Below are 144,179 nucleotides of genomic sequence, written 5' to 3'. Positions count from 1 at the left end.
AAAGGGGGTGGGGCTTGAGAGAGGGGAGGTCGATCAGGGTCCAGGCCCTATGGGAAGGGTGGGGGACCAGGGTCCTGCTCCGGATGGGAAGGTGGTGGAGCAGAGACCGGCTCAAGATGAGAGGGTGGTTGAAAAGGGGATGGTTCAAGATGGGAGCGAGGAGGCTCAGGTCTTTCAATTAGGAGAGAGGGAAGCGTTGAAAGCGAATAAGTGTAGTATTTCGCTGGAAGAGGAAGCTTCCTCAAAGCCGGGGCAGGAGGGGAGTAGTGAGGAACCTGTGGTAATGGAGACTGATGGGAGGGCAGTGGGGGAGGAAGTTATGGCCGAGCCGGATTGGGAGGTGGTGGGGGGTGACCCTCTGAGGTTTGTACAGCGTAAGGGGAAAAGAGCCAAAGCTCTCCCCTCGGTTTCTTCGGGTAAATCGGGGTCCAGAGACTCGTCTGGGTTGGGGTTTGGAGCCCAGAGGGATCATAAAGGGATTCGGTTCAAGAAAACCCGGAAGGTTGCTGTAAAAACGGTTCCACTACAAAAACGGTTCCTCTCAGATGAAGAGGGTTGAATTAAGAGTGGGTTCAGTGAATGTGAGAAGTATTCTGGGGGGTAGTAGGTGTCAGCGGGTTTTTGCCGAACTCAAAACTTTGAATTTAGATATTCTGTTTTTACAGGAATGTTTTTTACCAGGGACTTGTGATTTCCAGCAATGGGAGCGGGAATGGGGGGCTTGTGTAAGTTCTCCGGTAGCGATAAAAACAAGAATGATGGTGTTGGTATTCTCTTTGGGAATAGATTCGCATGGAAGGTGGTGAAGGTGGTTGTCATTGAGCCAGGGAGGGTTTGTGTAGTTGATGCTGTGGTCCAAGGGGAAGCACTTCCGGTTGGTGAATATGTATCTCCCTCATCAGCCTTGGGAGAAGAAGACATTGTTGGACCGGGTCAAACCTTGGCTCTGTACGCATAAACTGTTGATTGTGGGGGAGACCTTAACATCTCTTTGGAGGAACCTTCGAGCCGCGCGTCGGCCAAAGGTGTGTCGGACTTGCTGGATACCTTCATGCTTAAGGATGTCTTTCGGGATTTCTGCAGCCGGGATCCAGGTTTCACTTGGTCTAATGCAGGGGGTCTCAGAGGTCAAGGCTGGATTATATTTTTGTCCCGAAAGAAGTTACAACGGTTGGTGTCCAAAGGTTGTGGAACAGCTTTTCAGACCACTGTCTTCTTAAAGCTGTTTTTTCCTTTGGTAATTTTTTGTTTGTTGGGAAAGGTGTTTGGAGGTTAAATACATCCTTGTTGGGGAATCCAGAGATAAGGGAATTGATTGTTACCAGACTTAAGGCCTGGAAGGATTTGATCCCTCTCTTCAATTCGGTGGGGAATGGTGGGATGAGGTAAAAGCCAGACTTAAAGAGATATTCCAGAGGCTGGCTCGGAGGGCTAGCTTTAAGGCCGCCAAGTCTTTTAAGGCCAAGTCGGCCTGTCTGCAGAGATTATGTCGGCTTCAGGCATACGGGTTTGATGTCGGGGAGGAGATAAAGTCTTTGAAACAACAAATTGGGAAATTCTTCTCCCTTCAATTCCAACGAGTTCAATTTCGTAGTGGGCTGCCAAAAGAGAGGGAGGAGGTATGTTCCTCCCCTTTCTTCCAGAAACTAGTTAAGAAGAAGGTTTGTATGAAGGGCCTTGTCAACGACGGGGTCTTGTGCGAGTCTTGGTCCGATATGGAGGCCGTGGTTGTGAGGCATTTCGTTAACCTTTTTCAGGGTCCTGGGGACTCTGATAAGGACTCGAGAGAGGGTTTTCTGTCTGGTTGGAAACATGGGTTAGTCAATGGGGAGCCTCTTACAGACTTCTCAGTTGAGGAGGTGGAGCAGGTGATCTGTGACGGTAAGAGTGGGTCTGCTCCGGGCCCAGATGGGCTGCCCCTTGAACTCTACCGTTACTTTTGGGAGGATCTTAAGGACCCATTAGTTGATCTTTTCAATGAAGTCCTTCGGTCGGGTGCGTGTCCGGCATCTTGGGCGCAGTGTAATATTAGCCTGGTACCAAAGAGTGGGGACCCCTTTAGTTTGAACAATTGGAGACCCATCTCATTGCTTAATGGGGACTATAAGATTCTCGCTAAGGTTGTGTTGGGGAAGCTCCAGGCGGCTCTGGGGGATCGGCTAGGCACCTTTCAGAGGTGTGGGGTGAAAGGTCGCCGGGCTACAGACGTGCTGATTGTTCTTCGGGATCTGATTACGTCAGCTCGAAGTAGGGGGCAGTCAGCTGCGTTCCTCAGCCTAGACATTGTTAAGGCGTTCGACTCGCTTTCTCGGGATTATTTGTTTTGCGTTTTACGGGAATGGGGATTTGGTGTAGGAGTTGTTCGACTGATTAAATCCCTGTATACCTCTTCGGTTGGTCGGGTTAGTATTAATGGGTGGTTGTCTCGCCCCTTCGAGATTTCCCGGGGAGTCCGACAGGGCTGTCCACTATCCCCGTTGTTGTTTGTTTTGGCCTTAGAGCCTTTGATTTACAGGTTTTCGGCTTGTATTAATGGGTTGTTGGTGCCTGGTTCAGGGGGTTGTAGGGTCCCCTGTTTAGCCTACATGGATGATGTAGTTGTCTGTGTTTCTCAGAGTGGGGAACTCGAGGGGGCTATGCGGGCTTGTGAGGAATTTAGCACTGTCAGCGGTTTGCGGGTAAATTTTGGGAAATCAAACCTGTTGGTGGTGGGTGGAGAGTCATGGGCGAGAGTCCCCCATCAAAGGCTTAGGGTTGTTGATGACTGCATTCGGGTGTTGGGGGTGTGGGTGGGGTCAGATGGCTGTGTTGCTAAGAATTGGGAGAGTAGGTTAATTTTAGTTGAAAGCTTGTTTCGCAACTGGGGGCAGAGAGTTCTGTCATCGGCTGAAAGGTGTTCCATTATTAAAGGGCAGATTTTTCCGATGCTGAGATTCCTATCGGAGGTTTTTCCTCCCTCTGATAGGGTCGCATGTAAGTTAAAAACCTAGTTTATCGGTTCATGTGCAAACCTTGGTTTTATCGTCCTTCCCGTCTCCAGCTCGGTGCGGGTCAGTTGCAAGGGGGAAGGGGATGCCCCGATCTCGTAGACAGTTTAACGTTGGCCTTCGTGGCTCGACATATGTCAATGGTTACGGAGGGACTGGGTGTTTTTTCTTCCGCCATCGAGTTATACGTATTACCTGTGTTAAACCAGGTTCGAGGTAAGAGGGTCCGTCTGGATAGGCCCTACGTGTGGGATCCAGGGTACCCCTATTCAGTGTTGAAAGAGGTCATTCGTGGGGTCAGGTTCAGAGAGGTGCCTAATTGGTGCTACAGAACCTTGATGAAACAGATGGAAGCTGATGTTGTTTTTCCCATAAGCGGGCTTCATTCACAGAGAACTCTGATGGTGTGGCAGAATGTGTCCTCCAAGGTCCTCACTGGGGCCCAGAGTGATCTTGCCTGGTTGGCAGTATGCAAGCTATTGCCTTGTCGGGCGGTGCAAGGGGTAAGAGGGCATGCCTCTACGGATAAATGTCCTTATATTGGTTGTGACATGTCTGAGTCGGTCCAACATTTTTGGTGGGATTGTGTGTTTGCCTCCCTAGTTTGGAACGACGTGTTAGTTAATTTTTTGTGCAAATTGAAGGTCAAGTTTTCCTTAAGTTGGGACATGATTTTGTTTGGTCCCTTTGGCGAAGATTGTAAACCCCAACGGAAGAATTTTTGGAGAATTTTAAATTGTGTAAAAATGGCTCTATGGAAAGCGAGGGTTTCAGCATGCTTTGGGATGCACCATTTTTCCTTGAATTTTGTCCTTTCTTTATTCAAGAAAGAAATGTTTTTGTATAATGATTTGAGAGGCATGTTGTGATTCCCTTTGGTTGTATGCCTAAACATGTTTACTACTTTTGATGTGAAGGTTTGAGACATTTGTTTTGCTGGTTTTTACTTTAATAAAAAATCGTTGTAGTATCTGTTCTTATTGGTTTAATAACCAATATGTCTCACATCGTGGGACTTATCTATTAAACATATTTTTGTTTGGAGGAGTCAGATTATGAGCTTGCTCTGTCTGTTCCACGCATTGTCCTGGTATTGCATTATCTCCAGGATCAGTGCACCTTTTGTTATAAACAAAGAAAAGAACAAAGAAGTTTTGTTTAAAATTGAATCAAAAAGCTTTATCAGGAAAAGCAACCATCCTGACCCCATTTTCAATTTTTCATCTTCCCCTTTCTGTCTCCCTCTTCACCCCACCTTCTGAATACTTCCCCCTCACATCCTCTCAAATCTTCCCCCACACAGTCTTTCCCCCACACCCGACACTTACACCACCATCTCAGATCGTCCTCAATCCTAAACCACGATCCCACATGCTCTTCTTCACATCACCTGCCAAATCTCTCCTTCCAATTTTCCAGTTTCCATCTTGTCCATCCCATCCCTGCTTTTTGTGCGTTTCGTGTCCTGTTTTTGTCCATGACGTCCATGTCCAGGTATTTTACTTAGATCAACGACATTACTTTTGATTTGTTTCTGTGTTGAGAAAACAAAACAAAAAAACCTTGACATTGGCAATATATAAAACTAATAAACTGAGTTAAATAAAAAAAGAAGAGGCAATGTTATTTTTTTTAATTTGGCAAATCCAAATGTTGTGCTGCACTGGGCATCAGTAAACACATGATCGTCATTTTTGTAACGTCACTTGTATTTTGATGTGCCACATTGTTATGAAAGTGCATTTATCCTCAGAAAACAAGAGTAGCATAGTTAAATAACTTTTCAATTGTTAAGTTCACCGTGTTTGCAAAATTCAAGACGCTTTGCTCATATCTTATTCTATTTTCAGGTGCAGGCGGAAGACGCGGACGTGCTGATAATGTTGGTACACCAGAGCTCAAGCACCAACCATCCACTCTTCTTAACCAAATCGAAGGGCTCTTACGATGTCAGGAGGATCCGAGAAGCTCTCTCTGAAAGAAAGAGGCAGTACCTGCTCTTTACTCATGCCTTCACCGGTTGTGATACGGTTTCTGCAATCGGGGGCCACGGGAAAACGACTCTATTTGACAGGTTTTGTGCAGGGGACATTGATGAACATACGGACATCTTCCTTGACGTACGGGCTACGAAGGACGTGGTGATCAGGGCCGGTATTGCGATTTTCCAGCACATTTACCATGAACCAGGTACTACGTTGGGTGCAATTCGATACAACATGTTCTCGCGGAAGGTGGCGGCCGGGCTGATCAAACCAGAGACTCTGCCTCCAACAGAGGGTGCAGCTGCACAGCATTCTCTCCGTGCCTATCTCCAAACCCGGGACTGGATGCTGCTGCAGAGCATGTCTTTGGACCCCAGTGACTATGGATGGATGGTAGGGGTTCGTGGTTACGAGCCAGATCCAACAGTAGACCCCATGGCTCCTGAGGAGCTGCTCCGGTTCACGACTTGCAATTGTGCTGGAGATTGCAGCAACCGGCAGTGCAACTGCAAGTAGAATGGTGTCAAGTGTATCTCAGCATGCAGAAGTTGTAAAGGCATTGCATGTATGAACTGTATCCCTGATGATGTAGAGTCTGGAGAAGACTCAGACATCGACTCCTGAGGTATTTGACATTGTGGAGCAGTATCGATTTAAACCCTTACACAAAAGCGGACGAACCGACGGTAAACCGATTCCGGATTCCCAGTAACGGTTATTACAATTTATGTTACAATAAGGGAAAACAGTAAAGGTCAGTGACCTTTCATAATTTTAATTTTATAAATACCAGAATGTTTTACTTTTAATACATGAATGCTGCATATCTTGGGCAGTCTGCTGGAAACTTTCAGAAAAACGAAACGAAGGGGAATCTTCCCAGAAGAGGAATTGTAGACCAGAAAAGTTAATATTTACCCAAAAAATTATATTTTTTTGCTCAAAATTGTGCAAACTTTTTAACATATTGATTTGTTTTAGGTATCACCATGTCAGATATGTTCTTAGCTTTAAAATGAGCCTACTTTGAATAATTTCGATGCTTCCTGTCGGATACTGTGACCCAGAATGGAAATATAAGAAAATTTTTATCTTAAAGGTCATTGACCCCTGTCACGGGTTCCCAAGGGGAGTTGAATGTAAACTTTTTCAAATATGTTAGTGGACACCCTCACAAACACATTGAAGAAATTTCTTGGTAAGGAATTTGTTCACAGATTTTTGCAATATTCCCTGACTAACTGCACGGATTTCCCCACACCATGCCGCAGCATTACCTCCTCCACAGCGCCACACACCACGGGCCCAGGTTCGAGTTCAGACCGCGAATGCACGAAACCCACGAAACCAACGCACCGCACACATGTAACTAAAAACAGACACGCACACGCCCCACAATCCCCACACGCCCCACACGCCCCACACGCACCACACTCCCCACACGCACCACACTCCCCACAATCCCTACACGCCCCACACTCCCCACAATCCCTACATGCCCCACAACCCCTACAATCCCCACACGCACCACACTCCCCACACACACCACACTCCCCACAATCCCTACACGCCCCACACGCACCACACTCCCCACAATCCCTACAAGCCCCACAATCCCCACACGCACCACACACACGCCCCACACTCCCTACACGCACCACACTCCCCACACGCACCACACTCCCCACAATCCCTACACGCCCCACACGCACCACACTCCCCACAATCCCTACAAGCCCCACAATCCCCACACGCACCACACGCCCCACACTCCCCACAATCCCTACACGCCCCACACTCCCCACACGCACCACACTCCCCACACGCACCACACTCCCCACACCCCCCACACGCACCACACTCCCCCCACGCACCACACTCCCCCCCCGCACCACACTCCCCACAATCCCTACACGCCCCACAATCCCCACACGCACCACACTCCCCAAACGCCCCACAATCCCCACACGCACCACACTCCCCACACGCTGCACTCCCCACAATCCCTACACGCCCTGATCCCCACACGCAGCACACGCACCACAATCCCCACACGCACCACAATCCCCACACGCACCACAATCCCCACACGCACCACTGATCCCCACACTGGCACCACAATCCCCACACGCACCACAATCCCCACACGCACCACAATCCCCACACGCATCCCCACACGCACCACAATCCCCACACGCACCACAATCCCCACACGCACCACAATCCCCACACGCACCACAATCCCCACACGCACCACACTCCCCACAATCTCCACACGCCCCACAATCCCCACACGCCCCACACGCCCACAATCCCTACACGCCCCACAATCCCTACACGCCCCACAATCCCTACACGCCCCACAATCCCTACACGCCCCACAATCCCCACACGCCCCACAATCCCCACACGCCCCACAATCCCCACACGCCCCACAACCCCACACGCACCACAACCCCCACACGCACCACACTCCACACACGCCCACAATCCCCACAATCCCCACAATCTCCACAATCTCCACAATCCCCACACTCCCCACACGCCCCACAATCCCTACACGCCCCACAATCCCTACACGCCCCACAATCCCCACACGCGCCACACGCACCACACTCCCCACACGCACCACAATCCCCACACGCACCACACTCCCAGAGATGCCAACTTTTGGAAATCAGAATTAGGGAGGATTTGCAACCGACACCAAATAATGTGCGCTAAGCGCACATCTCGAGCGCGGAGCGCTCGACCCTTGCGGCGGGGTCTTGGGCCCGCCTTAGGGCCCTGGAAGCTCTGGGGTTCTAGACGCTCTCTAGTGCCCTCTGAGCCCTATTTTGGAGCATTTAACATGTTAAGAATTCCCACTTTTTGAACAAAAAAGGGGAAAATTGTGCACTTTTTAATGTTACATGTATGTTAATATTAGTAAGTTAGGGGACAATCAAAGATTAACAAAAAGCACAAAAGAAGCAATATTTTTCTTACCTTACTGGCTGGTACTACTGCTGCTTGCTTTTTCCATGGCAGCTTTGCTGAGTGACAGCTGTGTGGCTCTTTTAGCCCTTCTGATTATGTCTTTGCTGTATTCTCTCTGGTAGCAAGGGGTGCTATGAGCTAGTTTTTCAATTAAGAGAGCTTGCAGGGTTTTGACACTCAAATTGGGACGAAATGCAGTATGATTCTTCCGTACAAGACTGAGTGCCCGCTCACATGATGCGTTCGAATGAGGAATGACCAAGATTCCCTTCATCACTTTGCTCAAATTAGGATACTTCTTGGCACCAGTGCAGGGATCTGTGAGCTGTGAAATCCGATGCCACTGCTCATCCACTCTCACTGTCTCAGTAGCAATTGTAGCTATGGAGGCATCTGCCTGGTAGTGAGCGAATTCACTCTCAAAACTGTCTATGTCACTATCACCGCCACTGAACAGACAGGGGAATTTCTTGATGAAAAACTCCACACAGTCAAACCCCACTTCTTGGTGTAGCTTAACATCCAGCACCTGAGCATGCTTGGCTAATTCATCATCTAGCGGCCAGGTTTTGAAGATGTAATTGCAGGCTTTCACATAATATGAGCGAACTGCACTGAAGAAACCTTGGATGTCTGACTCACTCAGAGTGAAGGTGGATTTCTTGAGACTCCTTTGTTCCCTTATATACAGTTTGGCATCGTTCCCAATCATGAGGTCCTCATCATTCTTCTGATGATTTCTGTCAGAGAAGGGTACATTTACCAGAGCAACCGATGACACCGATGGTTTCAAAAACCGTACGAAGATATCTTTCAGAAGACCATTCAATTCTCCGTGCAGGAGATGAATACAGGGTCTCTCTTTGGAGCAGAAGATTCCCTTCTCAAAAAGCTTGTTAGCATATCGAAGGAAGAAACAATAGAGTTTTGTTTGTGGAGACAAGAACATCCTGTTGACACGTTTTTCTCGAGATTCCTGCACAGTGTTTGAGGAAGATGCGCTTTTAGTTGTAGAACTCGTAGTACACTTAGCCGCAAGGCGATCACACTTGCGTTTACTGCCAGCAGAAGAGGTCAGACTCGTAGTACCAGATCCAATTTTACGTTTGAGGAGAGAGCTTGAGGTAGGTGCAGCCAAGGAAGAAGACCTCTGATTCGAAGGTTTTGCTGAGCTTCTATCAAGTGATTTGGCAAAAGCAGAACTTAACTTGGGTCCTTCTTTGCCTGTAGATGGGACTATCACAGTCTTTCTCGACTCTGAAGGGATCTGCTTTGTAGATGAACGTGATGAAAGGCCAGTGATGCTACCTGCTCTCAGCATTGGTTTTGGTGCTGTCCCTGCTGTCTTCTTCGCAGCAGATACCGCAGTGGTAGTGGTGAATGCTGCTCCACTAGTGCTTGATCCTGCAGTGCCAGTACTGGCAGTAGATACAGTGCCGTCCTTCTTGCTCGTTGTTAGAGTCTTGGCTACAGTTGGTTGCATTTTTCTTCGTACTTCTTCTTTGAAGAAGAGGCGAAGTGGCTCCCACTGTTCAATCAGCCTGTCTAGGCACTGACCAAGGGACAGCCACCTTGTTGCGACATGCTTCAGAATCTTGTGTGTCGGGGCATCACAGAGTTCTTGCAGTGCTTTCACTCCTTTGACGCGTTTACTACTTTTGTCCAAGTAGTAGTAAATATCGATGAGAAAGTCATCTAATTCAATGGGTAAGGCCTGAGCCGCCTTCTTGGCCGTATTGTGCATCATATGGCAAGGGCATCCCATGATGTAGCACTCTGGATTTTGTTTGTGGATATAAGCAGCGACTCCTTTGTGCTTGCCCACCATGACAGAGGCATTACACTGAACAACAAATTTCAAAAATTTTTTTTTACTGGAGATGTGTAAAGTGATTAAGACTAATTTGGGTACGCTGATTTCAAAAATCATAACCGTTTTGCTGTATCACGTCAGGATTTTCAGGAACAGAAATATTCCCATTGCCTAGAAGTCAGGATTTCAATGAAATTTACATATGTCTTTAACATGTCTATTTCGTACAATTGTTGTTAACTTGTGTTATATTTCTCTCTTTCAGATAAAGATGAGTAGGCGTTCTTGTACCAATCATCCTGACAACTTCTGTTATGTCTGTGGTCGGTATACCAAAAAAGATCAACAGCGAAGTATATCTACAGCAGTGAAAATGAAGGCCGCCTACTTTCACTACTTCGGGTGTAAGGTGGGGGACCAAGAACAGAGCTGGGCACCAAACATCTGCTGCACAAGCTGTCACACAACCTTGACTCAGTGGTTGGTGGGCAAGCGCGCGAGCATGCCATTTGCGGTGCCCTTGATATGGCGTGAGCCGCAGAATTATCATGATGATTGTTATTTCTGCTGCACAAGCATCGCCGGCTTCAACAAGAAGACTAAAGGTCACATCAAGTACGCTGACTGCGTCTCTGCTCGTAAACCTGTGCCTCATGATGATGAGAACCCCGTTCCAACACCTCCAGCTGATCAGAACATAGCTGTAAGCAGTGGTCAAGAGGATGGTGATGATGAACCTTTTGAACCTGACACTCAAGAATCACACCTTCTGAACCAGGGAGACTTAAATGATCTTGTAAGAGATCTCTCGCTGTCAAAGGCGAAGGCAGAGCTGCTTGGATCAAGGCTGCAGCAGTGGAATCTACTTGAACCTAACACCAAGATATCCTTGTTCAGAGCACGTCACAGAGACATGGCTGAGTTCTTTGAGATGGAAGACACGATGACATTCTGCAGTGACATCAACGGTCTGTTGAAAGAACTTGGGTGTGATCACGATCCTGCAGACTGGCGCCTCTTCATCGACTCGGGGAAGAACAGCTTGAAGGCTGTTTTGCTCCACAATGGCAACGAGAAACCATCAGTCCCACTGGCTCACGCGTTCGGCATGACAGAGACCTATGAGACTATGCGGCAGCTGCTTGATTCCATCAAGTACAATGACTTCAACTGGCACATCTGCGGAGACTTGAAAGTGGTGGCGCTGTTGTTAGGGCTGCAGTCAGGCTACACGAAATACATGTGCTTCCTTTGTCTCTGGGATAGCAGAGACGACAAGAATCACTGGACGAAGAAAGATTGGGAAGAACGAAAAGAGCATGTACCTGGTCGACACAACATGAAGCATGTCGCCCTTGTCGACCCAGCCAAGGTTTTCCTTCCACCACTCCACATAAAGCTCGGCTTGATGAAAAGTTTTGTACGGGCAATGGATCTGAATGGGCGTGGGTTTTTATACCTCAAGGAAAAGTTTGGCAACACCTTGTCGGAGGCCAAGATCAAGGCTGGTGTCTTTGTTGGACCGCAAATCCGACAGATTATGAAGGACGAAACTTTTCCGACAACTCTAAACCCCAAAGAGCTGGCAGCGTGGAGGAGCTTCAAAGCTGTGACGGACAACTTCTTGGGGAACGAGCGTGCGGACAACTATGAAGAAATAGTGCAGCAGCTGCTGGAGTCCTTCAGGAAACTTGGCTCCAGGATGTCCCTGAAAATCCATTTCCTACACCAGCACCTGAACTTCTTCCCTGACAACTTGGGAGCAGTCTCGGATGAGCACGGCGAGCGATTCCACCAAGAGATTTCACTCATGGAGACGTGTTACCAAGGGCGGCACAACCCGAACATGATGGGCGATTTCTGCTGGTTCCTGCATCGTGGAACTGACACAGAGCAGCACAAACGCAAAGCCAAATGCCTAAAGCATTTTTAATTCCATTCTAGTGGAGTTTTTCTGTAATTTCTATAATTTTGAAGCATTCATGATGAAATAAATGAATAAATGAATTTTTGTAAATTTCATTGAAATCCTGACTTCTAGCCAATGGGAATATTTCTGTTACTGAAAATCCTGACGTGATACAGCAAAACGTTTATGATTTTTGAAATCAGCGTACCCAAATTAGTCTAAATCACTTTACACATCTCCAGTAAAAAATTTTTGTTGTTCAGTGTTATCAGCACAAAAGGAAACACAATTTCCCCACGGAAATTTCCTGTCACTGAACTCATGATCAAGCAGTTTGAAAATGTTTTCTCCAGTGGAATCTTGTTTGCACGCAGACAAACTTAGCAAACCTTGCTTCACAATCCCAGCACTGTTGTCATAGTACGAAATCAGGACAGGATATAGCTGGGCCTCACCACTGTCATTGCTACCGTCTGTAGCTAGGCTAAATGGAGCTAGTCTAGCAATATCGGCAATAGATGAAGCAGTAACATTTGACAACTCACCAATTATTGCTGAAGTTTTTGTTCTTGCACATCCATACTTTGAAGCAACTTTTGAATCTGGAAACATCTTTTGAAATAGAGGTCCAGCATGATCTGAGACTGATATGGGCAAGTTATGTTCCACAATAAATCCACTAAAGAGAAGTTCCGCTCGGGTAACATCCTCTTCCTCGCTTGTCCCTTGTTTGGTGAAATAATTCAGAAGTGTACCGGTACTCGTGCTCGAAGATCTCTCCTTTGCAATGTCTGTGTGCCGTTTGCTTCCAACGTGCTTCCGAATATCATCGCGACCTCCGTGCTCAACTGAAATATCAACGCTGCATACTGTACAATACGCATGATGAATTCCTCTTTCAGACTTTCGAATACACGGGTATTGGAGACTGTATTCGGTCTTGTACTTCTGAGACCATTTCTTGGTCTTCGTAAGCTTCTTTTCTGCCATTTCGTAATCAACATCGAGGGCTTGAAGCATCGGTAACTTCGAAGTCGATGTTCCACAGCTGCAGCGCGACTCGTAGAACTCTAGCGGCTGTTAAACACCGCACGGTGGTCGCGACCGCCGGGCTGGTACGGGGCCCAGCTGCATGCAGTGAGCGTATCGCATGCATATACACTGTGCATACATACCGCCTGCACTGTATTGCACACATACCGCATGCACTAAATCTCAGTGCATGATCGCATAAGCGAGATCCAGACCCAATATTTCGCTGCTCCTCATTTGAATTTGCAATTTTTTATGTACAATTTGGTAGCAGCGAACGTTATGGAGTAACCACATGCTATACGTAGCAGACGATGCTTTTCATTCAATTCTCATACTAGTACATTCTGATTAGTGAACAGTGCAAAAATATCAAAATTTCGGGAGGATAAGGATAGTGATCGTAAGGGCGGGAGTTTGGGTGAATTTTCGGAAGCCTCCCGATGAAATCGGGAGGGTTGGCATCTGCGCACTCCCCACACGCCCCACAATCTCCACACTCCCCACAATCCCTACACGCCCCACAATCCCCACAATCCCCACAATCCCCACACGCCCCACAATCCCCACACGCCCCACAATCCCCAAACGCCCCACAATCCCCACACGCCCCACAATCCCCACACGCCCCACAATCCCCACACGCACCACAATCCCCACACGCACCACAATCCCCACACGCACCACAATCCCCACACGCACCACAATCCCCACAATCCCTACACGCACCACAATCCCCACACGCCCCACAATCCCCACCCCCCCCACCATCCCCCCACGCACCACAATCCCCACACCCCCCTCCATCCCCACACGCACAACACTCCCCACACGCCACAATCTCCACAATCCCCACAATCTCCACACTCCCCACACGCCCCACAATCCCTACTCGCCCCACACGCACCACAATCCCTACACGCCCCACAATCCCCACACGCACCACAAGCCCCACACGCACCACAATCCCCACACGCCCCACAATCCCTACGCGCCCCACAATCCCCAGACGCACCACACTGCCCACACGCACCACAATCGCTACACGCCCCACAATCCCCACACGCACCACACTGCCCACACGCCCCACAATCCCCACATGCACCACAATCCCTACACGTCCCACAATCCCTACACGCACCACACTCCCCACACGCACCACACTCCCCACACGCACCACACTCCCCACACGCACCACACTCCCCACACGCACCACACTCCCCACACGCACCACACTCCCCACACGCACCACACTCCCCACACGCACCACACTCCCCACACGCACCACACTCCCCACACGCACCACACTCCCCACACGCACCACACTCCCCACACGCCCCACAATCTCCACACTCCCCACAATCCCTACACGCACCACAATCCCCACACGCACCACAATCCCCACACGCACCACAATCCCCACACGCACCACAATCCCCACAATCCCCACTGAGAGTTATTTGTTCCTATTTCCACCACTTCCACGTGTGTTGTCTCCAAACCTCTTCACTTGCAGCAACAAAAAGTTCCTCTTCGCTTGAAGCAACCAAGACTATTGATATAATGGTATATTTATGTTGATATAATAAGTATACAGTATTTATATCGATATTTTGTGATGAAAGAAAATCTCCAAAACGGAAACGGAAAACCACGAATGTAATTTCCGGAAAACAAATAAACGACCCGTGTGGACTGTGCCGTCATGGATTATAAAAACAGGTTATTAAACACGAGGTTTCACTCAGTGAAGTTACATTTTCTGCACATTCCATAATCTTTGCTTTACTCAATATAATCGTCTAAAGAGTAGAAATAATTAAGTTTATTTCTTTGCTTGAATAAATACACTAAGTTATATAAATCGCTAATTTGTTAAAATTTCCCCATTTCACTCCAGATTTTGACTGATTTTTGTTCACCAGATCCGATTGTAAAATCCGATATAATATTTTGATTATATACTTTAATTCGTCCGTGAGAGTCGATGGTGTTTCCAAATCGAGGCATGTTTGAATTGGCCGAACAAAATGGCGAATTAGGACCCCCATCGAGCGTGAGCGAGGAGTCCGAGGGTGTCCAAGGATGCGCCTGATGACAAAGGAGATAATTCAGGTCGTTAATTATCTTCAACAGGGGTGTGTTAATGAACCCATAAACCCAATTTTCAGTCGTGCACTTTCTTGGAGTTTTATTAGTTTGCATGCAAAGTCTCAGGCTGTGATGTTTCATAGTTTTGGAGTTATGGAGGACACACACACACACACACACACACACACACACACACACAGTGACATTTATTCGTGGAGAACTGTTGGGTGGTCGCTTGACTACCTTATTCTTCGGTTTTCCGTCTGTCTGTTTGTATGTAATGGACAGCTCTGGAGGCCAGAGGAGTCAAACGATTTTGATGAAACTTGCCTGATAGGTTCATACCAGGACCTAGTTGTATCTTTTGAGCACCGTTGCTGTGGACGCCACCGTTGTTGAGCAAAGGGACTTTGAAATTTTTGAAAAAATCCGGAAAATATTTGTTTACATTTTTTTCGAAAATCAAAAATCAGCTTCTGCGCTTTTATGCGCACTAAAATCAACATCTTTGTCAAAAAATTTCAGCCCGATCCGTCAAAAACTGTATGACTCAAATGCAATTATATAGCGACCACCCATGTAGCCTACCGGCTTGTTGATTCCTTTGTGGTTGTGTGATGCACAGAAAGAATGGGTGCACACAGTGAGTGGAGTAATTGTAAAATTAAAACAGGGATTCTGTCAGATTCCCTCAACCTGAAACTGTGCTTTTAATAAAAAAAGATTTTGAAACAAAACATTTTTTGGCAATGGTGGCTCATTGGTAACCCAGTGTGAAGGTAAGAAAGGTGACATTTTGTTTTGTCTGGAAGCTGCTGTTCATGCATCAACCACAGACCAGGCAATCCTTCACTTGCGATGTAAGAGGGACAAAGTGTCTGAATTCTATTCCTTCCTGCACAGCTCACAGAACCATTCATGGATGTCTCATCATTGTGATCTCTAAGTTTTCTCATTCCAGAAATTCTACATCTGCAACAATGCACAGAAGCTGAGTGACAGAAAGGAAGCTGGTGAGTTTGGGAATACGAGAGAGAGAGAGAGAGAGAGAGAGAGAGAGAGAGAGAGAGAGAGAGAGAGAGAGAGAGAGAGAGAGAGAGAGAGAGAGAGAGAGAGAGAGATAGACAGAGAGAGAGAGAGAGAGAGAGAGAGAGAGAGAGAGAGAGAGAGAGAGAGAGAGAGAGAGAGAGAGAGAGAGAGAGAGAGAGAGAGAGAGAGAGAGAGAGAGAGAGAGAGAGAGAGAGAGAGAGAGAGAGAGAGAGAGAGAGAGAGAGAGAGAGAGAGAGAGAGAGAGAGAGAGAGATAGAGAGAGATAGAGAGAGATAGAGAGAGATAGAGAGAGATAGAGAGAGATAGAGAGAGATAGAGAGAGAGAGAGATAGAGAGATAGAGAGATAGAGAGATAGAGAGATATAGATAGATGCGGTGGGTCACACAATGGAAGAGTGGAGCTGTGGAGATCTTATGAGACAAACCAAGGATTCAGAAAGTATTGAGAGGACCTGAGATATGAATGAGCTCGATCAAGAAAGGAACAAACTATGACTCACGTGATTACATTACAACACATTGTCACATCCAATTAAATTGTTATGTATCTGCAGATTTTTTTTGGAGTCAACTATGGGATGAAAGCGGCACCACATTTACACCCTAGATTTTAGTCCCCATCCCAAGTTGCTGTGAGTAGATTAGCTTGTTGGACTACTCTACCGGTCTAAGGTTTTAAAACACCCCCGTTTTTCCAGTTTTTACTGAAATTTAAGCAGTTTGATATTTCAATGTACTCTGAAATTAAAGCACAGAACAAATAAACAATTGCAGATAAAAAAGAAATCATGGAATCGTTTTGTTGAACAAAATTTAATCTAAATTTTTGACTCATCAAAGTAGCCACTTTTTGCGGATAAAACAGCCGAACATACTCGTGGCATTCTTTCCACAATGGAAATCAAATATTGTTCGGAAAGTTCTTCCCAACACTGTTGCAGAAGTTCCCACAAATGTGTTGCCCTTGTAGGTTGCTTTGCTTTCACCCTTCTGTCCAGTTCATCCCAAACCAGCTCAATGGGGTATAAGTCTGGAGACTGTGCTGGCCATTCCATGATTTGAAGCCTATCGTCTTGTTCTTTTCTTCTATGGTCGATCTGACACAGCCTGGAGGTATGTTTTTTTTTATTATTTTTTTTTTTTTTTTTTTTGTATACCTTGGTCGAGGCTCGTATGAGAGCTAACACACAACTCACAGCAAGGAGGCATGAGACAAGAGGGGTGGGAGTGGAAGGGACAAAACATTGGGGAACAGACACAGGTGAACTGTGGAAGGGAGAGGGATGGGGATGGGACGGGGAACATGGCGAAGAGAAGATGGACATTACAGGGACTTTCAGGAAGGAAAGCAGGAGAATTGAAGGAAGTGGGCTTGGGTGGATTATCGGGGGTAGAAAAGATCGAGGATTTGGATGGGGGAAGATAAGAGGTGGTGGTGAACAGCTGTTTTGAAAGCCTGGAGGGAAGAATGGGAAAGAATAGAGTGAGGAAGTTTATTCCAAAGGCGGGAAAAAAGAGGAATGAAAGAGTGAAGATGAGCAGTGATTCGTGATTTTGGTAGTTTTACCAGAAGGGGGTTGTTGGCGGACCTTGAGCGCCCTGTGGAAATGTGGTTGGGACAAATCGCAGAGAGAGCAGGGGGGCAAGGCTGGAGAGGAGTCGGTAGAAGACAGAAAGACCACCGACCAACCTGCGGTGATTGAGTGAGAGGCCCAAAGACTCAGCTTCATTGCGGGAGATGCCAATGATCTTAAAAGCCCTGGTTTCGACAGCGTGAAGTCGAGAAAGGTGGGAGGCGGGAGCACCAGCCCAGAGGGGAGAGCAGTACTCCATCAGGCTACGGACAAAAGCTTTGTAAGTAGTCAGGAGCTCAAGAGGGCCGAGGAAGGACTTTGCACGACGGAGGATTCCCAGTCGGCGACTGGCTTTTGAGGCAAGGTTGGAAATGTGACTTTCCCAGGAAAGGTCATGGCAGATAGTGAGACCCAGAAGCTTGAAAGAAAAGACTTCTTCCAGAGGATTGTTGAGAAAGTGGATGGGGGTTTTGTAAACGGTCCTTTCGAAGAGACATCGTGAGAGTGTGAGATTTGTGTGGATTGAAAGACATGTTCCACGTGTTGGACCAGTTTGTGATTTTATCCAGATCTGCAGTGAGCGAAGAAGCTGCTGCTTGCCGGTCTGAGGGATGACAGATGGTACGGCAGAGGGTGGAGTCGTCGGCAAAGAGAAATAGAGGATTTTCCAGAGAGTCCGAGAGATCATTGATGAAAACCAGAAAAAGAACAGGGCCCAGAACGCTACCTTGAGGAACTCCAGCCTGCACAGGAAGAGGGGATGAAAGAACTCCATTTAGGGCCACACGTTGACTGCGACAGGAGAGGAAGTCTGCGAGCCATGAGTGGAGATGGCCTTGAATACCATGGGAAGAGAGTTTGGTGAGTAGGGCAGGGTGCCAGACTGTGTCAAAAGCACGTGATATGTCCAGGGATACGGCTCGGATTTCCTGTCTGGCATTGAGGACCTCCATCCATTGATGGGAGAGCAGTAGCAGCATATCCAGGGTAGAGTGACCTGGTCTGAAACCAAATTGATGATTGGAAATCAAGCCATTGGAGAAGAGGAAGGATTTCATGTCTGAAGCAATGATGGATTCCATAACCTTGCTGATGATTGGGAGAAGGCTGATTGGTCTGTAGTTACAGGGATCTGTTTTTGCACCTTTTTTATGCAGGGCAGTGATGTTTTGGGTCGTTATCTTGCTGTAGGATGAACCCCTGACCAACTATGCGTAGACCAGAGGGTATTGCATGCAGTGCTGGATTAACCATGAGGCAGACAAGGCATGTGCCTTAGGGCCAGCCAAAAATTATTTTCACGTTAAATATTTGTCTTTTTTTGTATTAAATATTTTGTGATTGAATCAGTTCATCTTTTTTCTAGGGTCCATTTCCATGAGCCCGATATCGAATTTAAAATTTTCAGGCCATTCTCTAAAATTTCAAAATGTGCCTTAGGGCCAGCCGAGGCTTAATCCGGCACTGATTGCACGGCGCTGCAAAATGCTGTGGTCGTCCTTTTGGTTCAGGGTGCCAGTCACTCTGTGCAAGTCGCCGACTCTGGATTCAGCAAAAGAGCCCCAGATCATCACGCTTCCTCCCCCATGTTTGACAGTTGGTGTCACACACTGAAGAACCATCCTTTCGCCGACTCGACGGCGTACAAAAACCCTGTGTGATGAACCGAAGATTTCAAATTTTGATTCATCGGTCCATAAGACCTTCTTCCAGTTTTCAATAGTCCACTGGTGGTGCTTCATGTCCCAGGCAAGACTCTTTCTTATTTTGCCATCTTAGCAATGGCTTTCTTATTGCAACTCGACCTGTCAAACCTGCAGCTCGAAGTCTTCTCTTCACAGTTGAAACTGAGACTTCCTTACTTCGACCAGTGTTAAGCTGTGCTTTAAGCTGCTGTCCTGTAAGCCGCCTATCACGTAATCTGTTTACTCTCAGAAACTTGTCTTCTGATTGTGTTGTGGCTTTGGGTCTGCCAGACCTCTTCCTGTCAGAGTTTCCTCCAGTTACCAAGTGCCTTTTGATAGCGCAGGAAACTGTACTCACTGACACCTTGGCTTACTTTGCAATTTCTCGAAAGGAAAGACCTACACTTTTAAGGGTTATTATGGTCTGTCTGTCTGTCTTCCTTTGTTGTCTTTTTCTCGCCATTATGGTGGCAATGTACTACTTCCTGCAGTGCAATATTGTCCATATAATGCTCCAGAGGGTGTACCAACACAGTCTGTTCCAACACTGCTTTTATACAGACAGGGGGTTTGTAACTAATCGACAAAAGTTGAGACACCGGTAGGAATTGTTTGCATCAACTTCCAAGGCTTCCATTTACTTCCATAATTTACTTCCATTGCTGCAGAACAGCTGCAGTTGCGAACCCATTACTTGTTCCCTGAAAAGGGCCTTTTTAACAACTCTGAAATTTACATTATTTTTCAGCTCTTGGTAACCTAAACTTTTTTAACCTCTGACAGTTTACCGCTTAGCTTTGTACCATTTCAGGTTATTCAGTTGACTTGAACTGCTTAAATTTCAGCAAAAACTGAAAAATGGGGGTGTTCTAAAACTTTTGACTGGTGGAGTATATATGTGCAGGTCGGACACGTCACCTTAAAATGGTGCAGAGATTCTACAATGGTGAAAAGAACAATAGCATAATCAACCGAGGATTATATCCTGCAACAATAACTCAGAGGTCCAAGGTTTCAACCAAACAGTGGCCTGAAAGTGTGACTATGGTGGGCACATTTGGCAAGCCTTGACATTGCCCTTGGGAAGAGGAATGGTGTATGGATGAGGAGAGGAGTGGGAGGATTGTCTGGGGTGTGAGTGTCAGGATGAGCACAATTAAAGGGAAGGGGAGTTAAGGAATACAAGGTTGGGGGAGGAAAGGCAGATGGAAAACGGGTCTTCAAGAGACACCTGAGGAAGATGTCTGCAAAAGGTGGTGAGATATACTGCATATAGATTCAACTGGATTTGTTCAGACAACTTACACGATGTCAGTCCTGTTTTTGTCAAACTTACAAGGGGAATACACTCATTACACATTACGATATGGGCTGGCATGATGGCCAAGACGAGAGGTACGCACACGCACCTCTAAGCCGTCTCACCTGGGTTTGAATCCCGACCCAGCTATAAACTGCCATCCTGGTGTTTCACAGGCAGAACGTGATTCGATAATGTGTGTGCCGTCCCTTGGATGGGACGTTAAATGGGATTGCGGTCTGCCAGAATTACTCAGTGGACGTTAAAGATCCCATGGTGTCCTTCGCTAAGAGTAAGCGAGTAAGGATTGGTCAACATGTTCCATGGAGGGGGCATTGCCTTGGGGCCGAGGGCACCATGATGCCTGTTTGGAGGAACCCCTGGGCCATGGTTCTGGAATCCCTGCAGAGGACAGCCCCTATGGCCCAAACAATTTAAGTCTCATTCCTCCCTCCAAGGCTTCAGGATGACTGTTCAGCACCTCCTCGAGTCATCACCCATTCAAACCCAGGATCTCTCCTCCCCTCAATGGCTCATCCCACACCCAGTCCTTTCTTTCCAGGTTATTGTTTTCTCCCCTCCCTCACCAACCTCTATTTTTTTTTCAATTCTTGTTCCATTGCCATTTTATCACCAATTTCTTCATCTTTTGTCAGCCCCCTTTTTCATATGATTGAGTTTGGTACATTGGTACACTGAATGGATCAGGACACAACAGGACTGATAGAGGTGGTAGGGGGGCGGCAACATCAACAGCAGAGTTTAGGTCTAAGATAGAGGAAGACTTGGACAACCAGTGGGTGTGGGGATGAATGAGGGGCAGGAGAGGCTTCATGAGGTGGACAAAATTGATACAGAGGGAAACTCCAAGGAGGGAAACTGGAAATTTGGAAGGAGGAGGGGTTGGGCAGGAGGGATTATCGAGGGTAGAAAAGATCATGGTTTTGGATTGGGATGATAGGAGATGGTGGTGAACAGCTGTCTTGAAAACCTGGAGGGAAGAATGGGATTGAAGAGCATATGGAAGTTGGTGTCACAGGTTGGAAAAAAAGAGGAAAGAATGAGTGGAGGTGAGCAGCGATCCTGTATTTGGGTAGTTTCACTGAAAGGGGTTGATGGTGGACTGTGTGTGCCCTGCAGAAACCTGGCCTTGGTTTCCATGGCGTCAACCTGAGCCAGATGTAAGGCAGGGGAGCAAGCCCAGAGGGGAGGGCAGCGCTCTATCAAGTTGCGGATGAAGGCCTTGTCGCTGCATCCATGGATAGGAGTTAAGGTGTGCCAAGGAAGGGCTTTGTACAACGAAGGATGCCTTGTCCACTGCTGCCTTTGGAGGCCAACTTTGAAATGTGGTTTACTCAAGAACATTATGGCTGATGGTGACACCCAGGAGTTTCAATGACTGAACTTTCTCAAGAGGATTGTTGAGAAAGTAGATGGGGGGAGGGGAGGGGGTTGCCAGATTGTACTTTCGGAGAGAGATCGTGAGAGTGTGAGATTTTACAGGCTTGAAATACAAGGTCCACATGTTTGATGAGCCTCCACCCTTTGACAGGTTTTGTTTTTAACCCTGATGGGTGGCCATATCCAAACACCCTCCTCACCAGGAAACCGGAAACCTGGTGGGGGAGATGGTTTAGTCGCTGACAACCTGACCACGAAACAGATTAATACAGGTTTACATGGTACCTGCAGCAACTCACAGATGTGATCTGGCCTGACCTGACAATTTATTTTAACAATAAAATTATCTTGGAAAGCTCAAAACATGCAGATTAAAAACTCACTCTTCAAAACGACAGGTATCTAATTAGTCAAAGTACATTCCAAATGATGCAATTGTTTACGTGAACAAATCACATGAACGTATGAAGTTTTCTTATTTTCATTGCAGGATCGAGGCTCAAGGAAGAGTGAATGGAGGGTATAAACTGACACGGGGCGGTGAGTCAACGCTTTGATGCAGTAAGTAAGGGAATGAACGAATAGGAAAAGAGGAGACAGAGAGAGAGAGAGAGAGAGAGAGAGAGAGAGAGAGAGAGAGAGAGAGAGAGAGAGAGAGAGAGAGAGAGAGAGAGAGAGAGAGAGAGAGAGAGAGAGAGAGAGAGAGAGAGAGAGAGAGAGAGAGAGAGAGAGAGAGAGAGAGAGAGAGAGAGAGAGAGAGAGAGAGAGAGAGAGAGAGAGAGAGAGAGAGAGAGAGAGAGAGAGAGAGAGAGAGAGAGAGAGAGAGAGAGAGAGAGAGAGAGAGAGAGAGAGAGAGAGAGAGAGAGAGAGAGAGAGAGAGAGAGAGAGAGAGAGAGAGAGAGAGAGAGAAAAAAAAAAAAAAAAAAAAGCAACTGGCAAACAAGACGATTGGGTGAGGCAGGGACAATGGTGGGTATTCCAGATCATGGGTAGGGATTGGGGGGATGGTGGTGCACCACCTGCTTGAAGCCCTGGAGAGAAGAGTGGGGTCCACTGGAAAACAGATCCACAGAAGGGAGAAATCTTGTTTCATTCTATGCAAAAGTTAAATAAGACAATATTACAGGAATCATTGCAAATCAATTATTTTATTCTTTATCCTGGAGATTTCCACTCGTGCTGGTGACAAGATCAATGGAGATTGGAGAGGGTACCTGGAAGTAAGATTAATGGAGAAGGTGACTACATAAAGACTGGAAAATAGAAATATATGTAATATTCAACACAAAACGATGTTCGCACCCACAGGTCCTGATAAATCACTAAACTGGACTTTGGTGACCTCTAACAGGTGCTCCCGCGAATGTCCAGCAGCTGAACAGAGCGTTGGTCTTGAACAAGCTCACTGTCGTCGCCCTGTTTCTGATTCTCCTCTCCGTCCTCATCTCCACTGCATTTTAAGGATGTGTCCGAGGCCTGAGATGAATGAACCAATGTGCTTCTACGTGATCCAAGCCTCCGCCGTCCAGCCACCACATTCACAAGGCCTGCAGATACCACCTTGGACAAAAGAGATGGAAGGAAGGGCAGCAGTGTGTGTTTGTGTGTGTGTGTGTGTGTGTGTGTGTGTGTGTGTGTGTGTGTGTGTGTGTGTGTGTGTGTGTGTGTGTGTGTGTTACAGCTTTTACTCACTCCGTACCTCAAAAGAGATATATGTGTGAGCATGAAACAATTAACATAGCTCTTTTATTATCAATGCTGCACAAACTCCCTCCAGACAGAAGCAGCAAGAAGTGGGGTGTGTTCCATTACCAAGCAGCTTGTAGACCGCTCGCCAGAGGCTTAAGCACTTAAGCAAGCACTCTCACGAAATGGTTGATACGGAATGGTTGGCTTGGCAAGCCATAGCAAGCTGGTGAGTCATTGAACAAACCTATAATTTTTCTAATCTCCAGCAAGCCATACAGCTCATGACCTCATTGTTAATGAAACATCAGTTGTTCTTTAAACCTATTCACGTGACCCCAAACAGGGTGACACATGGTGAACAGCCTCTTTCGCTCCCGGTGGCACAGATACAGAAGTCCCTTTGAGACAAAACATTGCTTCTGCGGATCAAAGGACTGAACAGGAGTGAAATTAACAATTTTTCTCCCCATAACCAGAACATCTCTGGCTCTGCCAGCTTGTTTGGGGGACGTTAAAGATCCCACAGCGTCCTTCGCACAAAAGTAGGCGAGCTATCGCCGAAACCCTGAACAAATTTACAAATTCCTGTCCTGACTTCCTTTGTTGGAGTGGCGATCCGTCCAGGGTTCGAATCCCATCCAAGAAACTGATTACGCAGAACCGCCGCTCTGTATTTAAGATGGAAGCTACCCGTAAATTCTTCTTTCCTCCACAAAGCTATTTCTGGTCAGGGTAGGCTGGTGTTGGCTCAGTGGTTGGGGTGGTAGCTTGGGATCCTCGGGTGGTGGCTTGGGATCCTTGGGTCGTAGCTTGGGATCCTAGGGTCCTGAGTTCCCTGGTGTTGGCTAAGTGGTTAGGGTGGTGGCTTGGGATCCTCGGGTGGTGGCTTTGGATCCTTAGGTGGTAGCCTGGGATCCTAGGGTCCTGAGTTCCCTGGTGTTGGCTAAGTGGTTAGCGTGGTGGCTTGGGATCCTCGGGTGGTGGCTTGGGATCCTAGGGTCCTGAGTTCCCTGGTGTTGGCTAAGTGGTTAGGGTGGTGGCTTGGGATCCTAGGGTCCTAAGTTCCCTGGTGTTGGCTAAATGGTTAGGGTGGTGGCTTGGGATCCTAGGGTCTTGAATTCTCTGGTGTTGGCTAAGTGGTTCGGGTGGTGGCTTGGGATCCTAGGGTCCTGAGTTCCCTGGTGTTGGCTAAGTGGTGAGGGTGGTGGCTTGGGATCTTTGGGTCTTGAGTTCCCTGGTGTTGACTAAATGGTTAGGGTGGTGGCTTGGGATCCTAGGGTCCTGAATTCCCTGGTGTTGGCTAAGTGGTTAGGGTGGTGGCTTGGGATCCTTGGGTCCTGAGTTCAAACCCCGTTGGCTGCTGAATTAATACACCACCAGGGGGTTGCCTGTCTGTTATCCTTCCGAGGTCGGCGAAATGAGTACTGGTGTGTACTGGTAGAGGGGCACTGAATCAGCGACACAGTCGTGCCTCGAAGAAATGATAGCTACCCCGGCAGCAAAGCTGCCACAGGCAAGAAGAAGAAGAAGAAGAAGAAGAAGAAGAAGAAGAAGATCAGGATTGCATGTGTGGTTTCAGAGAGGAAAGCAAATACATATTTTGGGGGTTAAGCCCCCTGTAGACCCATGCCGAGAACAAACTTTAGTCCATCACGGGTGATGAAGGTTGTGGTTAAGTTTCATCGAAATCGTATGTATAGATTCAGAGAAGTTACAAGTGTTTACGGACGGACGCACGCACGCACAACGCACCATCCCACAAGGTCCCCAGAACTCCGTTCCAGATGAACCAAAAGGCGAGGTATATTTATTTAATTAGTTCCCTGTTTACTCAAAAATTAATTTTGTTCACTCAGAGACATCGAAAGAGTTGAAAGATGATTTTCCATCAATTCAATCTGGCAAACCTTATTTCTGGCATTGATCATAACTATGACGTCATTTTGAGGTTTGCTCCCTTCCAGGTTTCCGTCTACAATGGAGACGCAAAACGAATTTTGTGTTGGATCCAGGTCGAAAGTTAATACTATGCACACTTACAATATAATCCACAATTTAATCAATTGCATAACAGAATAATTATAATGGAGAATGTTTTCGAAAGCGAGATTATGTTAATAAAATATAATTATTCTCCCCACTGAAGCGACGCGGGGTGTTCTCATTGACCCTCATTTTCGGGATTGTTTGAAGTTATCGCTTCTCGGCCTCTCAAGGCTAAGATCAAGTGTCAAGTTTTCCTTAAGTTGGGACATGATTTTGTTTGGTCCCTTTGGCGAAGATTGTAAACCACAACGGAAGAATTTTTGGAGAATTTTAAATTGTGTAAAAATGGCTCTATGGAAAGCGAGGGTTTCAGCATGCTTTGGGATGCACCATTTTTCCTTGAATTTTGTTCTTTCTTTATTCAAGAAAGAAATGTTTTTGTATAATGAGTTGAGAGGCATGTTGTGATTCCCTTTGGTTGTATGCCTAAACATGTTTACTACTTTTGATGTGAAGGTTTGAGACATTTGTTTTGCTGGTTTTTACTTTAATAAAAAATCGTTGTAGTATCTGTTCTTATTGGTTTAATAACCAATATGTCTCACATCGTGGGACTTATCTATTAAACATATTTTTGTTTGGAGGAGTCAGATTACGAGCTTGCTCTGTCTGTTCCACGCATTGTCCTGGTATTGCATTATCTCCAGGATCAGTGCACCTGTTATTATAAACAAAGAAAAGAACGAACAGGTTTTGTTTAAAATCGTGTTATTCGTGTCGAATGTAAAGTGGTTTATATTATTTGTTTTGGGAAAAGGGAATTGGTGGAAGGACAGCAGCATGGAGAGATCAAGAGCAAAGTTCCATCCATTTCGCAGTACGTAATAAATAGACGCATTGATGTTTTTTGTGGATCACATCTGTGACCTCTTTTGGAGCTCCTACAGTGTGTCCTCGACAGCTTTACACTGCACACCTGATGACCTCAGGTATGTTCAGTTACCTTGCGTTTGGCAGCTTGGCTGCTGGGTTGTTATCATTTTGGTGGGGTGCGACAGTGCCGCTGATGCTGTGCCCCTCTACCAGTACATTGGTACTCATTTCCCCGACCTCAGAAGGATGACAGGTTGGGCCAACCCCAACTGATGTTAATTCAGCAGCCAACGGGGCTCGAACTCAGGACCCTAACCACCAACCAAGCCAACACCAGGCTTGGTATTTACCTGTTTACACCAGGCTTGTTGTTTACTTACTTGTTTACATCAGGCTTGGTGTTTATTTGTTTACACCAGACTTGTTTACTTACTTGTTTACACCAGGCTTGGTATTTACTTGTTTACACCAGGCTTGTTGTTTACTTACTTGTATACATTAGGTTTGGTGTTTACTTACTTGTTTACATCAGGCTTGGTGTTTACACCAGGCTTGTTGTTTACTTACTTGTTTACATCAGGCTTGGTGTTTATTTGTTTACACCAGACTTGTTGTTTACACCAGGCTTGGTATTTACACCAGGCTTGGTGTTTACTTGTCTCTTCCACACAGTAAATGTATGTACATCCATGTTTCTGACGACTGATCTGTACACATTTGGGGGATTAGAACTTCCATTCGGATTGTGTCCTTCACCCCCTTTTGCTGATAATTCCACATCTTTTATGGTTCCTCTTGCACTCCTTTTAAGAACTGAATTTTATGATGATAGGTTCGACCTTGGTTGGACAGCTTAGAAAGGAGTGTGCTAACCTCCAGGCCATCATGTCAGCCCAGGAGATAAATGAGATTATTATAAAATCAAATTCTACGCGTGGGACAATCACACTTATTGAGCAGGATGATCAGATTTATCAACCACGCTTCATTCTCATCACAAAGTCGTTTTCCTCACACTTATGCTTGTGAGGTCATGTCTTCTGGGATTCTCCCAAGATTAGGAAACAATTGAGAAATTATGAGCAGAGTGATGGAAGTCAACCAATGGCTGGAAGAATGGTGTAAGGAGGAAGGTTTTACATTGAAGAAGCAGTGGGAATCATTTTGGAGACAAAGGGAGTATTTCCAGAATGATGGCCAGATGTTAAATAGAAAGGCAGCAGCAAGGTTTGCAGTGGGAATTGAGGAAGGAATTCAGGCTTTTTTTTTAGGTCAGCGGAGGGTGGAGAAGCTATAAAGGAAGGAACGGATGATGTCATTGGGATGAGTAAGGTCAGGCAAGAAAATAGAATTTCAGGAAGGGAAAAGTTAAATATATTCTATAGGAGGAGATTGGGACCACACTCTGTGCAGAGTGTTGGTGCTGCCTTAGCAGTCTCCTTGGCTATTGGGCACAATCCTGGACGGGTCGCCACTCCGACACAGGATACCAGCAAGCTGGCACTCATTTTGCCGACCTCGGAAGGATGACAGGTCGAGTTGACCCCACCTGGTATTAATTCAACAGATGAGCGGGATTCGAATTCACGATCCAAAGCCCGCCACCCCTAACCAATAAGCCAACACCAGGCATATATTCTCTACCAATGCCGGGATTTTAAATAATAAGATGGAAGAGCTTGAAGCCAAAGTAGCTAGCGAGGAGTACAATGTAGTTGCAGTGAATGAGGCGTGGTTTAAGGAGGAGAGTAACTGGAGGATTGGAAGGCAACAAGGTGTATCGGTGTGATCGGAAGGATGGAATAGGAGGAGGAGCAGTCTGGGTAAAGGACAGCATTGCATCGACAGAAAGGGGTGACATTAAGCACACACGCCATTCAATGGACAATTTTTAATAGGCACACCGCAATGCCTTCTGTGGCTCGGATCATCCTCGTCGTTGCACACAAGACAACCTTCCTCGGGAGTTTGCGCACCATTTTCCATTCAAATCTGCGTGCCAATTCCCAACCGGAACCTCACCTTACTCCTCACCTCACTCATCAAATCTCACCATCTTAACCACAGACGCCTCCCGCACCCTGGAAAAATACTCCCGCACCCCCTTGTACAATTCGCCACTCTATTTTGAGCATGACGTGGTGTCGGCCATTGTTCTTGGCGCCACGCGGAACTCAAACACACTACCGACGCTATGTTCTCCACCACATCTCACCAGGAACGTCCCGGGTGAGCGTATAGAATTATCACAGCCCTCATACATCCATCAGACCATGGCAAGACCGTAAGCAATGAGGAGGGTCACGGGAAGGGTGATCCAGGAATTTGGTTCGGGTCCCGAATGTGCATTGTGGCTCTTGAAGGAGCCCGTGGTAGCAGAGAAAGTCCACTACCATCCTCCATTCAAACTACACTCAGTGCACGTTCGGGGCCGGGGTGCCAGCTCGAGGCGCATGCTCACCATTTAAAGCCGGGAGCTCCAAACCGTGCCGAAGCTGGTGGGCATCTAAGCCGGTTTCCGGTGGTGGGGCATGGCTAGAGCCGCTGTGGCCCAATAGAGGAGCGGGATTTGGGCCACAGCGCTTCAATTTCCGGTCCTCGCCCCATCCTTCGCATGGGGCTTATAAAAGGAGCACCGCCTTTGAGAGAGCTTCTTTAAGGTAGAACATTTTTAGTGTGCGGCTTCCGTCCTTCGAGAGCTCATTCAGTGGACTCCCTGCCATGCTGTCGACATGCCACCACCCCCGCGAAGCCAGACGGGCTCACCACTGGCCGCAGACGGCGGACCAATGCAGAGTGCATGTTGCCACGAATCCCGACAAATAAATATCGAGATAACGCGCCATATCACGGGGTGGGAACGCTCAGGCGGAGCGTCCCAAGGAGGTACACGCTTACATATACAGATCTTTACACGGTTTGGTGAGGGATCTTCCTTCTCACACTTCTATTCTTTTCTCTCTCTATACACCCCTCTATCCCGTCTATGGTGGACGCACAAAGAAGAACGCATTACTGATACGCAATCACATTTTCCTCTTGCACGACACTGCACTCCTCACATCGCACCTCCCACTCCCACACCATAGACACCAGTATCTTTCCCACATACCCCTCCCTAAGCATCCTGGGCCGCGTTGGTCAGCCAACCGTGCCAGGTATTTTGAGGGCACTTATCCTCACATTTTTCTCTCTTTGTTGGCTGTCTAACTTTGCTCACGTGTGTGTGTGTGTTTGTGTGTTTGTGTGTGTGTGTGTGTGTGTGTGTGTGTGTGTGTGTGTGTGTGTGTGTGTGTGTGCGTGCGTACATGTGTGTGTGTGATGGCGCCTGTCTTAGATGAAGTAAGATTGTAGAAGGTAGTCGAGATAATCCTGCTCTGTATCCGCTTTTGTAAGTTGTTGTCTTTTGCCACACCCCACAAATTCCTTGCTATCCCCTGCTGTACATAAAATAAAACCCCATTCACTGTGCCACATCGTTATCCTCGCTTGGTTGTAGATAAATGCATCGTATAGAAATCTTCCCAGCTCATTTTCGTGTTCTCTTTCATTGGTCCAGCATGGCCCGCACCCTAGTTTAACCGGGATGTTATTCCCCAACGATCTGTTTCCTAGCGGGTCCATGTTTGGCAGTTCCACTCGGCTGCATCTCATCTGTTAAGGTTATCCGGTTTAAGAAAGTGTGTACCGAGGGTGTGTTCCCCGGTAATGAGATCACGTGACCTTTAGGTAAACGGTATTAGACAGAGGACCCTAAGTCATGTGGTCGAGTTATTCGCATTCGTGGTCGATTAGCGACTCGCCGTGTCACAAAGTTGTTCGTGTGCGACGGCCTGTGATTCCGGTGAATCTGGTGGGAACCTGAGCTAGTTCACCCCTTATGGTCTTCGCCCCCAATCCGGGGTCTGCAACAGTATTGAGGGAAGTGGCTGAGCAGGTAAGCGAGATATTAACGGATATTTTCAATTGCTCATTGGAGTCAGGACAGGTACCGGAGGATTGGAGAGTAGCAAATGTAACACCATTATTTAAGAAAGGATCCAGAGAAGAATTAGGAAACTATAGACCTGTTAGTTTGACTTCAGTTGTGGAGAAGATGTTGGAGATATTAATTAGGGACCAGATGAGGAACCATTTAAATAAATACAAACTAATTAAAGGTTGTCAGCATGGGTTTACCAAAGCTAGTTCCTGTTTAATAAATCTTTGGGAGTTCAATGAAGCAATGTCTAATTGGGTGGATGAAGGAAAGGCAGTGGACATAGTATATCTAGACTTTCAGAAGGCATTTGATAAGGTACATCGGATGGAGGTTGTTAGCCAAAGTGAGGGCTTGTGGAGTGGCTGGTCAGGGAGCTAATTGGATTGGAAACTGGCTTAGTGGGAGGAAGGAAAGAGTAGCTGTGAGTGGGAGGATGTCTTGCTGGGAGGATGTAAGTAGCCTGGTACCTCAGGGATCAGTACTCAGACCATCACTATTCATTATTTACATCAACGATTTGGATAACGGGGTAAATATTAAGCTTTCCAAATTTGTATATGACACAAAGTTTGGAGGTAAGATTGATAGCAGAGGGGGTGGTGAACAGATACAGGAAAGTATTGATATTTGCATAGATTGGGAAAAAGACTGGCAGATGGAATTTAACCTGAGCAAGGGTAAGGTGATGGAGATGGGAAAGAACAATGAAAATAGAGATTACAGGATGTAAGGGGTAATTTTGGAGCGTGACACACAGAAGTGTGCGTGTGTGTGTGTGTGTGTGTGTGTGTGTGTGTGTGTGTGTGTGTGTGTGTGTGTGTGTGTGTGTGTGTGTCGTTGATTGGTATCTGTGATGTGCTTGTGGTTAACATTACAAACTCTGTTGTGTCGTCATGGGTACAGCTATTCTGACATGAGATTTAAAAAAATTTGTATTCGGTCATTAAGCATAACATATCACTCTCTTTGCTAATGCCACCTCCACCTCTCACCTATCTCTCTTGGTTTTTTTTGGTTTTTTTCCCCCCCTCTCCCCCCCCCACCCCCCACTCTCTCTGTCTGTCCCCTCTTCACTACCCCCTCTGAATAAAATGCAGCACTCCTCTCTCTCTCTCTCTCTCTCTCTCTCTCTCTCTCTCTCTCTCTCTCTCTCTCTCTCTCTCTCTCTCTCTCTCTCTCTCTCTCTCTCTCTCTCTCTCTCTCTCTCTCTCTCTCTCTCTCTCTCTCTCTCTCTCTCTCACACACCTCTCTCACACCTCTCTTCCACAGTGTATAGCAACATTTTGTGAGGCGTTGCTCTCCCCACCTCCATCCCCCTTCCTCACTCTTCTCCTTTTCCTGGCTTCCCTTCTTCACCCACTCCTCGCTTCCCCTCCCTCGTCTCCCCGCCCCTTCCTTCCCTCCGTCCTCTCTGCCTCCCCTCTCCCCTCTTTCTCCTTTTCCCTTTCTCCACCCCCTCCCCCTCACACCCCTATCAGCAAAGCGACAGGTTGTATTTGCCAGTATTTAATATAGTAGGATTTTCACATCATGAGTCATTCAAGGTTGATGTGGATTAATTATATTCTTAGTTAATTTATCTATATGTTCCTAAAACTCTCATCTTGTATGTATGTATGTATGTATGTATGTATGTATGTATGTATGTATGTATGTTCCCGAAATACAGCCAAAACGGTACACGATAGCGCAAAAATTTCAGGGCCACCTTACTTATCATTCGCCTGCGGTGTGCAGTATCAAGTTTCGTTCAAATCGGGCAATGAAAAAATTATTTAAAAATCAATTCCCAATTCAGTCAAGTACTCTTCGGGAGTATTTGATCCATGCAAACAACCTCAGCGGTATAGTTCGCTGGCGCTATCTTTTTTTTCTTGAAATAATTTATTTAAAAATCTCAAACATTTAGTATAGACAAAGAACGATATATTTTTAAGCATAAAATAAACATCGGCATTTTGATCTTATACTTCCGTGTTAATTGATAAATAAAATTGTGTTTAGAAGATTACGCACAATAATTTATTTGACTTTCTTTTCTCCGTTTTTTTTTTTCACATTGACGCACAATATCAAGTTTTGTTCAAATCGGGCAATGAAAAAATTTATTAAAAAAATCAATTACCGATTCAGCCAAGTACTCTTCTGGAGAATTTGATCAATGCAAACAACCTCAGCGGTATAGTTCGCTGGAGCTATCCTTTTTTTATTTTTATCTTTTTTTTATTTTTTTTATCAACCGCTGTCACAACAGGAACCCAACGGGTTCACGGGTCGTCTAGTATATTACTAAAACTCTCATCTTGTGTGTATATATATATATATATATATATATATATATGTATATGTATGTATGTTCCCGAAATACAGCCAAAATGGTACGCAATAGAGCAAAAATTTTAGGGCCACATTACTCGCCATTCGCCTGCAGTGTGCAGTATCAAGTTTCGTTCAAATCGGGCAACGAAAAAAATTATTTAAAAATCCATTCCCGATTCAGTCAAGTACTCTTCGGGAGAATTTTATCAATGCAAACAACCTCAGCGGTATAGTTCGCTGGAGCTATCTTTTTTTATTATTATCTTTTTATTTTTTTTTTTCAATCGCTGTCACAATAGGAACCCATCGGGTTCAAGGGTCGTCGAGTATATTACTAAAACTCTCATCTTGTGTATATATATATATATATATATATATATATATATATATATATATATATATATATATATATATGTATGTATGTATGTATGTATGTATGTATGTATGTATGTATGTATGTATGTATGTATGTTCCCGAAATACAGCCAAAATGGTCCGCAATAGAGCAAAAATTTTAGGGCCACATTACTCACCATTCACCTGCGGTGTGCAGTATCAAGTTTCGTTCAAATCGGGCAACGAAAAAAATTATTTAAAAATCCATTCCCGATTCAGTCAAGTACTCTTCGGGAGAATTTTATCAATGGAAACAACCTCAGCGGTATAGTTCGCTGGAGCTATCTTTTATTTATTTTTTGAAATGATTTTTTTTCATCAACTGCTGTCACAACCGGAACCCAACGGGTTCACGGGTCCTCTAGTCCTTACTATATATTCACAGACCGGTGTTTGTGGGTTTGTTTGTCAGGCTACTCCTCGTGTTCTGGCTCAATTACATCCAGACGTGCTACAGAGGATCAGCATGACCCCAATTATTGTCCTGGGTGTTTTTATCTTTGCTAGTGGTCTTGGGGATGAGGGGGGTGGGACGCAAATTCTCTATGTAAATGTGTATCGTGTCGCGCCGCCTCCAGGTGGGGGAGGGTATTCCAAGACTCCGCCATGTACAGTGCAGTATTCCTGCCCCACGTTTTCCAGTACAGTAAGGGATTTGAATTATAAGCAGTAGGTATGTTTTTGCTTCATGCACATAACAAGGGTTATTTATTTTTGCCTACACAGAGCTGTCAGTGACCTATACACCGCCAAAATAAAAATAGGCGTCAGAAGAACATGTTGCATGTTTGGAACATGATCGCCCAAAGGGTGGGTACCCTGCTCGCGAAATTAAACTTCAGTTATCTCTTGTGTTTCTCTAAAGCTGGAACAATAAGCACTCAAAGCTTTTCATTACGTCCACCACAGGTCGATGAATGCAAATGCAACACTTTCTTACATTCGCCTTTTGGTTCTTTCCAGAAATACTCTGGGAATTGTTTATGAAGGTGGGGATGTTAAGGACAGGATGTATTTACTTGGTCCACCAAAATGGAAATGATTAAGAGAGGTCAACAAACTGCGATAAATGTATGGCAGAAAACCTTAAAAAGTAAACAAAAAAGTGTGTGTGTGTGTGTGTGTGTGTGTGTGTGTGTGTGTGTGTGTGTGTGTGTGTGTGTGTGTGTGTGTGTTACTTTACCTCTGCCTCTCTGACAGGGGGATAGAGACCTGATAGATCAAGCCTTTCAAGATCACTGGCACTACAGCGTGGTGTAGGAACAGCCTCCGTGTCTCCAAACTTGGAGTAATCAACAGAATATTGACCGTCCTCCTCGGAAACCACGGGGGAAAATCGTTTGCCCCACAATATCTCATCAGGCAGGTATGAGGTTCGGGCCTGGGTCGTGATGCCAGTCGTTTCAACAACTCCCTCGAGGATGACCACAATTTCAATATCAGAGCTCTGCAAATCCTGAGCAGAATAGTTGAACAGTGGGCTGTCTGAGTTGATGATGTGTGCAACGACAAGGGGGCAAATGAGGAGAACAGAGCCAGGTGCAGCTCGGTTGTCAAGGCATATCTCCTGCTGGTGGACCGGGATCACTTCACCTTCTGGAGTTGTGGTCTTCTTGATCAGCTGATAATCAAGGGACAAAGGGAAAGATTGTTTTTCAAAACATTAATTGTTTTGCAATGTTTGATAATGCAGATGTTCTTGTTATTTCAAGAAGTTTTACACATTTTGCCAACATTATGGTTTCATTTCAATATTGCCGCTCGATGAGGGTCATCATGAAGGTTTTGTGCCTCCGGTTTGTAACTTTTAAAACAAAATATCTTGGTGACCGCAAAACCTGTATTGTAAGATGGCAACATATTACATTTGGGTCCAACATCAGGTGCACTTGCAATATATGAGAGGGCCAGCTTACAACGTCGACCCTTTCAAAGACCCCTACATGGGGTCTGTTAACCTTCACTCAAAACATCAAATTCCAATGGTTTGGGATTGGCGGCTCTACAAGCATGTAAGATTAGCGCGCGCGCACACACACACACACACACACACACACACACACACACACACACACACACACACACACACACACACACACACACACACACACACACACACACACACACACACAAAGCTGGCCAGGTTTGATGTTCACCTGAAAAATCTCACTCTGATTTGCCATCACCAGGCTGCTCTTATAAAAACAACTATTCAGGAATGCTGTTTGTCCTAAATATTATTAACTAAATCATGAATAAATCGAGTCATTCATGTGTTTCAATTTTGTCATTTGGGTAGTATTTCCTTGTTTCCCTAATGTATGGACCGCATGAGGTGATTGCAACTACAGTATTCTGTATTTATTGTTGAAGTTCGTACACATCATCATTGAACTCGACCCGGTGGTGTAATGGTTTGAGTGTCAGCTCTGAGTCTGGGAGGTTGGTGGTTTGACCGCCAGCCAAGTTGAACCAAAACATTGGTCCATCTGTCCATCTGTCAATTATGCTGTCTCCTCCGAACCAGTTGGGCATAAATTCACCAAACTTGGTAGTTATGATCATCTCATTGCATGAATGTGTGCGAACAATCCAATATATATATATATATATATATATATATATATATATATATATATATATATATATATATATATATATATATATATATATATATATATATAAATATATATATATATATATATATATTTTTTTTTTTAATGAACAGAACAATATTACTTAAACATATTTTAATGAAACGTTGTATATGCAATCAACATTGGAGGGGGGGGGGCATAAAATATGCAACGATTTTTTAGATTTGACCCTAGGTTCATGTCAGAGGGGTCAAAATGCGAAATCTTTTGATGTTGGGTCATTCCTGGGAGAACCTTTGGCCATCTTTCAACTTTGCTTGAAGTGGGAAACCTGGGGATTTGCGATGGCACGCCGTCGACTTCGCTCTCATTGTAATTTGTTCACGGTGGCGGCGATAACTCACCTCCTATTCCAGAAAGACACAGACGGATCTTCAATGTCCACCAAGAACCAGTGCTAGCAAATGGATCCTCCGGCTTAACGTCCACCTAATAGGTGGCACACGTATCGATGCTTTGCTTTGCATCAATGCCTGTGAAACACCAGGGTGAATGTTTACAGCTGGGTCGAGATTCAAACCCAGGCTAGATAACTCAAATGGAGGTATACAAACCTCAAAGCTTTCCTGCCAGCCTTAACTTCATACTCAGAACTAGGTCTAAAGGAACAGATTCGACATCGAGGAACCGTTTGTGTCTCCGCCAATGTGTGACCACTATAAGAGGTAAATGGAGCCAAATGAAACAAAATTTTGACTTATTGCAGAAAAACCTGATAAATCTATGTCACGAGACTGATGGGGTCATTCCTGATGGAATGCTCTTTTTTTGTGTAAAATTTCAGAACAGTGCAAGGTGTGATAACAAGCTGTTACTTTGCCAAGTATTCTAATTTGCTGCCCACACAAACATTTGAAATTCCCAACATAAAGTAGGTTAAAAATAAATAAATCTTGTCGACACCGCACAGACATAACTCCAAACAAATGAACTGAAACGAAGATGGCAGTGAGTAAACATCACAAAATGGAAGGTCACAACATTCAAATAGATTTGCCAATCACCTAAGTTTTAAACACAATGAACCTGATATAGTGGAAATGGTTTATAGAGTAAATATATACATATGGGACTTCAGAACTGGTTACGGTTTGTGAGTTCCAGATATTTCATTCATCTTATAATTCTTCTCGTGTGGATTCCTTGACGTGTTGGAATTTTTGGAAATTGAATGGCCAGAGGCCTTGCCACAAAAAAAAAAAACAAGCAAATCCTGCTCAAGGAAGGTCTTTAGTTTTCTGTTGGATATGGAATTCTCAGAATGCATTGGGAAGAAACCACCTTCACTCTTCCTAGCAAGTCATCCTAAACCACAGGATCCTTTTTTTTTTCTTCTTTTTTTTAAAAATAAGAAATATTTTTTTCCCAAAGGTGCGAGTTGCACTTTCTCTCGCGTTGTGGAAACAGCGGAGATCTTGATGAGCGACCTGCGGTTGTGCTGTCTTCACCTTTACCTGTATCGCGTTGGTTGTCACACAACGGGTGTCTGTGCAGGTTGTCGGAAACCTTTTTTTGCCACCCTCCTCCCCGACGATGAAGGGTTAACGCCTGAAACATCCTTCTTCAATCAAGGTTCTGTTGATTCCATCCATGGTTCGATCTGTCCGCCAATGCATATTGACACTAGCCTTCACCAGCAAAGACACTCGTTGAAAAGAACACAAGAATAAAGTGAGGAAGCTGTCAAAAATTTCAGAGTAGGCAAAAGAAGCAAAAGAGTAAAGAGATTAGTGGAATTTTCTCGAGAAGAAATCAATAAAAATGGATGCGGATAACACCTCGAAGAGCAGCAACAACAACAACAACAACAAAAAACATGAGATGGATTTCATTTTGCTCGATGACAATCATCCAGGAACAGATGTGAAGGTGCCGAGCTATTTGAACACTGGATTTTATCAACTGGTATTGTGCACGTTAACCGCCCTGGGAAGTGATTTGCGGTTGACGTTTTGAGCGTTCACCCTTGGCAAGAGCAAAAGGAATAAAACAAACGCTTCTTTTATATTAGAGGGCTACAAAGATTTTGTCTCGACATAACAAGAAGAGACGAGGAGAGAAGCCAATGGATTGGACAATTTCTCGGTGACCATTAAAAACACATAGAAGTGGAACGGACACAAAGCAAATGGAATGGATAACCAATGGAAGACAACAATTGGAAACTGGAAAGCCGCAGAAGGACTCGGTGATTAAATTGTGATTACATTGGTAGAGGAAGACTGGTGATGAAATTGAAAAATCTGCTGGAGTATACAGTATATATGTATATGTAATGGCCTGAATCTTAGAGAAGAGAAAGGAATGAACCATATTGAGGATGACCTTCATCATGCAGTGGATTGAAATAGGGGAGTCAGGTGAAGGATTACTTTGATAAAACAACCTGGCAGGTCTTAAGGATATTGAAGGTCCCTCAAAGACCTAGTTCTGGAGTTTTTAATTTTTTTTTTTTGATGCAAGGGTCGAGACTGATTGGAAGAGTTAAATGACAACGGCAGCAGGTAGGAGGTGGGGGGTGTGGGAGGGTGATGGTTATACACAAGGAAGAATAGAGGAGTAATGCAAGCGAGAGGAACAACATGGGTGTACAGAAGAGATTGTGGATGTGCATGGGTGAGCTCATGAGGGAGGGATGAGCAGAGCATTTGAAAGACTGAAGTGAGGATGATGAAAAAAATGGAAAGAGTGAGATGATTCCACAAGTGGGAGAATAAGAGGATGATGAACGCACATGCGCAACCGGCCTGTACTTTGGGATGGTGAGCAGGTATGGTTTCTTGAGGAGCATGTGTGACCTGGGGTGGCTTGAGGGTAGAGGGAGGAGAGGGTAAGAGGAGTAAAGCCGACTGTGAGCTTGTGCAGACGATAGAGCACCCCAAGTTGCCTCTCCCTGATGGGAGAAAGACGTTGCTTGAGCATTTGTCTCTTGCCATGAGATTCCGATTGTGCAGGTTGCCCCACTTTGTTTGGGTTGCTAAAATACAAATACAAAGCAATTTTTCTTTACAGCCCAATATCCCTTTCATTCCTTTTAAGAATCTATATATTAAAGTTATACTTCACCACAACTTGCAGTTGAACATCTTAAAGTTCCTTTTTCCATATAAAATCATGTTCTGATACCCGACGGGATTGAGATGGGGTGACAGGATGGCACGGACCAGGAGAGATATGCACACTCAACTTTGAACTGTCAATCCTAGGTTCGAATCTCGACCTAGCTATAAACTTCCATCCTGGTGTTTCACAGGCAGGACGATTCATCGATGTGTGTGCCGTCCACATACATTAAGCTGGATGTCCAGTCTGCTGGCATCAGTTGGACGTTAAATACCACACGGTGTCCTTCCCAAACAGTAGGTGACCTATCGCCAAAACCCTGAACAAATTACAAATTCCTGCTCCAACCTCCAGGTGGCAATGCATCAGCAGCACAGCTGTGCTCCCAGCAAATGATGCGACCCGCAAGCTTGCGCTGCGTACTAAAGAAAAAGATTTGAGAGAATGTCCTGTTTTATACAGACTACTGCGTATGTAAATAGAACAAACAATTTCAACTGCTCCACAAACGTGATATAGTGTGTGTGTGTGTGTGTGTGTGTGTGTGTGTGTGTGTGTGTGTGTGTGTGTGTGTGTGTGTGTGTGTGTGTGTGTGTGTGTGTGTGTGTGTGTGTGTGTGTGTGTGTGTTTTTGTGTGTAGATATTTTTTTATCTATATGCACTGCACACATTGGCTGAAAGATAAACGATGTCCGAGAGGAATGCACACACGCCTCTAGGCTGTCTAGCATGGGTTTGAATCCTGACCCAGCTCTAAACTACCATCCTGGTATTCCACAGGCAGGGTGATTCATCAATGATGTGCTGTCTCTCGGAGAGACATTAAACTGGGATTCCTATCTGCACGCATGAGTTGGTATATGTTAAATAACCCAAGGCGTCCTTTGTGAGGAGTAGGCAAGCTATTACCAGCACCATATGAACAGATTATAAATTCCTGTCATAACTCCTGCTTTGAGAGGGATGGAAAACTATCCAGCATGACCCTTACTCAACAAACAGCTTCGGCAGAACCAACACTCTGTAACACAGAGTGTGGTGCAATAAGCAGTCATATATACAATAGACATATATATATATATATATATATATATATATATATATATATATATATATATATATATATATATATATATATGTTCAAGTGCTGTAATTTGAGAAGAAAACTGGCTGAAACATGGAATACCATATGTAATACAGAAGAACCATTCCACTCTTGGGAAAAATTCCAGGGGCATAGAAAGGGCCCCTTAAAATGGTATGTGCCAGAGGCACTTTTGAAGAATAAAAAAATAAAAAACATCCAAACAAAAACCTTTTTTTTGATATTTTTCGAAAAAGTTTTTTTTTTCGTCTAAGACATTCCCCGACACTCACTGATGAACTTCTAAAAAGTTTGACGAAGATCCGTTCAGCCACCTCTGAGAAAAATGGTGACACACACACACACACACACACACACACACACACACACACACACACACACACACACACAACTCTTATTTTATATATATATATATATATATATATATATATATATATATATATATATATATATATATATATATATATATGTACATTTGTTTTTTTGAAATGGCATTGGATAAGAAGTTTCTTCTTAATTCTATCAATGCTTTCAGACAGCTCGTTCACAGTACTTTGATGGGTGTCTTATCAATGGTCACTGCCATCAGGTTTTTGAAACTTTCCATCACAACTAGGTTTTTCTTCTCTTCCTGACACTGCAAATAGCATAAAATGCAACAGAAACAAAACTTGATGATAATGATGTCAATGATGACGATGATTATTATCATTATTATTAATATTATTGTTCTCAATTTGATGTGAGGCCTACCTTTTGTGAAATACAGTATTCCCACTGCCAGTTCCACCAAATTTCAATGTAAAACCAGTGAATTAGATTGGGTGTCACAGAGAAGTAAAGACAGTGAAAATACTGGATGGAAATAGGGGCGAACCTGCATACGAACACTGGCTCCGATGATCATGGATGTTCGCAGATCTCCCACGCGGCACATGAGGCATAGGTGCTGAGCTCGCAAGGCCACCACCGCAGAACGTGAAAACACGATGGTCTCCGCTCGCCGACGTGCCTGGGCAGTTTTCATGAATATGCAACCTGTATGTTCAACATGGTGGAGAAAACCTTGTGACCGGTACAGGTGACATCCTTGGTAATCATTGAATAAGTGAAGGTTCATTGTAAAGTGTTCAGTCGTTTCTAGTTCCCTGCATCTGTCCAGAATTTGTTTTTTTGTCCGATATATATTCATCACCTTTAGTACAATCACTAATAGAAAGATGTTGTAACACTTTATCAAATGTCATTACCCCCATGCCATGTGACTCAAGGAGAAGCAAAGTGCTGTCAATTCTTTCTTCTGACTAACAGGTGTACGCTTGTCAAACATTTACAACAATATGTTGGGGACAGGTAACGTAGAGTGAAATGAGGCAAGATTCCCTTGATTGACAAGAAAGGTGGGGGAAGATGTCCTCCCTACCTCCCCTTTATGTATATCTCATCTTAAATCCTTTTGGTCTGTCTACTCAACAATTCGCATTTTAAATCGAATAGACTGTGTTGCCAACAAGAGAGCTCTCTGATGTGAATGCTTCGGATAATGCACATATAATCAGAACCGAGGAGGTTATATGGGGGGAGAGTAGGGTGAATATACTGATTCTGGCTCACTTTTCCCCATGTAAATGAATGGGGGATTTTCAGCGATTCCCTTTTTTTCCCCTAAAAATAAACCACCTTTTTATCCCAAGGTATATTTATTTGTCTCCCCTTTTAACCTGGAGGTTGAACCTCATTGAATTGAACACCTGGGGGTTGAACAGCTCACTCATTGAACCTATAAAGATTTGTTCATTCTCAAATTTCTTCAATAGTTTAATTTTCTTTGCACAATAATCCCCATCTAAAATATTGAAAAACAAAACATTTGAATCTTTATATTTTTTTAAGATACCCCTTTTGTGCTATTACGAAATGATAAACTTCTCTTAATGCTCTTGTTTGACCACCTCCTGAGCCACAGGTTATTTTTTGTTAAGCCCCGCCTACTTTTCTTTAAGCCCCGCCCACTTTTGCTAAGCCCCGCCCACTTTCCACAAGGTAGTCAATAAGCCCCGCCAACTTTTCTTTAAGCTCCGCCCACTTTTGCTAAGCCCCGCCCACTTTCCACAAGGTATTCAATAAGCCACGCCCACTTTTCTTTAAGCCCCGCCCCCTTTTGCTAAGCTCCACCCACTTTTCGTGAGGTATTTTTTCTAAGCCACGCCCACTTTTTCTAAGCCCCGCCCACTTTTGCTAAGCTCCACCCACTTTTCATGAGGTATTTTTTCTAAGCCACGCCCACTTTTTCTAAGCCCCGCCCACCTACTCTTACATCATTTCCAGTTCATCTCTGACTCACAAAGAAATCACTAGAAAATTCCAGCATGTTTCAGTTTCTATGGTTTCCATGTTATGAAATGGTTTCCAGCATGTTATGAAATTCCACCAGGGAATTTCCACAGGAAACCACACCATACAGTCTTTCCCTATAAAAGCCTCATGCCCAGGCTCCATTTTAAACATTTTTTTGCTGGCAATGGTGTGCTGTGTGCTTGCCTGGAACTCTCAGACTTGTATGGAACTAAACCTTCAAGTTGATGAACTGGATTCAAACCTCTTATCTGTTGAGGTAAGATTTTTATTTTCCTATTTTTAGTTCCTTTTAAACATCGACTCGTTTAATAATTAAATAACTTAATTAATACATTATTATTTTCTCTCACAGGAAATTGTATCTGAAATACAAAATGAAAATACTGCTTTTGCTACAACTTGGGGGGAAATTGTTGGCTTGGTTGAAGACCTTATGAGCGACCAAGACCTTGAGTGGGATGACTTTGGGGTTCCTTGGAACTCTCAGACTTGTATGGAACTAAACCTTCAAGTTGATGAACTGGATTCAAACCTCTTATCTGTTGAGGTAAGATTTTTATTTTCCTCTTCTTAGTTTCTTTTAAACATCGACTCGTTTAATAATTAAATAACTTAATTAATACATTATTATTTTCTCTCACAGGAAATTGTGTCTGAAATACGAAATGAAAATACTGCTTTTGCTACAACTTGGAGCGAAATTGTTGACTTGGTTGAAGACCTTATGAGCGACCAAGACCCACAGAACGAGTTCGTCCTTGATGATCCAACCAAAGAGTTATACCTTGGAGACCAGCAAAGTCCTGAAAAAGAGTTTTGCAACAATAGTACTCATTGTGAGTTATCAAGACAATACCCCCTGAACAAGTTATACCTTGATGAGCCAGAATACAAGTTTTACCTTGGAGACTCACAATTTTCAGACATTTTGAAAAATGGAGTTTTCCTTGATGATCCACAGTTATACTATGTGAGATCTATCACTGAAACCCATAAAAATTGGAAAAATTGAGTTTTCCTTGATGATCCACAGTTATACTATGTGAGATCTATCACTGAAACCCATAAAAATTGGAAAAATGGAGATTTCTTTGATGATCCACAGTTATACTATGTGAGATCTATCACTGAAACCCATAAAAATTGGAAAAATGGAGATTTCCTTGATGATCCACAGTTATACTATGTGAGATCTATCACTGAAACCCACTATATTTCTGGAAATTGTGATTCTACCTTGGAGTCTTGGATAGATGGTTATATTTTTGGAGACTTGAAATGTGGGTTCTGGCTTGATAACTCACAATGTGATACATATCTTGGAAACTCAACAGGAATGTGGTTATACCTTGGAGACTTGGAAAGTTGGGTTTATTTTGAAGACTTGAAATGCTACCACTCTTTGGGATCTAAACCTATCAAGAAAGTTCTTATTCCCTCTTTCTACGTCATCAAACCTGAAAGCTTTAAAAGACAGAATTGGAAGTAGAGAAAAAAACATAAAAAATATACATTGTTCGTTCTGGGAAGAAAGTGCAGGCTTACTCCCCCTTTCTACGTCATCAAACCTGAAAGCCTTAAAAGACAGAATTGGAAGAAGAGAAAAAAACATTAAAAAAAATACATTGTTCGTTCTGGGAAGAAAGTGCAGGCTTACTCCCCCTTTCTACATCATCAAACCTGAAAGCCTGAAAAGACAGAATTGGAAGAAGAGAAAAAAAAAAAACGTAAAAAATATATATATATAGGTGGAAATCTCATTTTGAAAAAGACATTGTGTTGGGCAAGGATTGAGTTGGGGTTGAGATTTTGAATGTGAGGATTGGGGTTGAGATTTTGAATGTGAGGGTTGGGACACACACACACACACACACACACACACACACCAACAAAAAATAGTTAAGCCTTGACTATTCAGTTGAGGATTCTGTGTTTGGGGTTCACAGATCTAAGAACGTCCCCCTTGACACACACACACACACACACACACACACACACACACACACACGCACACACACATCAACAAACAAAAGTTAAGCCTTGACTATTCAGTTGAGGATTCTGTGTTTGGGGTTCACAGATCTAAGAACGTCCCCCTTGACACACACACACACACACACACACACACACACACACACACACACACACACACACACACACACACACACACACACACACCAACAAACAAAAGTTAAGCCTTGACTATTCAGTTGAGGATTCTGTGTTTGGGGTTCACAGATCTAAGAACGTCCCCCTTGACACACATTATATACTGTAATACACCTCGGACTTGTTCCTTTAGTGTCCACAAAGGTGTATAGTCGGAGGGAGTGAAGGGACAACCCATTGCTCCCATGGATATTATCTGCTTAGTTTTGTCTTTTGTAATTCCTGTGAATAAAATGAACCTAAAATCTCTTCCCCTTCCAAATCATATATTTTATAAGTCCAAGGAACCGTATCTATTACATCAACAATTTTAAAAAGTTCTTTTGTCCATCGTTCAGTAAAACCCTTTTCAAAATGAGATTTCCACCTATATATTCTTACGATATCACCAACTTTGAACTTAGGTTTTCTGACATTAATCTCTTTTTCATATTTTAATTTTGTAAATGTTTCTGATGGTTTCATATTTGTTGCCGTGTGAATCGTGTCATTACACTTATCCACAATATCCTGAATAAAAGATGACCATTGTTGTGAACCGAGTTGTGTGAATTTTTTATATAGTCTCTCTTTTAAGGTACGATTAAAACGTTCAACAACAACTGCCTTCCCTTCATTAAAGGTACTGTATAATGTAATACTGTTATTTTTTAGAAAATTCATAAATGTCTTGTTATAAAACTCTCTTCCCTCATCAGTCCACAATTTTTTAGGTTTTCTCTTACTTTTATTAAATATCTGTTGAAAAGCTAACATAAGAGTATTACCTGTTTTGTTTTTTAAAGGGACAACCCACACATATCTACTCCTCAAATCAATAACGGTTAAAGCATACTTGTACCCCTTATCATTATTGAGTTCAATCAAATCAGCAGACCAGATATAATCTACTTCCTTGGAATAAACTTTCCTTCTCTGAAACTTTGTGAATATTGGTTTATGTAATTCATCAGCAAATTGCTCTTCAGTCTTAATGGCATCATTAGAGCCTATAAGTTTTTTGAATTTCCAAGTCCAAGTTTCAATTTAGCACTGATCATCTTATTCACAATGAACCGATCAACTTTTTCTCTCAAGGTTGGATTTTGTATCAGAGACAAATTATACAACATTTCTCTATCGGCTTCATGCTTTTCTTCCAACGTTGTGGTATTCCCATAATCAATACCGTGTCTCATGCACACTTCATCAACTCTATTGATAGGCTGACTCCAGGATTTAGGATTGTCTGCCTCATCTAATCTTTTATCCAAGTTTGTGCCTGGACCACAGAAAGAATACCCTGGTAGATGTAATTCCCCTGGTATTCCAGTAGTTGTAAATTTACTTCCTGATAAAAACTTTTGTATATCTCCTCCGAGTTTGTGTTTGGAGATAAATTGATTTTTTTTTTGAACCACACACCGAACATATACCTTTTTGTATAACCCTGTTATTTTTACTTTTAATATATGAAATATTTTTAGTATTAGTTTTCTTTTTACATTTGAGACAATAACTCATTTATTTATGAGAAAAATTCCTGCAGAGTGCAAAAACCTTTTTAGTTTCCAACATGCACATTTGAATCTTAATTTTTAAAACATAAAGAATCCTGAGAAATGCCTTCACTCTCTCCTCCATTTATTTAAGAAAAAAAAAATGAAAAACTTGAATTAAAATCGATAAGATATGGATTTTAATAGTCTTGTCGAAAGTATTGCAAATAGACTTGTTAATTCTTTGTATTCCTCCTCGGTGCGTTGAGTTATTTTCTGTAATACCCCTATTCTTTTTTGAATCTCACTGGTTTCCATATTTTGATATTTATTTATTCTCTCTCTTTCCTCCCTCTCTCTCTTCTCCTTTTCCTCCTTCTCTTTCTTCTCCCTCTCCTCCTTCTCCTTTTCCTCCTCTTCCCTCTCTTCTTCAACTCCTTCCTCATCCCTTACTATCCTTGAATCGCTTACACCCCATAGAATATTATACATATATTCATCAGGATTTCTTGTTATTCCTGTATCCAAAATATTTTTTTTTACAACAGGAAACCAATAAAATTTCTTTTGAATTTCTAAAAAGAGAGAATTTCTAAAAAATTTCTTACCTTTTCTTAACTTTATAATTTTTTCATTATTTAACATTCTAATTAAATCTAAAGTTGTCGGTTTATCAACATCAGCATAATGCCAATCTTTTATTGAAAATACCTCATTCTTATGTTGTAGAACATATTTATTAAAATACCGAATACCCTTTTCTTGAAGGTATGCTTGGACACAGAAATGATAATTTTCTTGAAGCCTTCTTGCTGTCATTTATGTATTAGAAATATATGTTAGAATAATATTATGGCACGAAACACCTCCCCATCTTCCCATAGTTAAATCATTTTGTATTTCCTTACTTATTATATATAATCCTGTTTTTTCTGTTTTCATGAGATAAACAAGGGCAAAACCATTATTATATTTACCCTTATTAAATTCTTTTATTTGTTGTTTACTAATCGTGGCTCCACAAAACTCATTCTCGATACCAAGTGGATAATATTCTTCCTTACGAGACTGATTTAATTGTTCCAGGTCTTCAAGGTTAATTTTAAATGACCAATTCTACCCTAAATCATTCATATCATACCCCCATTGTTCTATTCTCATGCAAACGATACGCCCTTCTTTATAAAAATTTATTTTAATTCGAACTGTGAATTCTGTATGACCTGGAGATAATATCAACACTTCTGTATCTTTGGAATACACAGCCGTTTTATTTAAGGATATATATTGTGATAAATCGCTTAATCTCACCAAGTCATTCGCGTCAGTCGGGCTTGGATAATTTTTTAATTTATAAGCATTTTTCATGTTAATATTTTTGGTTATATTATATTTATGTCGTTCAGCCTGTGCCTTTGTGTAATAATTTGATAAATCAATATCCAGTTCTTGAGATACACCAAAGATAGAACCATCTTTACCAACATAAGTCATTTATATTAGATTAAAAATAACATCATAAAATTTTTTATTTTTGTTGAGTTGAAATAACACATATAGACATTATTGACCACAACACTTGGAATTTAATTCTTGGACTTGAAATGTTTGATAAACACCATTCTGTAAGAATTTTATGACTTCAACAGGTGGTGGAAGACCAAAACTATCAAAATAATATTTGTCTTGACTATTAAAAATACAAACCCAATGAGAACCGTTCCCATTATTATCTTCTAAGTTCATAATAATATTCTTTGTATGTTTCGGCACATTTGTTAATTCATCTCTCATACAAATAATCACATTATGAATTTTTAATTTCTTACAATATTTGACAAGTTGTAAATTTGATGTTGTATTCTTTCCAAATTCTTTAAACCACTCATCAATGCTCATTTATTTATTAGAAAGATATAATCCATTACCTCTTTTCGTTAATTTTACACCTGCTTGTGCTATGGAAGAAAGCATATCTCCAACTAGCAATCTCGCTTTATCAGGCAGACCTTCAAGTTTTTCAGCAAAATCTACAATTACGCCACTTCCACTAATTTGTTTCTCCAACTCTTTGTTATGTCTTTCCAATTCTTTTTGAGCCTGGAGTTGAGCCTTCCTTTCGTTGGCAGTTTTCACCGCTGTTGAAATACCACCCGTCAATGCTCCAACCGCACTTAAACCAGCAAATAAAGGAATTAGAAATGGGAGAAATCCTCCACTCGTCTCTCTTATTGAATATTTTTTCAACATTGGTTTTGTCATTTTAATTTTAAGTGAGCCAGTGTCATTCAAGATTTTAACCTGTTCTCTTGTGAGCAAAACATCAATTCTTACTGCTCCTTTTCTCTGAATTGTATTAACGTTAATCGTACAAGGCTTTTGATTTTGAACACAAGATGATAGTTTATGAAGATTGATTTGATTAACATATACCCCAGTTGGTACTTTGCCACTCATTTATTTAACAAAAAATTATGTGAGACTAATCATCACACCATTATCTGTATTAATCTGCAATTCTGTTTCTTCCAAAAGCAAACAATATGTATCAACTTCTTCACTCTCTCCTCTTTCAATGTATAGGGAAGTATCCACTCGATTAGACTTTATAGTTTCCTTTTGCGCGCTCAGGTCAAACGCATAGATTGTATGCAAACTTTTAAATGCTGTCATATCCAAAATGGGTTCTTTATTTCCATTACTTTCACACACCTTTTGGTAAGACTTGTATGCTTCAGCAAAATCATTTTTTTCCCAATTAATTTCCAATCTATCTCGTGGATAAAATGTTCCATCTAGAGAAACGCGAAGTTGTTTCACCTGAGCATTATCACTCAATGCATTATTCTTATCAGTCGCAGTATCACCATCTGGCTTTTTAAAAATGATCCACAGATATCGTGGCTTTCCTTCCAGAACACGCAAATTCCACGTGTAAGTAGTTTGATTGAGTTTAACGTGTTGACATCTTCTTTTGAGGTATGATACACTGAGTGGTTTCTTTGAGTTAAGTCTTCGATTCAACATCTCTTCTGTTTTAAGATTAGGAGTATATTCACTGATATACCAACTCATTTCCTCAATTACAAATTTATTCTGATCACCAAAAGCACTAGCAACACCAAAAAGCAATCGATTTTCATTATCATTCCTTTGTAGTTGAAATCTAATTTTAAGACCATACAGAACTTTATCATGATCACAAAATCCAAATATACCTTTAAGAGGAACCGCCACAGTAAAACTATTTTCTGCTTTTGTATCATCATTATACGCTCCTTTCCTTTGAATATATCCAGGGTCTGTGTTTGTTCCCGTTGACATATCAGGAATAAAACCTTCGACAGACCCCTTTCCCATTCTATCACTGAATGTATAGAGTGTAAATTTTATCATTTCAGATACAGCAGAGACATAATCAACCGCTTCAACTTCTTGTGTTCCAATATACAAATGCACACTATCAAACATTTTCCAGAAGAAATCATTTACAAGTGTAGCGTTTGTGTTATTCCCAGCTTTAGTGAATTTAAATTTACACAACAAGAAACTTTCGGAGAGATTCAAATAGGTTTGTTGATTATTTATTTCAAAACTTTTTGTACCATTCGTATTCCAGTCTGTTCCAGTTATTGCATTTACCTTGAAGTAATCTTCTTTTTTAGTGGAGTTTGAGATAATAATAGTATCATCCAAATCATAGATACTATCAATTGCTTCCATACTTGTATTTATTTAGGAAAAAAGATGTTAAAACTTTTGAAACCCTGATCCAAGTATTTGAATTATTTTCTGTCGTTCTTGGGGGACAACTGAGTTTTGCCTTTCTTAATTTCTTTTATTGCTTGTAATTTATGAGATTCCTTCTGAGCATCTTTTATACTCTTTACAGCACCTGCTACATTTCCCACAGCAGAAGCAGTTGAACCAATTAGATCTTTATGTTTAAGAATAGTTGAACCAATACCCATGAGAGTATCAATTATCCCATCTCCTCTAAATTGATGTCCAACACCCCTTTGTCTCTTAGGTCTATAGTATCCTCTACCAAGATACATACCTTCACCCTTGTAGTATGGGGAAAGGAACATCCCATCCCCTGTAATTATTTTATATTTTCCCAACTCGTGTTTCCTCACAATAACCATCGTATTTATTTATTGGAAAACTTCACGTAGGTGAATTCTGATGGATATAACTTCTCCATTAAAAGAAATCACACGATTATCTTGGTCGGTTATCCTAAAATTTACTCTGTGTATGGTTTTTCCTGACACAGGTAGATAAACCAAATTTTTAGGTTCCATATTGAATTTATAACCAATTGGGGTTGAGTATGCGCTGAATGAAAATATTGTATTTGTTTTTTTCCATCATTATAAGCACCATCAATCAAATCACAGTGAATTAACACCGAATTTATTCCTGAGGATATTTGAATGACATTATCACTGTAAAACGTCCCATTAGTTTCAATCTTTTTTGAGGAGAAACCCAATAACTCTCTAAATGAATTATCAATTGTGAAATCAACCTTGTAGTTATTTTTAACTTTAATCGTTGATTTTGAAGTATGTTTTTGAATGTTTATAACAATATTTTTTGGTTCATCACCCTGTTCTTTCATAAGACGAGCAATTTCGGAAGATATTTGAGAAATCTCATATGCTCCGGGTGAGACTGTTATCGTTTTGTATCCACTTCCGGGATTATAACTAAACTTGTCATTTTTATCAGTTATATTAAATAAGGTATTATAAGTTTCCATGGACAATAAAGATGCCTCATATTCTTTTGTTGTGTCAAGTTGTAGTGGGTATGGGAATGAAGATGTGTGGTCGCTTGTTGTGAAATTGAAAGTCAGGATTGTGCTTCTCATCATATTTAATCTGAGATAAAATGTCTTTATATTGAGATTTATTAATTATTTTCATGTTCATCAACTGGTCTAAAATGGCTGATGCTTCATTAAAACAATTGTTATTTCCAGCCTTCTTACTGCCTAACAACAACAACAGTCTATTAACTAATTGCGATGGGTCATTTGGAAGAAAACTAACACCTGAACCAAGGATACTTAAAGCCTGAATAATGTGTTTCTCCTTCTCATTCTCCCTACTTTTACCAGAAAGAATAACCTTATAATTTAGAGTGTTCAGCAGATCAATATATACTCTATCATCATTATTTTCCATATCCAATGGTTTATCAATATACTTTGATTCATCCCTCACAGTTGAACCTTGTCTTCCATCTTTTGTGAGAAGAAACATTAATCTCGGAGTTAGTTTAACAGGGGGTTGAGCAGAACCCAAGAACCTTAATTCATCATTAAATATCAATACCTTTTCTTGAACAAGATGAAATATTGCTGGTTGTTCTGTTGGAATGAGTCCTGCTTTGGTTTTTGAATCCGCTGAATATTCATTGTTTTGAACAGCATTCACAATATAATCAGGGGGTTGATTAATCTCTTCCAGTTGTTGAAATAAACCTTCATCATCATATTCTAATTCTCCTAAATGCTCTAATTCTTCCTCCGTCATTTGACTGAAATCTTTTAACATTTGAAGTTTTTTAGGAGTATATTCTACTGTGGGAACTGTGGAAACATCTTTCATTTTTTCTTGGGAAGTTTTTAAAAGTGGTTTAAAAAATTTCTCTTGTTTTCTTTCAAATGCTTCTTCGCCCGTTAGTTTCTGTCTGCGTTTCTTCTTTATGTCTTCCTGTTGTTTTACAACTTTTGAAACCAACTCTTGATGTTCCTTAAATCTTCTTGCTCTTTCTTTTGCATCCATTTATTTATTGTAAAATATAATTTAATGTATTGTAAAGATCAACAGGGAAATTTTCCTTTTCTTCATCATTCAAGTAGATGTGTTCAAATAAATCCTTTTCTTTAAATATTTCATCAAATTCTTTATTAACATTAATGCGAGTTGTAATTTCTTCTTCACTAATACTTGCATCTCTGCTTTTCATACGTTTGCGTTGAGTTTCTTCATCAACATCAAAACCGAATGATAAAATCTTCACTCCGCTCAGATGTTTAATAATTTGTCTCGTTCCTTCTGGATTACTTTCTAATATCCCAACACCACCAGATTTTAGTTTCCTTAACTCACTCTTACAATGTGAATATTTTGTTGTACCAAGAGAAACCTCCTCAAACATTTGACCTTCATTCCTCAATCGCATATGTTCCTCCACTGAAATATAGTGATAATCTTCACCTTTTACTTCTCCAGGTCTTATTGCTCTAGTTGTTGTTGATACAATGCGTATCACAGGGTGTTCTTCAAGTAAATTTACAATATTCTCATTTGTACTACACAAGAACCTTGATTTATGAAAGTTTTTTCCAGAAGCAGATTTACCCACAAGATTTATAATAATAGTTGTCATTTATATATGTAATTGTTTATAAAACAAAAAATATATCCCTTAATATCTCATCTTGTTTCACAACAATATATTTATATTTTTCAGTCGTGTGCTTCATGTAATCCTCAAATTTCTTTTTACTACAGAATGTAAAACAATTATCTCTCCAAAAATTATTGATATCTATTGAATTTAACTTGAATAAAATAAAAGTATTAGCATTGTTTCTGATGGAACGACGAGGAAGTTGAAAGTACGATTGACTAAGATAAATACAATTACAAGAAGAATGTCTCCCTCTTGTGTAGTAGCTGTCCATTACCGTTTGGTTTCTCTCATTAACACAATCATCAAAGATAACGAGGTTCTTTTTTGATTTATCCAAATCTTGGGGAGACGGTATATCATCCGTATTATCACTAAGAATACAAGTTATAGGATTTGATTTCTTTTTACATCTCTGTGTATCACAAAATAGTTGAATTATATCTTCAATGTTATAATCATTTAGGTTTTTTTGGCGTTTAAATAAACCGATTATATCTTCTTTTTGAAGACCAGCATTAAAACCTTGTGAGAGTAGTTGATACTCTGGTTGAAAACTCGACTTTGTGAAGATTATTAAATTATCATAATCTAAAAAGTTGGGAGTGAGGAGCATTTTTAAAAGTAAGCAGGTTTTTCCACATCCACTTGAACCAACTATGAGACATCTTAATGAATTTGGGAGATTTTTATGGTTGTTAAATTTTATCTTATTTTCCCAAATAGGTAAAAAATCATTCATTTATATATTTGGAAAACAGGTTATTTAATTTATTATTGGCTTTTTTAGAACCTCTATATTTTATCCTAAGTTCAGGTTTAATTTCAAGATAATCCATGATTTTATTTATGCAATATCTTGTGTTGATATTTCCCTGAAAATTACATCCATGAATAATATATAACAACAATCCTTTGAACATTTCTCTTATACGTTCAGTTTCTTCCCTTGTAAGGAAAGGTGTGTTATCACCCTCATACTTTGCATTCATTTCTCTAATCAATCTTGTAAAGTAATTCATTTTTAGTGTAAATCTAAAATAATTATTTTTCTTTTTATATTTTTTATTATCATTAATTAGAAGATAATCACAGAATATACATTGTTTATAGGCTTTTGACTCTGTGTTTAATCCCTGTCTTTCACACGCAGGACAATTCTCAAATTTGTCATATGGAGAATCAGGAAAGTCTAGCATATTTATAAAGTAAAACTTTACTTAAACTGAAATTCATCTATACTTTCAGTTGTATATTACCATCGATATCGATATACTTTTTTTCATTATCAGATTCAACGACAACATTTTTTATATTAAAGGTAATTTTAAAATGATCGTTAATTACTATTGAACGAAATGTCATTTCACCTGATATATTAACATCCTTTATTTCATCAGGATTTACATCTTTAGGGTTGTTGAAAAAAATACAAATTTCTCCTTGCATATTACAGATGGTCTTATCTTTTCTTTCTAAAGCTTCATCCATAAGGTTTTTGTTTTTTGATACTTTTTCTTGTTTCATTGCTTTTTCTAGTTTTGAATATATTACTAGAAGGAGAGGAGAAACTTTTGTTAGAGATACTTTAATTGATGTTCTACCAGGTATACTAAAAGCCCTTCCACTGAAGGAAATTGAAGAACTCATATTATTTACCATAATAGTTTTTATCCAATAGTTGTTATATTTATCTTTGTTCAATTTTACATCCTTGACATATTTCTCAGTATCTTTAACAAATGAAGAGATTGATTGAAACTTGTCTTTTGTGTCTTGAAACATTGTATTTATTAAGTGAAAAAGTTGGAGGATAAAATGGTTTTAAGCACAGATTCACCTGTAAAATAAACGAAATTTTCATCAAGAAAATTTTAGTTTAAGCAAAGATTTATTATATAAATATGGTGAATACAACATACTGCGATGTTTGTAATCACAGATATAAACATTATAGAAAACACCTCCGAACCAACAAACACACATTTAATCTGTTTCATAAAATATCTCCTCTTGAGTTGGAAAGAAAACATTGTGATATCTGTTCAAAGGATGTTTTGAAGAGTAGTTATAATAAACATCTTCAATCACAAAAACACAAGAAAAATGAGTTTAAAGTAAAGGGAGACTATTATATTGAAAACACTGATGGGGCATTTAAAGGGCATATAAAAATAAGGATTTTTCAATTTGGAGAACCCGGTCCATCATCAATAGCTGAATCAATTGAAATAGTGAAACCCGATGTTGAAAAATTTATTAAAAAGACATTAAAAGAAATGAAAACTTTAAAGTTTTATATGGGAGTGAAAATGAATATGAAAAGACAAGATGAAGAACAAACTCCTTATATGAGAACAGATCTTCATTTTATAACATCATTTCAAGATTTTTTTAATAGTGGGGTTTATGAAGACCTATCAAGATAAGAGGAGGATGTTGATAATACAGTGGTAGGAAGTGGATTCAATATTAAAAAAATCATATTTTTAGATATACACATTCTCAAATCAAACCCTCTTAAAGCTTCTTCTTATATTGAATTACCAAAAGAAATAAAACTAAAGAAGGCAGTTGTTAATATTAAGAATAATGATAATAAATGTTTTCTCTGGTCTGTTCTTGCTCACTTTCATCCACCAAAATGTAATTCAGAAAGAGTAAAACAATATATGAAATATGAGAATACCTTGGACATTAAAGATTTTAAATTCCCAATGCCACTAACAGATATTCCTAAATTTGAGAAAAAGAATAATCTTTCTATTAATGTATATGGATTAACGGATACAAACAAAGTTCAAATATTAAAAATTTCAAACAACTATAAAAATGAAGAAACACACATTGATCTTTTATATTTTAGTGTTGGAAAGAATTCACATTACACATACATCAATAATTTATCAAGATTAATCTCTTCTCAGGTATTCAGAACAGCAAACAAAATATATCCTTGTAAGCGATGTCTTAATTCATTTCATACAAAAGAACGTTTAGAACAACATTCAAAATATTGTAGTAATCATAAATCAGCTGTAATTACAATGCCTAAACCTGGTGAAAAGATTTCTTTTGAAGATTATAATAAATCTATCATGCACCCATTTGTGATATACGCTGATTTTGAGTGTATCCTTAAAAAGATAAATACTGCTTCTCCTAATCCAAAAGAATCATATACAAATAAATATCAAAAACATATTCCTTGTGGTTTCTGTTATTATATCAAATCATCTGTTGGAGAAAAGTATAACAAACTTGAACACCTGCCATGGCACCTCAGCAAAAGCTTTCTGTGACTCATTGGGACTGACTCAATCGGTCAACTTCCCGACCCGGATCTCAACCAATGGTACTCCATCTCTTCTGGATCTGATTTTGACAAATTTCCCTGACAATATCTGCTGCTCTTCCTTCACTCCAATTGGTTCTTCTGACCATGTCCTTGTTAAAGTAGACATCTCTCTGGCTGTTATCAGAGAACCACCTCACCGCCGTCGAGTCTGGCATTTCACTCAAGCCGACTGGCAGGGTCTCCGAGCAGCCATCAAACTTACAGACTGGTCTCCTATCACTACTTTCTCAAACATCAACTCATCCTGGGAATTCTTTCAAAGAAACTTGCTCTCCCTCATGCACAGATTTATCCCCTCTCGTGTTCAGTTGTCTTACCCTTCCTCCCGCCCTTGGTTTACTGAAGCTTGTGGTGAGGCAGTTGTCCTGAAACAACTTGCCTTTGCCTCATGGAAAGCAAACCCAACTGAGGGCAATCTCAGTTCTTTCCACATAGCTCGGAACAAGTGTGTAGCTACCCTCAGGAGAGCCAGAAAACAACATCTTTCTCATCTCAAGTCTGAACTCTCAAACCTCTCTCCCTCCTCAAAATCCTGGTGGCGTTTAATCAAATCTGTTTCTGGTGTATGTTCCCCCTCCATCCCCTCCCTTACCTCAAATGGCCGCACTGCTGATTCCACACGTGATAAAGCTGAATGTCTAAACTCGGTGTTTGCAGCTAAATCTTGTGTCCCAAACCCATCACTATCTCTACCCACTTTACCCAGTCGCACCCAACTGTCCCTGGACTCTGTATCCTTTTCTCCTGACAAGGTGGAGAGCTTGCTTTCAAACCTCGAGTCAGATTCTGCAACCGGTCCAGACGGCATCAGCCCACGTGTCCTCAAAGCCTGCTCTTCTGCTCTTGCTCACCCTCTCTCTGTTCTATTCACCCTCTCATTTGCCCAAGGTCATCTGCCATCTGCTTGGAAATCTGCTAACATCACTGCCCTGCATAAAAAGGTGCAAAAACAGATCCCTGTAACTATAGACCAATCAGCCTTCTCCCAATCATCAGCAAGGTTATGGAATCCATCATCGCTTCAGACATGAAATCCTTCCTCTTCTCCAATGGCTTGATTTCCAATCATCAATTTGGTTTCAGACCAGGTCACTCTACCCTAGATATGCTGCTACTGCTCTCCCATCAATGGATGGAGGTCCTCAATGCCAGACAGGAAATCCGAGCCGTATCCCTGGACATATCACGTGCTTTTGACACAGTCTGGCACCCTGCCCTACTCACCAAACTCTCTTCCCATGGTATTCAAGGCCATCTCCACTCATGGCTCGCAGACTTCCTCTCCTGTCGCAGTCAACGTGTGGCCCTAAATGGAGTTCTTTCATCCCCTCTTCCTGTGCAGGCTGGAGTTCCTCAAGGTAGCGTTCTGGGCCCTGTTCTTTTTCTGGTTTTCATCAATGATCTCTCGGACTCTCTGGAAAATCCTCTATTTCTCTTTTCCGATGACTCCACCCTCTGCCGTACCATCTGTCATCCCTCAGACCGGCAAGCAGCAACTTCTTCGCTCACTGCAGATCTGGATAAAATCACAAACTGGTCCAACACGTGGAACATGTCTTTCAATCCAGACAAATCTCACACTCTCACTATGTCTCTTCGAAAGGACCGTTTACAAAACCCCCCATCCACTTTCTCAACAATCCTCTGGAAGAAGTCTTTTCTTTCAAGCTTCTGGGTCTCACTATCTGCCATGACCTTTCCTGGGAAAGTCACATTTCCAACCTTGCCTCAAAAGCCAGTCGCCGACTGGGAATCCTCCGTCGTGCAAAGTCCTTCCTCGGCCCTCTTGAGCTCCTGACCACTTACAAAGCTTTTGTCCGTAGCCTGATGGAGTACTGCTCTCCCCTCTGGGCTGGTGCTCCTGCCTCCCACCTTTCTCGACTTCACGCTGTCGAAACCAGGGCTTTTAAGATCATTGGCATCTCCCGCAATGAAGCTGAGTCTTTGGGCCTCTCACTCAATCACCGCAGGTTGGTCGGTGGTCTTTCTGTCTTCTACCGACTCCTCTCCAGCCTTGCCCCCCTGCTCTCTCTGCGATTTGTCCCAACCACATTTCCACAGGGCGCTCAAGGTCCGCCAACAACCCCCTTCTGGTAAAACTACCAAAATCACGAATCACTGCTCATCTTCACTCTTTCATTCCTCTTTTTCCCGCCTTTGGAATAAACTTCCTCACTCTATTCTTTCCCATTCTTCCCTTCAGGCTTTCAAAACAGCTGTTCACCACCACCTCTTATCTTCCCCCATCCAAATCCTCGATCTTTTCTACCCCCGATAATCCACCCAAGCCCACTTCCTTCAATTCTCCTGCTTTCCTTCCTGAAAGTCCCTTTAATGTCCATCTTCCCCTCGCCATGTTCCCCGTCCCATCCCCATCCCTCTCCCTTCCACAGTTCACCTGTGTCTGTTCCCCAATGTTTTGTCCCTTCCACTCCCGCCCCTCTTGTCTCATGCCTCCTTGCTGTGAGTTGTGTGTTAGCTCTCATACGAGCCTCGACCAAGGTATACAAAAAAAAAAAAAAAAAAAAAAAAACATTATCGTGGAAAAAAAGCTTCACAAGAGTTTGTAAAACGATTAGAAAAGGATTGTATAAGACTCACTAAATTAATGAAAGAAACAAATGAACCGATGAAATTAACCAAAGAAGAAAAATTAGAATTTAGAAAGAACAATATCTGTCATATTTGTGAGGGGGAAATTAAGGAGTCTAAAGTTAGGGATCATTGTCATCTTACTGGTAAATATAGAGGTCCCGCTCATTCCTGTTGTAATCTTAATTATAAATTACCTTCTTTTATTCCAGTCTTTCTTCACAACAGCGCCAACTATGATACACATCTATTTATAAATGAACTTTCAAAAACACCAGGGAATATTTCTGCCATAACAAACACAAGTCAAAAGTATATTTCATTTACAAAAATGATATTCACAAAACCTATAACTCGTATTCGGTTTCTTGATTCTTACAAGTTTATGGGAACACCACGAGCCTACCTCGCATCAAATCTAAGCTCCACGGACTCTTTTCCAAATCTTAATTCATTCTTTCCAAAAGAGGAAATTCTCACTAAAGAGGAAATTCAGATTAAAGAGAGAATTCAAAGTAAAGAGGAAACTCTAATTAATGAAGAAATTCTAACTGAAGATGAAATTCTAATTATAAAGAAAATTCGAACAATGAATGAAATTCTAACTAAAGAGGAAATTCTGATTAAAGATGAAATTCTGATTAAAGAAGGAATTCTTACGAGAGAGGAAATTCAAACAAGGAATGAAATTCAAAGTAAAGAGAAAATTCTTACAAGTAAGGGAATTTATCCTTATGATTATATGGATTCATTTATGAGATTTAATGAAACACAACTTCCATCAAAAGAAAGTTTCTATAATAACCTTTATGAAGAAGAGATAAGTGATAAAGAATATAAACACGCACAAGAAATATGGAAATTATTTAAGATAAAGAACCTTGGAGAATATCATGATTTATATCTAAAAACAGATGTTTTATTGTTAGCTGATGTGTTTGAAGCTTTTAGATCACTCTGTCATAATAAAAATTGTTATGGATTAGACCCTGCCCACTATTTCACAGCTCCTGGTTTAGCTTGGAGTGCAATGTTGAAAATGACAAAACAAGATATAGATTTAATCAGTGATGTTGATATGCTTTTGATGATTGAGAAGTCCAAGAGAGGTGGAATATCACAAGTATGTTCAAAAAGATATGCTAAAGCAAATAATAAATATCTTCCAAATTATGATAGTGAAAAAGATAGTAATTATTTGATGTATTTTGATGCTAATACTTTGTATGGATGGGCAATGTCTCAATCTCTGCCTTATGGTAAATTAGAGTGGGTGGAAGAAAAGGATTATGAAAAGGCTTTGATGAATATTGTTATTTCTTCTCAAGAGGAATTGAATGACGAAGAAGAAGGTTATTATTTTGAAGTTGATTTGAGGTACCTGAGTGATCTTCATAATAAGCATAAAGATCTTCCTTTTGCATGTGAGAAAGAAACCCCAAAGAAAGAATGGTTAAGTGATTATCATAAAAGTTTTAATATTAAAGGTAAATCAACAGAAAAGTTATTAACAACATTCTATGATAAAGAGGGATATGTTTTGCATCAGAGAAGCTTAAAACAGTTTTTGAGAGAAGGATTGAGAGTAGCTAAAATTCATAGAGTTTTAAAATTTAAACAAAGTCCTTGGGTGAAAAAGTATATTCAATTCAATACAGATATGAGAGCAAATACAAAAGTAAAATTTGAAGGGGACTTTTATAAATTAATGAATAATGCTGTATTTGGAAAGACTATGGAAAATGTTAGAAACAGGCAAAACATTAGATTCGCAACATCTTGGAAAGAAGCTTCGAGATTGATAAATAAACCAAGTTTTGAGAGAGAAGAGGTTTTTTCAGAGAACTTTTCTGCAATTCATATGAAAAAGGAAAGTATTGTAATGGATAAACCAATTTATATTGGAACAGCAGTTCTTGATTTATCAAAGATATTGATGTATGATTATTTGTATAATGACTTAAAGAAAGAGTATGGTGAAAATGTTTCATTGTTGTATATGGACACTGATAGTTTTATCCTAGATATAAAAACTGATGATGTTTATGAAGATATGAAGAAAAATATTGGAGTATATGATACAAGTAATTTCAGCAAGAAGAGTGAGTTATTTTCCAAAAAGAATGAAAAGGTTATTGGTAAGTTTAAGGATGAGTTGGGTGGAAAAGTAATGAGTGAGTTTATTGGATTGAGAGCAAAGGCATATGCTTATAAGTATGGTGATCAGATTGATAAGAGGTTAAAGGGAATAAAGAAATATGTAATAAAGAAATCAATAACTTTTAGAAATTATTATAATTGTTTGATGAATAAGAAAGAAGAATATAGGAAAATGAATACAATAAGAAGTTATAAACATAACATATATAGTGAAGAAGTAAATAAAAAGGCATTAGGAGCCTTTGATGATAAGAGATTTATTTTAGATAATGAAATAGATTGTGTTCCATATGGATATTGTATGATAGAGTGAATAGAATAGATTGTGTTTTAACGATGGGAAGATGGGTTAGGGTTTTTTTTAAGGGCTACCGCCGCGTTTTTTCGCAATATATAAATGGTTAAACCAAGTATTAATCAAACTAAAGAGTGGAGAAAATCTCAGTCTTGGTATATAAATGGAAAACATAATGAATGTGAAAAATATCAAATAAGTCTTATTGAAAAAATAACTAAAACAAAGGTAAATAAAACAAATAAGCGAATCAATTTAAAAACTAGTAAGTTGGAGGATGTAAAGAAAAAAATGAATATCCTTGAATGGACTGAAAACTTTGATGGTTATCAATTGAACAATGAAAAAACAATTTACTATAATCTCAAAATGATATGTGGCTCAGGAGGTGGTCAAACAAGAGCATTAAGAGAAGTTTATCATTTCGTAATAGCACAAAAGGGGTATCTTAAAAAATATAAAGATTCAAATGTTTTGTTTGTCAATATTTTAGATGGGGATTATTGTGCAAAGAAAATTAAACTATTGAAGGAATTTGAGAATGAACAAATCTTTATAGGTTCAATGAGTGAGCTGTTCAACCCCCAGGTGTTCAATTCAATGAGGTTCAACCTCCAGGTTAAAAGGGGAGACAAATAAATATACCTTGGGATAAAAAGGGGGTTTATTTTTAGGGAAAAAAAAAGGGAATCGCTGAAAATCCCCCATTCATTTACATGGGGAAAAGTGAGCCAGAATCAGTATATTCACCCTACTGGGGAGGAAGGAGCTTCCTGCCCTACCTTTTCTGGCAGGGGAGTCTTGCTCCCACCTTTCTCTGATGTTGTTGCACCAGCAAAATAATAATAAATAAATAATAACAAATATAATTAAAAATTAAAAAAAATCGAATATTTAAAGCTCATTCTCACCACTGATTCACTGACTCACTGACTGATATTAAAGATCAGTACCTTCCGGGTGACGTAGAAATCTGAAATTTTGCGTACCGGTGGACATAGAAGCCGGTACACCGAGAAAAATCACAGAACCGTTGGAAAGTATCCATAAATTAAAAGCATAAATAAATGAAAATAAATAAATGCAGGTGAGTCACACGAGACAATGGGGAAGCTTGGTAATTTCATGTGCTGATGGACATCAAAGCCAATACATATATCTATAATTCCAGCAATCTCTGTGTGTGTGTATGTGTGTGTGTGTGTGTGTGTGTGTGTGTGTGTGTGTGTGTGTGTGTGTGTGTGTGTGTGTGTGTGTGTGTGTGTGTCTGTGTCTGTGACAGCTGTTTCTCAACAACCACTGGTCCGATCTAATTGAAACTTGTGAGGTATATTGCTGGGGCCATGAGGATGTGCCTTTTCAACGTTTGATATTAATCGGACAAGTGCTTCCCAAGTTATGGCCATTTATTTACCAAACCAATGACAAGACACGTTGTTGCGTGGGCGTGGCTGATGGGGAAGGGAAGCTCAGCCACGTTCCCCATTACGGGTTACATCGTACGGGCTTCCGGAGAGTGATGACTTCGTGTATTCTAATAATTTCTCGATTTCTTATGCGCATTTATAGATAAACACAATGCCCCAAGTTATGATCGTTTTCATATTAGACGGTGTATAAATTTCGGGAACATCAGAGTGCTGGTATGCTCCGAACCAGGAAGTAATTTTTTTTTCTCTCTTCTCTTATCTTTTTGTTTTTCCTTGCGATGACATTGCGAAAAGGCAAAATACGTCGGCGCTAATTGAATATTTGGGCATTAAAACTAAATTGCGAATAATCGTTACTGCGAATAATATGCGAACTTTCAGGCCACGCACGTACGGGCACGTGAGAGCGAAGAAACGGCCTGTGTGGTTGTTGTTTGTTGCTCACGGTTTGAATATTTATTTATAATTTTTTTCTTTTTACGGGCCCGTACTAGTCAGGTAAAATCAAGGAACCATCAGAAAGTATCTGTAAATGAAAATATAAATAAATGAAAAAAACAAAAAAAATAAATAAATAAAAAATCAAATGCAGGTGAGCGATCCGAGACAATGGGGAAGTACGGTTCGTTATTGCTTACAATGTGTAAGCATATCCGCTAATATATATATATATATATATATATATATATATATATATATATATATATATATATATATATATATATATATATATATATATATATATATATATTGTGTGTGTGTTTTTCAGTTCCAGGTCCGGGGTAAAGATGTAACAGAGATATGTAAATAGTAAAGATGTGAGCTTAAAGGAACACAGTCAGACTTCTGTGTGGCATCATCTCTCACCAATTATTGTAATGAAGTAAAAGTTTCCAAAAAACAAGTATTGTAACCGAAACAATGCCACTCACAGATCTTAAGATGTAAGCTGAGCTATCCCACACATAAAACCGAATTGAGTACATACTAAATAACATGAAACACCAAATACTGCATTGGAGTCATCAGGATGAACCTGGATGTAGGATTTGGGTTTCAGCTGCTACTCCTCTACTCTGAAACCCATCCAGGCACAGCCGAGTGAGCCTTAAATATGTTTATTTATTTTTTGTAAAAAATCATTTTTCCCGAGACAGATAAAGAAAGAGAGAATTAAGATTAAAAGAGATAAAAGAAAGGAAAATAAACAAAAAATGTAATAATTCAAGGTGAGTACATCCTTCGGTGTTCATGGCAGTTTTCACCAAAATGTTTGAGGTTGACACTGATCTTTATTCACTGAGAATTGAGTGGTATTCCAAACGAGTGCCTGAACTTTAAAGCACTTTTTACATGGACTCATAAATTGAAAATCGCATCACTGGATGTTATGTTCAAAACAAATGGAATCTTTATCACCCTCTCTCCTTACTCTTATCTCCTCCCAACTTTTCCTTCTTCTCCCCTATTTTATAGCACAAAAACAAACATCTTTCAATATTTTTACACGTTTAAAATTTATCATTAATTATATTCATTCCATAAAGGCTCAAGTAATGGTTCCTAATCTCCGCTCCGATGAATGGGTTTCAACTAGCCGTCCCTAGCGGTCGCTTCGCTGAGAGGTTTATCAAAAGACAAGAAGTTCCACCTTACAAAGATATTGCATGTCTATCTGTGACTCTCAATGAGGATGAAAAAATGAAGTGAAATCCGAGAAAAAAGGATCTTTTATAACATGTAGTTGTTGCTGCTGTCGTCGTTGTCATCGTCATCGTCGTCGTCATTTGTGTGCTCCTTCGTTGTGCTTTTATGTATTTTTCTTTTGCTTTGAGAAGTATTACTGTATATATATTTTTTGTGCTCCTTCCGTGTCAATCAGGCGTTATTTCAAAGGGTTCCTGGTATCGTAGAGTAATAAAAATGGTACCAATGGAACTGCTCCATTAAGCTCCAATCATGCTTCTTCTTCTTCTTCTTCTTCTTCTTCTTCTTCTTCTTCTTCTTCTTCTTCTTCTTCTTCTTCTTCTTCTTCTTCTTCTTCTTCTTCTTCTTCTTATCCTTCCATCCATGAAAGACAAGCTTTTTAATGCAGGCAGTCAGGCATATTTATGATAAAACGGGCACGATTTTTTTTTTGTTCCGAGTAAATCCATTATTGGCTTTCCAACGTCCCATTTTCATTACTCTACAACAAAAGGAACCCTTTCGATTAGAATAAAGTGTGACGGATAGACGGACGGAGGATGCTGCTCCTTTTTTTTTATAAGATTAGTTAAAGTTATTCTTACTTATATCAAGCCCTTGTTGGACAGTCTCTAATTTACAACTAAATTAAGTGCCATGGAGGAGAATTTTGAAATATTGGATGAAATAATGATTTCTGAGGCAGGTCAGGACTGGAGGATGGGTGGTTCATTTTGTTCACCTCCGTGGAGATGATGAAGTGTTGGCATACGTGGTAGAAAAATGGTCGGAGGGCTGATCAGATGCATTGTATTCGTTTTATTCCTTGGAAATTTTTTTCATTGAAGACGAGTGGAGCAATTACATTGCCATGAAGAATGACGACACTGAAAAATGTGTGTGTGCTTTTTTTTTGTAGAATCAGAAGCTAGAATACAATTGCTGCCTCTGCAGTTGGCCTCATAACCAAAACACAACATTCCACCTTCCCTCGCCACGTTGAAGTATCCTCGACTTAAGGAAGAAACTTAAAAAAAAACACGTCTTTATACAAGACATGATTTGTAAACATTTCGATTTATTTATTCTTCCATGTGCAAAATGTTCAAAAGACTCATCATTGGCATGTGTCGGTAAGACCTCAGAGTGTCCTTCCAGCAAACAACACAAGGCCCTTTGTGACACATCTGAAAATCTCATAATGAATGAGGAATGTAAACCCAATCCTTGACTTTCAACAGAAACATAGCCAAGTTGGCAGCTCGTAGAGAGACAAAGGTGTTGAAAGGTTTCTTTTTTTAAAATGTTTACAATCAGAACGTATGAATTTGATGGCTTAGCATACTCTGATGGATATCAATTGTGCTCGTGCTCCCTCCATTCCTACACGGTCCCTATTCCAGTCCCTCCAGGTTGCACACATTCTTCCAGCAACCCCCTCTTTGTGAAACTCCCAAATTCCAGGCTTACTACTGATCTTCATTCCTTTTTTTCTTGGATGCATAGTCGAGGCTCGTGGAAGAGCTCGTACATCGAACGGATCAGGACGTAATAGACAAACACAGGATGCGAAACACGCTTGCATGAGACCGACAAGTTGGACAAAAAGGATGCACGGGGTGGACAAGGTGGATACAGAAGGAAACTCCAAGGAGGTAAAACTGGAAAATTGGAAGGAGGAGGGATTTTAGGGGAAAGGGGGTTAACGAGGGTAGAAAAGATCAGGGTTTAGGGTTGGGGATGATCTGAGATGGTGGTGAACAGCTGTCTTGAAGACCTGGAGGGAAGAATGACTTTGAAAAGAATGTGGAAGTTGATTCCACAGGTGGGAAAAAAGAAGAACAAATTGGTGGAGGTGAGCAGTGATCCTGTATTTGGGTAGTTTCGCCAGAATGAGGTTGATGGTGGACAATGTGAGCCCTGCAGAAACCTGGGGGGTTTAGGAAAGAGCAGAGGGTGCAAGACCAGAAAAGAAGCAGTGGAAGACAGAAAGATCAACAACCTGTCTGCGATGGTTAAGTGATAGATCCATAGACTCCAATGATCTTGAAGGCTTTGGGTTCCACAGCATCAAGCTGAGCAAGATGCGAGGCAAGGGAAGCATCCCAGAGGGGAGAGCAGTACTCCATCAAGCTGTGAATGAAGGCCTTGTAGGTGGATAGCGGTTCAGGCGTGCCAATGAAAGACTTTGTACAACGAATGATGCCCAAATGGCAGCTGGCTTTGGAGGCCAACCTTTCCCAAGAAAGATCATGGCTGATAGTGAGGTACAGGAGTTTGAATGAACTTCCTCTAGAGTATTATTATGAAAGTATATTGGAGGGTTTGCCAGACCGTCCTTTCGGAGAGAGAAGTGAGAGCACAAGGATTGAAAAACATTCCAAGTGTTTGACCATCTTGTGATTTTTTTTAAGGTCTGAAGAAAGGGAAGAGGCTGCGCCCTGTCTGTATGAAGGATGCGGCATGTCACGGCAGAGGGTGGAGTGATCATCAAAGAGATAGAGAGGATCTTCTAGAGAGTCAGATAGATCACTGATGAAGATCAGGAAAAAGACTATGCCCAGAACACTGCCTTGGGGGCACTCCAGGCTTGACAGGGAGATGAGATGAAAGGATTCCGTTGAGAGCCACACGTTACCTATGAGAGTGGAGGACGACAGTGAGCCATTTGTGGAGTTGACTTTAGTTGCCATAAGCAGAGACTTTGACATTGCCATTTTTTCACATTTTATTCATTAGTTTATGTCCCTTTGCCTGTAAAAGTTTAGTGGACATGATATTGTATGCAATTCATCATTTATTCCAGTCTTTGAGTGCTTGTCAAATAACTTAGACAAGCCGTGCGCACCCGTCACTTCACTGACCAGTTTAATCAAATGATGAGGATGTAAAATGAAGTGAAACACGAAAAATGATTTTTTTTTTCCTTTGACAGCAAGTAGTAGTTGTTTGTGGGTTCCATGTTCCTTCCATGTACTTTTTTTGGCTGCGCTTAGGGCACCCTTATTCTGGACATTTCCACCTGTCTGTCTGTCCACGAAACTTTGGTCAAGCCTAGGGGCTAAACCACTCAACCGATTCCAATGAAATTTGGTAGGTAGGACCAATATTTATGGGAATCGTGTGCTTTCGAATATGGGACCCCGGGCCCTAGCAACGGCCCTTCAAAGTGGTCAAAAAATCCAAAAAAAATCAAAAAAAATTTCGAAAAATCGAAGCTTAGATTTCTGTGCGCAATCTATCTAGCTCCCTTCATGCTAATCTGCAGCCCGAACAAAAAATATTTGTAAGAGGAGATAGGTTTTAGGCGAGTACATGTCGAACATTTCAGAAACGGTTAATTGCGAATATCTCGAAGAGAACGAGTCTGATTTTGATGAAACTTGGGTGAAATGTGTACAATGTGGCTACCATGTACACAAAAATGAATGGTTGCTATGCACACTTCCATTGCTCAGCAACAGCTAAAATACTTTATCGTACATCGTACACTTATTGTGGACTGTACAAAAAAATCAATACCTCCGAAACTGGACCTCCGAGGGACCTGTTTTTTTTGTGCCCAAGGAGAATGTCTTACAGCATCATATAAAAAAAATAAAATCTTTAGCGAATAAATAAATGGAATTACCAGGGCTGCCATTTGTTAGAGTCTCTTTGGAAACATACCTGAAATTTCACAAGGCGGGTTTCTGGGCGCAAACTAAGAGGGCTGTGATAATCATATTTATTGTGCTAAATTGATTGATAGCATGTACATGAATATCGGCGAGTCGCGTCGGCCAGCTTTCCATCTCGAGCGAGCAGCCATGTCGCCTACCAGCTTGTATATATTTTTCTTTCGCTACGACAAACATAATTAGATGTGCTCCTTCCGTGTCAATCAAGCTTTATTCTTAAGGGTTCCTACTGTTGAAGAATAATAAATGTCACCGTTCGAAGCGCTACATGAAGCTCTCGTTACCGCTTCTTCGTCTTCAATTGTGAAAGTGTGCTTTTAAAACGGACATCTATGATTAAATGGACACAAATTTATTGTTCCAAGTAAATGGATAATTAGTTTTCCAACAATACCATTGTTATGATTCTGAAACAACAGGAACCGCTCCTTTGAATGTGTAGCATTGGCCTTGGAAGCCATCGGCGGACAGTTTGGAGAGTAAGGCAGGATGCCAGACTGTATCAAAAGCATGAGATATGTATGGAGAGACAGCCCTGATCTCATGTCTGATATTGAGGGCTTAAATCCATTGTTAGGTGAGGAGAAGCAGCATGTCTAAGGTGGAATGAGGAGGACGAGGATATTGGGACCATCCTCTGTGCAGAGCGTAGGTGTTGCCTAAGCAGTCTCCTTGGCTGTTGGGCACAATCCTGGACGGGTCGCCGCTCCGACACGGTATACCAGCATGCTGGCACTCATTTTGCCGTCCTCGGAAGGATGACAGGCCGAGTTAAACCCACTTGGTATTAATTCAACAGCCAAGGGGGATTTGAATTCAGGACCCGAGGATCCAAAGCCCACCACGCTAACCAATAAGCTAACACCAAGCATAATGTGGAATGACCGGGTCTGAATCCAAATTGTTGATCTGAGATGAGGTTGTTGGAGTAAAAGGAAAGGTTTCATATCAACTGCAATGATGGATTCCATGACCTTGCTCATGATTGGAAGTAAGCTGATCGGTCTGAAGTTAAGCAAATCAGTTTTTGCTTCTTTGTATGTTGTGCAGTGATGTTGCCTGATTTTCAACCGCATGGAAGATGACTTAGCACAAATGACAGGGTGAAAAGGGCAGAGAAAGAGAGAGAGGGAGAGAGAGGCAGGATGTGCAAGAGCAGCAGAGCGGGTTTTTAGGACACGTGAGTGGATCCCATCCAGTCCAGTAGCAGAGTCTGAATCGGGGGTTGAAAGAACCTTCTCTACCTTTTCAGGTGCAAAAGACAGAGTCCAGGAACAGTTCGGTATGACAGGGAAGGATGGGTGCCGAGAGTGAGGTGTTGGGGACACAAGGTTTGGAAACAAACACAAAATTGATACGTTCGGCCTTCTCACAAGTGAAGTTGGCTGTGGTGTCATTTGAGGAGAGTGGAGGGATGGAGGGAAGCATGCCCCAGACAGACTTAACAAGGCACCACCAGGTTTTAGAGGAGGGAGACAAGTTTGAAAGTTCATTTTTGAGGTTGGACAGATGTTGTTTTCTGGCTCTCCTGAGAGTAGACACACACTTGTTGCGGACTTTTCTGAATGCACTGAGATTGCCTTTGGTCAGATTTGCTTTCCAGGAAGAGAAGGCAAGGTGTTTCAGAGCAACTGCCTCATCACAGGATTTAGTGTACCAAGCTGTTGGGAAGAAGGTGAGAATAATTATTGACGAGATAGGATGAATCTGTGCATCAGAGAGATCAGAATTCTGTGGGAGAATTCCCAGGCTGAGTTACAGTAACATCGGGGGCAGTAGATAAGGGAGACCACTCCTGAAAAGAGAGGGAGACGACTCTTGCAGTCCCTGCCAATCTGCTTCAGTGAACTGCCAGACTCACTGGCATTGAGGCAGTTCTCTGAGAATTGCCAGAGAGATGTTGACTTTCACAAACATATTGTTGTGGTTGACGAAATTCGCAAACCACCATTCAGGTCCCTTAGGTGAGATATCTCTGTAAGTATATGTGTAGTTAGGCCCAAACCCGTTGTTTAGAGAGAATAAATGTCATTCATTCGGGCTGCGACCCTTCTAGATAGCCGTTTTTCTTTTACTATCTTTATTTTGGGCCAGCCGCCATTACTACCACCACAACCACCACCAACCACGTCTCAACAGCCATCACACAACAACCACCAACCGCAACGCCGCTTCACAACAACAGCCACGACCCTTGCCGTCACATCTCGCTCTCGCAACCATCGCATCACCGCCATTCCCGCGCCGCTTGTGGGCGCCGATCCTGGATTCGTGCAGGGCGCGCACCGAGCAGCGGGTGCAAAAACACCAGCCTTTCCGAAGCAATCGGATCAAAAACGACTCACGCCCACTTCTGTTCCGTCCTATCAGCGAGCATGGGGCGATTTGGCCCCGCCTCCAGGTGCGTCGGAGTATAATCGCTATATGCAGATTCATGGATCAAAAAGCATTCACGCCCACTTTTCCTCTGTCCAATGGGGAGCCAGCCAGAGGTAAAGGGTCGAAGGTGAAGGAGCGAGGCCCCGGGGGCTATAAAGGGCCGCGTTCGCTCACCGGGAGTGGAGTTGGGAAGAGTCGCGGTAGAGTTGGGAAGAGTCAGTCAAGAGAAGAGTCGGAGAAAGCAGTTGGACGGAGCTGTGGAGCTGTGGAGCTGTGGAGCTGTGGGAGAGTTGGAGAGGTGGCGGTGGCGAAGGCAGTCGAGAGGGCGCTCGTGTCAGAGTCGGGGAGCTGCGGAGAGGGGAGGCCGGTAACGCGACCGAGGTCGCGGTGGAGACGCTCGTCGCGGGACCCGAGCCAGCGAGATATCCTCCTTCCCCCGAGCATCAACAACCCCCTCCTGTTTCCCCCCCGCGCTGAGATAGTGCGAGAAGGGGGCCCCGTTCCCACCCCATACCAGGCAGTGCCAGCGAGGCCCGCGGAGTCGGGGCGCCACCGCCATTTTGCGGCTCATCACCAGACGGGTAGGCTCGACGCGGTCTCGGCCCCAGGCCGTCTGCCCCCATCATCGTTGAGGGTGGTCCCTTTTTCTTTTGCTTTGAGTATATGTGTTGTCGGTGCCGTCTGTGAAGTAAAACTGTATAAGTGTTGCCATGTGCCCGGTAGTCGGTAGTAGATCTGCATTGTGTTTCTTCTTTTACATTTGCTTTTTGTGCATTATTGTTGTGTTTCTTCCACTTTTACATTTGCTTTTGGTGTATAATTGTATATGTGTGCTATCCGTGTGCCATCGCGAAATAAATGTGCTTTATGTTGAACTGTTTCTCCCGTTTCGCTTCGTCTTTTCTTTAATTGAATCTCCATCTTACTTCACGTAAAGGGTTGGTCGTGGGCTAAATACGCCCAATAATTAATCGAACCGTCGAGGCCGACGATAACACCGCTCGGTTATCCCGATAGTACGGAACGGGTCGCTTAAAGTGGCCCGTGTCCGAAGTCGACCTGCGGCGAGGTGCGATCGCCCGGTCTACCCTCCGTGTGGGTACTTAGGTAGGTCGAATTTGGCGAGCAACCCTATCCCACGCGGGGGGCCGATTGGCACGATCGTGGTGAGGCCGAAAGGTCCACCCGTGACTAGTTCCCGGCGTTAGTCCGAGAGGGTCACGACGGGATTGTCCGTCCGGTGGGCGACGTGCCGCGATTCGAATTACGTGGCCGTTCGCACGCCGGCGGGCGCGAATCCGCAACACTGGTGTCAGGTCGTGCGATATAAACTCATCGCCCTCCTCGCGGCACTGGTATCGGAGAACGGGAAAACGGGCTCTCCTGTCTCCAGATAAATTCACGGGAATCGGTCCAGGGGTGAGAGGAGCGACCCCCGATTCCCTCCAAATTACGAGCGATTTAAATTAACCCTTTACGAGAAATAAGATGGCGTCTCAAGGCGAGCGGGAGCCGGGGGTATTAGAAATGTATATGTGTAGTAATGTAGAATCCATGGTCCAGGATGAAATCCCCGAGCAGGAAATGTTGGTTGTGCAGGAACACGAACTTGCCCAACTGAACCCAGAGCCCGAAATAGGTGCGGTGGCGGCCGCGGTGTATGACACCTCCCCTCCCCCTCTCCACCAAAACCCTTCCCCGATCCCTGCCGAAACGGCTCACCCAAGCGCACCCGACATGGCCCAGCTATGCGCCATGCTGGCGGCAACGACAGCAAAAATGGATACAAAAATGAACGAAGTGAAAACGAAAATGGATGCGAATACACAACAAATGAACGAAAAGATGGATACAAACACAAACGAAATAAAAGGCATGAACAAGCAAATGAACGAAATGGAAACAAACATGAAGGAAGGAATGAAAGAGCTGCGGGGTCAGACGCGGAACATGGGCCGAAGCCTGCAGGCGGGCATGAAGGCAGTAACCGGGGAGCTTAAAATGGCGACTCCACGTGTGGGAGCGAACGAGCTGGGAGGGAGCGCAACGGCTGTCGGGCCCGCGGTGGAGGCGGGTAAGAAAAAAATAATTCGGGGGACGTGTTGGGCGAGGGTCGTGACGAGGGTCGTGACGGTAACCGAGAGGGAAAAACTAATTCGGGTGACGGAGACGTGCACGAGGGAGATAACAAGGGAAGAGACGGAAATAATAGTTGAGACAAGGGAGGTAAAGGGTGAAGAGGTGACTGAGTTGGCAGAGACACGGGAGATGGGAACGATAGAGGGAAGACTACACGATGAAGACGGGGATAGAGACGCACACACACACACACGGAGGTAGTGGAGGACAATGGGGGTGAGCTGGTGGACTGGGTGGAGGCCCGGTGCGAGCAGCTGGATGGCCTCCTCCAGGAACGAGGGGAGGGAGTATGCCCCCTTGAGGCGAGTCACGACCAGGTGGGTTCGGTCGTGTTTTGCGAGGTTGAGGGGACGGGTGCTGTGGACAGGTGCACAGAGAGCTTGGGGGGTATAGAGGCCCCGGAGACCCTTGTGGGGACACGAATCCCCAGTGTGGTTGTCCCTGTGTGTGTGGTGCAAGGTGTGAGTGCGTCCCCGTGTGTGGATGAAACCGCCAGTATGGATGAGACACCGCGGGTGAGTTCCCTCACGTGTGTGAGTGAGACACCGCGGGCGAGTTCCCCCGCGTGTGTGAGTGAGACACCGCGGGCGAGTTCCCCCGCGTGTGAGTGGTGTAGTGGCAAGTGTGCCAAAGTGCGTGCTTCCCAGCATGCCGTGTGTGGATGAGGCACCGTGTGTGAGTGTCGCCGTGTGTGTGAGTGAAACGGCCAATATGAGTGAGGCACCGCGGGCGAGTGCCCCCGCGTGTGTGAGTGGTATGGTTTGTGTGAGGGAAATGGCACGAGTGAGGGAAACGCCGCGAGTGAGTGGAGCCACGTGTGCAAGGGAAATGGCATGCGTGAGTGAGCGGCCGAGTGTGAGAGAGACAGCGTGTGCAAGGTCGCTGTGTGTAAGGGAGATGTCGGTCGGCATGTGTGAACATGCAGCCGCGTCTCCCGGTGTGCGTTTAATGGTGAGGTGTGTTAGCGTCGTAACACGCGGGAGTGTGTGTGTTGAATGGCGACGACGACGGCGACAGAGGAAAGAAAGCTGAGTAGCGGCTGTAGATGTTTTGCGCACCGTGCCGGGTTCACCCAGCAGTGAGCACGAGGTCCGTGCTGTGCAACGCACGAGGCCCCCACGTGCTCGCTTGCGAGAGTGAAGTCCCGGTCCGGAAACGCCAGCGGTGGATTTGCCGATCCCGCGGACGGACAAAGTTTAGGCAGGATTACGGATTTGGACCGGATGGGTTCTCCACGCGGGCGTGTGTGTTTCGCTCCAACGGGCAGAGCACGTGTTCGCGTGGGGAACCCCTCGAGACGTGGGGCTTGTTTTTTTTATGCGCACGTTGACGTCATGGCTGCACGCTGGGTTGGAATCCGGCAGGAGCGGTATCCCTGCCGGATGGTACCGTCCAAGGAGGGACGAGGTACACGTGCAGCTGCATGGCATCATGGGCAGGTGCAAAGTGCGTGAGCTGTGAGTTGCCGCGCTGGTGCTGCGCATGTGAAAAAAAAAAGCAAGCCTCACTTTCGGGTGCACAGGATTCCTGGGCAAGGGGTGGAAGACCCCCTTGACCAGGGCACAGGATGGAAACTAGTTAGGGGGAAGGGTTAGCTTAGCTAGACCGGCTCCATGGGGCAGGGGTAAGTCCTCATGGGGCCCGTGGAATGGATTAGTTAGAGGGATTGTAGCAGAATTAGGTTGGTAAAATGGAGTATGGGATTATTTTGGAGACAGAGACAGACTTTGGATGTGTAGTGGGGACGTAGCTTAGCTACGTAGGTTAAATGGGACGTGCTATAGTTTAAGGGACGACGTGGGAGCACGAGTTAGTTAGGGGATGTAGTTAGAAGGATGGCAGAGTTCAGCGGTGAGTGTGTTGAAGAGTTGGTGAGTGAAGTGGAAGCATGTGCTTGGTGAGTGAGTGAGGCCAGCGGGTCTGTGTGAGTGGAGCGTATGGGGAATGCATGGTGCGATGAGTGATTGGGGGGAGGAGTGACTCCCGCCCAAGGGACCCCGGGGTCAGTATAAAGTGAGTTAGGGGGTTAGTTAAATTGAAAAATGGAGGTCGTTTTGTTGTTGGTGTGAATGTAGGCTCGAAACCCATTTGGAGGGGTGCAGGAGCCCTGTTGACGGGCTGGGAGCGTGGCTGCGAAAGGTGAGTATCGCTGAGTGGGTACCCCGGGCACCAGGCTAGTCGGCCGTGGTCGGCCAAGGGTCCATGGGGGGCCGGGATAGCGTAGTGGGCACGGGTGCGCCTGCTTGGTGCGGGGGCCCGGAGCGCCATTAGCTGCGTGGGCAGTGTTGTGGGCACGGGTGACCCTCGGAAAGGGGCCTGGGAAGCCAGCCTGCCACGTGTGCGTTTCAGGGGAGGTGCCATGGGGGGCACTCCCCGGTGTTAGGGAGCTGGTAGGCTCGGAGGCAGTGTAGTGCCCGGGGTGCCATAGCGGGAGATTCGGCAGAGGGACGTGCCTGCCAAGGGGAGCCACGCGTCCCAGCCATGAGACCGTGTGAGGGCACGGAGAGAAAATTGGGGGGCGAGGCCCGAAATTGTAAGGACACCAACACAGGCGACGGGAATCTGGGTTGTTAGAACCAATAGTTTAAGCGCGAGGCGCTTGTTGAAAGCCCCGGGGTAGTTTAACAGTTAAATGATTAGGGTAGATAGGAAGTGTACCCCTCCGCACCATCCATCCCATCGCTCTCGTTGTGGGCCGCTGGACCCACTTTGGTTATAGATCGCTGAAGTCTGGGGAGGCCATTCTGAGGCTTCGTTGGGCCTCGGCACAGGACGCTAGCTCTCCCTTATTCCCCTCCGGGAAGGGAACGTAGGGGTTGGGAGTAGGCTAGGTGACAGGATAGGTTAGCCGAACAAAGACGATAAAGGGGGTTAGGGGACGATTTATAGTGGGGAAGTAAAAATAAAAAAAATAAGTTGGGGCTAAATTGGGGTTTGACAAGTTAAGGGAGTGGGTATGTACAGTGACAGGCAAAGGCGATAGGTGGGAGGGAGACAGGTAGGTAGGTCCGAGCCCGCCTTCCGAGTGGCCAGCACCACCGCACTCCCTCCACCAACCTCCACTGAACGGCAAAGGCTGGCCAGCTTCATCTGCTGGCTGCGTTGCTGCAAGGCAAAGGCCGGCCCACTTCATCGGCAGCTGTTGTTTTGCTGCAAGGCCTGTGCCGGCTGGATCGTCTGCAGCTGCTGTGCTGCAAGGCCTGTACCGGCCGGATCGTCTGCAGCTGTTTTCTGCAAGGCCTGTGCCGGCCAGTTCATCTGCCGGCTGTGTTTGCCTGCAGCGGCCTTCTTCTGCAGGCTGTGGTTGCCTGCTCACCTTTGCCATGCCATGCCCACTGCCCCTGTTCACCAGGCCCGTTCAATTTTTGCTTTGCCCCCCCCCCTGTTCATTTCCATGTGCGCCAGGATCCGCAAGGCAACAGTTTGCAAGCTGCGAGAACTGCCCTGTTGGCAGCTACAACACGGGCCTGCAGTGGCGCCCCGTGCACCATGTTTGTGTCCATCCATCCATTCGTTGTGTTCATTGCGTGTGCCACTTGAGCTGGCACGGAGACTGCGTTTGTGCACCCCATGCACCGTTGTGGTTCACTGGGTTCAGTTCAAAAGGGAAGGCCTTGGACTGCGTGTGAGCAGCCGGCCACGTTCCCTGTCGCCTGCATTGTTTGAGCCAGAGACTGCATGCGAGCAGCCTGGCTCCCTGCTAACTGCTTTCTTTTTGCAGAGTCCATTGATCCTGGGCCATGGTTTAGTGTAAAATTTGTAAGTTGAGGTTAAGATGTACTGTAAATATGAGTGCGCCCCCGGCATGTCTGTCTTAGCGCCGGCAATTTTATTTAAGTCGTCCGTGTGAGTGAGTTTGTTTAGGTAGTTACTCAGCCCTCAGGTTATTTATTTTGGGGACACGAATACCATGAATGTCGCACTCAGGGATCCGTAGGTAAAATGTACTAGGGGAAAACTACACAAGATGGCACACGAAAATTTGACGACTCGGGACGAGTCTGTAAAAAGGGGAGGGGGTAGTGTTGTGGTTGACGAAATTCGCAAACCACCATTCAGGTCCCTTCGGTGAGATATCTCTGTAAGCATATGTGTAGTTAGGCCCAAACCCGTTGTTTAGAGAGAATAAATGTCATTCATTCGGGCTGCGACCCTTCCAGATAGCCGTTTTTCTTTTACTATCTTTATTTTGGGCCAGCCGCCATTACTACCACCACAACCACCACCAACCACGTCTCAACAGCCATCACACAACAACCACCAACCGCAACGCCGCTTCACAACAACAGCCACGACCCTTGCCGTCACATCTCGCTCTCGCAACCATCGCATCACCGCCATTCCCGCGCCGCTTGTGGGCGCCGATCCTGGACTCGTGCAGGGCGCGCACCGAGCAGCGGGTGCAAAAACACCAGCCTTTCCGAAGCAATCGGATCAAAAACGACTCACGCCCACTTCTGTTCCGTCCTATCAGCGAGCATGGGGCGATTTGGCCCCGCCTCCAGGTGCGTCGGAGTATAATCGCTATATGCAGATTCATGGATCAAAAAGCATTCACGCCCACTTTTCCTCTGTCCAATGGGGAGCCAGCCAGAGGTAAAGGGTCGAAGGTGAAGGAGCGAGGCCCCGGGGGCTATAAAGGGCCGCGTTCGCTCGCCGGGAGTGGAGTTGGGAAGAGTCGCGGTAGAGTTGGGAAGAGTCAGTCAAGAGAAGAGTCGGAGAAAGCAGTTGGACGGAGCTGCGGAGCTGTGGAGCTGTGGAGCTGTGGAGCTGTGGAGCTGTGGAGAGTGGGAGAGTTGGAGAGGTGCCGGCGGCGAAGGCAGTCGAGAGGGCGCTCGTGTCAGAGTCGGGGAGCTGCGGAGAGGGGAGGCCGGTAACGCGACCGAGGTCGCGGTGGAGACGCTCGTCGCGGGACCCAAGCCAACGAGATATCCTCCTTCCCCCGAGCATCAACAACCCCCTCCTGTTTCCCCCCGCGCTGAGATAGTGCGAGAAGGGGGCCCCGTTCCCACCCCATACCAGGCAGTGCCAGCGAGGCCCGCGGAGTCGGGGCGCCACCGCCATTTTGCGGCTCATCACCAGACGGGTAGGCTCGACGCGGTCTCGGCCCCAGGCCGTCTGCCCCCATCATCGTTGAGGGTGGTCCCTTTTTCTTTTGCTTTGAGTATATGTGTTGTCGGCGCCGTCTGTGAAGTAAAACTGTATAAGTGTTGCCGTGTGCCCGGTAGTCGGTAGTAGATCTGCATTGTGTTTCTTCTTTTACATTTGCTTTTTGTGCATTATTGTTGTGTTTCTTCCACTTTTACATTTGCTTTTGGTGTATAATTGTATATGTGTGCTATCCGTGTGCCATCGCGAAATAAATGTGCTTTATGTTGAACTGTTTCTCCCATTTCGCTTCGTCTTTTCTTTAATTGAATCTCCATCTTACTTCACGTAAAGGGTTGGTCATGGGCTAAATACGCCCAATAATTAATCGAACCATCGAGGCCGACGATAACACCGCTCGGTTATCCCGATAGTACGGAACGGGTCGCTTAAAGTCGCCCGTGTCCGAAGTCGACCTGCGGCGAGGTGCGATCGCCCGGTCTACCCTCCGTGTGGGTACTTAGGTAGGTCGAATTTGGCGAGCAACCCTATCCCACACGGGGGGCCGATTGGCATGATCGTGGTGAGGCCGAAAGGTCCACCCGTGACTAGTTCCCGGCGTTAGTCCGAGAGGGTCACGACGGGATTGTCCGTCCGGTGGGCGACGTGCCGCGATTCGAGTTACGTGGCCGTTCGCACGCCGGCGGGCGCGAATCCGCAACAATATGATCAGATGAACCAATCGGAGCAGAGGAAGAGCACGAGACGTATGTGGGAAAGTTTGTCATCACCAAGTCCAGAAGGGAGAATTTGCCACTGGGAGAAATCCTGGTTGGAAAGTTCACAAATTGAGTCAGTCTCATGGAGTCACAGAAGTCCTTTCCTGAAGTGCTATGACTGGTGAGAGGTACCAACACTCAGCAAAGTTGCATGGTGACAATTGAAATCGACACATATAAGGAAGAGAGAGTTGGGATGACTGGTTAAAAGTTTATCCATGTTGTCTGAGAGAGAGATGGAGATGGAGATGGAGTCGTCACTGTTTGGAGGATGGTACAGCATGCAGACAAACAAGATTGGAAGTCACAGCCAGAGGTACTCCTGTGGGTTCGAAGGTGTAGGGTCAGTACAAGGGCAGTTGGAAATTGAGTTATTGATGGAACTCCACTGCCGTCACGTGGTTCAGGCCTATCAAACCAGAGGAGACAATAACTGGGGAGAGACACACGAAGGAGTTGGCGATGTATTGTGGGAGGAAGGAGTTGTAAAACAGATGGTGTCTGGTTTGTCGGCAGTGGCCTGGACTGAGAGATCTGTCAAGTAAGAGTGGAGACCTTGGATGTTTGAGGTCCACGCAGGTAGAGATGGGGGGAGGGGTTGAGGGGGATGAGGCATTGGATGGAGGTGGGGGAGAGACGTTGGATGCAGGATGGTGGGGCGGAGTCTTGGTGGGGAGGGGAGTGGGATGAGGGGGAATGTTTTTGAGTGTGTAGGATGTGGGAAAAGGTATGAGTGTGTGGTGTGTGACATAAGATTTGAGTGTGGAAGGTCCAGGAAAAGGTTTGTGTGTGTGAGCGGTGCAGGGGAAAGATTGTGTGGGTGAAGATTTTAGAGGGTGAGGTGAGGAAAGATGCAGAAAAGGGAGAGGGGGGGCATGAAGCTTTGAGGGCATGGGGTGGGGGTAGATGCTTTTCCTGATTCCATATTCCCAACTTTGACAGACTGAGATAAAGATCATGGGATGGGAGATTTGAATGGTTGTTAAATGCACGGAGAAATGCTGTGCTGTTTGAGTGGGGGATAAGGGGTTGAGGGGGGGGGAGGTAGGGGTGATGTTTGTGGATGAGGTGCAGAGCAGAAAAAAACCTCAGAAAAATAATCCTTTTGATGAAGAAGAGACATATATCATGATGGAGAAGAAGCACACATGTAGCATTTATTAAAGAGATACAAGGGTATAAATGCATTCTGAAAATGATTTTTTTTTTCCTTGTTAGTTGTTATCTTCTCCGACTTGAGGAATTTGGGAAACTGCTTTTCTCTCAGTCCATTCAATCACACTTCCCTCCAGAGCTTCGAGTTGGCAGCGCACCACTAACCCACCCCCCCCCCCAAGTTATCCATCATCCCATGATATTTCTTCCATATCCTCATTAACCCTCCCCTACCTCTCTCTCCATATTTCAGATGACTAAGTTTCCTGTCTTCTTCTCTCTCTTACTCTTACTCTCTCTCTCTCTCTCTCTCTCTCTCTCTCTCTCTCTCTCTCTCTCTCTCTCTCTCTCTCTCTCTCTCTCTCTCTCTCTCTCTCTCTCTCTCTCTCTCTCTCTCTCTCTCTCTCTCTCTCTCTCTCTCTCTCTCTCTCTCTCTCTCTCTCTCTCTCTCTCTCTCTCTCTCTCTCTCTTCTCCTGTGTGCCAATTCACTTGTTGTGTCTACGTCTTGTCCCACTGCACTACCATCAATGAATTGTCCTCCACCATCCGTCACCTCATTCTTGTACACAAAGCCCAGACTTTTTATTCAATAAATAAATAATAATATCAACCATGTAAGGGTTTAAACCTATGGTGGTCTTTGTGATCACACAGTCCATCATGTGAACCATCGAGGTCGATTATAATCTTTGCAATGATACTAGGTGAGATTGTAATCGTGCTGGAATAATGTGAAGGGATGGAAGAGTTACCAAGCATCACTGCATTCGTTAGAAGTCCCACAATGGTCTGAGCCAGGAGAAGCACGATCGCCTCCGGGCAGGCTTCGGTCAACATTCGACCTCCAAAACCTATGGTGACCTGGAAGGTGTGGGAGAAGGTGACCAGTCAATGGATTAATCTTTGATATTTTATCATAGTTTAGAAGTATGAATGATATCTAGTATAGATGTAAATAGGTGGTTGAGTTTTCGAGTTGGCTGAGGACTTGACTGGAGTAAAGTTTTGAAAGTAGACCAATTATTTGGAAATAGTGAACAGTCATCTACTGCTAGACAACCATCCAAAAGAGCAGTGAACGGTCATCATATGGAGCCCTATAATGACAAGTCGTCTTCTTTTGTGTGGCTGCGGGTCGCGTCATTTGCTGGGGGCTCAGCTGTGCTGCTGGTGCAGTGCCCCCTACATGTTAGAGCAGGAATTTGTGATTTGTTCAGCGAAAGCTCGCCTACTCTTCGCGAAGGACACTGTGGCTTCTTGGAACACTATAATCTCTATATATGATAAGCTAATGCTGTCTGTCTGTACCACACTGAAACATGGAAACAATCCTCGGAGAGAAAAAAAAATGAAGTAAAAGTCTGTCTTTCTGTCTTCAAATTGATCCAAAACTATGGAAGAATTATAAATTTTCCAATCAGACACAAAATTGAACACAGGCAGTGTATACGCAACAAACCACTGCTTCAATCGCTACTGGAAATGTTGTTTTTTGGGGATTTTCTTTTCTGTTATCCATCCATCCATCCATTGGGACCATACTCTGTGCAGAGTGATGGTGCTGCCAAAGCAGTCTCCCTGGAAATTAGGCACAATCCTGGACGGGTCACCACTCCGACACAGGATACCAGCATACTGGCACTCATTTTGCTGACATCAGAAGGATGACAGGTAGAGTCAACCCCACCTGGTATTAATTCAACAGCCAATGGGGATTTGAACTCAGGATCCTGGGATGCACAAGCCCACTCGAAGGATCCCAATCAAAAAAAAAACTAATGAACAAGGCATCTGGTTATAATGGATCAAGATACCTCGATTCCAACATTGAAGAGGAATTGTTCAGAAATGAAGGAATGGTTGTAATTGGTGTCAAGAAAGAAATTAATTGGAAAAACAACTCCCATCCCTGTAAAAGGGGAGATATAACAAGATTGAGCATTTGACAATGCACATCCTCGGTCGGATATATAGATTATAGGAGACTTGAGAATGAATGATCTATATTGAAGTACATCTGCAAATTCATTCACTGATGGGCCGATTACAATAGACTCTCCTGTCCTTCTGGGAATGGCCAGTGGGTGAGGCTTATAAATAAAACCTTGGTGAAAAACTTAATTAACTTCTTGTTTGGATAAATCAGAAGTCATTCTCCTTGTTTGGTATTGCATATATCATCATCATCATCATCATCATCATCATCATCATCATCATCATACCCATCTATTTTAGTTGACTGCAGGACAGTAGAATTTCTTACTTTCCTTAACTCATGGTGAGGGTCTTTTGGCATACTCACCTTCATTTGTCAAGTCAGGGTTGTCAAGAGAGTCAGGGCAGGAATTTATCATTTGTTCAGGGTGGAGGTGATAAATCGTCTATACTCTTTGCCAAAGGCAAAGTAGGATCTTTAGCATCCACCAATTAATGCTAGCACACGTGACATCCGGCTTAACGTCCATTCGAGAGGACGGCATACCTTAATTGTGATGCAGCATCCTGCTTGACAAGTACCAATCCGACAGTTTATAGTCGGGTCGGGAATCGAACCCAGACGAGCCAGCTCACAGGCAAGTGCGCCGCCTTGTTAGACTGTTCAATATATGACTTAAGACAAATTTTAAAAGTAATGTTTTTCAAAATGTGTTGGTGGATAATGGTGACCACATTGTGGAGGGAAAGGGGGTGGAGGATTGGACAAAACTACTACACTGTCAGTTATGTGTGGAATATGCAAACCGTCTCTTGGGACACATTATTTTGGCCTACTCGAGCTTTTACTTACTCTCTAACTCCCTCCCTGTCTCTCCCAAACGACATTTTAACATCCACTCGATATGTTTACAATTCAAAGTCATTTTCATCATCATCAAGAGGAAGGTGCTTTGTAGAGCCCCCAATCTTACAATTACTCTAGCAGCCTAGGCCTCATGGTTTCTCAAACCACCACTGACTCAGGAGGGATTTGCGAACCTTCTAATCCTGGTTCCTCACCTGAACCTCGATTGAGAAGAGGAAGGCGGCAGTGAAAGACCGCACACCCGTTATGCAAGGCTCGTGCAAATCTGTAGATGGAGAACCCGGCCAAGGCATGGTGGCCATGTCGCCGTGTGCAAAGGCAATGATCCACCAGGCGAGAGAAAAAACCAGCCAAGTGCCTAAAAAGGCCATGTTGAACACCAGCAGTGAATAAGACCAGCGGAGGTCAACTACGGTCGTGAAAATGTCGAGGAGGAATCTTGGCATTCCATCGGTGGGAAAGAGTGGGTGAGGGATGAAAGAGAAAAAGAAAGGGATATTTAAACTTGGATTTCAAGTTATTATATTATCACAATTTTTTTTATTATTCTCTACAAGCTTGAGGAGCATCATGGAGGAGCGAAGTGAGTGAGGGCACCGACTGACAGTAGGACAGCTGGACAACAGCTGGACACAAGAAGCAAGGGAGTGAACAAACAGGACAGAAGGAGAGATAGGAGAGAAGGAAACACAGTTACCTACAACTAACAGGGTTTGGTTAGGAAGGGCTAATGGAGGTTAAAAAGATTGCAGGTAGGGATGGGGGATGACACGTGATGGCAGTGTGCCACCTGTTTGAAGCCCTGCAGGGAAGAGTGAAATTAGACAGTTTCAGGCAGGTGGTTCCATATACCGGTGAAGCGTACAACATAAGGAGTTGAGGTTTGCAGTCATCCTGGATTTTCAAACGTATCGTTCATCATAACAATCAGGTAATGCCTCCTCAAGTTGGTTGTTAATATATTAGGCGGAGATCTCTCTTAGGATTCTACATTTGGTTTGGTTGAGGATTTCCGTTCCATTGATTGATAATACAATCTGACATCACTGATGCCATTTTGGGTTGTGCAAATCAAGTGTTTGCTCAAAGTGCCCCCAAGCAATATGGAGTCGAACATTATAATCCATTAGGGCTGACATTTTGGCATCGTCAAAAGTTTGTATTCTCATGCGTTTTAGCCTTCGGGACAGGATGCGCTTTATTAATTTATTTATTTTTTGGATGAACATACCTTTGAGCCTCCAAGGGTAGAGGTGCATGTGTTTTGATTCGATAAGCTTCCCCGATAGCACACAAAAGCCAGGCCGATACTGCCGACCAAATGCAAACCCGATACCGGCGGCTACCTGGGTTTACATGATTTTTGGCCTTAAAGTACTTGTGTGTTCACCTTTGTCATAGTTTTTGGGGAGTTTTTTCTTACTTTTTCATCTTTCTTACTTTGGGGAGTTTTTTCTTATCCTCCTTTACAATAAAGGACCACATGTGACATGTCCAAGGCTGAAGCTTCAAAATGCTGTTTTGAGTAATTCCTTTTCAGGGTCATTACCCACCCCCCCCCTCCCCATAGGGCATACTGGTGGGATGGGAGGGGGGTGTAAGCAATTAGTTCACTCTCTCTGTGTGGCTGATCAAGGAACTATTTTTTTTTTTATTTCAATGGAATTTCATATTTTGAACACTAGAACATGAACTTGCAGCTTAGCAGTACTTCGGCTCTGAATTTGGCAGATTATATGGGGTCTCGTTCTGAGTGGGCATGCGCACAGCACGGTGAAGCAATTGTTTCACTCTGTCTGTCAGTATCCATCCATCCATTGGGACCATACTCTGTGCAGAGCGTTGGGGCTGCTTAAGCAGTCTCCTTGGCTATCGGGCACAATCCTGGACGGGTCACCACTCCGACTCCTTGGCTATCGGGCACAATCCTGGATGGGTCGCCACTCCGACACAGTATACCAGCATGCTGGCACTCATTTTGCCAACCTCGGAAGGATGACAGGTCGAGTTAACCCCACCTGGTATTAATTCAACAGCTGAGTGGGGTTTGAACTCAGGACCCTCGGATCCCAAGCCCGCCACCCTAACCATGAAGCCAACACCAGGCATTCTGTCAGTATTACAGTCAAAAAATATCAAATCAAATCATTCCAAACCGGAAACTTACTTTTTATAGGGAAGTCATAAAGGACACAAACAACAGGCACGAAAAATTGAACGTGTTAAATAAGGTGGTGTAACACAAATGTATCAACGGCAGTAAACTTCTGACTCAATGGTTTGTTTGTTTGTTTTTATACAGCCTTTAAAACTTTTATTTTATTCCAATTGAATTATATATTTGAACGCTGTGGAACACAAAACGCCTTGTTGGCACTTCCAAAAACTTCCAGTTGAGCAGTACTTTGGCAAAATTGTACGCCGTCTCGACCAATCAAATTTGCTGCCCCGCTCTTAGGCTGGGGATATATCTAGATTCAGACAAAATGGGGGCACGTAGCATTGCAACACTGAGCTAACTTCGTCCAAAAGGTCTGCTTTGTTCCGTTTAGTGCGTCTTTTTCTCAAAGACCATTCCAAAATCGTCATTCTCCGAGAGTTGTTGACAGAAGGTTCAGCTCTGGCCTGTTCCGTTTGGGCCAGGATCGGCTTCGTTTCGTTACCATCGCGCCTGCTTTTCAAAGTTCATGAGCAAAGCTAATATATGTAGATCGTGCTCGGAAATGTAAAGCAAGAGTTGAAGAGACCCTTTCCATGTCCTTTTTTAATTTTTTCAAGATTGCATGGGGTAAGGTGTTCTATGAACTCTCTAGTTATTATTGTGAATGTTTCAGAAAGATCTCTTTCCATCAACAACACGTCCCTACCCATGACATTGTCGACCTTCATTAACAGTACCTAACCCAACCTTATAACTTACAGGTTATTGTCTTTCCTCCCCTCCTCTATTTCCTGTTCATTCATTCCTTGCTTGCTGCGTCCAACTGTGGTCCCACCTGTGTCGGTACACTGGTGTTTTACACTACGTCCCTTCGCTCTAACATGAGCCTCTATTTTGTACACAAAAGGAAAATCCACTGAACAGGAAAGAAACTCGACACATATGAAAAAATTGTCTTCATCTTTATATCGCTGACATCAAAAACAGTTGTGTTCCATTTTGTTATTCTTCTCCATATGATGAACTGACGTAGTTAGCGAAGCCCAGTTGGTCTTTGTGCATGACGGTTAAAGGTCACCCCTCTGCTAATGAGCCAGTATTGTGATCATACCGATATGTCAGACGTGATCGATGGTGCTCGAGCAGATCAAACGCTTACCTTCCTTGTTCTCGTATGTTTTTGTGAGCAACGGCACACACGCCGCTCTTAGCAACGAGGCGGGCATGGCGTTGGCGCACGCTGGGTCGACGGACGCGAGAGAAGTCTTCAGCAAGACGGGCGAGGACATACTCATCAGGGACAACACTCTCCCTCGCAAACATCTTCTAAAAAAACCAAAAAAATCACGTGGGTATAACAGATCAGGCCACCAAACTATTGTGATGGTCCACATTATTTAAGGTATAATTGGGTGTTTATGAACATTTCCTGGGGAGGGCATTGGAAAGCGATGTTAGTAAAGTTAAAATCATTGCTGTTTGACCAATAAACAGTCATGTCTGGCAGGGAACCGTACAAGTCGATAAATAATATCCACTTGTACGGTTCCCTGCCAGACAGAATAAGGTGAACACCCTTGATTGTAAGCAAACTACATTTTACCAATCTGTGATGCAAACACAATCAAATTGACTCCGAATGATGGCATCTGGTCACACGTCCTTTGGAATAATCCATTGCTTGGACCTTTGAAGGCATCGAATCCATGATATCATGTTGGACTGATCCAGACTTGGCCAAATGTGGAGTAGATTTTGTTGCAGTTCTTAGGTATTTCTGCAACTCTGAAATGTGTCCAGTGGTGTCCAAGTCAGGACTCTGTCGTTCGCAGGAAAGAAGCTGCAGTCCATTACATCTCTTCCAGACAGGCGGTTATGGATATATCAACCAGATGCGGCCAGTATTGTGATGATTAGCGACGTCCACTCTGAATCTGAGAGGTTGGCGGTTTGAACTCTGACCGAAACACTCTTCCTCTACGAGAAACACTCTTATCACTACACGAGCAAAGCATTTTGAAGTATGGAACACACTTACTGCAGGAAAATGGTTCCACATTTCCGTTCATCCATAACCATATCTCCCTGGAAGAGACGGAATGAGCTTCAACTGTTTCCCTGGGCAACATGGAGCCCAGACATGAAAGCCATCGAACACGTCTGGGGACATGAAAGGGAAGCTACGGTAAAGCTGACCTCGGACTAGTAACACGCAAGAGCTGCAACAAGATGTACTCCCTATTTGGCAACATCTGGATGAGCCCGTCATGCAGAATATCCTTGATTCGATACCTTCACAGGTGCAACCAACATATCTATTCCATTTGATTGTGGTCATATCACAGATGGCGAAAATGAAGATGTTTTACAATCAGGGTTGTTCTTGTTATCCGTGCAGGGTAGTGCACATACCCAAATGCTGGCTACGGTGTAACCATACACCATAAAGGTGTAACCAAACACACACATTCACATTTCTTGGTTTGGTTAGTTTAGAAAAACATTTTTATACACTTGGAAAAATAAAACACAAATTGATAAAAGCACTCACCAATTATTATTATTATTTAAAGTGATGGAGTTTTAATCTCAGGCTCCCTTTCGATCCTTCTTCGTGCAGGGGGGAATTAGTTTCCCTTTCGTCTTCGAATCCTGGGCACAAAGTTCAAATCCTCGCAATATTAATCTCGCACCGCGTCTTCATTCCTTTCTTTCTCCAGTTCCACTTTCAACTCTTTCCACCGTCTTGCATCACACTCCCTCCACTCATCCTTTCATGAGATGCACTTGGACTCCATGGTAATGTCCAGCTGTGGATAAATCTCTGCCGAGCTCTCTCTCTCCCTCTCCCTCTCCCTCTCCCTCTCCCTCTCCCTCTCCCTCTCCCTCTCTCTCTCTCTCTCTCTCTCTCTCTCTCTCTCTCTCTCTCTCTCTCTCTCTCTCTCTCTCTCTCTCTCTCCCTCTCCCTCTCCCTCTCTCTCTCTCTCTCTCTCTCTCTCTCTCTCTCTCTCTCTCTCTCTCTCCCTCTCCCTCTCTCTCTCTCTCTCTCTCTCTGTCTACCCCCGTTGTCCCTCCCACACTCACACACTCACACATCCCCCTTGCATTTCTCCATCCTCACCCTCCCCATCTCTGGCTTTTTTGGTGTATACTTATCTTTCCTCGTACTGGAATTTTTGGTGCAGGATCTGTCAGTCTTTAAAGCTGCTGGCTGGTCTCATGTCGCATCGCCAGGCGAAAATGATTTGAAAATTTGTGCTTATTGTGTAGTGCCAGCACGAGGGACTCCAAATTGACTGGACGAGTACACCTTGCCAACTGAGTATGTACCTTGTCGTTCTGTTGTAGAAATTGTGCAGCACCCTCACAATCCACCAGTGATAGGTGTGATCAATAAATATCATAAGGTACAATTAAGGCACAGGTTCTGATGATGTGGCCCATCATGCCTATGCCAGACATATCTGATTGCTCAACCCCATCCATCCATCCATCCGGGCCAGACTCTGTGCAGAGCATTGGTGCTGCCTAAGCAATCTCCTTGAACACAATCCTGGACGGGTCGCCACTCCGACACAGGATACCAGCAAACTGGCACTCATTTTGCTGACCTCAGAAGGATGACAGGCAGAGTCAACCCCACCTGGTATTAATTGAACAGCCAAGTGTGATTTGAACTCAGGATCCTAGGATCCCAAGCCCTCCACCTGAACCATTAAGCCAACACCAGGCATAACCTCAATGCAGGTATTGATAATTACAAATGTAAACCCAAGCAGGGAATAATTGGCCAAGGTACTGGCACACAGTGGCCTGCATTCGGATTTTTAATGTGCACATCCTAAATGCAGACAGTGAGTGTGTGAGAGAGATATTGTCGAACATCAGGTTTCCTATATGGCTCTCATCATCCCAAAGAAGCCATAACATTCAACAGCATCATCACCTTGGAGCCTTTAAGGTAAGCCGTCATTAAAGGCTTCCAGAAAAGAAGCCCTTTCATCCATATCCCAGATGTTATTATAGAGACCATTTGATGTTGCTCTTTTGATGCTTTGAAGCATTTGTGCAGAGGTCCAGTGTCTGTGTCTGTTGATCGTTTTGTTGCTCATACAGCAATACATGCCACTCATGGATCAATATTTATAAATACCGCAGGATGTCGTGGAATCGTAGCCAAAGACGTGCGTTGAACCAGTCATTCCGGCCAAAGCCAAAGTTAGAGCTGTTTTGCAGGAATTTGACATCCTGTCTTTGTTGTCGTTGGTGACACATTCGTGCACTTGTTTTTCTGTGTATTGACACCTCGTCTGCATGCCTGTCGTCAGGTTTTCGGGATGCCTGTCATTTGTCCTGAAAAAGAAGAAGTAATCTTGTTGTATTACCGCAATGGCTCCTCGTATCATTAACCAAGAACAGAGAAGTAAATACTCACTTTGACCACTTTAACATAGGTTCTGTTAACAGGGGGGAATAGGATCCAACTGGAAGAAGGTCCTAACGCTTTGCAGCAGGTAGTGGCATTAAAGAGTCTTCCATCCCTTTACTTGGGATGATGTTAAGCTACCATTTTGCTTGTCGATGTTAATGGTCCTATGTTTCCTTTATGAGAAAGGAGGCAATCGAGTGCCGGAAACCCTGGCCAAGTTATTTCCCTAATCTATAAGGGAAGTTCATTGGTGGCATTGCTGCGTTCTATCATGAACCCAGTCTGAACGACCAAGCTCAACGAACACGTCTTGTAAGAATAACTGAGTCGCAATTGTAATTTCAAAACTCTTGTCGCACCTGTGGAACCAACTTCCTCAGTCTGTTCAAGACAATTTTTTCCCTTCAGGGATTCAATATGGCTGTTCACTACCATCTGAGGTGACCCCGCCCTTCCAAACTCATGATATTGGGTGCCCTCATCAACCGTCCCCAAGCACCACAACACCATTCGTTTCCAGGTCGTTGTGTTTTTCTCTCCTCTCCATTGCCCTCTGTCTACAATGTTGAGGCTCGTATGAGAGCTAATACAGAACGTACAACAAGGGGAGCAGGAGACAAGAGGGATGGGAGAGAGAAGGACAAATTCGTGGGGAACATAGACATCAGGAGATCTGCGGAAGGGAGAGGGATGGGGTGGGGGACACGGGGTAAACAAGATGGACACTACAGGGAATTTCAAGTCCTTACCCCAGTGAAGGGTAAGGACACCCAGTGTCCTTACCCTTCCCTCAATCTCATTTTTCCCCATGCCCATTCTTCCTCCATATGTCCCTCTACGTCGCTGTTGGAGTGTCCTCCCCCCCCCCCACGTTATATTATGTTCTGATCACTTCCACCACCAAATGTGGAAGGAGGTTGTGTTTTCACTGCTGCCTGTTTGCTTGTCTGCGAGAAGGATATCTGGGTGTGTGACAAGAACAAATTAATTAGATTTTGGTAAAGATCAGAATCTGAAAACAAGACTTTAAATTTTTTTAAAAAACGGATTCTTCACCATCGTGAGATGGGGCCAAAAACAATATATAGCATGATATTTCAATCGTTGTGGACGGGTTATGACAAAACTAGGGGGATGAGTTGGGTAGGTGACAACAACAAGCGGATTAGATTTCGGTTCAGATCAGGATTGAGGTCTCGTCTATCAGTGGGATACAAAATGTAAACTGTTCAGCCCGACGGAGGTATGTGATCGACCGAGTGCAATTCCAGTTCTATTACATTCGCATCTATGTTTTAGCTCTTCCGCGAGCCTCAACTTTGGATATAAACACATTACACTGGTTTAGTGCAGTTGTATGGCTGGCCAGACAGCCAAGAGGGATGCACACTCACCTCTGACCTGTTAAACCTGGGTTTGAATCGAGACTCAGTCATAAACTGTCATCTTGGTGTTTTACAGGCAGCCTCTTCCAGGCCCTGCGACCATCTTCCAGTCAGTTGGGATGATGCTTGTATTCGAGGCAGAACACAGAACTGCAAGCAATGACGTGGGTACATCATTTCCACCAGCCTTCAGAAGTTCAGCATGGATGCCACAGATCCCTGGAGCTTTACCCCATTTCAAGCGGCTCACCGCAGCCTGTGTTTCCACAAGCGAAGGTGGACCACAGTTGATTGGAAGGTCAGCAATAGGGATAGTAACACTCCTGACATCCAACTCAACAGCTGGTGGATCAGCCACGGTGAATGGTCAGGATCAGCCTGACTCCTCTGTCAAGATCCCACCACCCTCTGCTCTAACTGCAGCACACTGAGGGACAGGCTTGGAGGAACGCAATGCGTGAATTCCTCTGTAAGCAGGACGAGAATCACCTGAACATAGGTGATGCTCTACCCCCTCACAGATTCCTCGCACATTGGCCCGCTTGTCCACCCTCAGTGCACGTACAGATTTTTGCCTCAACTCCCTGAACAGCTCAGCTCTGCCATTCACCGTGGCTCTGCGACTCTGGTCAATGGTATCCAGTGACCCTTGAGAGGAAAATGCTTCTTTGCCTGATGGTGATTCCCAAGACATTCACCGGCGACATCAAGGATGGTGGTCTTGAAGGCTCTTCAGATTTCCCCAAAGCACCCAGACCCCCCAAATCCCCATGCAGCCTCTTCATAAACTCCTCAACTACCCTCTCATCCTTGAGCTTGCCAACATCCAGCCGAGGCTGGGATGGTACCATTCTCCTGGATTTAAGCTGCAACAACGGAGTTGCTCCTACAAGCAAGTGGTCGGTATTGAGGAACTGAGCACTCTGGTAGACCCTGCAGTTCTGGATCATCCTTCAGCGACCATCAACAAGCAAATGGTCAATCTCCTTTGCCACACCGCCAGCGTTGGAATCCCAAGTCCAGCGATGAGCCTGTGGGCGCTGAAACCATGAACTAGCCACCCCAAATCTGTGACTTCTTGCAAAGTCAAGGAACTTAGTGCAATTCTGGTTCAAAGCTCCAGACCCATGGGGACCAACACATGCCTCATAACCATCCCCATCAGTTCCAGTTGATGCATTGAAATCTCCCAAGACTAGAAGTGTATCTCGCCTGGAGCACTGATCAACCACGACTGTAGTGCGGCGTAGAATGCGTCCTTCATGGTGAGATCACTCGCCTCAGTTGGAGCACATACAGAGACCAGGGAAACGACACCCAAGGAGTGACGAATCCTTCATCTCATAATACACTCATTGACCGGTGTTACCTCAACTATCATTGGAGTGAGCTTATTGGACACAGCTACAGCAACTCCTTGGGCATGGTAACCATCAGAGCGACCAGACCAATAGTAGGTGTAACCACCCGCCATGATCTCACCGCAATCCGGTCTCCGAACTTCAGAGAGAGCTGCAATACTGATGTCCAAACGCTTGAGCTCAGATGATAACAGAGACAGGTGATCATCCTCTCTTAGGGATAGGACATTCCAGGCAGCTACCCGAAGGGACTGCATCAGGTTAACCCAAGGAGACCGCCGTCTGGTGGACGACACCTCAGTTCCACCCTGACACACACTACCGCAATCTGACCCAGGAAGGTTACCCCATGGTTTTCCTCCTATCATCAAAGAGTCAGGTCAGGTCAGGTATGGGAGCATGTGCCAGAACAGCACGTCGCTGCGTCCACTTTCCGCCGGTACTCCAGGGGCCTCCGTCTGGCCATCCCCCAGGCAGATGCCAGGCCCATCCCCATCTCCTTGAGATGATGGTCAACCTGTTGCAACCATGAGGCACGTGGTCGACCCACTGGCCTCCTCCACTCATGAGACTCCCTCGCTGAGAGAATCTGGTGAGCAGGATCAGAGTCAGGAAAACGAGCCACATGTCCATACAGCCGCAACTGATGCTCACGGACTATGCAGGTAACAAATCTCATCCGAGTCTCTCTCAGCAACCGCTCGTTGGACACAAAATCCGACCAGCGATAGCCAAGGATTCTCCAAAGAGACCTGGTACCAAAGGAATTAAGTCTCCGTCTCAGATCCTTGGTCAGAGTCCAAGTCTCGCACCCATAGAGCAAGACTGGAAGTACCAAGGACCTGAAGACTCGGACTTTCGTCCTCCCGCACAGGTACCGGCAGCGCCACACCCCATGATCCAGTGAATCCATGACTCCCCAGGCCCGACCCAGACGTCTATTGACCTCTGACTCGCAGCCAGCAGAGACATGAATATCACTGCCAAGGTAAGTGAATCTCTCCACAATCTCAACATCCTCACCACAAACAGACACAGACAGGACAGCAGCATCCAAGATGTCACCGAAAGCCTGGATCTTAGTTTTGACCCAAGAAACCCGTAATCCCAACGGCTCCGACTCCTCATTCAGCACCTCGAGGGCCCCCAAGAGGATGTCTAAAGTCTCTGCAAAGATGACTGCATCATCTGCAAAGTCAAGGTCCGAGATCTTGACATTCCCAAATGACGCACCGCAACTTGATCTCTCCGACATCCTCCCTAGAATCCAGTCCATACAAGTGCTGAAATGTGTGGGGGCAAGTACACATCCCTGACGAACTCCAGTAACAACTGGAAATAAGTCAGAGATGGTACCACCACACTTCACAGCACTCTCAGTACCAGAGTAGAGTTCAGACATCAGATCGATCAGTTTTGGTGGCACCCCACGAAGACCAAGAATCCTCCAGAGGACATCCCGATTAACTGAATCGAACGCTTTACAGAGATCAACATAGGCTGCAAGCAGCCCCTGCCGAAACTCTCGTCTGCGTTCGGTGAGGACACGAAGTGCAAGGATACGGTCAATCGTTGACCTCTTTGGTGTAAAGCCTGACTGCTCTGGACGCTGGTGCTCAAGCAGATGGTGGCGAACCCTATCGAGAATTATCCGAGCAAAGACCTTGCCCGGCACTGAGAGCAGCGTCACCCCTAGGTAGTTGTTGCAGTCTTGGCGATCACCCTTCCCTTTCCAGAGAGGGACAACAAGGCCCCTCTTCCAGTCAGTTGGGATGATGCCTGTGTTCCAGGCAGAGCACAAAACTGCATGCAACGACACGAGTGCAGCATTTCCACCAGCCTTGAGAAGTTCGGCATGGATGCCACAGATCCCTGGAGCTTTGCCCCGTTTCAACTGGTTCACCGCAGCCCGTGTTTCCACAAGCGTAGGTGGACCACAGTTGATTCGAGGGTCAGCAACAGGGATTGTAACACCCTTGACGTCCAACTCGACAGTTGGGGGATCAGCCTGGTACAACCGCTCAAAGTAACCGGCCCAGCGGGCCTTCACTTCAGACTCCTCTGTCAAGAGCCTACCACTCTCTGCTCGAACTGTAGTGCTCCGAGGGATGGGCTTGGATGAACGTAATGCGTGAATTCCCCTGTAAGCGGGACGAGAATCACCTGTCCACAGGTGATGCTCTACCCCCTCACAGATTCCTCGCACATAGGCCTCCTTGTCCACCCTCAGTGCACGTACAGTTTTACGCCTCAGCTCCCTGAACAGCTCAGCTCTGCCATTCAGCCTGGCCCTGCGACTCTGGTCAATGGTATCCAGTGTCCCTTGAGAGACAAAATTCTTCTTTGCCCTGCGGTGAGCTCCAAGGCATCCACCGGCAACATCAAGGACGGTGGTCTTGAAGGCGCTCCACAACTCTTCAGGACCCCCCAAAGCACCCAGACCCCCCAAGTGTCCACTCAGCCTGTTCGCAAACTCCTCAGCTACTCTCTCATCCCTGAGCTTGGCAACATCCAGCCTTGGCTGGGATGGTACCATTCTCCAGGATTTAAGGTGCAGCTTTAGAGTTGCTACAACAAGTCTGTGGTCAGTATTGAGCAACTGAGCACTCCGGTAGACCCTGCAGTTCTGGATCATCCTCCAACGACCGTCAATGAGGACATGGTCAATCTCCTTTGCCACACCACCAACGTTGGAATACCAAGTCCAGCGATGAGCTTGTGGGCGCTGAAACCATGAATCAACCACCCTAAGTCCATGACTTCTTGCAAAGTCAAGGAACTTAGTGCTATTCTGGTTCATAGTTCCTGACCCATGGGGACCAACACACACCTCATAACCGTCCCTATCAGTTCCAGTCGATGCATTGAAATCCCCCAAGACTAGAAGTGTATCTCGTCTGGGGCACTGATCAACCACAGACTCGAGTGTGGCGTAGAATGCATCCTTCACGGTGAGATCACTCGCCTCAGTCGGAGCATAAACAGAGACCAGGGAAATGACACCTAAGGAGTGACGAATCCTTAATCTCATAATACGCTCGTTGACCGGTGTTACCTCAATTATCATTGGGGTCAGCTTATTGGACACAGCTACAGCAACTCCTTGGGTATGGTAACCATCAGAGCGACCAGACCAATAGTAGGTGTAACCACCCACCATTATCTCGCCGCAATCCGGTCTCCGAACCTCAGAGAGAGCTGCAATCCCGATGTCCAAACGCTTGAGCTCAGATGATAACAGAGACAGGTGATCATCCTCTCTTAGGGATAGGACATTCCAGGCACCCACCCGAAGGGACCGCCTCAGGTTAGCCCAAGGAGACCGCCGTCTGGTGGACGACACCTCAGCACCACTCCGACACACTTTCCCGCAATCTGACCCAGGGATGTTACCCCGTGGTTTCCCTCCGATCAAAGATTGGGGGTCCCGAAGGCTTTGCCCCAATCCCGTCATCCGGTGAGCTGCCCTGCGAAGGGAAGCTGCACAGGAGGTACTCCCACGGAGTGGGTTTTCAGATTTTTTTTGCGTTTTTGCGTTTTGCGGAATGAACGGTTTTACGGTGGCCGGAGTGCAAATCCTGCCACCAACCTCCTAATAAAAAAGTAACCCAACTGCAGGAGGACGTCCGCAGACACAGTTGGGCACTAGATATGGATGGCCGTTGGCTCACAAGGAGCTCCTCCGCCCTTTGAGGTTCAAAGAGTGAGGTTCCCGAAGGCTTTGCCCCAATCCCATCATCTGCTGAGCTGCCCTGTGAAGGGCAGCTGCACAGGAGGTACTCCCACGGAGTGGGTTTTCAGATTTCTAAGTGCTTTTGTTGTGTTTTGCTAAGTCAAGTGTTTTATGGTGGCTGGAGTGCAAATCCTGCCACCAACCTCCTCAAAAAAGTAACACAACTGCAGGGGGACATCCGCAGGCACAGTTGGGCACTAGATATGGATGGTCTTTGGCTCACAAGGAGCTCCTCCACCCTTTGACAGATTTTGTTTTTAATCCTGCTCAGGTCAGGTCAGGTATGGGAGCACATGCCGGAGCAGTCCATCACTGCGTCCACTTTCTGCTGGTACTCCAGGGGTCTCCATCAAGCCATCCCTCAGGCAGATTCCGGGCCCATGTCCATCTCCTTGAGACGCTGATCAAGCTGTTGCAACCACAAGGCACATGGTCGGCCCATTGGCTTCCTCCACTTCAATTTATGTATACGTGTATAATCAAAATATAATTTGTCTTTGGAGGATCAGATCACGTGGACTAAATAACAGGAAATCTGGAGTGAAACCTGAAAATGTTAAGAAATAGGCGGTTTTGTTTTTTTGCGGGTATGTAACATTTCCAATTCGCTTGCTATCGCTTGCCAAGCCAGCCGTTCCTCAGCAACCACTTAATTGGAGTGCTTGCTTGAGTGCTTTTTGCCAAGCCCCCTACAGTCGATAGTGGTGCAGTTCATGTCCCGATCGGGATGTACAGTCAGCAGTTGCTACAAGGTAGAGGTACGTAGACAGCACACAGACGTGGTACATATGGGTAGATTTGGATCTGCAAGGGGACTCTCCACAGGTGTGTGGGCATACCTGCATGCTTGTTACAGGAACCACGGAAGCAAAGTTTCATCCCGTATCTAATGATGATGATGGGTGGAGGAGGTTTTAACTATTAATCTCAGCAGCGTACGAGCGATCCCGTTTTCCTTTGTCCTTGTGACTGTTTCTAAAGCAATTGGTTATTTTACGTGACTTGGTGTGCTTTCCAAAGGCTATATGGTTTATCTTTTGAGTTCCAAGGTAAAATATATTTGATAACACAACGATTTTTAATCCGTTTGCCATATTAATGTTTTCTAAATTACAGAGCCAATTTTTTTCTGCCTATCACATGACGATTGGCAGCTGTTTATAATATTAATGTTTATGCACATCTCCTTGAACATTTTCTATAATGCAATGTTGTTTTTATAATTTGTTTATTGAAATTCCCCCAGAAGAAGGGTGAAAGCTACTCAAGGTTTTTTGGTTGTATACAGTACGTACTGTAGTCGGTAACCACATTGACTCCAATCTGTTGATTCCTCAATAATTGCTAATATCGCCAAATAATCATTTATATATAGTGTGTGTGTGTGTGTGTGTGTGTGTGTGTGTGTGTGTGTGTGTGTGTGTGTGTGTGTGTGTGTGTGTGTGTGTGTGTGTGTGTGTGTGTGTGTGTGTGTGTGTGTGTGTGTGTGTCTGTTGTTCATAAAGCGTAATGTTTTCTCTCTGTTAACTTGCCTTTCCCCATATATATATATATATATATATATATATATATATATATATATATATATATATATATATATATATATATATATATTTCTCTCTCTATCTCTCTCTCTCTTTCTCTCTCTCTATCTCTCTCTCTCTCTCTCTCTCTCTCTCTCTCTCTCTCTCTCTCTCTCTCTCTCTCTCTCTCTCTCTCTCTCTCTCTCTCTCTCTCTCTCTCTCTCTCTCTCTCTCTCTCTCTCTCTCTCTCTCTCTCTCTCTCTCTCTCTCTCGATATGTCCAGGCAGTGTTTATGTCCGGGCGATGTTTTCTCTGGACCTGTCTGTGTTTGTCTCCGGATGTGTCCAGGCGTTGTTTTTCTCCAGACAGTATTGTCTCTGGATATGTCCGGTGGTGTTTATGTCTGGATGGGAGTTTGTCTCCGGGCGTGTCCGGGTGGTATTTGTTTCCGGACGGCTTGGCTCTGGATGCGTCTGGGTGGTGTTTTTCTCCGGACATGTCCAGGTGATGTTTGTCTCCGGACTGTGTTCATCTCCAGACATGTCCAGGCGGTGTTTGTACATGTCTGGACTGTGTTTATCTCAAGACATCTCTAGGCGGTGTTTGTCTCCAGACTGTGTTTATCTCCAGACATGTCTGGGCGGTGTTTGTCTCCAGACTGTGTTTATCTCTAGACATATCTGGGCGGTGTTTGTCTCCGGACTGTGTTTATCTCCAGACATGTCTAGGCGGTGTTTGTACATGTCCGGACTGTGTGTATCTCAAGACATCTCCAGGCGGTGTTTGTCTCTGAACTGTGTTTATCTCCAGACATGTCTGGGCGGTGTTTGTCTCCGGACTGTGTTTATCTCCAATCCTGTCCGGACTGTATTTGTCTCTGGACGTCCCCAGGTGGTGTTTCTCTCTTGGCGGTATTTATTGTATGACCAGTAGAAATTGGACTTCAGACATTATTTTGTTTCCATCTTCACTGTTATTCTATGCAGAATCATTTTGATGAGACAGTATGAATCGTAATTAACGCTCCACCACACGTCTGCCTTCCCTTCCTTCCCCTCACGCTGCCTTCCTTCCCCCCTCCCTCCTCTCTCTTTCCCCCTACACCTCCTCCCCTCTCTTTCCTCCCTCCACCTCCTCTCCCTCTCTCTCCCACCCCTTTCTCTTCTCCCCCTCAATTTCTTCCCCCTCGTAGTATTCCTGTCAAGCAATGAGTTATATTTCCTAGCACCTAATAAATACCTTCTGTTTCTCCTTAATAGCGTTCCTCATCTCACTACTCAACCACCCTGGTCTCTTTCTACTTCTAGTTTTACACCTCATTGGAATGTACTTACTCTGCACTCTACACATTTTGGCCTTGAATGTTTAAAAGTCCGATATTTCATTTCGAATTTCCAAAGGACCGTATTCATTGAAGTTTAACTTTCTCTACCCACCTGTGGGTGCGTAAACCACAAATTACGTCACATTGCAAGGCACGTCACCGCGGTGACGTCATTAATGTCACGTAAAAAAAAAAAAAAAAAAAAAAAATATATATATATATATATATATAAATGGCGAAACAAAAATAGATACAATTGCCAAGTGAAAGCTTTCAGAGTTCCTTGGAAAAGTTTCTTTAAAAATTCAAAAGCACTTGTTACCATCTCTAATTACAACACTGTCATTGATGACGTCATGCACAATCATTGCAGAGAAGTTGATTTATTTCGGGTAACTTTCAAACAAACTGCCCTCTTTCGAATCATAGGCGATACCAGGTGTGAGCTCGGGAGGTCGCCATGCACTGGGATATCCCTCTTTGGATCCGAACGTGCGAGGGAGGATCACGTGTGAAAACGACGGAGTCATAAATGGAATGAAGGTAAGGGGATAACAATCGACCCCATGTAATGAAAATAATATTGAGACCTTTTAGAGATGTATCCATGGCTGGTTCATGAGCACTTTCGAGTTTAAATGACATTTATATTTGTCGTAAATTCCCTTTTAATAATGCCACGGAGTCAGTTATGGAAGAATGTATCATTAGAGATGAGCGCAGAGATTACATCCAATTTACTTGTGAAGATCCTTACTATAACTTTACTATCACGAAGCTTATATATATATATATATATATATATATATATATATATATATATATATATATATATATATATATATATATATATATATATATATATATATATATATAGTGTGTTTGTGTTTGTGTGTTAGTTAACCTCAGCCATCGAAGATGGATGGAGGTTACTGTTTTCACCCCTTTCTGTTTGTTTGTTTGTTTGTTTGTGAACAGTACTATGGAAAAACTCCTCGACGGATTTCGACGAAACTTGGTGGAGGGTTAGGTCTGGTCCAAGGATCATGCCATTAGATTTTGGACTTGGTCCAAAATCCAATATGGCCGCTATGGCGGCCAATTTGAAAAAATATTTTAATTTTTTTTTTTTTGCATTTCTACATGTTTTAAGTGATTTCCAACCCCCCCTCCCCCCCCAAAAAAAATTGTTAGAGAAAAAAAAATTTTGCAACTTTTTTTTCAACAAAATTTCGATTTCTTTTTTTTGCATTTCTACATGTTATCAGTGATTTCCAACAAAAAAAAAACATGCCAAAATTATAATTGCGGCTGATTTTGGAACTTCAGGTGGATATACCCACGTAAAATCAATTTCTGTCTCAAGGAATCCAGTTATGACGAATGAATTGAGTTTGTAAAAGTTAAAAGTAAAAGGGAAAGTTGCAAACTCTAACTCTGTGAGCACTGTTGACGTCAAATTGAATGAATAGGATATCAGGTTCACTTGAGTGACATAGCAGTATTGGCGGTGGAGGTTTTGCACTCTACCGAGTGCTCCCCCTCTAGTTAGTAACTGGATTTACAAGATAGAAATTGAGAAAAGGAATAGTGTAGGAAGACTATAGACATACAGGGATGCAGCAGGAGGGTGGGATGGATGGGGGTAGATTGAGGGACTGGTCCTTCTCTTTCCCCTCCCACCCCTTTGGCTATAGTACAGAAAGTTTAATATCTGCAAATATACCTGCCTGCCACCACCCCCCCCCATACTCCTTTTAATTTATAGCAATTTCTGCTCTGGGCCTCTGACAGGAGGGTGCAGTGCTGGGTTTGATTCCCCACCTAACTATAAACTCACATTGATATATCACAGGCAGGGTGTTTCACCACAAAGTGCACCGTCCAGCGGATAGATTTTAAAGTGGCCGTCTCATCTGCGAGCATTAGTTGGTGGACATCAACGATCCCACGTTGTCTTTTTTCGAAAGAGTTGGCATGGGTCATCTCTCTTATCCTGAACAAATTACAAATACCTGCCCAAATCACTTTCACTCGAACGGAAAGCCTGACCAGCCAGTTCGTGAAAGACTTGGATCAAACACTTTCCCCGGCCGACCTCACGAGAAGGTGGAAGTAATTGATGCCGTTAAATAGATAGTACAAGGTTTCTGACATGATAGGGTAGGTGGGACATCTCAAGGGGGGATTGGAAACGAAAACAATGCTTTGATCCGGTCCAGCGAAAAAAAAAAAAAAACATTGCTTTTTATTATTTTGAGATTTGAAAACCAATGTTCTCGTTCACCTGGATTTATTACCTGTAACGTCTTATTTCTTTGTACATGTCAATTTAATTTAAAAAAAAAATGACCTTGAAAGGACAAATCATTCTCTGTACTGGACCACTCGAGTTTCTGAAAAAGTCATTTTTCACTCTCCAAGGAAGTGGTACTCAGCTTGGCATGAAGGGTTTCAAGTGATTGTAGGCACAAAATCATTTTGTCAGTGTCACTCGGTCTCCTGGTCTCAGTTGTACAGTTAGACCAACAACCGAAGAAAAGCAGCTCCACAGACCCAGAGGCAGGAATTTCCCTCGGGGGGCATGATGGTAGATTATTTGTGGTCGTTAAAGATCTCAGGAAGAGAGTGGGATAAAGTGTACACATTTGCCAACATCCTGGTACTTCACAATGTACAGCCTCTCGGACTCACTCTCACCCCCCCCATCCCCCACTGCTCCCACCTTCACCAATTCCCTCCTCCTCCTCTTCCTCCTCGATCACCATCACCAGCCACACAGCATCCTCTTTATGACATCAGCACCCCCTCTCCTTCATCTATCAATCTATAGCATACATTCAGGAAGTACACCACAGCAATCCTGAACTTTCAACTTGCATTCAATCTCGCTGCAGCCCAAAAGGTTGAAACAGATTTTATTGTCAAAACTCCTTGTTGTGAACACCTCTGCTTCCTCGTTTGAATCCATCTCTGCGTCTCTGTCTTGACGCCCCATCCTCTCCACCAACTCCCACACCCTCTCCTCCCCTCATCCTGTAGCACATTAGAATGCCTAACACCACTCCCCAATGTCATTGCTCTCTCCCTCTTCTCCTCTCTTTCTGTACATATTGCTCTCCTGCGTGCCATATCTGTATAACATCTTTCCACCTTAAATTAGTGTGATGATTCTCTCTCTCTCTCTCTCTCTCTCTCTCTCTCTCTCTCTCTCTCTCTCTCTCTCTCTCTCTCTCTCTCTCTCTCTCTCTCTCTCTCTCTCTCTCTCTCTCTCTCTCTCTCTCTCTCTCTCTCTCTCTCTCTCTCTCTCTCTCTCTCTCTCTCTCTCTCTCTCTCTCTCTCTCTCTCTCTCTCTCTCTCTCTCTCTCTCTCTCTCTCTCTCTCTCTCTCTCTCTCTCTCTCTCTCTCTCTCTCTCTCTCTCTCTCTCTCTCTCTCTCTCTCTCTCTCTCTCTCTCTCTCTCTCTCTCTCTCTCTCTCTCTCTCTCTCTCTCTCTTTTTCCAACCTGACAGCGATGATGACATCTCCGTATTGTTCAGTACCACTCACGCAAAATGGTGTCAAACAGCATACTGCGGGCCAGAAGCCTTGGATTAATGAAGGGGCATAGAAAGAAAAACCACCTGCGTGGTGGCCCTAAGGCTTGATTTCATCTTGCTCACGATGTCTGAAGATAGAAACAGCAAGTAACCTTATAAAACCATCCATTTTAGCCTTTGGGCCAGGATGCATCTGTTGTTTTTTTGTTCAGCCATGCATTTTGAACTAAGGGTCATGGTGCATACGTGCGTGTTTGGACAGGCTTGGTCATCTCGGCTACCTTTGTCTTCTGGCTGAAGTGCACGTGCTCGGCTTTGTCATAATGTTATCGGTGCTAACTCGGGAGTCCCTCTCTCTCTCTCTCCTCCTCCATCTTTCCTCATCAATCTTGTCAAAAATGTCAAAAATGGAAAATAACCAAAAAGTATGGTTGGAAATCTTTACACATGTCTGCCCCTCTTTCTCGATTTTATCAAACATTCTGCTACGATAACTTGCTCCTCCACCCCCCCCCCCTTTTCCCCTTGCCACATCAACAGCTGTTTCCCCATCCATCAAGTTCCACGCTGCTTTATGTCACCCTAGCCCTACCTCTCTTGCCTATAACTTTCAAGAATAACCGATACCTGCTTTATCCAACAAGCAGAGGTTGTAAACGGTTGGGACGGTGAGGATGCCACGGAGCTGAAGAACTGAGGAAGTGGAAAAAATAAAAGGAAGAAGTCAGAATAGCTCAGTATTTTAAGCATCCCAAAAAAAGGAAGACATTGCAATCATAATAATAATGGTTTCCTTGCAATGAACTTTGATGCAGGAAGCCGTTAGGCCCATCCAAGCACGTGCCACCGACCTCCCAAGCTCAAAGTGGTTGGTTGACCTCCGAAACTACACCACCGAGGTTGGTACTTGTTGTGAACTCTTTTGAACCACGGATGAGCCTGCAGTGAGCATAAACTATCAATTGGTGCTTTTAAGAAAATAGAAACACAGTAGCCATAAAGACTTTAACTGGATGGCCAGGAAGATACCTTGGGCTGGTTGTGGATCTGACAAAGTGGAAGCAGCAAGGTGGGAAATCTGAAAGGGGTAAATATTACAGCTCGGAATTCAGACTTTAGCAACTGTCATCTATTAGAGAAAGGAATAAATGGGAATCTGAAATAACTGATAAAGTATAATCTGAGGGTGCTCAGACCAAAGACCTGGACGTTTAACTGCAGATAGAATATCCTTACCATTGTATCTGATGTGTTCGTCTCCTGAGCAATGGGTTTTACATTCATCCATCAATTAACCATCTCCCAAACTCCATTACAGAGTCAAAATCGTTTGTTCCTTCCCATTCATTTATCCTGTTTATATTATCTCTTTCATGGAACATGATGTAGCGCTTGTTTATATCCCTCCAGCCTTTGAAGAAGCTTACCCATCATATTCTAGTACTTAGTTTCACACCTATACTTATTACCTCCGCCACCAAATGTGGATCGAAGTTATGTATTCACCCCTGTTCGTTTGTCTGTTTGTGAGCACAATATTTCAAAAAGTTGCGGGCGGTTTCAGACTAAACTTAGTGGACAGGTTGGGTGTGTGAAGAGGATGAATTGATTAGATTTTGGTGAATATCTGAATCCGGATGCGAGAATTTTAAATATTTTATGAGTGATTCTTCGCCATTGAGAGATGGGGCCAAAAACAATACATATCACGATATTTCAAAAACATGATGAACGGATTATGACAAAACTTGGTGGATGAGTTGGTTCGGTGACAAGAACAAGCCAATTGGATTTTGGAGGTCCTGATCCAGATCTGGCCTACCATTGGGATACAAAACATAAACTGTTCGACCTGGCAGAGGTATGCGCTCTATTGAGTGCTGTTGTAGTCTTGTATTGTTATATTTTATTAATATATACTGTTTGTCTATTTGTCACTTCTTTGTTTGTTTGTCACTTGCACTGACTTGCTGTACAAGAAATTGTTTCATCAACTCCAGTTCCACCCCCATTTGATGACCCCTTGTAAATCTATGAACGTGCTGCCCTCTGTGGCTTAACTCCTCCATTATCTGAGATTTCTGTATGCAAAGAATGAAAAGCTCCACCATAACCTCTAACACCTCCTCCTGAATATAAAACAACAACAACAAAATGGACAATCTGCAGAATCAATGGAGGAAATTGAATGTGTGCACACAAGTCAGGAAGCTGGAGAATTGCAATAAATTGAGAACAGAGCAGAAGTATAACAAGCTCGAATGAGCTAAGATCCTAATCCTCTTAATGATGACGTCATAAAAACGAATATGACGTCATTGTGATGTATCAGGTTTGCAATAAATTATCTGTGCTAATGCCCGGCTTGATTCCCGCAAACAAAATTCAAACAGCTTGCCTAGTTTCGGAAATAATGGTATAAGCGATTTCCATTTGCGGTGATATTATGACGTCAACTTTTTTTCTAGGAAGAATTTCCAAAATCGGAGATGGTTACTGCCTGCGCGTGGGCTTTCTGCATATACGTGGCAAGTTTCACGAAGATCCGATGAAAACTCTGGGTTGTGAAACAAACCAGAGTTGGTGTCAAAGCCACCCAATGCTCGCCTGTTTATACATTTATCGTTTTTAAAAGACTCGTCTAATATAATTAATATTTTTTATAAAGCATTTCAGTGAAGTCTGATCCAAATAATTTTAAAGCAATATATGTATTTGTATATTGTAATCAGTAACAAGAGCGTAAGTGAGCAAAATATACACCCGACCAAGAAGGTATATACATAATTGTGCTACTACATGGAAAACAGCATCCTGGTTGCCATGGCAACCACTTTAGATGCCGAACGTATGTCACGACACACCGTCTCCATAGTCTGTACCTATGTACCAAATATGAAACGTGAAAGTTGAAAACTTTGGGAGTTAGGTAAGAGTGCGGACAGGAACGGACGGACGGACAGACAGACAGACAGACGGACAGACAGACAGACAGACAGATGGACGGACGGACGACCGGTATCACATAATACGCCCTGATATATATACATATATATATATATATATATATATATATATATATATATATATATATATATATATATATATATATATATATATATATAGATATGTATATCGGGCATATAAAAAATAGTGTGGTAGATAAAAACATTAGAAAGGAAAAAAATAACTTGCACCAAAAACTTTAACATTTTCACGCTCATGCTGACGCTGACGCTCACGCCGGGGGTATCGCTATAGCTCTCTGTTCTTCGAACAGGCGAGCTAAAAATGTCAAAAAATAGGAATGACGTCACAAAAATTGATATGACGTCATAGTGATGTATCATAAGTGCGGTAATTCATCTCTGCTAATGCCCTGTTCGATTCCTGTAAACAGAATTCAAAAAGTTTGCCTAGTTTCGGAGATAATTTTTTAGGCGATTCCCATTAGCGGAGATATTTTGACGTCATAACTTTTTTTCTCGGAGGAATTTTCAAAATCGGAGATGGTTACTGTCTGCACAGAGTATTTTTACATATCGATGCCAAGTTTCAGGAAGTTTTGATGAAAACTATAGGCTGTGAAACAAACAAACAAAAAATGTCAAAAAATAGGAATGACGTCATAAAAATTGATGTGACGTCATAGTGATGTATCATATGTGCGGTAATTCATCTCTGCTCATGCCCCGTTCGATTCCCACAAACAGAATTCAAAAAGCTCGCCTAGTTTCGGAGATAATTTTTAAGGCGATTCCCATTAGCGGAGATATTTTGACGTCATAACTTTTTTTCGAGGAGGAATTTTCAAAATCGGAGATGGTTACTGTCTGCGCGGGGAATTTTTACATATATATGCCAAGTTTCAGGAAGTTTCGATGAAAACTGTAGGCTGTGAAACAAAAAAGTCCACAAGAACAACAACGTGAGTAAGACTTAGAGATCCTCCACGAGGATCTAAAAAAAAGCTGAAAGTCAGGAATCTGGTAAAGTAGATGATGTGAGATCTGAGATGACAACTGAACAGTTTATTTCGTCGTATATTCATTACATGTGCAAGTATGACCGGAATACCTAAAAACAAACAAACATGGGAACGCCCAAAAAAAAAAAAGAAAAAGATGGTAAAGACAAATCTGAACTGTATGCTGTTTCTGTGAAAATAGAAACAATTTTTAACGACAGAGTTCATCGAACACCTGACCCCCACACAGTCACTCTTGAGAAACAAGGATATGGGCAGGATTTTCAAGCATCAAATTTAATTGGTCGTGATGACCTAAAATTCCGTAATAATGTCCAAGCACTGCTAAACGGAAAGTTTTTGAAAGTGCCAAGAAGGCGATTGGTGTCTACATTGTTGAAGTATATAATTCAATTGAAATAACATAAAGATTTTGAAGGTTGTTGAAAGAAAACCTTTTTTGGAAATTTACCGCCGTTGATGCAGCGTCTTTGACACCACCTTATTCAACACGTACATTTGTTTTTCTTGCCTGTTGTTTGTGTGCTTTATGACATCCTTAAAAACAGCAAGTTTCCTATTTGGAATGATTTTTAATTTTGTTTTCCGATTTGTGTTCAGAATATTCCATTAAATTGAAATTAAGTTGTTGCTCGGTCATAAACTGACCTTTGTCGACAGATGGACAGACAGACAGACAGGCAAACAGACAAAGTGAACCAAATGTTTAACCCCGCTTTTTGCTTTGCCTACCCGGGGTAATGATGATTGAATTGTAGTCAACAATGACGAAGTCAGTTTACATTTTGTCTTTTCCTCTGGGGTTTGGGAATGAAAGGCAGGAAGTGAGGTTGATTTGACAAGGCATTCATATCGTTCATGTAAACAGTTCGTTGCCATTGTTGAACGGTTGGAATGAAGTTCAGGTTTATTAAACGGCTTCGATTCTGCAGGGAAGAGCTTAGTTGGGAGGATAATGTAATTTTAGGACTCAGTAACTGTTTGAGTGGTGAGAGTTATTTTGCTTCCAACCATGAAATTCCAGTCATGGACTGAAAGATTGTACACCTCACCTGATTGTGTCATCATCAGTGGATTTAAATGTTTAGTTCATCCCAAAATTGTACGGAGTTAAATCTGGAACTTCACTTGGAGCTGGAGAATAACGAGAAGCCAAATGATTGTTCGAGGTGGAGCGGCAGGTACAGTGTATACCTGTTTGCCCTTGTCTGACTTTGTAATTCTAATTTTAAGTGAGTGATGCCAATGGATGCGGGAAGGTGAGGCGTGGGGGACAGGGTGGAGTTTGTTATGACAGTAATATTTGCACCTGAGAACATCTCTCCCACTCCCAAATCAGTCTCACAAACCTTCTTTTGCATCAATTCCCTCATGTCTTCCCTTCCTTCATCTCCCCACATTAAAGCTAGACAAGTGAGATGATCAAATCCCAAGTTTCTCAGTCCATACATTTTATTCTTCCTAATTACAAACGTTTGTTAACCGAATTGACTACCGAGCAATCTCCGTGGTTTTTCAGCAATTCAGATCTATAACCATAAGCTCACAATCCACCCAAATGATTAGCTTATGTTTCAGTTTCCCAGCAGGCAATTCTTCAGCCCTGAGTTTCAGGTTTTCTTGTTTCACTAAGTTCAGCTTGACATCCCAGCATCAACATTTACACAGCTGTTGCTCCTGACTGTTAGAATACAGATGGTCTTTATTTGGGGTGTTATCATATTCTTACCTGGATCACATTTATTACCTCCAACACCGCAGGTTTACGGAGGTTATAAGTTTTCACCCGTCTGTCTGTTTTGTCTGTGTGTCTGTGAGCAGGACATCTCAAAAAGTTATGGACGGATTCAGATGAAATTTGGTGGACAGGTTGTCTGTGTGTGACAAGGACAAACTGATTAGATTTTAGTGAAGATCCAGATACAGATACTGGAATTTTTAAGTGATCCTTCACCATTGAGAGATAGGGCCAAAAGCGATATAATATAGTACAATATTTCAAAAGGTTTTGGACGGGTGCGGATGAAACTTGGTGGATGAGTTGGGTAGGTAACAAGAACAGGCTGATTAGATTTTGGTTAAAGTCTGGATGCAGATCCGGCCAATCGATGGAACACAAAACGTAAACTGTTCAGCCTGGCGGAGGTATGTGCTCTACCGAGTGCCGTTTTAGTCTTTTGATTTGAATTTACTTTTCAGTCTTTGAGATCAGGGCTGGTAAGAGAGCCTAGAGATATGCACACACAGCTCTGAGCTGTGTGGTCTGGGTTTGAATCTCAACTCAGCTATAAACTGTCATCTTGGTGTTTCACATGCAGATCAATGTATCATTGTGTGTGAGGATGTTAAGCCAGAGGACCCATCTGCCAGCATTGGTGGTTGGTGGACGTCATTTAGATCACACAGCACCTTCAGCGAAGAGGTGGTGAGCTATCACCGGTACCTTAAACCAATTACAAATCCCTGCCGAAAGTGTGGTTAGCAAAAAGGTCTCGTCTCCCCAGACACTCCAATGACACCAGGTTACGCTGCTCATTCTATCTCAGAGTGTGGTTGTTGTCTGGTTCAGAAGCTCTGACGCATTGAAAAAATTCACGTTCCCAGGTTGTTCGCACATCATGTGACCTGTGAACAGCCGACTTCGGCAATGAAGGGTAATCGTGATTTGACGTCAAGTTCACATCTGCTGTGTCATCTGTTCCTGTTTAGAAAAAACAACTCTACATTCTGAAACTTGACAATTTTATGGATGGGTGAGGCTACTTTTTATGACCCTATACGTATTGAAATTAAGTAGGTTTTCTGCTTCTCGTGGCTAATTATTTTTTTCCCATTGATTCTATTTTAATCTTTCACTTTCATTTAACACTAGCGGGTACTGCCACCCTCCAGGCAGGAGTAACCTTCTCCGCACACTCTTGGTAGCCAATGTGCTGCAGCACATTCTTGGAAATGCACTTAATTTTTGTCATATATGAAAGAAAATTTTATTGATCACGACAGCATGCTCCAAATAATAATCCAAATAATATAACGTTTGAGGAATTGAAAAAAAATCAATTTTTTGGGGAAAAATATTTCATGGAAAACCTAAGTTGGGAACCTTGAGTATATCCTGAAAATTTTGTGTCGATCAGCCCAAGTTTCTCGCAATAGTTACCAGACAAGCATACATACAGACACCACTATGTTTTATCTGCAGTAGTAAATATTCAGACATGTCTCCATTACTCTACATTTCAATCTTTCATTGCCCGTATCTGCACCCAAATGCCATCACTCCTAACCTTGCAGTTGTCAGCTTATGCACCTCTTCAAAAATGCACGATTGACTGTAAATCTCACTTTCTTATTTTTTGATATATATATATATATATATATATATATATTTATATATATATATATATATATATATATATATATATATATATATATTTATATATAGTTAGCTCTGTTGGTACTTGATTTAGATTTAAAGTATATTTCAACTCTGCGAGTTTCCAGCTTTGGAGTATCACTTATATCATTTGCTAGCTTCTCATCGGTGGGCTCTTACTTCCAAAAAAAAACCTTCTCATGCTTCAGTTCTACATTAAGCTCTCCACGGGATGTCCAATGTCGCATTTTAAAATTCACTATTCCTCATTTTCACATCTGCTAGTTTCCACTTCCTACTTACAGTACAAGTTCTGTATTCTTACAGTTCACAGCCTCGATACTTGGTAGCTTCCATCATTCCAGACCCACACCCCTCGGATTCTTAGCACCTGTCTTTCACTTGTATTATATTCTCACCTTTTAACTCACAACGAATTTTCCAAATTTTATTTGTCTTTTATCCCATCTTGTACCCAGATTTGTAGCTGTAGACTATACAGAATTCAGACTTATTGCACACTGTTGACGCCGTGTCTGTCGAACATTTGTTGACAGAAATACAAAGCATGAGCTGCAGTATTACTTCAATCATGATGCACACTCTTGCTCCAGTACTCACAATGCCACTTCTCTAGAGGTTTGGGATAACAGCACAAATTAACTGGCAGATGTTTTAATAATATGCTAATGACTTTTGGAGTTGGTTGGGGGGGGGGGAGGTGAGGGCAAAATCAAGGCATTCTTTAAATAGCAATATGACTGTCTTGTCAACTACTCACACCTGAAAGCATTTTTAGGGTTATTGAAATTACAACTCTCATTACAGTGTTGATAAATTGGCATGAAGTCTGTGCGTTCTGATTATTTTGCACGAAGGGAATTTGGGACAGAGATCTCTGCAGGGATTTTATATTTTTATTTTTTTGCAGTGTGCCATTCAAACCGAGCAGTGTTCAGTGGTCACGTCAATTCAAAGACAAAATATTTGACACAAGACCGATGCAAACCAACACCCGAAAGAGCAGAGATTGCAGACCCTCGCCAGGCTTTGATCTGTGTGGTGTTTGTGTGCTGGTGTAAATTAATTAATAAAAGATGTAATTAATACGTAATTATTAATTCGTAATTGTATGCATTTAATTTGTTTCAATACGTAATTGGTACGTAATTAATAGACGTACTCACAGTCCATTAATATATCATTAACAGGCATACTCATGTCCCAATATCGAAACAAGAAGAAGAAAAAAACATTTTAAGAAAAATTTAAAAAGAGAAGGATGAAATCTCAAAAAACAATCAAATGAGGTAGGAAAGACACCACATGACAATGCCACAATATGACGTCACAATCCTCTTGCGGTTTAGCATCACAACATCTTTAGACATCTTACTTTTGTTGTGGGATTGTGATGGAACACCATCAAAAGGTATCGTGATGCTAAACCAGAAGAGTCTTGTAAAAAATGTGGTGTCATTCTTCATTGTTATTCTTCTTCTTTATTCTTCTTCATTCTTTTTCTTCATCCATCACAATCCCACAACAAAAGTAAAATGTCAAAAGATGTCATGATGGTAATCCACAAGAGGATTGCGGTGTCGTATTGTGGAATCGTCATGTGCTGTCATTCCTACCTTGTTTGGTTGTTTTTTTGAGATTTCATCGCTCTATGTTTTTTACATTTTTCTTAAAATGGTTTTTTTCCCCCTTTTGTTGTTTCTGCAATTTTTTGGGAAGTAATAAAATGCTTAATGTTTTATATATGTTGTTATTTTGCTGTGGATTAAATCTATCTATGCTGTTAAATTCGGTTTATGGTACATTCTACCCCGTCTACCCTCAATCCTGGCTTTTGTCTCAGTCCATGATGCGGATTACCACCACCGAACTAAAAATAAATAGAATGCTTATTGCCATTCACAACACACAGAGCCCGGTGTAACTGCCGGCCGTCATCTTGGATAGCAATCGATACTGGGTGAAGGCGATTTCCTTTACCTTTTCACCTTTTGTCCAATAGTTTTCAATAATAAACTTTAACATCGTAACTATAACACTTTCTTTTTCACAATAACGTTTGAAAACGAATATTGTATATTTGGGAGGGTGAAGAACTCAGGGCGTTTTAAGGAAGCATGTGAAGATCAATTCTGCCCGTTTATTTCACAATTATATTTTTTAGATCCTCGTGGAGGATCTCTAAGTCTTTACTCACGTTGTTGTTCTTCATCTTCTTCTTGTGGACTTTTTTGTTTCACAGCCTACAATTTTCATCGAAACTTCCTGAAATTGGCATATATATGTAAAAATACCCTGCGCAGACAGTAACCATCTCCGATTTTGAAAATTCCTCCTAGAAAAAAAAGTTATGACATCAAAATATCTCCGCTAATGGAAATCGCCTAAAAAATTATCTCAAACTAGGCAAGCTTTTTGAATTCTGTTTGCGGGAATCGAACGGGGCGTTAGCAGAGATGAATTACCGCACATATGATACATCACTATAACGTCATATAAATTTTTATGACGTCATTCCTATTTTTTGACATTTTTTTGTTTCACAACCCAGTGTTTTCATCGGATCTTCGTGAAACTCACCATGTATATGCAGAGAGCCCACGCGCAGGCAGGAACCATCTCCGATTTTGGAAATTCTTCCTAGAAAAAAAGTTGACGTCATAATATCGCCGCTAATGGAAATCGCCTATACCATTATCTCCGAAACTAGGCAAGCTGTTTGAATTTTGTTTGCGGGAATCAAGCCAGGCATTAGCACGGATAATTTATCGCAAACCTGATACATCACAATGACGTCATATTCGTTTTTATGACGTCATTATGAAGAGAACGAGGATCTTAGCTCATTTGAGCTTGTTTATTTTATTTTGGGTTGCGTGCACTAGCCCAGAAACAAAGTAACTTCCTCGTGTTGGAATTACCATCATGGCTTCAGCAGTTGTTGAGGTACGTCGCGCTACAGTTTTACATTGTTTTGAGAGGCGACCAAGAAGAAGTTCAAATTGTCATTTTAGCGATCTCCCAATGTAGTACTTTAGAGATGTATTCTGGCATCTTTTTAAGTCTTGATAGTTCAAGTTATGGCTTTTAAATGCTTATGACATCACTCTTTCGGAGTTTATGAGCGTATCATTGTGTTCACATTTGAATGGTCGGCCAATTTTTCCCCATATCAACCCTCGATATAGGCAGTTTAACCAACACTTTTTTCTTTATTGAAATTACTCTGCAAGTGTTGGTTAAACTGCCTGGAGCATTCTTAAACAAGAATCTGGACACCTGGGTCATTCCAGGATAGTAAAAATAACTTAACTTCACGCTCATCTCGCCGTGGGGATGAACAAGCACTGCAATGTCGAGCTCGCTTCATATGTGGTGTGTCGCAGGCTCCCGAGGTTCGTCGAACTCTTCCAGGTCTTCACTCTTGTTGAAAGCCAAAGCAGAAGCTTCTGTCAGGGCTGCCTTGGGATGTAAACCAGATGAAGCTCGATTGCTACTTGAAGAGCAACAGATGTCGCAACAATTGAAAGCTATGCAGCAAGAGATATATCTTGAACAGTTGAAGCGGGAGGAAGGAATGCCACGTCTTTATCGCCATCCATTATATCTGAATACGATACTGAAGGTATTCTACTGGATACCTGGGTATGTACTGACCCAGCTATAGTGCTCAAACCAGTGTCATTTCAGACATACCCCCTTTCATCAGCCATCAGCACTGCAGAACCAGCATCCATGGAGAACTGACGGCTGCACATTGACCCCCACTGTGTTAACGTGCCTTGTTATGAGCTCAATGGTCACAAACCCAGCTCCGGTTACGACCGCTCGGTATCCAACCATGCATACTGACCTCATGTCGTTGACCCGTGAGACTACAACCACCAAACAATCGTGTTATTTCTCACCAAATCAAACGTGCACCCATGCTGTACGCGCATATGCTGCGAGGTTGTACAACACACATCCGGCAACAACATTACCAATGTCGAGCCATTTACTATTGGGTCGAGAGGTCAATAGGTCATGTGGCGGTGGGTGGGTTCATTTCGTTTCGTTGTGCAGATCACCAATCGAAACGAAATTCACCCTGTACATTCATGAGAAGACACCATTGAAATTCCTACTTGTTTCCATATGCACAATTTGACACACCGACAGTTATTACCATTTGAAATTACCGTGGTGAAGTGGGCGTGGCGTGCTTGTAATCGCGGAGGAAACGACCAGGAAACAACAAATCAAGATGGCGGCGCCCATGGTTGTTGAGTGATTTTTGGTCTTTCAACAACCAAATATGCGTTGTTTCATACACTTGGGTGGGGAGGATGATGAGAAAGTGACGCAATTCACGGATAAGAGCTGGCGTAAGGTATGTGAGTGTGCGAAGGCTTGGTGTGACGCCACAGATAATGAAACTATCAACAAATGCCGTTGGCTGGTTGATCAAATTATGAAACAGCTGCCAATGACTGATCCTCCTGCGGATGCCGGCCGTCACCGGTTCTGCTATGCGTCGTTTTGTGACAAGGATCATATAAAACGTGATGAAGCCAGGAAAAGGAAATCAGAAGCCAGCACTACTGCAGTTTCTGCAAGAGCCAGTGAGGTGGTGGGCGGACTCGAAGAAGAGGGGTACTCATACCACAAAATACGTAGAAAATCCCTCAGAACCTCTGTAGAAAGGGTGGCTGGCAAATCATCTGGTGCACTGCCAAGAATTTGTGTGATATGCCAGAAAAAAGACAAATTCATCCGTGTCAAAGGAAAATCTCAACGTGATCAGTTGTCCCTGGCAGAAACACAGGATGGAGGAAAGCTGAGGGAAACTGCTGAGCAGAGGAGAGATGAACGTGATGTGAGAATAATGACAACTATAAAGGATAAAGACTGTGTGGCGATGGAAGTTTGTTATCACCGTAAATGTTATTATGAGTATGTGAATGACACATACCACAGACAGAGTGAAAGTAAACTCCAAACTCAGAAAGTGAACTTTGACTCAACATTTGACATTTTCTGTGATAAAGTAATCCAAGTAAGACTCATTGATGGAAAGCAATCTATACATATGAAGAAGTTGTGTGAGATGTTCAATGACCTACTCAGAGTATGCGAAGGTCAGGATAAGGCCAACTACCAGGCAACAAGACTGAAGAAAAGACTGCAGGAACGGTACCCAGACATGATTTTCTATCGTCCACCAAAAATGTCTGAGAGCGAAGTGGTGTACATGAAGGACATTGATATTGGTTCCATTGCTCAGGCTGCTGTTGTAGACAGGAGCTCTACAACAGAAACAGAGTCAACTATAGAGGATGAAGCCAAGCTGTTAGGGTCCACAGCAGGGTGACTCAGACCTCAATTTACATGTTCTATACTCAGGAGCACGCATGGTGAGAGATGACCTGAACAAACACCAAAGTGTGGACATTACATGGCCACCACTTGCTCCTGACTTCGACATTTCAAATGCTGAAAGAGCCGTCCCTGTTGCATTGTACAACCTTGTTGCATGGATAGCGGGCCTGTCAGACGAGCCAATCCTGGAGAAATTTGTGGAACTCCCACGGCATATTCATCTGAAAATGCTCTATGTTCTTCAAGACGTTGTTTCTATAGCGTCAAGGGGTCAGATGTTTACTCCGAAGTCCTATGCATTGGGCCTGACTGAAACATTGGACTGGTTCTACTCGACTGTTAGGACTGCTCAACAAGCTTGGGCATTGTGTCTCAGTCAGTACTACACAGGCGTTGGAAACCACTTTGGCGCTGTTGCAGATTGATCAGGAGGGAAAACTGCCCTCAAAATGCCTCAGAAATGTACCAACAATATTTGTGTACGATAACATCGATTTCAGTGTGGAGACCCTCGCCGGTCATGGGACCACTCACCACACCAATGGATTGATGATACAAGACGCACCCTCTGAGCCGATTCAGCACGCTCGTCCAGTGACTCCAATTAGCCGTCATCAGTGGTCATTAGTTGGTAACACGCCACCCATTCTCAAGTATGGTGGCGGGAAAAGGCAAGGGACCACAGCCTTTTACAGTTGTGACACTGACATCAGTCCATCACAAGAGGACGGGCCATCGCTGGATGTGCTCTATTACACAATGAAAACGGTCCAGAAAATGGACGGGTGGTTGCCGACATGGACTGGATACAACACCCTCCTTCGTCGGGATGAAGAGTTGACCAAGTCAGCCATCATCTACCTTCCTATGATCGAGGCATCACCCATGGAACTGGACACCATTTACACGGTCCTACACCAAAGCATCGATATGGCTGATAAAGTGGAACGTGAAGAAGTAGTTCTAGTCTTCGACCTTGCGATCTACAGTAAGGCGCAGGAGATTCGTTGGTTGCACCCGGAGTTGACAGAAAGGTTGGTAATTCGTCTCGGCGAATACCACCAACTCATGAGCTTCCTAGGCGTGATCGGCAAAAGATTCAGATGCAGGTCTGCTAGACCTCATAATGGAGTCTGGTATTGTCGCTCAGCGTTCTGCAAATTCAATAATAAACGGCCACCACTATAACAAGAGTCTGCGCTGCCACAAGCTCGTCTACGAAGCGCAAGGAAGACTATGCTTCCAGGCCTTCATAGACTCCCTCGCAGAGGAGACGCGTGTGCGATTCGAGAGGTGTATAGAGCGTCTCCAGGAAACGTTTACATCTCCGTTGTTCGAACAGTTACTGTCATCGGAAGAGGTCTCGGAAATGTTCACACGCTACAGCGACTTCAGACAGCAGCAATGTGCAGCGAGCAAAACATTCACATTCTGGAGCTCCTACTTGGAAATGGTGGAACTCGCACTAGAGCTTATACGGGCAACTCGTACTTCGAACTGGCCGAAACACCTTGCGATCACGAGAGCGTCAATGCCCTGGTACTTTGCGTACGATCACCTAAACTATGCAAGGTACTTACCCGTTTACTGGCTGGAAATAGCCGGGCTAGAGCACTCCCACCCAGACACCTATCAAGCGTGCATGGACGGCAAATGGACTGCCCAACGGCATTCTCTTTATGGATTTAGTAGTGTTGCGTGTGATCAGATCATAGAGCAGACTTTAAATAGGGACAGCAAGACCAGTGGGAGGCATCATTGGTTACACTCAGAAAAGCACAGCTGTGAAGAAGTGGATCCTGTCCCAACCAGCACGTGCGGAAATCGCAAGGAAATGTGAGTCCATGGCGGGTATCCACGAAGAGCCCCGAACGAGAAAGGATTTGGATGTGTCGAGCTCGAAGAAGAATGAAGCAGTGGTGGTACAAGTGATGGACACAGTACTTCAAATGATTAACCCTTTCTCCGGCGCTCACCTTGAACTCGTCAATATTAGTTCAGGTGTCATCGCACCGCCAGCCACTTCTGAGGACTTGATGAACGCGTATGTCAAGGGAGAGAATGCTGTCGTGCAATTCATGCGTGATCGGCTTCTCTCAGGTGAGGTTCCATTCTTCATTCCGATTTTGAAGGCCAAATTGGCAACTTTCTCGAAGGCGCGAGGCAAGTCGGCGACTCCCCACCAGCAGACGCCGAAGGTTGAAATTGCGAATGAACGTCGTCTTTTCACACGACTGCTGTTGATTGGAGAGAAAAGCAATGTAACACTCCATGATCTGCTCGCGTACCCACTGGCGAACATATCTTTCCCGCTGGCATCTGGTGATAGTTCGATTGCTAAGACGGACAAAGCCAAACTCTGCAACCATATACTGAAACTGTGGCCTGATTGCCGTGTTGATGCTCGGCCTATCCAAGGTGCAATGATTGTGGATGGAATGGGCGTTATTCAGGCGATAAAGGCTGGTTCACTGCCTCACACTTTCGGCAAACTGGAAGAGATGGTGCTGAACATCGTAGTGGCCAAAGCACGACATAACCAATCTTCGAGACTGGAGATGGTGTTTGATACCCAAGTATCAGCATCAAGTGCTTGGAGCATGCCAGACGAGCGGACAGGGTGGGTGATCTTCAGGTGCGAACCATCTACGGACGCGATCAAGCCCTTCCAAAACAGTGGGCCAATTATCTCCTGAGTGGAGCCAACAAGGAGGCGTTGATAGAGTTCATCATCAAATTGTGGACGAGAAACATCTCTCCATCAAAACTGGGCGACATGCTGTTGTACGTCAGTCATGCCGGCAAATGTGAGAAAATCGAGACGTCGAATGGTGTCATGACTGTGTCGTCAGTACCTGAACTTGAATGTGACCATGAGGAAGCTGACACGAAGCACCTGCTACATGCCGCTCACGCGGGACAGAATGAAGAGTTGCTGCGCATAGAGAGTTTTGACACTGATGTGTTTGTGTTGGCATTGGCTCACTCGAAGTCGATTCGAGCGCGAAATTTCCATCTGGTCACAGGAAGTCCCAAGGACATTATCGTCGTTGACATTAGGAAGCTGAGTAATGCCCTGGAAAGTTCTGTCTGCGATACGTTGATAGGTATGCACAATTTCATGGGAAGTGATACCACCAGTGCATTCCACGGTAAGGGCAAAACAAGGCCATTTAACTTGATGATGAAGGGTCCCCATCTCATCACCTGTTTCGGGAGCATTGGTCGAGAATTCACGCCAGATCAGAATATCATTCACGACCTGGAACAATTCGTCTGCCCCATGTACAATCAGCTGACCATGAAGAGTGTGGATGAGGCTCGCACCAAGCTATTCTGCAGCCAGTCGCTGGGAGAACAGAAGTTGCCGCCTACAAGGGACGCTCTGATGCTGCATTGCAAAAGAGTGAACTATCACTCTGCGATCCACCACCACGCGACTGAGAGGTTTATAGAAGCCCCTTCTCCTACAATTCACGGATGGGTGGAACGCAACGGAGCACTGACTCTTCACTGGCTGAACAAACCACCAGCGCTGAAGGAACTGTTAGAGGTGACGAAATGTAATTGCAAGAAGATGAAATGCGAGACCAACCAGTGTTCTTGCCGGTCAAAAGGACTGTCCTGCACAGAGTGCTGTGGGTGTCAAAACTGCGCCAACGATGAACAGACCCGTGCAGAAATGGAACTTATGGATGATGAAAGCAGAACCGACGATGATTCCGACGACGAACTGTGAATGCGGGTGTCACACTGCTTTTGCTGTGGTGATCTACTACACAGTGGTATTCAGGTTGGTTAGCATGTAATAGTGGACTTGAGTTTTGTAATAGCAGCAGTCAAGATCCTAGTTCAGCAACCGCTTCAGAGCAAGAAATACTGGAGTTCTAAGACAGTAATCCTCTTGTGGCGTTTCTACTTTTTATCAGGCTGAGTCGTGCAGTCTCTTTGTCTTTGATTTAATCCGTAAGAGCCAATGTAACTGTCTTTAATAGGCACTGAAACTGCCTTTAATAGGCACTGTAACTGCCTTTAATAGTCAATGTAACTACCTTTAATAGTCAATGTAACTGTCTTTAATAGTCAATGTAACTACCTTTAATAGACAATGTAACTACCTTTAATAGTCAATGTAACTGTCTTTAATAGTCAATGTAACTGTCTTTAATAGTCAATGTAACTACCTTTAATAGTCAATGTAACTGTCATTAATAGTCAATGTAACTACCTTTAATAGACAATGTAACTACCTTTAATAGTCAATGTAACTGTCTTTAAGAGTAAATGTAACTACCTTTAACAGACAATGTAACTACCTTTAATGGTCAATGTTACTGCCTTTAATAGTCAATGTAACTACCTTTAATAGTCAATGTAACTACCTTTAATAGTCAATGTAACTACCTTTAATAGTCAATGTAACTGTCTTTAACAGTAAATGTAACTACCTTTAACAGACAATGTAACTACCTTTAATGGTCAATGTTACTGCCTTTAATAGTCAATGTAACTACCTTTAATAGTCAATGTAACTACCTTTAAGAGTCAATGTAACTACCTTTAATAGTCAATGTAACTGTCTTTAAGAGTAAATGTAACTACCTTTAACAGACAATGTAACTACCTTTAATGGTCAATGTTACTGCCTTTAATAGTCAATGTAACTACCTTTAATAGTCAATGTAACTACCTATAATAGTCAATGTAACTACCTTTAAGAGCCAGTGTGGCTGCCTTTTAAGCAAAAAGTTGCCTTGGTCAATTTGAAAGCCTGTCTGGTCGGTCCAGACGTTTTCGGCCGGTAAAAATATGTAACTGCTTCGGTTTATGACCTTTAATTGTAAACCTCTTTAGTAACAGTGAATAGGGCTCTGTATAAACATATCATATCATTTTAAGACCTCACAAGAGTTTTCTTTGACGTACATATCAGTCTAACCTTGATTCTTCATTTCTGTGTCAAAATCGTGCTTTAATGTCCGTTTATCTTTAATTGCCAAAAATGACCAATTGTGTCACATCCTCGACGTGGAAACAAGTGGACTTGGACTCGGCGTCTAAAATTCTTTAAGTTTGCCAAATTTCATCCAGATTAGTGATCTGCACAACGAAAATCATTTTCTGAAGGTAATAGCGAGTACCTCCACATGGTCTACAAGCCATCAATCATGCCAACAGTGATGCCTGCCATGCAGGACTGGGTAAACGATCTGTCTCATCGAGACTTGTTTTCACATAGGATTTCTGTGTTTGACGATAAGCCTGAAAAATTCAGGACATGGTGTGCATATGCACACCTTCCAGAACATGATCAGAACATGATCAGAACCTGATCATGCCTACCAGAACATGATCAGAAGAGTACTGCTCGCATCTGATGAACAGCTTAACCTCATGGTTCAACACATGGTTGATGGTTCAGAATCCAAAGCACTCGTAGAGCGTCTTAACCGAGTCTACATTTGTAACCCTGATGTCAGTTTGGAGCAGGTCTGGAGTCACATTAAAGAAAGATTCGGCAGCGATGAACCAGTTACACAATCATTGCTAAACAAGCTGGAACTTTCACCTCAAGTCTGTCATCATGACCGCAAAACTTTGCAGAAGTTTAGCGACAGCATCGAGGAAATAGAGGCCACCAAAAACGATGGCTCCCTTCCCGGACTTGCAGCTTTGGACATATCTCCGTTCCTGAAACCAATCATACCAAAGCTTCCACCTGACTTCGTGAATCGTTAGAGAATGCAGGCCTTCAACTATAAACAAACCCACAATGTTACCTTTCCGCTATTTTTGATGCTCGCATCCTCAATTCAGTGCAATACAAAGATTCAAAATGAACCTCAGTCTGATGGTTTCCTCGGGATTTGATGACGGATAATGTTCTTCAGCTACAAAGGTGAAAGCTCCACTCACCACGAAGAACAGAATGTTTGCCTTCACTCGCGACACTCGTCCAAGGGTCAGAGTAAGAAAGATTGAAGTCACGGGTGAATTCCTGACACAGATTGTTGAGCAATCGACCACAGCAGTCGTGTTTCCTTCTGAAAATCAGCACACTCATCGTCAAATTGAAAGAGCTGAACAATTCTGCCCTCTTCATAGGACGAAACATCCTCTTGCGCATTGCAGAACATTCAAAGCAAAAACATTGCAATCTAGACTCATCCTTCTTAACCAATGGAAAACATGTACCAGATGTGCTCTGTCAACTAACCGTTCAGCCAAGGAGTGTCAAGTAAAATAGCGTTGTTCTCAGTGTGACAGCACCCATCATTGCTCAGCACTTCATGATGCCAGTCGTGCTATCCTCGACGAACCACAGGGAGGAAAGTTATCAGAAACTCTTCAAACCCTGAGAGTGTCGTTTGGGCTTTGAAAACATGGTGAGGAGCGACCCTCGGTGATTAGTAGATGTATGGACATTTGTGGTCGTAGTGCATCCAGAAGAAGGTCTTGTTCCAAAATCTGTTTCGTAAAGGTATTCATCGCTGGTAATCCTGAAAACTTATGCTGCGTTCGACGAGCAGTCAAATCTGTCTCTGGGCCACAGAGAACTCTTTGACGACTTCAATGTGAAAATAATCTCGTCACCGATGAACTCAAAATGTGTGTGAGGATCACCAAGACTTTCCAAGATTTCTCTGGGATCCCGAACTACCCATTAAACCCACTTTGCCTGCTCTTGAGTTGGATAATGATCCGAAGTTTCGTTCCATAGCTGTATTAGCAACCAAGCATGAACGTTCGTTGGGAACACAATGTTCCACACGTTTCTCGAAGTGGAAGTTGATGTTTCACCAATATCTTGCCTCATGCATGTTCATGTTTTGCCTCGTGCATATTTATGCTCCACCAATCGGCGGCGTCATCTCCGCTGCAGAGGGTGAGTGGACTCTTCCCTGGTCAGGCAGGACGTGTGTTTTTTATAGAAAAGGAAGTTTAAAAAAAAAAAAAAATAATGCTGATGGAGTGATTTAAGCCTCTGCAAGTGTTGGTTTCTTCTTCTTTTTCTTCTTGCATATGACAACTTGCCTGCCAGGTGGCTATCACTTTGTTGGGACACAACTATGCCACTGATGCTGTGGCCCAATACCACACATGTACACTGGTACTCATTTCACCAACCTTAGAAGAATGACAGGCTGAGTCAACCCCACCTGGTGTCAATTCAGCAGACTATGGAGTTCAAACTCAGGACCCAAAGATCCCAAGCTAAGATCCCAAGCCAGCCACCTTAACTACAAAGCCAACTCTAGGCTTAAGTGTTTGTTAAACTGCCTGGAGCATTCTTATTCAAGAATCTGGACGTGTAGGCCGTTCCAGGATAGGAATCACACATCAATAGTGTGTAATTAGTAGACATATTCACGTTCTCACAACATTATTAGACATACTCACGATAAACAGACAAATAAACCCAAATGCAATACCCTGTAGTCTGCTGAGGGCAATTCGCAGCCATTTGGAAAAAGTGAGAAGCTCTGTAACGGAAGAACTACAGAGTTCATAGAACACGTTACCCCACGCAGTGTTCAGGTATGTACTTCAATTGAAATATAATAATGATTTTAAATTCGTTTTATAAAAATTCCAGAAGTTTAGCACTATTGAAGCAGTTTTATGCACCATCTTATTTAATATGTCCAAGTACTGCGAAACTGGACATTCTTGGCAGTTACAAGAAGGCAATTTCTGTTCTCGTATTCAAGTATATAATTCAATTTCAAATAAAATAAAGATTATAAAGATCGTAAAAATAAATTCCGGAAGTTTACTACCGTTGACGCAGCGTTACATGAGTATCGAGCCGCCATATCTTACATGTACATTAGTTATTCGCACCTGTTGTATGTGTCCTTTATGAAATGCCGAAAAACAGTAAGTTTCCTGTTTGGAATATTGAGATATTGTGCAATACATCGTTCTCAGCCCGATGTTTCAATCGTGAAGAATCACTTTAAAAATTCTCGTATCCAGATCTGGATACGGATCTTCACCAAAATCTAATCAATTCGTCCTTGACGCACAACCAACCTTTCTCCAAATTTCGTCCGAATCCGTCCATAACTTTTTTTAGATATCATGCTCACATTCAAACAGACAGATAAACGAACAGGGGTGAAAACATAACCTTTGTCCGCCTTCGGTGGCGGAGGTAGGAAGCAATTCCAATTCTTTGTGCTGACAAGTGGTGGTAAGACAATAAGAAGGTCGGAGTAATAGAACGCACGTGAAGGCAAACAAAGATAGATATGAACAAACAAAGGATTTGCTTCTTCATTGCAATGACATTTTTCAGTATATAAAGAACGTCACTGGATTGGCATCAGGGTGTGATGAATACACACTCTCTCCAATCTATCAAACTTGGTTAAGTTGTATCTCGTGAGACGAACCACTGTTTCAGTGAGAAAGATCTTGGAGGTGACTCGTGTCTTGTTATTATAGCCATTAACTCGGCAGTAAAAAAAACCCCAAGTCTTCATCAGTTATGCCCAGGGATTGCAGGAGAAGTAGGGGTTGGACGATGGAGAGGTTTCATACTTTAGGGATGTCGTAATGTGCAGTAAGTACGATTTAATGTTTCTTTTTGTGCAATAGTTTCACAATTTATAATCTACAATGGAAGAAAAATAGTTGAGAAAGCATATCACTTCAAATTCTCATTCCTATATTTCCCATGTCGTGAATGCATTTTCTACAATCTGCTCTAAATTTGAAATTAATTCAAATAGGTATATTTGTTTGTGATCGATATAATATATATATATATATATATATATATATATATATATATATATATATATATATATATATATATATGATATTGTTGCGGGCCGGGGGTCAGGTGATAAGACCACCAGGGGGGTCTTATCTATCTCGGGTTCCAACCAGACTCCCCGGAATTGCTGGCCGTTGCACATGGATAATTACGTGACGCGGCGGGTCGCGAACCGACCGTGAACGCCAATAACTCAACCATGTGACTTAGGGTCTTCCGTCTAGTACTCCAGTTAATCCGGGTACCTAAAAATAACCATGTAATCGAATTACCGGGGAACACGCCCTCCATACGCCTTGTCCAAACCGGATCACTTTACCGGACCGGATTACTTTACCGGATCGGATGCAGCCGAGCGACACTGCCAAGGACGTACCGGCTAAAAGGAACGGATTGTTGGGAATAAAGTCCTGGCTAAGCTTGGATTCGAACCATGCTGGATCAATGAAGGAAAAGACAAAAACGAGCAGGGAACATTTCTAATAACAATTTATTAACAAACAGGTGAGGAAGGGGATGTGATACGATCAATAGATTTATTTGGGTGTGCAAGCAAAGATAGGGAAGAAAGGTGTGGTGCAGCAATAAACAAGCAACTTATGAAAGCGGACATAGAGCAGACTTAACCCGAAAATAATAATAACAATAATAATGATCATAATAATCTTCTGCAGTCTTACTTAAGTGGACAGGTGCCAGGACACACAAACACAGAAAACCCGATGAAGAGGAATTGTAACGAGAAAGGAGAAGAGTTTTGGTTACAGTCTCTCGGTACCTTTGTATAATTGATTGCCCGAACGTGCCACCAATACGTTTGAGGGGATGCTCCGTGGTGTGGTACCCTGCTGCCAGCTGGCGCGTCGTATCTTGCTTCGTGGCAACTCGTGCAACATGTCGTCCAGAGAATGTGAGGTGACCGTCGGTATGAAGAAGGGTCTTGAGTTGGGAAGGCGGAGTCCTGAGCGAGTGGACGGAGTGGTAGGCGGGACCAGGTGAGTGGGTGGAGTCAGTGTCGTGTGGGCGAGGAAGATGAGGCGGAGTCGAAGTGATGACGACAGAAGGCGGAGTCGAAGTCCAGCTTGAGCAGGAGGCGAGGTAGGGCAGAGAGAGAGAGAGAATGGCCCGGCCATCCGCCCTTTGATAAGCCCCGCACGCGGGGCGGCGGGCCACCCCGAAGCGAAGTGTCATCACCCGAATTGGGCGCTCTGATTAGCCCCTAGCCCCTGAATAGCCCGGCTGTGATGGCTGAAAAATGCTTCATTCCACTTCAATCCAGGTGACCCCGCGCTGTGGAACCGTCTTGCTCCGTCCCCACGACATGATATGAATTGCTCACGCCGAACTCCGCGCCATGAATCGCCCAGCAAAAACCCCTGGGCCGTACCCTGATGACCGGCCGTGGGTGGAGTCGGTCCCGCATGCCAGCCCAGGCACCCCCGACCAGCGCTGGTCAACGTGCCTGCTCCGTATGCGCCACGTGGCCTGAGTTGTATAACATGCCTCCGCCTGATCGCAGCTTCGCTGGCAGTAGAGGCGAAAAGACGTTCGCCGTCTGTGGAGAACATCCGCGGCCGTCAGCGAGGACCGAAGGTATGATGTTATGGCGAACCCATGCACATACAGTGAGATCTGTCCATTTGTGCCCTGATATGTACGACACAAAGTTTCGCGAGCGGTACATTCGTGCCCAGCTCTGTATGATAACAAAGTCACGAGCAGTGCATGGGTCTGCCTTTGAGCACATTCCGTACAGTGCGCTTAGATCCGCCATTACGCACGTGGCCAGCGTTCGCCCGATTCTGCTATCGTTTGCGTGGGGTGAAACCTGATCAATATAATTAGTCCAGAAATGGGTTGAAAAGTACGTGCCACCCGTATCATGCACAACGTGGCGTGGTGTTGCCTTTCTATTATCGGCCTCGATTGAGGGATCGCTTGAGGACGGGAGCGATGTGATGTCGATGCTCACGTGGTGTTTGAGCGCCCTTTCTAAGGTGCTGTTTCTTACGTCTCCTCGGTACGTGTCCCGTGCAGCGTGGGTGTCGTGCTGGGTGTGTTTCCTGTCCATTGGTTGCAAATTACTGCTGCGTGTGCGTTTGGCAGGCTGCGTTTTCCACAGAGGGGTGTCCGGCGTAATGCCTGCTTGGCCTTTGCTCAGGACCCATCTCACAGCGAAGGGCGCACGTGGCTCAGATTTACCTAAGGAATAATCAGAAAAGAAGAGTAGGAATGAAGTTTAAAATGAAATGAAGAAATGACGTAAGCAAACCTAGCTATGAGATCCTCACAACGTATGCCCCTGTTGTCCCGCTAGACAAAAGGGAAGGGACTATCTACAAGTATATTAATGGAATAACTGTCTTGGGACCACTGTCTTGTGGATGCATGCAGTTCAGAGAACCGCAACAATGTATATATATATATATATATATATATATATATATATATATATATATATATATATATATATATATACATATACACATATATATACAGTAGACTAGGCGTAAGTCGTCATCATCGGGACCGAGAAAAAAGTGACGACTTAGAAATGTGACGACTTACGCATATGCGAACATTCATGATGACTGTGGGGTGAAGGATGAAGTCGCGCGTGGCCTGGACACGTACGTGTGAGAGCCGGCTATTGTACCAAAATGAACAACTGTAAGACAACTCATATACCATCGGTGATGGTATGGTGACAAATTACATGGCACACAGTCATCGTGGTGATGATTACCACTCAATGCCTATGTGTGAGTGAGTGCGGTAATGTACAAAACAAGCCAATATAAAACCATGATCGGACTTCAACACGAAGCTCAATTGATCCTTTACTCCTTCGCGAAGTAATCCGTTATGTTTGACTGCCTCAAACTCTTGGGCATCTGGTGCATGAGAAAGGACTCAAACTGGTCATTGTATTCCATGATGTTGTCTGGGCAATCCTCCACCGAAAGACAGTATCGGCGCATCACATCCAGACAGTATCGGCGAATCCACGCTGCCTGATTCGCTGCACTTCTTGACCTTGCCGATTCCCCACCTCACTTTGAATCTGTCTATCCAGTGCATCGGCAAGGTCTCGGCATCATCATGCCCGAGGTCCGCAGCGAATTTACGTGCCTTCAGCAGCAACATTTCACCGTCCAACCGAATATTTGGCTGAGCCGACATTTTCCGAAACCAGATGATGAGCGCGTCATCGACATCTTCAAAGGACACACATTTCACACGTTTCACACTTACCACCGGCCTCGTGATCTTCTCCACTTGTCCAAATATCTTGCCCTTATTCTTCAAGATATCGTTCAATGTCTGCCGTTTGATGTCCAACTTCTCAGTTATGGCTGTTTTCTTCATCAGTGGGTTTGCCTCGCAAAACTGGATAATGTCGTATTTTTCTTGGTAGGTTTTAGTTATAAGCTTACACTTAGTCGCCATTGTCCTGCCTGCAGTGCGATCAACATGTGTACGCAGTTATAAATAGCCTATCACTGGCGGTGTAAACCAATGAGCCAGCATCACGATTCCATGAAATCGGGCTTCTCGCGAGGCAGCAGTTCCGTGTGACGAGTTAGGAGTGGTGATTTACTTGAGTTTCCATTACGCGGGAACGGACAACATCTGACGACTTAGACGAAGTGACGACTTAGAGATGACGACTTACAGAGGGATGACCCTTTATTCAAAGGGATTTAACATGAGATAAATTCGGGACTTTTTGACGCTGCCGACTTAGGGGAAGTGACGAGTTACACGCTGCCGACTTACGCCTAGTCTACTATATATATATATATATATATATATATATATATATATATATATATATATATATATATATATATATGTATGTATGTATCTATATATATATATATATATATATACATATATATGTATGTATATATATATATGTATGTATATATATATATATGTATGTATGTATATATATATATATATATATATATGTAGCCCGGTGTTGGCGCAGTGGTTAGGCCAGCAGCTTGGGATCCAAAAGGTCCTGAGTTCAAGCCCCGTTGGGCCTTGAATTAATACACCAGGGGGTTGACTCAGCCTGTTGTTCTTCCGAGGTCGGCGAAGTGAGTACCAGTGTACTGGGCCGGTGTATACCCCGGTTAAAATAGGTGTACCATATCCCTGTGTCGTAAGAGGTGACCAGGGTTGCGTCAGGAAGGGCATCCAGCATAAAACATGTGCCAAATCACTATGCGGATCATACGGATGATCCGCTGTGGTGACCCCTAACGGGAGCAGCTGAAGGAAGAAGAAGAAGATATATATATATATATATATATATATATATATATATATATATATATATATATATATATATATATATATTGAAGATATTATTTATATATTTTTATATATCCCAGGGAAATTCAATACAATATGTGTCGATTTATTTCCTGAATGACAAATTGTGGAATGTTGGCGTTGTGGTTTTGTATGAATTACCAATCTTGGGCATTGCAAAATGCACTTGGACTTGTATCGAAATGCTTCCCCTTCAAGGACGCCCAACATGCTCCCCTAGAGGCTGCTTCTCTTGCACGTTGATCTTCAAACCGAGCTTGTGTCTGCTCTGTTGTCTCAAGTGACCTGTAGACAGTCATTCTCTTTGCATCTGACTTGTTTGTGCCCATCAGGGGTCTTTTTTTATTTTGTGTAACTTGGCAGTATTTACAATGCAAGTAAGGTCGGTTAATATATTTCTTCACAGAGGTGTTCCCTTGAGAGCTCCCTTGAAAGTTGACTCGAAGTCAGAATCAAAATATCTTGGTAGCTCAGAGCCAGATCACTTCCCGCAAAGTTCGTTCATGAACATACATCAAGTCATTAACATCAGGAGTTGAGTCTGTGTAGTTTCCGAGAAACAGATAGGGAGAATTACAGGTAGGGGGTGGGGGGCATGATGAACACGGTGGTGTTATAATAAATCCGGAGGTGCAATGCACCTTAAATGGTCCTATCCAGAGTTGACTCTATTAGCACAAGTAAAGCCACCAGAAGTGTTCTGGCGAGCATCTTTCCATGAGGATCGTCATGACGTGGTAGATTAAAGTCATAAAAGCAACAGACAGATCGTTCCGAGACAGGGAGGATTAGGGGTAGTGGAGAAACATACCAATGGAACACACAGTTTCTGTTATTTAGCTTCCTCCTCTGGTTGGCAGAGTGGTATCTATATGTGGGAGAATTGTATCTTCAACCTGTGGGTCACCTGGGCAGCTCAGATCTGTACAGCATTGATACAGTTTTCCAGAAGGCCTAGGTTTGATTCCTGGTCTGGGCATGTAATTATTCCCATGTAGAGACAAGGTGTGTTCAAAAAGTATCCAACCTTAATTTTTCGTGCGTAAACAAATGAAGCTAGGGAGGCGTGGTTTGGTGCACGTATGTCGGCGATCCAAATTCGTATGCGTGAATATTTTCGTGCCTGCAGAAGCTGTCAGTTGCCGACAGACCGCTGATGAGTGAGGAAGTGTAAGTGAGCGCCGTCGGATTTTCGTTTTTGACAAAATGAAGGATCACTGTGGTCTCGTCACCAGTGATTACTGTGTTGAAGAAGTTGGGATCGCTGTTCACAGTCTCCAGCATGTCCTGTGCGATCTCCAAACGGAGTTGCTTCTGCTCGATCGTTAGCAACTTTGGCACAAACTTCGCTGAGATTCTCCTTTAGCCCAAATCCTCAGTCACAATGGAATGAACGGATGCAATGCTGACGCCCGCCTCGTCTGCAAGTTCTCTGATCGTGATTCGACGATCCTGCATCAGCAGGGTCCTCACTTGGTCAATGACGATCTCATTTCGGGATGTTGAGGACCTACCAGAACGTGCTTCACTTTCCACTGATGTGCGTCCATCTTTGAAGCGGTTGTACCACTCTTTTATCTGTGTGTTGCCTATTGCTTCGTTCCCGAAGGCCTGTTGAATCTTGCAGATCGTTTCCACTTGGGAATCGCCAAGCTTTACACAAAATTTGATGCAGTAGCGTTGTTCAAGTTTTTCCGTCATTTTGTCAAAAACGAAAATCCGACGGCGCTCACTTACACTTCCTCACTCATCGGTGGTCTGTCGGCAACTGACAGCTTCTGCAGGCGGGAAAATATTCACGTATACGGATTAGGATCGCCTACATACGTGCACCAAACATGTATTGATTCACTGTGATTTGGTTGATGGGACTTACAACGAGGGTGAAAGAAGAAATGCAGTATTCTCCTTCAGTGCGTACTCACCCCATTGGATATAAATTCAACATGGAACCGAAAAATCTTGTTTATCTGCCTGTATCAGCTAAAACCATTGACAGAGTAAATTTTAGAATCACCGACCAAAGTAATCTACTGATTTCCTCAAGGGAGAAATTGTATCCATCAGACACGCCACGTTGCGTGGGATGCGCGTGTGCAAGGCGCAAGCGGCGCGTTCCTTTCAACCCATTTCTGGAATAATTATATCGATCGGTTTTCGTCCCACGCACACGATAGCAGAATCGGGTGAACACGAGTGCTGGCCACGTGTGTAATGGCGGATCGGAACTGAAGATGTTGTACAGAAGATGTTCTGCGACTCATTGGGACTGACTCAATCGGTCAACTTCCCGACCCGGATCTCAACCAATGGTACTCCATCTCTTCTGGATCTGATTTTGACAAATTTCCCTGACAATATCTGCTGCTCTTCCTTCGCTCCAATCGGTTCTTCTGACCACGTCCTTGTCAAAGTGGACATCTCTCTGGCTGTTATCAGAGAACCACCTCACCGCCGTCGAGTCTGGAATTTCACTCAAGCCGACTGGCAGGGTCTCCGAGCAGCCATCAAATTGACAGACTGGTCTCCTATCACTACTTTCTCAAACATCAACTCATCCTGGGAATTCTTTCAAAGAAACTTGCTCTCCCTCATGCACAGATTTATCCCCTCTCGTGTTCAGTTGTCTTACCCTTCCTCCCGCCCTTGGTTTACTGAAGCTTGTGGCGAGGCAGTTGTCCTGAAACAACTTGCCTTTGCCTCATGGAAAGCAAACCCAACTGAGGGCAATCTCAATTCTTTCCACAAAGCTCGGAACAAGTGTGTATCTACCCTCAGGAGAGCCAGAAAACAACATCTTTCTCATCTCAAGTCTGAACTCTCAGACCTCTCTCCCTCCTCAAAATCCTGGTGGCGTTTAATCAAATCTGTTTCTGGTGTATGTTCCCCCTCCATCCCCTCCCTTACCTCAAATGGCCGCACTGCTGATACCACACGTGATAAAGCTGAATGTCTAAACTCGGTGTTTGCAGCTAAATCTTGTGTCCTAAACCCATCACTATCTCTACCCACTTTACCCAGTCGCACCCAACTGTCCCTGGACTCTGTATCCCTTTCTCCTGACAAGGTGGAGAGCTTGCTTTCAAACCTCGAGTCAGATTCTGCAACCGGTCCAGACGGCATCAGCCCACGTGTCCTCAAAGCCTGCTCTTCTGCTCTTGCTCACCCACTCTCTGTTCTATTCACCCTCTCATTTGCCCAAGGTCATCTACCATCTGCTTGGAAATCTGCTAACATCACTGCCCTGCATAAAAAAGGTGCAAAAACAGATCCCTGTAACTACAGACCAATCAGCCTTCTCCCAATCATCAGCAAGGTGATGGAATCCATCATTGCCTCAGATATGAAATCCTTCCTCTTCTCCAATGGCTTGATTTCCAATCATCAATTTGGTTTCAGACCAGGTCACTCTACCCTGGATATGCTGCTTCTGCTCTTCCATCAATGGATGGAGGTCCTCAATGCCAGACAGGAAATCCGAGCCGTATCCCTGGACATATCACGTGCTTTTGACACAGTCTGGCACCCTGCCCTACTCACCAAACTCTCTTCCCATGGTATTCAAGGCCATCTCCACTCATGGCTCGCAGACTTCCTCTCCTGTCGCAGTCAACGTGTGGCCCTAAATGGAGTTCTTTCATCCCCTCTTCCTGTGCAGGCTGGAGTTCCTCAAGGTAGCGTTCTGGGCCCTGTTCTTTTTCTGGTTTTCATCAATGATCTCTCGGACTCTCTGGAAAATCCTCTATTTCTCTTTGCCGACGACTCCACCCTCTGCCGTACCATCTGTCATCCCTCAGACCGGCAAGCAGCAGCTTCTTCACTCACTGCAGATCTGGATAAAATCACAAACTGGTCCAACACATGGAACATGTCTTTCAATCCAGACAAATCTCACACTCTCACTATGTCTCTTCGAAAGGACCGTTTACAAAACCCCCCCATCCACTTTCTCAACAATCCTCTGGAAGAAGTCTTTTCTTTCAAGCTTCTAGGTCTCACTATCTGCCATGACCTTTCCTGGGAAAGTCACATTTCCAACCTCGCCTCAAAAGCCAGTCGCCGACTGGGAATCCTCCGTCGTGCAAAGTCCTTCCTCGGCCCTCTTGAGTTCCTGACCACTTACAAAGCTTTTGTCCGTAGCCTGATGGAGTACTGCTCTCCCCTCTGGGCTGGTGCTCCTGCCTCCCACCTTTCTCGGCTTCACGCTGTCGAAACCAGGGCATTTAAGATCATCGGCATCTCCCGCAATGAAGCTGAGTCTTTGGGCCTCTCACTCAATCACCGCAGGTTGGTCGGTGGTCTTTCTGTCTTCTACCGACTCCTCTCCAGCCTTGCCCCCCCCCTGCTCTCTCTGCGATTTGTCCCCACCACATTTCCACAGGGCGCTCAAGGTCCGCCAACAACCCCCTTCTGGTAAAACTACCAAAATCACGAATCACTGCTCATCTTCACTCTTTCATTCCTCTTTTTTCCCGCCTTTGGAATAAACTTCCTCACTCTATTCTTTCCCATTCTTCCCTCCAGGCTTTCAAAACAGCTGTTCACCACCACCTCTTGTCTTCCCCCATCCAAATCCTCGATCTTTTCTACCCCCGATAATCCACCCAAGCCCACTTCCTTCATTTCTCCTACTGTCCTTCCTGAAAGTCCCTGAAATGTCCATCTTCTCTTCGCCATGTTCCCCATCCCATCCCCATCCCTCTCCCTTCCACAGTTCACCTAATGTGTCTGTTCCCCACTGTTTTGTCCCTTCCACTCCCGCCCCTTGTCTCATGCCTCCTTGCTGTGAGTTGTGTGTTAGCTCTCATACGAGCCTCGACCAAGGTATACAAAAAAAAAAAAAAGAACGTCCTCTCAAAGGCAGACCCGTGCGCCACTCGCAACACTTTGTTATTGTACAGGCACGAATGGACACATCTTACTGTCTGTGCATGAGTTCGCCATAACATCTTACCTTCTCGCCTCTAAGGCCAGTGAAGCTGCGATTGGCAGAGGCATGTTGTACAGCTCGGGACACGTGGCGCACACAGACCAGGCACATTGGCCAGCGCTGGTCGGGGCACCCGAGCGGGCGTGGGGGACCGACGCCACTCTCGACCCGTCGTCAGGGCATGGCCTGGGGGTTCGTGCAAGGCGATTCATGGTGCAGAGTTTGTTGTAGGCGATTCATCTCATGTCGTGAGATCGGAGCTGGACATCTTTGAGGTGTGGGGTCACCTTGCCGGAAGTGGAATGTTGCTGCTTCCGGCCATCGCGGCCGGGCCGTGCAGGGGGTCGGGGCCAATCAGAGTACTCGATTCGGGTAACGACACCGAGTTTCGGGGTGGCCCCCTCGCCCACGCCGCGGGGCCTATAAAGGTCCGTGCGGATCCTTCCCTCTCTCTCTGCCCTGTCTCACCTCCTGCTCAAGCTGGTCTTTGACTCCACCTCCTGTCATCATCACCTCGACTCCGGCTTCTGTCGTCATCATTGGACTCCTCCTCTTCTCCGCCCACTCGACGCTGACTCCACCCTCCCAACTCAAGTCCCTCCTTCATGCCGACGGTCTCGACACGAGCTGCCCGAAGCAGAAGACGACGCGCCAGCTGTCAGGGGGGCACCGCACCACAGAGCATTCCCCACAAACGTATTGGTGGTGCATTCGGGTACCGTGTATCAATTATACCAAGGTACCGAAGCACCGATCTGCCACCGATCCGTTCCTTGATACCGTAGCCTCAACTCCTCTCCTGTCTTGCTTCCATCCCTTTTCATCGGGTTTTCTGTTTGTGTGTGTGTGTGTGTGTGTGTGTGTGTGTGTGTGTGTGTGTGTGTGTGTGTGTGTGTGTGTGTGTGTGTGTGTGTCGTGGCGCCTGTCTATGTAAGTAAGCCTGCAGAAGATCGTTATTATTATTTTCGTGTGAAGTCTGCTCTGCGTCTACTTTCATAAGTTGCTTGATATTGCAGCACCACACCTTTCTTCCCTATCTCTGCTTATACACCCCAATAAATCTATTGATCGTACCACATACCTTTCCTCGCCCCTTGTTAATAAATTATAATGAGAAATGTTCCCTGCTCGTTTTTGTCTTTTCCTCCATTGATCCAGCATGGTCCGAATCATAGATTAGCCGGGACTTTATTCCCACCAATCCGTTCCTTTTTGTCGTACATCCTTGGCAGTGTCACTCGGCTGCATCCGATCCGGTAAAGTGATCCGGTCCGGTAGAGTGATCCGGTTCGGACAAGGCGTACCGAGGGCGTGTTCCCCGGTAATTAAATCATGTGGTTATTTTTAGGTAACCGGATTAACTAGACGGAGGACCCTAAGTCACATGGTTGAGTTATTGGCGTCCACGGTCAGTTAAGCGACCCGCCGCATCACGGAATTATCCATGTGCGACGGCTTACAATTCCGGGGAGTCTGGTGGGAGCCGAGATAGCTTCCCCCACCTAGTGGTCTTCTCACCCGACCCCCGGCCCGCAACAATATATATATATATATATACATATATATGTACATATATATATATATATATATATATATAATCATTATTTTTTTCATTTACGGATATCCAACGATTCTGTGATGTTTTTTTCCCCCGGTGTACCGGCTTCGATGTCCATCGGCACACAAAATTTCAGCTTTCTACATCACGCGGAAGGCATCCATCTTGAATATATATATATATATATATATATATATATATATATATATATATATATATATATATATATATATCTGCAGAGTGTATATATATACACACACTGTGTATGTATTATATATATATATATATATATATATATATATATATATATATATATATATATATATATATATATATATATATATATATATATATATATATATATATATATCTGCAGAGTGTATATATATACACACACTGTGTATGTATTATATATATATATATATATATATATATATATATATATATATATATATATATATATATATATATATATATATATATATACATATTCAGTATATATACACACATATACATGGGCCGAGTGATGGGGATTCGGGGCCACCTTGTGCTAGGAGGGCTACAGAGCTCTGGGAATGCTCCCAGACCCATACCTTTTAAGATGAATGTAGGTGTCTTGAGGTACTATTGGTCTGACTTGAACCACCAAGATTTCCATTTAGACATTGGTATACTCTTTAGTATACCCATTTTTCATGGCTACCATGGAAGAGCATAGCGCAGCAGTAATGGAAGAGCATAGCGCAGCAGCAAGCGAAGACTTAAACCGCCAGAGTGGTGCCTTTAACAAAGTGCAACAGCCAACCAAGTGTCGAGACCTGCCCCTTGGGGTGCACAGGATCAGGGAGAAGGAAACTATTGAGACATGTATCGGGCCTCGCATGATTCTAGTTCTTGAGAACCATGAGAGGGAGCACGCCCGAGTGTGGACACCCCAGCACATACGAGAGGAGCTGCTAAGGGATCCGGGGGCAAAGGGATTAGGGAGAAGGAAACTATTGAAACATGTATCGGGCCTCGCATGATTCTAGTTCTGGAGAACCATGAGAGGAAGCACGCCCGAGTGTGGACACCCCAGCACATACAAGAGGAGCTGCGAAGGCATGCTGATGCAGGCTATCAGCAAGGTGAAAGGTACCATCACCTGTATCCCGAACAACATGGAAAAGTACATTTCATTCTCTGTCAAGCGTGATGTAACTAAGGAGGGGGTTCAAGAAATTGAAGAAAGAAAGAGCTCTTCGTTTGAATTTCGGTTCATTAACAGTGCCCAGTTCCTTCTGGCTTCCCTAGACAAGCTTGTCTGCAGTACGATTGGGCATCTCAGGTATGCAAAACCTGTAAATAGGATTGCAAGGAGTCATCAACAAGGAATGGCAGTTTGTGTCTCGGTGTCTGAAATGTGGCAAAGAAAACTGCAAAAATCTAGACCCTTCATGTTTATCCATCACCGCAAAATATACACCAGCGCATGCATACCTATTCATGCGTAAAGGGGTGCACCCCTATGAGTACATGGACTCCTTTGAGCAGTTCACAAATACTCTTCCTCCCCAGGAGGTCTTCTATCAGCGAAGAGGATTACACCCATGCCCAACAGGTTTGGACCGCTTTAGGGTGTAAAGATGTTGGAGAATACCATGACCTCTACATCCGTACAGACGTGCTCCTTCTGGCTGATGTCTTTGAGACCTTCAGAAAGAACTGCAAGCAACAATATGGTCTTGACCCTGCCCACTACTACACAAGTCCTGGCCTGAGCTGGGACGCGCTGCTGAAGAAAACCGGCGTAGAGCTCAAACTTCTCACAGACTATGACCAGCACCTCTCCATCAAGAAGGGTCTGCATGGTGGCATCTCCATGGTCTCAAAATGCCATGCAAAGGCAAAAAACCCACATGTCGATGGGTGCGACTCAAGCAAACCTAATAGCAATATCTTATACCTCGACGCCAACAACCTATATAGCTAGGCCATGAGCCAGCCACTGCCAACGGCCGGCTTTAAGTGGGTAGAGGACTGCGGGCAGCTTGTTGGGAGCATTGCAGAGCACCTGACAAACAGCCCTGTGGGCTACATCTTAGAAGTGGACCTAGACTATCCTGAGGAGCTGCACGACAAGCACAATGCCTATCTGCTAGCGCCAAAGCGCATGACAGTTCAGAAGGAGTGGATGTCGGAATACCAGCAAGAACTTAGGGGGACTTTGGTCGAAGTAATAAAGCTGGTGCCTAACCTCTTCGACAAGACCAAATATGTGCTGCACTACCGCAACCTTCAGCTCGATCTCTCCCTGGGTATGAGGCTTAAGAAGGTCCACCAAGCTCTGCGGTTCAACCAGAGTCCCTGGATGGAGCCCTACATTAGAATGAACACAGAGCTTCCCAAGGAGGCCACCAGCGACTTCGAAAAGGATCTCTACAAGCTCATGAACAATTCTGTCTTTGGCAAGAAGATTAAAAACTTGCGCAAGTGTGTAGATGTTAAGCTGGTCCATGTCCACGAGGAGGACAAGCTTCGGCACCTAATCTCATGGCCAAGATTTGCACGGCAGAAGATATTCGATAACAACCTCACCACTCTTCACATGAATAAGAGCAGACTGGTGCTAAATGGACCTGTTTATGTGGGTATGAGCATCCTCGACCTGTCCAATAATCTCCAGTACCATTTTTACTCCAACCAGCTGAGAGAGAGCAACATGGAGACCGATGCAACCTCCTCTACGCAGACACGGATTCTCTCCTCTTCGAGATCCAGACAGAGGATGTATATGCAGACATGGCCGCACATTCAGAGCTATACAACATGAGTGACTACCCAAAAACAACCCATTCCACAGCGATAAAAACAAGGAGGTGCTCGGCAAGATGAAGGATGAGTGTGCCAGCCGCACAGTGTGCCAATGGGAAGGGCATCCATAAAGCTAAGGGTGTGAAGAATTGTGTTGTGAAGAAGCACATTCGGCATTTGCAGAACAAAGAGGCTCTCTTTGACAGAAAAACCTTCAGGCATGGTATGGATATGCTGAGAAGCGAGCGACACCAGATCTATGGCATTCGGGTAAACAAAGTTTCTTCACCCCCCTTCGACTCCAAGCGGTGGATCGTGGAAAATGGTGTTGACACGCTTGCACACAGGCACAAAGACATCCAATGGCCCCTTTCGATGAGCTACTTTGCTAAAAATGCGAAAAGCAGGAGGTGATATTATATTTCAACTAAAATACAAATGGAGTTTTAACCCATCTGGGAAAGCAAGATATGATTTTGCAACCATGAAAATATCCCATATTCACTTAGATGTCTCATCGTAGGCCCAAGTGGATGTGGGAAAACTTTTTTGCTTTTAAAGATGCTCCTGACTACCTGGCTTCTTAGATTATGACAATTAAATAATTTTCACAAAGTCAAGCTTTCAACCCGAATATCAGCTGCTCTCACAATGCTTCAATGCAGGTCTTCAAAAATAAGGCATCATCGGTTTGTTCAAACTTCAAAACAAGCTAAATGATTTTTTACATCGAAGATGTTGTATGGCTATTTTGCCAAACCCAAAAGAAAAATAAATCAAACCCTCCAGTATCTTGTATTCTTAGCGATAACACGGATGACATACCCGCACCACAGAATTTGAAGAAATCAAACAAGAAGCTTATTACAGTATATTCGATGATTGTGCAAATGACAAAAAACAAACAAACGGTAATGTTTAGCCACTATACCAGAGGGAGGCATTCTTCATGTAATTGTATTTATTTACTACAGTCGTACTTTCAACTTCTGTGTCGCTCAATAAGAAATAATGCAAACACCTTCATACTCTTTATAAAAAAAAAAAATTGTGTACCATATTGAGGCTCTTATGAGAGCTAACACACAACGCACTGCAAGGGGGGCATGAGGCAAGAGGGGCGGGAGTGGGAAGGACAAAACAGTGGGGAACAGAGACATTGGGAGATCTGTGGAAGGGAGAGGGATGGGGCGGGGAACATGGGGAATAGAAGATGGACATTACAGGGACTTTCAGTGAAGAAAGCAGGGAATTTGAAGGAGGTGGGTTTGGGTGGATTAACGGGGGTAGAAAAGATCGAGGATTTGGATGGGGGATGATAAGAGGTGGTGGCGAACAGCTGTTTTGAAGGCCTGGAGGGGAAAAATGGGATTGAATAGAGTGAGGGAGTTTATTCCAAAGGTGGGGGAAAAAGAGGAATGAAAGAGTGAAGGTGAGCAGTGATCCGTGATTTTGGTAGTTTTACCAGAAGGGGGTTGTTGGCGGATCTTGAGCGCCCTGTGGAAATGTGGTGGGGACAAATCGCAGAGAGAGCAGGGGGGCGAGGCTGGAGGGGAGACGGTAGAAGACAGAATTACCACCGACCAGCCTGTGGTGAGAGAGTGAGAGGCCCAAAGACTCAGCCTCATCGCGGGAGATGCCAATGATCCAAAATGCCTTGGTTTCCACAGCGTGAAGCCGAGAAAGGTGGGAGGCAGGAGCACCAGCCCAGAGGGGAGAGCAGTACTCCATCAGGCTGCGGACGAAAGCTTTGTAAGTGGTCATGAGCTCAGGTGGGCCAAGGAAGGATTTTGCACGATGGAGGATTCCCAGTCGGCGACTGGCTTTGGAAGCCAGGTTTGAAATGTGGTTTTCCCAGGAAAGGTCATGGCAGATAGTGAGACCCAGAAGCTTGAAAAAAGGACTTCTTCCAGAGGATTGTTGAGAAAGTGGATGGGGGGAGGGAGTTCTAAAGGGTCCTTTCAGAGAGACATAGTGAGAGTGTGAGATTTGTCCGGATTGAAAGACATGTTCCACGTATTGGACCAGTTTGTGATTTTACCCAGATCTGCAGTGAGCGAAGAAGCTGTTGCATGCTGGTCTGAGGGATGACAGATGGTACGGCAGAGGGCGGAGTCATCAGCAAAGAGATATAGAGGATTTTCCAGAGAGTTGGAGAGATCATTGAGGAAAACCAGAAAAAGAACAGGGCCCAGAACACTACCTTGAGGAACTACAGCCTGGACAGGAAGAGGGGATGAAATAACTCCATTTAGGGCCACACGTTGACTGCGACAGGAGAGGAAGTCTGCGAGCCATGAGTGGAGATGGCCTTGGATACCATAGGAAGAGAGTTTGGTGAGCAGGGCAGGGTGCCAGACCGTGTCAAAAGCACGCCATATGTCTTGGCATATGGCTCTGATTTCATGTCTGGCATTGAGGACCTCCATCCATTGTTGGGAGAGCAGAAGCAGCATATCCAGGGTGGAGTGACCTGGTATGAAACTAAATTGATGATCAGAAATCAAGCCATTGGAGAAGAGGAAGGATTTAATGTCTGAAGCGATGATGGATTCCATAACCTTGCTGATGATTGGGAGAATGCTGATTGGTCTGTTATTGCAGGGATCTGTTTTTGCACCTTTTTATGCAGGGCAGTAATGTTTGCTGATTTCTAAGCAGATGGCAGATGACCTTGAGCAAATGAGAGGGTGAATCGAACAGAGAGCGGGTGAGCAAGAGCAGAGGAGCAGGTTTTTCGGACACGTGGGCTGATGCCGTCTGGCCCGGTTGCAAAATCCGAGTCGAGGTTTGACAGCAAATTCTCCACCTTGTCAGGAGAAAAGGACACAGAGTCCAGTGACAGTTGAGTACGACTGGGTAAGGTGGGTTACAGAAAGCGATGGGTTTCGGACACAAGATTTTGATGCAAACACTGAGTTTAGGCATTCAGCCTTTTCATGTGCGATGTCAGCAGTGCGGCCATTTGAGGGAAGGGAGGGGATGGAGGGGGAACATACACCAGAAACAGATTTGATTAGACGCCACCAGGATTTCGAGGAGGGAGAGAGGTTTGAAAGTTCAGACTTGAGCTGAAAAATATGTTGTTTTCTGGTTCTCCTGAGGGTAGATACACACTTGTTCCGAGCTTTATGGAAGGAACTGAGATTGCCCTCAGTTGGGTTTGCTTTCCATGAGGCAAAGGCAAGTTCTTTCAGGACAACTGCCTCGCCACAAGCTTCAGTGAACCAAGGGCAGGAGGAAGGGTTGGACAACTGAAGATGAGAGGGGATAAATCTGTGCATGAGGGAGAGCAAGTTTCTTTGAAAGAATTCCCAGGATGAGTTGATGTTGGTGAAAGTGGCGATAGGAGACCAGTCTATAATTTTGATGGCTGCCTGGAGTCCCTGCCAGTCGGCTTGAGTGAAATTCCAGACTCGATGACGGTGAGGTGGTTCTCTGATAATAACCAGAGAGATGTCCATTTTGACAAGGACGTGGTCAGAAGAACCGATTGGAGCGGAGGGAAGAGCAGCAGATATTGTCAGGGAAATTTGTCAGAATCAGATCCAGAAGAGATGGAGTACCATTGGTTGAGATCCGGGTAGGGAAATTGACCAATTGAGTCAGTCCCAATGAGTCGCAGAAAGCTTTTGCTGGTGCCATGACAGGTGAGAGAGGTACCCACACCTCGCCAACTGGCATGATGACAATTGAAGTCGCCACATATGAGGAAGAGACAGTTTGGATGAGAAGATAGAAGTTGGTCCATGTTTTCGGATAGTGAGGTGTCGATGGAGTCATCACTGTTTGATGGACGGTACAGTACACATATAAACATGAGGTGGGAGAAGAGGGGAAGCCGTAGCCAGAGGTATTCCTGGGGATGTGGGGGAGTGAGGGCAGTGCATGGAGAGTGAGGAATAGAGTCTTTGATGAAGAGAGCAACTCCTCTACCAGGACGAGGCTCAGGTCTGTCATACCGGAGGAGGGAGTAACCAGGGAGAGATACAAGGGAGTCAGACACGTCTTGGGGGAGGAAAGTTTCTGTTAGGCAGATTATGTCTGGTTTATCAGTGGCAACCTGTATGGAAAGATCTGAAAGATTTGAGCGAAGGCCCCAGATCTTTGAGGTCCACACTGTTAATGGAGAGGGAGAGGAGGAGGCTTTGGGTGCAGGGGGTGGGAGGGGAGGGGGAGGGTAGGACAAGGGACAAGGGGGGGGAGGTAAGGAGGGTTGTTGAAAGAGTGTGGAGGATTGCAGAATAGCTAGGAGATGGGGCCGATGAGGAGGAGAAAAGGCTCTGTGGTGCTGGGGAAGAGGGGGGACAAGAGAGGGGGCAGAAGGCAGTTGAGGATTTGAGGAGGTGGAGTGAAGAGATGGAGGTTTAAGGGCAGTGGAAGGAGGCAGCTTTGTGAATGAGAGGGGCGGCAACTTTGAGAATGGTGAGTGAGGGGGGTGAATGGTGGGAGAAGGGTGAGTGGGGAAAGTTGAGGGAGAAAGGTGAGGGGGGAGTTTTTGAGAGAGGTGAGAGGGAGGCTTGGAGGGAGAAGAGTGTGATGGTTGCTTTGAGAGTGAGAGGTGAGAGGGGTGAGTTGGCACTGAAATTGGGAAAAAAGAATGGCTGATGGAAAGTGAACATTCATAGCAAACTGGGGTTTTTTTAACTGCGGTTCAACCTAAACGTGGGAGATATGAATAATTTTTGGAGAGATAACTGTTCAATGGTATGTAGTAAAAGCGATTTTGAAGAGTTCATGAAGCACGTATAATTCATGTTCATGGGCAAGTATAATTATCTTGTTGTGAAAGAAAATGGGATACTGGTTGATGTATTCCAATAAATAGATGGATGTGCAAGATCGAGCAAGAAGATTTAAGGAACATCAAAGGTGGGTTTCCAAAGTAGCTCAACAACAAGAAGACATCTGGAAGAAACAGAGGCAAAAACTAACGGGTGAAGAAGCGTTTGCAAGAAAACAAGAGAAATATTTTAAACCGCTTCTGAAAGCTTCTCACAAATGGTAGAAACAGGGATTTCCACAATTCCTCCAATAGAATAAACCCCTAAAAAACTTCAAATGATAAAAGATTTTTGCCAAATGATGGAGCAAGAACAAGAAGATATCGGAGAATTAGAATTTGATGAAGAGGGATTATTCCAACAACAGGAGGAGGCAAATCAACCTCCCAATTATGTTGTGAGAGCTCTTCAAAACAATGACTTCAGCGGATTAAAAAAACCATAGCAGGTCTCATTCCAACAGAAGAACCAGCAATATTCTATCTTATCAAACAGAAGGTGTTGTTTAATGATAAATTTAATGATATTTAATGATAAATTGACATTCCTAAGTTCTGCTCGATGAAATGTTAAATGAACTCCAAGATTAATGTTTCTTCTAACAAAAGATGGGTATCACGATTCAACTTATTTTGATGAACTGTTGAATTTGAAAAATGAGGATGATAGAGTATACATTGATTTACTGGACTCAGTTAACTATGGGGTTTATGTTGCTGGGAAAATTGGAAAGAGGAATGAGAAGGAAAAACATATTATTGAAGCATTAAGTAAGCTTGGTTCAGGTTCAGGTGTTAGCTCTCTTCTAAATGACCCAGCACAGCTAGTTAATAGACTGCTATTACTATTAGGTAGTAAGAAGGCTGTAAACAACAACTGCTTGAATGAGGCTTCAGCCATTTTAGTCCAGTTGATGAATATGACAATAATTAATGAAGACCAATGCAAAGATATTTTATCCTATATAAAATGAGAAGCACGATCTTAAGCTTTAACTTCACAAGTAGTGATCATACGACTTCGTTCCCATATCTACTACAACTTGACCTTACAAAAGAATACGAAGCTTCACTATTGTCAATGGAAACTTATAATACCCTGTTCAATATCACAGAGAAAGTAACAAGTTCATTTATAATCCGGGAAGCGGGTATAATACGATAACAATCCCACCCAGAGCATGTGAGATTTCTCAGATATCTTCTGAAATTGCGTACCTTATGAAGAAACAAGGGGACGAGCCAAGAAATATAACCATAGGCATCCAAAAGCATGCTTCAAAATCAAGCATTCAGTTGAAAAACAATTACAAAGTTAATTTCACCTTCGATAATTCATTCCGAGAATTATTGGGTTTCTCCTCAAAAAAGATTGAAACAAACGGACTTTTTTACAGTGATGAGACTATCCAAACATCTTCAGGTATAAATTCTGCATTGATTCACTGTGATTTGGTTGATGGGACTTACAACGAGGGTGAAAGAACAAATGCAGTATTCTCCTTCAGTGCGTACTCACCCCATTGGATATAAATTCAACATGGAACCGAAAAATCTTGTTTATCTCCCTGTATCAGCTAAAACCATTGACAGAGTAAATTTTAGAATCACCGACCAAAGTAATCTCCTGATTTCCTTCAAGGGAGAAATCATATCCATCAGAATTCACTTACGAGAAATATACTGAGACTTATTTCGTAGTATTATACATATAATGCCTACTGTGAGGAAGCATGAGCTGAAGAAATATAAAATAATTACTGAAGAGGAGGGTATATACCTTAACTCATACCATTATTTGAACAATCCCCAGAACAATAATAATTGAACAATAAAGGTGTTTATCTTGGAAGAGGATACCACAAACCTAAATGGCAACCTGGTGTTGGAGAACAATTTTGAAGTGGAGAGGAATAATGGATACTCTAATGGGCATTGGTTCAATAATTCTTAAACATAAGGACCTCATAGGTTTGACCGCTTCTGCTGTGGGAAATGTTGCGAGTGCAATAAAGAGTGTGAAAGATGCTCAGAAGGAATCTCGCAAATTACAGGCTATCAAAGAAATTAAGAAAGTGAAAACTCAACTATCCCCACAAGAAAAACAAAAAAATTATCCGCATATTGGAGTCAGGATTTTGAGAGTTTTAGCATAAAAAATATACACGAGTATAGCGTATTACTAAATATACACGAGTATGGAAGCGATTGATAGTATCTACGATTTGGATGATACTCTCATCATCTCAAACGTCACCAAAAAGGAAGACTACTTCAAGGGAAATGCCATAACAGGAACAGACTGGATTACAAACGGAATAAAAAGTTTTGAAATAAATAATCAACAAACTTACTTGAATCTAGCCGATAGTTTCTTGTTGTGTAAATTTACATCAACTAAGGCTGCTTAAAACACAAATGCCACACTCATAAATGATTTATTCTGGAAAATGTTTGACAGTGTTCGTTTGTATATTTGAAAAAGAAGTTGAAGCGGTTGATTATGTCTCTGCCACATCAGAAATGATGAAATTTGCCCTATTTTAGTGAAAGAATGGGTAAGGGGGCTGTTGAAGGTTTTATCCCTGATATGGTTATGGGAAAAAACACTGATCCGGGCTGTAATCAAAGAAAATCAATGTTTAATGATGAATCAAAAACAGAGAATAGTTTTACCGTGGCAGTTTCTCTTAAAGGGATATTTGGATTCTGTGATTATGATAAAGTTCTGTATGGACTTAAAATTAGATTTCAACCACAAAGAAATAACAATGAAAACAGAGTGCTTTTTGGTGTTGCTCATGCTTTCAGTGATCACAAAAAATTCATTATTAATGAACTGTGTTGGTATATCAGTGAATAAATCCTAATCTGAAAATGGAGGAGATGTTGAATAGAAGACAATCAAAGAAGCTCCTGAATGTATCATAC

General features: G+C 43.7%; 1 protein-coding gene, 2 non-coding genes and 1 pseudogene across 5 annotated transcripts in view; 3 read left to right on the top strand and 1 right to left on the bottom strand.

Annotated features, from left to right (window-relative positions):
- LOC147013450 (uncharacterized) overlaps positions 1-6,807 on the top strand; it is a 16,902-nt pseudogene extending 10,095 nt beyond the window's left edge. The window contains exon 3 of the transcript XR_015051341.1: positions 4,838-6,807. The product of XR_015051341.1 is annotated as an uncharacterized LOC147013450 (transcript). The remainder of the gene's footprint in view (positions 1-4,837) is intronic.
- LOC147013451 (U2 spliceosomal RNA) lies at positions 3,924-4,111 on the top strand. Its single transcript, XR_015051452.1, has one exon. It is a non-coding gene; the product is annotated as a U2 spliceosomal RNA (small nuclear RNA).
- A 15,878-nt stretch (positions 6,808-22,685) lies between the features above and the next one.
- Positions 22,686-86,920, bottom strand: LOC147013448 (ATP-sensitive inward rectifier potassium channel 11-like). Of its 2 annotated transcripts, none has more exons than XM_085855292.1 (7): positions 86,568-86,920; positions 85,176-85,339; positions 82,050-82,293; positions 79,805-79,913; positions 40,754-40,914; positions 34,235-34,672; positions 22,686-23,366 (listed from the first exon to the last, which is right to left on the bottom strand). In XM_085855292.1, the coding sequence occupies exons 2-7, from the start codon at positions 85,337-85,339 to the stop codon at positions 23,151-23,153; spliced, it is 1,332 nt and encodes a 443-aa protein (XP_085711418.1). In that variant the 5' UTR covers positions 86,568-86,920; the 3' UTR covers positions 22,686-23,150. The 2 variants fall into 2 exon arrangements, with proteins under 2 accessions (XP_085711418.1, XP_085711417.1); XM_085855291.1 differs by having other exon boundaries at positions 22,691-23,366; positions 85,176-85,342.
- On the top strand, positions 26,008-26,204 carry LOC147013449 (U2 spliceosomal RNA). The gene has a single exon (XR_015051453.1). It is a non-coding gene; the product is annotated as a U2 spliceosomal RNA (small nuclear RNA).
- Positions 86,921-144,179: the final 57,259 nt, after the last annotated feature.

Source organism: Eptatretus burgeri, chromosome 14, assembly GCF_056783735.1.
Source record: "Eptatretus burgeri isolate ZD-2024b chromosome 14, Ebu_testis_v1, whole genome shotgun sequence".
Lineage (NCBI taxonomy): Eukaryota > Metazoa > Chordata > Myxini > Myxiniformes > Myxinidae > Eptatretus > Eptatretus burgeri.
The sequence above is the reverse complement of the archived record's forward strand: the minus strand, read 5'-3'. Positions and strand labels throughout refer to the sequence as shown.

Coding starts and splice junctions, on each gene's coding strand:
- LOC147013448 (XM_085855292.1), bottom strand. CDS start 85,339: ATGTTTGCGAGGGAGAGTGTTGTCCCTGATGAGTATGTCCTCGCCCGT. Junction 34,673..40,753: donor GAGCCAGTGTTCGTATGCAG/GTTCGCCCCTAT, acceptor CTTGATTATCAG/CTGATCAAGAAGACCACAAC. Junction 23,367..34,234: donor CCCCTGTCAGAGAGGCAGAG/GTAAAGTAACAC, acceptor CTTTTGTCCAAG/GTGGTATCTGCAGGCCTTGT.